Source organism: Pteropus medius, unplaced genomic scaffold (assembly GCF_902729225.1).
Source record: "Pteropus medius unplaced genomic scaffold, Ma_sr-lr_union100, whole genome shotgun sequence".
Classification (NCBI taxonomy): Eukaryota; Metazoa; Chordata; class Mammalia; order Chiroptera; family Pteropodidae; genus Pteropus; species Pteropus medius.
The window spans coordinates 16,191,373-16,307,178 of NW_024342471.1; the positions used below are offsets into that span (position 1 = coordinate 16,191,373).

General features: G+C 41.7%; 8 protein-coding genes and 5 pseudogenes across 8 annotated transcripts; 4 read left to right on the plus strand and 9 right to left on the minus strand.

The window, feature by feature from the left end:
• Positions 1-16,210: 16,210 nt before the first annotated feature.
• LOC120603331 (centrosomal protein of 19 kDa-like) lies at positions 16,211-16,701 on the minus strand (annotated as a pseudogene).
• A 1,851-nt stretch (positions 16,702-18,552) lies between these two features.
• Positions 18,553-22,712, minus strand: LOC120603386 (WAP four-disulfide core domain protein 6A-like). Its single transcript, XM_039863723.1, has 4 exons — positions 22,598-22,712; positions 21,253-21,384; positions 19,780-19,947; positions 18,553-18,632 (listed from the first exon to the last, which is right to left on the minus strand). The coding sequence occupies exons 1-4, from the start codon at positions 22,686-22,688 to the stop codon at positions 18,553-18,555; spliced, it is 471 nt and encodes a 156-aa protein (XP_039719657.1). The 5' UTR covers positions 22,689-22,712.
• Positions 22,713-24,638: 1,926 nt separating this feature from the next.
• LOC120603332 (eppin-like) lies at positions 24,639-31,187 on the minus strand. Its single transcript, XM_039863690.1, has 4 exons — positions 31,097-31,187; positions 29,470-29,601; positions 25,511-25,678; positions 24,639-24,962 (listed from the first exon to the last, which is right to left on the minus strand). The coding sequence occupies exons 1-4, from the start codon at positions 31,185-31,187 to the stop codon at positions 24,940-24,942; spliced, it is 414 nt and encodes a 137-aa protein (XP_039719624.1). The 3' UTR covers positions 24,639-24,939.
• Positions 31,188-32,925: 1,738 nt separating this feature from the next.
• On the plus strand, positions 32,926-33,044 carry LOC120604024 (uncharacterized; annotated as a pseudogene).
• Positions 33,045-35,406: 2,362 nt separating this feature from the next.
• Positions 35,407-48,134, minus strand: WFDC8 (WAP four-disulfide core domain 8). The gene is made up of 7 exons (XM_039863691.1): positions 48,083-48,134; positions 43,954-44,063; positions 40,651-40,791; positions 38,974-39,141; positions 36,793-36,933; positions 35,686-35,828; positions 35,407-35,447 (listed from the first exon to the last, which is right to left on the minus strand). The coding sequence occupies exons 1-6, from the start codon at positions 48,130-48,132 to the stop codon at positions 35,689-35,691; spliced, it is 750 nt and encodes a 249-aa protein (XP_039719625.1). The 5' UTR covers positions 48,133-48,134; the 3' UTR covers positions 35,407-35,447; positions 35,686-35,688.
• LOC120604011 (uncharacterized) lies at positions 41,687-41,805 on the plus strand (annotated as a pseudogene).
• Positions 48,135-50,988: 2,854 nt separating the features above from the next.
• LOC120604199 (uncharacterized) lies at positions 50,989-51,107 on the minus strand (annotated as a pseudogene).
• Positions 51,108-60,222: 9,115 nt separating this feature from the next.
• Positions 60,223-61,614, minus strand: WFDC9 (WAP four-disulfide core domain 9). Its single transcript, XM_039863724.1, has 3 exons — positions 61,518-61,614; positions 60,741-60,888; positions 60,223-60,256 (listed from the first exon to the last, which is right to left on the minus strand). The coding sequence occupies exons 1-3, from the start codon at positions 61,612-61,614 to the stop codon at positions 60,223-60,225; spliced, it is 279 nt and encodes a 92-aa protein (XP_039719658.1).
• A 5,671-nt stretch (positions 61,615-67,285) lies between these two features.
• On the plus strand, positions 67,286-68,453 carry WFDC10A (WAP four-disulfide core domain 10A). Its single transcript, XM_039863692.1, has 2 exons — positions 67,286-67,373; positions 68,314-68,453. The coding sequence occupies exons 1-2, from the start codon at positions 67,286-67,288 to the stop codon at positions 68,451-68,453; spliced, it is 228 nt and encodes a 75-aa protein (XP_039719626.1).
• A 4,433-nt stretch (positions 68,454-72,886) lies between these two features.
• On the minus strand, positions 72,887-74,810 carry WFDC11 (WAP four-disulfide core domain 11). Its single transcript, XM_039863725.1, has 3 exons — positions 74,518-74,810; positions 73,441-73,609; positions 72,887-72,916 (listed from the first exon to the last, which is right to left on the minus strand). Exons 1-3 carry the CDS (start codon positions 74,673-74,675, stop codon positions 72,887-72,889), a joined length of 357 nt encoding a protein of 118 aa, XP_039719659.1. The 5' UTR covers positions 74,676-74,810.
• Positions 74,811-79,730: 4,920 nt separating this feature from the next.
• Positions 79,731-79,849, minus strand: LOC120604288 (uncharacterized; annotated as a pseudogene).
• Positions 79,850-86,995: 7,146 nt separating this feature from the next.
• WFDC10B (WAP four-disulfide core domain 10B) lies at positions 86,996-88,228 on the minus strand. Its single transcript, XM_039863693.1, has 2 exons — positions 88,141-88,228; positions 86,996-87,213 (listed from the first exon to the last, which is right to left on the minus strand). Exons 1-2 carry the CDS (start codon positions 88,226-88,228, stop codon positions 87,080-87,082), a joined length of 222 nt encoding a protein of 73 aa, XP_039719627.1. The 3' UTR covers positions 86,996-87,079.
• A 13,406-nt stretch (positions 88,229-101,634) lies between these two features.
• Positions 101,635-104,528, plus strand: SPINT4 (serine peptidase inhibitor, Kunitz type 4). Its single transcript, XM_039863726.1, has 4 exons — positions 101,635-101,749; positions 103,131-103,307; positions 103,837-103,902; positions 104,524-104,528. Exons 1-4 carry the CDS (start codon positions 101,635-101,637, stop codon positions 104,526-104,528), a joined length of 363 nt encoding a protein of 120 aa, XP_039719660.1.
• Positions 104,529-115,806: the final 11,278 nt, after the last annotated feature.

A 115,806-nucleotide genomic window follows, 5' to 3' on the forward strand; every position in this document is an offset into this window, starting at 1 on the left:
ACAAATCGTATACACATTGCGTTGTATCTGCTTTTCTTCCCCCCACTTAATGTATCGTCATCACTCCACAGTAAAGCAGAAAGCATTTCTTCATTCTTTCCTTTGTTTAGATGTACAAAATTTATTTAACCACACTTCTACTGAGACTTCTTAGGTTACTTTTCACCTTTTGCAGGCCTAGATTTGAACCCAAGTCATCTGACACCAGAGTCCCATGCTTGTTCCACTGCAGTGATTTCTCACTTTAATCCGTAGGGCATGGGTTTAGCCTTTGGGGTGAGGATGAGGGAGAGGACGGAAGTTATGGCAGTGACACTGGTCCCCGAGGACAGCCTTTATGTCCTTCCCTGTTCCCCCGCCCACTGTGGAATGTGAGAGATCAGGGCAGCTTGAGTGTAGAGACAGAAAAGCTTGGTGGCTTGGTATTTGACCAGCCTCATCTTTCTCATTCTCTTGCAGCTCCCTGCCCCCTGGCCAAGAGCTAGGCAAGAACCAAGGGCTTCTCCATCCACTTCCCCCCACCCCCTATCCTGGGGATACAAGGTGAAGGGGTCTCCTGGATGAGAGGGGTGCCCAGAGAGGGCAGCCTCCTGGCAATAGATGGCAGTGTAGCTTTTCTCCTAACCTTTCCTTTCCTGATTTCTACCCCTGCCCATGCTCGGGTCTCCCTAGCCCTTCTAAGCAGAAAAAAAGGTATCCAGCAATGGGCTGGGGAGAGTTGTTAGGGACTAAATATGGCTACCACCCCCTCCACTTTCTCCAGGGTTGCATTCTGAAAGCCCCGGGCAGGGCCATGTCGAACTCAGGGATGGCAGCTGTCCGCCTTCTGTGTGCACGCCAACGTTCCTCCCACCGCACGCACACTGTAAAACTTTCTCACTCGTGCTTCTCCTTTTGTAAGCCGACACGTGAGCCTAGACTCTTTAAAACCGGGCTCCCGGCGGCTACTACAAGCTACCCATTGATTGAAGTTGGCAGGCAAATTTGCTACTCCTGATTTAACTCAAGAAATAAACTGCCAACACTGGGGTATGCGTGGCTGAGGTTTCTCTGAGTGAGAAAGCTACACTGTGGGTCAGGTGAAAACTCTGGGTGGAGCGGGGTTAGAAGGAGCCCCTGGCTCTTTCTTTGATCACCTTTTGTAGCCAAGGGACTGCTGTAGGTCGGGGACTCTGAAGGAGTTCGCCGAGGAGGGGGAAGAGGGGTCCCTTCCTCCCCCTTTTCCAGGTTTCGATGGGCTCCGTGTTCTGTAGCTAGACCACAGCGATGCTGAGTTTGGGCCAGGAGATGGCCCCAGGGCCAGGAATCCCGGTCAACTGCTGGCTCCAGATGGGACCGGCACCCGTATGGCCCCTCCCAGGACGGCTCAGGCCTGCCGCCCCTCCAGAGCTCGGGGCAGCGTTTCTTCCTGTGCTGCTCGCCTTCCCCCATCTCTAGCGGCAAACTGCTTTGCTGATGCCTCCAAGCTCTGTCTCCATTCCAGAGGCCATGGAGGGTGACACCTAGGTGTAAACAAACATTTGTTCCGCAGGAAAGTGCAGGTTTGGGGTTGGCGGGATGGTAGGAAGTTACTTGCGAGTGAGCCAAAGCTTGAAAAATGAAGTTCTAAAGACAGACCAGTAGAGAATAGCCTTGCCTGAGGAACAGCACGAGCAGAGGCATTCGCTCATTCAGTAAATACTTCTTGAGCTTATGAAATAATCATATAGCAAACACATCGAATACTCCCTTTCCTGCCCATAACTGTGTTTACTCAGTTGATAATTCGACCACACGTTTGTAGCAAAAGTGAGAAGGGAAAGAAAACGTAAAAACAGAATGAAGACCGACAAAAACCCAACCGTGCGCGTTCAGTGCTTCGGTGCTGCCTGCTGGTGAGAGTCTGGTTTGCTGAGGTATTAAAGGTGGAACTTGGGAGGAGCCGCTGGATTCCTCCTCCCCTGCCAGCTGCCAGACCGAAGCTCTGTGCCCCCCCAGCTATGGGTAGGGAAATCAATCTCCCCTTTTCCATGGTCTTAAGGATGAAATCTAAAGGACTGCAATTTCTGTGCTGGACTATGCTCCATACGCAGATCGGGGTGGCCAGAGAGGTTAACCCCATCGAATGGCCTCCTGACTGCATCCTGGTGCCGCCATTCCAAGACAGGGATGGTGGCTGCCATAGCCTTCCTTGAAATGCCACAGTATGTGCTTGCGTAACTCTGAGCCCCCTGTACCCGTGCCCAGGCCCCCACTGGGAGAAGAAGGCAATGGCAGATCATGGGCCTCCCCACTAGTGTGACTCAACTGCTGCCCCAGCCATAGAGTGGCAAGGTCAGGGGAGCTAAGGCAGAAAGGGAAAGGCCGAGCAGGCTAGAGTTCCAGGGCGTGGAGATCCAGCTGCTGGTGGTCCATCACGGAGGCAGCAAGAGGTGGGACGGCTCCTGAGGCAAGGCCTCGAGTCCCAAGAGCACGTGTCATTCTCTTATTAGTCTTCGCTAATGAACAAGTATCAGCTGAGTACTTACTCTGTGCGTTGCTTTTTTTTTTTTAATCTTAGTGTAGGAGACAAATGTGTCATGTGAGATCCCTGCTTTCAAGAACCCCAAAATGCGAACATGAAAAGGTAGAAGCAGGCAGGCCCAGAATATCTCTTTGTAGTCCACATGGAGGGGTTCGGGGGATTTTATGAGATAGAGAAGTAAGCAGCGACTGGGCTGGTCATGGCCAAGGTGAATGTTAATGATAGCGAACGGATTAGGCACGCGGGCCCTAGAGTCAGGCTTTTTCATTTGTAAGATACAGATATTAATAGAATCTTCCCTTCTGGGCTGTTGGGAATATTAAATGAGATACTGTATGTAGAGCACTTAGCTTGGTTCCCGGCCTATGATAAGTGTGACTCCCACCAGGTTCCTGGGAGGGTCCCTGAATGAGCAGAACTGTCCCTAGATCACGGCTAAGAGGGACTGGAACTGAGCCCCAGGCTGTTTCCGTGACCACACCCAAGATTAAACTCTGGGGACCTGGCTCTCCAGGGTAGAATGGGTATATCTCCAGCCCAACTGAATGTTCCATCTTCAATTCCAACCCCCGATCCCTGAGATCAGAAGTAATTTAGAAGAATTCTGGGGGGAGCATTGCAATGCAGAGGAAAAGGTGTTTTCCTTGGATCAGTGATGCCTCTGTTTCATTCCTTCCCCGTGATTTTAGAGACGTCTCTGTCCACCTCCGGTCCTCCGTTCTTTCTCTGCAATTTAGATAACCGACCCAGATGATCCCATGTGTTCTCTTTTCCCTCCAAATCGTAATAATTGGTGTCGCTTAAGGCAAATGAAGGGACTCCAGAAAAAGAGCTCTTCAGTCCTCTTCCCATGTAGCCCATGGCAAGAAGACATGGTGTAGCTTTAGAAGATAAGGGTGTTTATAAAATTTCACTAATTTTTACATTAAAAATGGCCTTAATATCTTCAGTTCCTCTCCCCATTTCCCTTTCTTCTCTGGTTTCTGTTGTCCCCTTATCTTGGTTCACGGGACTCCTTGTCCAGTGTAGCCCCTTCTAATATCACGCCCAGGTTTTCAAATTCACCCCCCTCTCTTTAAAAACCTTTATTCTCTAAATAGGCTAAGAAAGAATTCAAACTAAGTGTGAATGACTGTTAGCTCTGGATCTCCCCAGTGTATCTGAACGTATGTATGTGTGTATTTTAAAAAGGTCTTGAGATTTTAAGCATGTTGATAACATTTGTAGTATTTCAGACACAGATATGAGTGATTTTAAGAACACGGTAGGGAGAATAATTGAGGTTGAAGAATGCGTCTTTTGTTCACACACAAAAAAATGCTTTTTATTGCCCCAGAGCAATCCTCATTCCAGGGAGGGTCGTGTTCTCATTAGGAAATCAGGTGTTCTTGCAGGCTTTCTCGCACAATTCTTTTTTCAAAAAGTTGTTGCCGTTGCCATTGCAGCCTCCATAATAAAATTTCTCACATTTATAAGTTTTCGAGTTGTGGTACCACCGTGGGATATTGCCTCGACAAAGGCCCCTTTCCTTTGGAAGGTTGCATACCTTCGCTAAGGCACGCTGTCGGCCTAAAGAGAGAAAGTGGTTGTGAGAGGCCACACCCGTCACCTCGTCAGCCCCGTACACCAGGGATCGCAATGGCCCTGGGCACAGTCCTGAGGCCGTCCGCAGTATAGAGCTCGGTACCTCTTCCCATCCAGCCCACCCAGCCCACTTGGCCATGGCCTTATCCATCTGTACAGAAATTGAGATTTTCACTTCTGGATGTAGCCTGATGTGCTGAAAACCCCAGACTTAAGAATTCAACTCGAATGGATTCAAATCTTAACCCCGCCACCTACTACTGTGTGATATTGTAGCAACGTAGCTCCTCCAAATCTCCATTTCTTCATTTGTAAAACTAAAGAGTTGAAGTCCATCACCTCTGAGTGCCCTTCCAGATCTGCTTTTCTAGGATCTGATGAGTAAGATCTCTCAGGCTTTCATCTCCTGTCTTATAATCATTCTAGAGTAGATAACCTGTATGAAAAGAGGACTTTGAATCCGAAAGTGGGGTTCGAAGTTGACCCGAACATTTTCTAGTTGTGTGATCTTGGACAAATCACCTAAATCTTTGACACGCAATTTCCTTCATGTAAAATGGTAGGATAATATCAATACTCTAGGCTTACCGAAGGATTCAAGATAACCTATGGAAAGCACTCACAAGTAGAAAAACATCAATAAATAGTAGCTTTTCTCAATCACTCAAGAAGACTCTTGAGAGCAGGGATCTTATCCTATTCATTTCCACAGTCTACATGCCTAACACAGGCCTGACTCTAAGTTCTCAGTAAATATTTGTTAATAGAAAAAAAACAAAACAAAACCATGAGATCCTCTGAGGTAGGGTTACAAGTTTATATTATCCTTTTAAGAACCTCTGCTATAAGGAAGGAGAATATAGTGGTCAACAGGACGGGCACATTTGGAGTCAGACATCTGCATTCAGGTCCTGGCTCCACTGCTTACAAACTCTATACCTTGTGAACATTATTTAGCCTCTCTGAGCTTCATTTCATTCTTTCGTAAAATAAGGCAAACGATCTTATTTACTTTATCGATCAACTACTCTGATGCATGTAAAGGTCTCAGTATAACTTAGCTCTCAATAAATTCTTGTCTTAGAACTAATCAATTATGAAGATGCTACATAATAACACTTATGAAATGCAGCTAAAGTGGTTCTTAGAGGAAAATTTGTAGCCTTAAGCGTTTATATTAGAAAAGAAGAAAAGTCATAAGTCAATTAGCCAAGCACAGCACTCAAGACCTTAGAGAATAACAACAGAGCAAACACCTCTAAAAAACTTGAGTGTACATCAGAATCACCTGGAGGGCTTGTTAAAACACAGATTGTGAGAATCACTCATAGAGTCTCTGATTCAGAAGGACTGGAAATTCATAAGTTCTCAGGTAATAACAATAATATGCAGAAAACTATATGTGAAGGATGCTCACCAACATGTTAACAGTGATAATCCCAGGTAGGCAAGATTTTGACAAATGTTTACTTTCTCCCTTATACTTTTGTGTTTTGAATTTTCGGCAAAGTATAGGTATTGTTTTTATAAACATATATTATAATATGTATTTTTTTTTAAAGGAGTATTACAGGCTGCTCCAAAATCTTGGAAACTAGTGCTAATTATCCTCATTTCCAATGGATTATCTTGGATATACTGCATTTAAGCTTCCCAATTTCATTTGCAGGTTTTAAACTTCAGCAAAGAAAGTAGACCAGAAAGAATCCTTTTTCTACAAGTAGCTCTGACTTGGTTAAGTCCTTCACCTTCAAATTTGGGCTCATTTCTCCCCTTCTCAATCCTACCTTGCTAACAACCCGCCTCATCCCATATTTTCAATTCCCTTTACCCTACTTGAACTTTTCTCTTTTTTATTGCACATTTACCATCTATTATGTGTATTATGTGTTGTCTGTCTCTCTCTCACTGGAACATGAATTCCACAAAGCAATTTGTTCATTACTTTAGCCTGAGCACCTAGGACTGTGCCTGGCATATCATATGTATTTGATGAAGTAAATCTAACTGAATCCCTATCCCATAAAATTCGAAATGGACTCTCTTTGTGCTGCTGGGCCGCCTCCCCTATTCCAAGGCTACCACTTCCATACCAACCTTTTTCTATTTTCGACCGAATCTCTTGACAGAGGACGAGAAGCAGGAGAAGTGTGAGAGAGATGCGGTGCTGCATGTTGCCATTCATCCAGTGGCCCGACCTGGGGTTGGCATTTTAGCACAATAGGGGACCAATAGGGAGGAGCCTGGCCCACATTCAGCTCATTCATCCCTAACTCCTGCTATTCACAAGGTTGGGCTACCCCTGGAACAGAGCGTTCGGCCAAAGCACAGCTCTGCCTTTCTCCTTTGGCCTTATCTGATCTGATTTTATCCAAGGCCACTTTGCTACTCTTCAGGGTAGATGCCCCTTCAAGACTAATAAAACAATAGGCACCATTTGCCAAGTGCCTTTACCTTTCCAGGCACCACATAAAATACTCTTCACTCAATACTTCTCTCGAATCCACACAGGATTCCCAAGAGGCTTAGAACTCTCATTTTATAGATAAGGGGAGGTTAAATTACTTTGACCATTGTCACATGGCTACAAATTTTCAGAGCCAGGACTGTCCAGCTCCAATGCCCTTGTATCACTCATTCGTTTAACAAACACTTATTGAGTTCTCACAGTGTACCAGACAGAGTCTAGGTGCTGCCTCCCTCCCATCTGATGGCTCCCAGAGAATTGTGGGAACAACACACACATCGTTGTGTAGAAGGGCCCAACTTTGTTTGGTTTAGAAAATTATTCTGTCTAGAGACACACCCCAATTTTCAGATACCAGCACACTCTCCACTCACCTCCTTTCCCCGATCCTCTAGAGATCTGATTTCCTATTGTGCTAAAATGCCAACCCCAGGTCGGTGTGCTTAATGGGATTTAATAAGTCTCAGATTTGAAGACTAAGGTTGTGCTTTTGAGTTCAGGGGCTCTTGACCTTGTGCAGGTCATGTGATCTCTCTGAGCCTCAGTTTTCTCATCTATAAATTGAGATTAATTATCTGGTTTAGCATAATTCCTAGAAATGTCACAAGTGTTCAATGAATATACAGGCGCTTAATACATTTTCAATGCACACACATGCCCCTTCCAGACGTGTGTGTGTGTGTGTGTATTGTTACCTTTTTGGAAATGGCAATGCTAACTGGACCAGAGCCATACTTATTCTCTACAAAAATGTTACCCACTTTTGCATATTAGTGGTAACTCTTCCTTCCTTCTCTTTAAATCCCCTAGAGCCATGATACTCATTCCTTGGACACTGCTTCTCCCAACTATAGTTCACACAGTGGTTGGTCAACCTTCTCGTTATCTGCTCATCTGCACTGCTTCCTCTGCCTTTAGTTCCCTGAAGGCTCCTCTGAAGCCTGCATTTCAACATCTCTATGACGCATTTTCTTTTGCTTTGACGGGCCCACCAGGGTTATCCCTCGTATCTCTTTCTTTACCTCTCTTGGGTGGTCGAATCTGTTCATCAGAAACCAAAATAATGACAAAAGGAGGCCCCCAGAGAGTGAACAGACTGACATTTGTCATTTAGACAGAGCAAAGGCAGGATTGCCTAGGAGTGCTCTTGGCTGAGAGCTTACCACATTGCTCCCCCTCTAGAGCAGCTGACCAGGAAATAAGAACGGCTCTTTTAACATACAATTCAGAACAGCAGTTTTCATCTGGGGAGACTTGGCAATGTCTAGAGACATTTTTGATTGCCACAACTTGGGGGTGGAGGGCAAAGGCCAGGGATGCTGTTAAATATCCTACAATGCACAGGACATCCTCACAACAATGATCTGCCCCCAAACATCAAGAGTGCCAAGGTAAGGAAACCCTGAAAAGAGTTGTGGATATAAATACTTTTTTAAATTATAAAAATATTTCCAACATGAGCAGTGTGATGAGGACTCCATGCAGTGAGGGCAGAGCTTGATGAGGTCTTCCTGTACTTAGCCAAACAGGTCTTGTGGGTAGGCGTGGGAGGTACCTGCCTTTGTAACCTGGCACTCTGTACTCAGGTTACCCTGAGGGATCTTTGGCCACAGCTCAGTGACTTGGCCCTTCCTCAGGTGATTTGGGTTGGTAGGGTTATTATAATTTCAGGAGATAGAGGACAAGCATAAGATTTATTAGAGAAGTTAGAAGGAAGCTCTTGTTAGTTATCTATACTCATCAAAAGTGTCTTATTAACCAACTATATGTGTGTAAAGAATTAAATTACTTTTGATTGAGATCCATTGATTTGGGAGATGTAGGGACCAGGGAAGTGAATGTAGGTGGGATTTTGGAAGAATAAAGTTTTCCCATTCACATTCTAAACTCCATATAACCTTTATCTTTTCTAGAAGGGAGAAGGATACTAACATCACTTGAACACCAACATGTCAGGGAATTTTCTGCCTTGTCTCATTACATTCTCATAAAAAGTCCTGGGGATATTATCATCATCCCCATTGTACAGAACAGGGGAACAGGGACATAGAGACAAGACTTGACACACACATACTAAGAAAGTTCATTTCTATTTTTACCTTATTTATGTTCAGAATAAATGTACAGAGGGACAAAATAAGGTTTCTTGCTTTAAGAGCAGAATCCATTTATGTATTCAGAAATCCAAGTGGAAATTTTAACAGAGGATAATTTTTTAGCATTCTATGTCAAATAGCTTGAATGTAAATAGAGACTTTAGAGTAAGAAGAAATTGTAGAATCCAGGAGCCTGGAACTCATCATAAGATATGGGAATTATCCACTGTGGGGAGTTCCAGGTTGATCCCTTTCTTGTAAGCTGTGACCCTACAAAGTTTGCATCTGTGTACTTGAGATCATGCAGTGGTGCCCGCCTTTTGCACTATGTTTGTTCTAGTGATAATACTAGTCGTTACTGTTCATGGAACGCCTACATCCCAGGCAGTATGTTATGCACATTACATAACTCATCTTGTGTGATCTTCACAAAAACTCTACGGAACAGATTTTACTGTTTTGCATATTTCACAGATAAAGAAACCAAGACCCAGGAGATATGCCTAAGGAAGTCATGAGATATGCCCAAGTTTGTTTGTACATGTCCAGATTGGGATTTAACCTGAGCCTCTCAGACTCAAGCCTTTGTTAAACCATTATACTGAATCATTCTACCACTACTTCACTAAGGGTCTCTGTCTCTCAGAGAGACAATCACTCTCCATCACTTTTCACATCCCAAAGAGACCATCGATTGTCCGTGAACTCAATGCCTTTCCACTGCTGGGCTTTATTCCCTCTGGAAACGGAGTCTGGCAGTAGAAGAAGGAAGGGACTCATAGAGAGGAAGGTTCGGTGTGGCAGAGATCCTAGGCTTGGGCTGGAGATAGAATTGGGTGTATATCTATTGACTTAATTCTGGTAAAATATAGTAACTTTGTGCCAGTACAGCTCCATTTTCTGCTCCCCTCATTTGTGCTTTTTATCATATTTATTACATTTTCTTTTTTTCTTTTTTCTTTTGCATTCCTAAGTTAGCAATTTTTAAATTTTTTCCCCATATTTATTACATTTATGCATATTGTAAACCTAACAGTACAGTGCCATAATTATTGCCTTTAACAATATTACCCTCCTAAAAGAAATTAAGAGAAGAGTATACAAACACACACACATACACACATACTTTTGTATTTACCCACATATCGACCATTTTTGGTGTTCAGTCTTTCCTATAGATCCAAATTATCATCTGATGTCATGCCCTTTTAGCCTTAAGGATTGGGTCTGGTAGTACCAAATTCTCAGTTCGTGCTTATACGGAAAAGTATTTTGCCTTTATTTTCTTTAACTGAAAAATTTATTGAAATGGCTATGGATTCACATGCAGTTGTAAGAAATAATATCCTTTACCTAATTTCCCCCAATGGTAACATTTTGGAAAAAACTAGTACAATATCACAACTGTGATATTGACATTGAAAAAACTGATCTCATTCAGATTTCTGTTTTACTTGTACTCATTTGTGTGTGTGTGTGTGTGCATGTGTGTGTGCATGTACTTAGTTCTGTATGATTTTACTGCTTGTGTAGATTTGTATATCCACCACTATTGTCACGATATTGCAGAGTTCTGTTACTATAAATATCCTTAAATTTGCCCGTTTATACCGTACTTCTCTCTTTCCCACTCCACCCATGCCCAAATCTATAGCCTCTGGTAACCACTAATCCCTTCTTCATTTCTAAAATTTTGTTATTTCAAAATGTCATATAAATGGAATCACACATATTTAACCCTTTGGAATTGGCCTTCACGAAACTCACCATAATTCCATGGAGAGTCATCGAGGTGTTGCATGCATCATTAGTTCATTCCTTCACATGGCTGAGTACTAGCTCATGGCTGTACCATGGTTTGCTCAACTATTCAGCTGTTGAAAGACATCTGGGCTGTGTTGGGCTATTATAAATGAAATGCCCATGTAGGTTTTCGTGTGAACGTAAGTTTTGATTTCTCTGGGATAAATGCTCAGAAGTGCAATTTCTGGGTTGTATTGTGATATTTAGTTTTATAAAAAAAAACCCTGCCAAATTGTTTTCCAGATGAGTTGTACCATTTTACATTCCCAGCAGCAAAGTACGAGTGATCGTTTCTCCGCATCCTTGTTAGCATTTGTTGTTGTCATCACTCTTTTATTTTAGCCATTTTGATAGGTGAGTAGTGATACCTCACTGTGATTTTAATTTGCACTTCCTTGATGGACAATGATGTTGAACATCTCTTTGTATGTTCATTTTTCATCCGTATATTATTTTAGGTGAAATATCTGTTCATGTCTTTTGCCCATTTTCTGATTGAATTGTGTACTGCTGGGTTTTGAGAGTTCTTTATGTATTATAGATACTAGTGATTGTTGTATATATGGTTTGTTGCCTCTATTTTTTAAAAATAGTTGCTCTGAATATGGAATTCTTGTTTGATTTTGTTGCAGTGCTTTGAATATATTATTCTAATGCCTTCTAGATTCTGTTTTTTTTCTGATGGGAGGTCAGCTTTTAATTGTATTATCGGTCACCTGTATGTGAAGAGTCATTTTTCACTAGTCGTTTTCAAATATTTCTCTTTGTCTCTTAGGCCAGCATATCTGAATGCTTTGGAGCAGGAAAAAAAGTTTATCTTTCAATTTTTGAGTAGTTCACAGGCTCACCCTCAGGACTAGAAAATAAGGTTAGGAGAATGGGTATAAACAAGGAAGACTACAAAGCCAAGGCCACAGACAACAGAACACTGAACACTGGGTACCCATCTTGCACTGGTGATGCCATCACCATCATCCTGCCACTGCTGCCCCTGGAAACAGGATGAGGCTATCAGCTATCTGTCGCCAAAAGAATGAAATTGCCATTGTCCTTGCATCTTTGCTTACTAGCTCCCAATTCAGTGTTTAAGGTGGGAACATCTGATTGGCTGAGCCTAAGACAAATGTCCATTTTCTAGCTGCACAAGAGGCTGGGAAAGTGAGTATGCTAGTAATTTACCAAGCCTTTCAGCTCCAAGCCCATCCTTCTATACTCTTCTCGGATGCTCGGAATGGGACTCCGCAAGCTAAGTTTTCTCTTACTCTTTGGCCAGTTTGCTTCTCATTAGACTCTGTGAGAAAATCGAAAGGTAAAATGAGGGGAGAAGGGGTTTTTCTTCCAGTTTCTGGCTCTCGTCAGCATCTCTCCAGCAGCAGAAAACAGTGACACCTCCAGTCTCTGGATCCTTTTGGCATTTTTCAAATCAGCTGCATTACGCCTCTTTGGAAATACCAGCACCAGCTGGCTCTGCCTCTAGACAGGATCAACACAACGTGAGCCACGTTTCTCTCAGAGGTCTGAACGCCAGTCACAGTGCATTTTAGAGGACCTAGTGACCTAGTGCCGGTCACACGGCCCTCACCTCTTTGTCTTTCCAGAGGTGTGAGCACCAGGGCCTGGGCCCTTTCTACGAACTCTTAGGTCTAGTAACCCCAAATATTTTATTCCCCCAAACCTAGGAGTGATGGACGCCTCAGGTTCTCCCCTTTGGGGCTGTTATCCTTACAATACTCAAGTAATCCATTCTCAGTATTAAATTCTCTGTTTGAAATACTGAGTATGGTTTCTGTATCCTTTACTGAACCCTCGGTTGATAAAGTGAGAGTCTAGTCCTTTATTTATTCATTCATTCATTCATTCATTCATTCATTTATCTATCTATCTATCTATCTATTTATTTTTATTCTTTTATTTTTTAATTACAGTTGACATATAATATTGTATTAATTTCAAGTGTACAGCATAGTGGTTAGACATTTACATAATTTATAAAGTGATCCTCCCAATTGGTCTAGCACCCACCTGCACTATACATAGTTATTATTGACTATATTCTCCATGCTGTACTTTACATTCTCCTATTTTGTAACTGTCAATTCGTGCTTCTTGCCCTTCACATTTTTCACCCAGCCCAGCAACCCCCTTCCCATCTGGCAATCGCCGGTTTGTTCTCTGTATCTATAGGTCTGTTTCTGTTTTGTTTGTTCATTTATTTTTGTCCTTTAGATTCCACATGTAAATGAGATCATACGGTAATTGTCTTTCTCTGACTTTTTTCACTTAGATTAATACCCTCTAGGTCCATCCATGTTGTTGCAAATGGTAAGATTTCATTCTTTTTTATTGACCCTTTCAACTTTCATAGTGGAACACTGGTTTTAGGTCACACCAAGACTCCCCATGGTAAAGAATTCTTCAACTGAAGGAATAAGATTAAGATGCTTAATATTAAAAAGATATTAAAAATAGCCACGATGTCCACCCAATTTCCAGCTAGGCTGTGGGATCTGGCAACACCTTGCTACTCTTCAAACTTGGATTTTAGCTCCACTTTTGCTATTGATTTGCTATGTAATCTTGGATATTTATTTCCTACTAGAAGCTTCCATTTGTACATGTGTGAAAAAAGGAAAGTTGTTGGGGCTGGTGGAGCAATAGTTCCCTCAACTTGGACGTTCTCTGAGTTTTCAAACCCACCGCAGCTTCCTCTGTGTATTCCTGGCTCTGAGGGGCAGCTTTGAGGGAAGAGTAAAGAGAGGGAAGGTGAGGTGTCCTGGGTCTGTACGGCGCCATGAGCGACAAAGTTTCCGCTCAAAGTGTCCTCTGGGTTCTAGAGGGCAGAGAAACAAGCAAACAGTTGACAACAAAGAGACGCAGCATCTCCCACTGAGGTCCTTATAAGGCAGAGGTTCCCTGTGTTCACCCCTAAGGCCTCTGGGTTCAGCAGATAAGCAGACACTGTCAACTACAGGGCACGCTCTGGCCATTTCCAAGGACCTCTCTGGTCCATGGGCCCCAAGGACAGATGATTCTGTTTCAGCCACTCATGTACATCGACCCGAGCAAGGACCAAGAGGTACCGATGGAGTAGACAAGCACCAGGTGCTTATCAGATTTGGCAGGGCTCCTGAGCTGCCATACCTCCTCAGACTTAGAAGTACTCTTTTGACATCATTAGTCCATCACTTGCAACTGATGGATGGGAAACTGAGGTCCCGGGAGGAACATTCCTCCACCCCACCCCGTCCCAACCAGGTCATATGTTCAACCAGGGGCAAAGTTGGGATTCAGATTTGGATCTCTTTATTCCCAGATACATGCTCTTCCCACAGGATGCAGACCAATGATGACTCGTGGGTAATTTGGTCTGGATTATAAAGATACACAAGACTGAGACAGACCTCCCAGGAGAACAGACTAGCTCTCATAGAGATGTAGAGGCAAGGGCAATATAAATGAAGGGACACCACACACGGGGACCACTTGGCTGCAAAACCACGAAACTAGCAGTGTTTTGGGGGGGGGTCTTCAGCACGACCCTGCCTTAATTGGCTCCCACTTTCAATGATTCTAACATTTTCTCCCCATCTCTTTCTACACGGGAGCAAAAAGCCAATAGACTTCTTAAGTTTTAATTTTTTTTCCCCCCACTGATGGATTGGCTCTTAAATATCATTCAATCCACAGGTTCTGAAACTTTAAAGTCACTGGTAATACTTGCTTGAAATACAGATTCTTGGACTCCACCCGTAGAGATTACAATTTCCTAGATCTAGGAGACCCATATTTTATACAACTCCCCCCTGCCCCAACCGCCACAAGCGATTCTAATGTTGGCGTTTGCTAATGGCATTTCAGAAATAGTCATCAGTTTAACTAGCCCATTTTAAAGAGGGAGAAACTCAGACATGAGGTCAGGGAAGGTCTTGCTCAACAGTAAATAGATCTCAGATTCTCTTTACGAGCCTCTTGACACAAGTCATCCTGAATAATGAACTTACTCGGAGGGGCTGTCCAGATTTTGATGTGCTGTGATGACCAAGCTTCCTGCTCTGGGGCTCCCTTCTCAAGGCCGGCACCCTCTTATCTTGCCCAGTCCTTTGGGGACCCCTTCCCTTCTTCCTCCAGACTCCTCCATGCCTCCCTTTCCTCCTTCACTCTCCTCCTTTCCTCTCTCTTTCCTCCCACTTCCTTCCCATTTGTTCCAAGTACCTGCTACCTCTTGCTGTGAATAAATTTCCCCCAAACGTAGATTAAAACAACCATTTTATTTTATTTTTCTCACCATTTTGTGGGTGAGGAATTTGGGAAGGAGTCAGCTTGGTGGTTCTCTCTTCGGGTCTTCACATGATTGCAGTCAGATGTCTGCTGGGGCTTCTGAAGGCTCTCTTAGGTTGGGAAACTTTTGTTCACGTAGTTGGAAACTGATGCTGGCTCAGATAGGGCTTATCCGGGGCTGTTGACCAGAGCATCGACATGTGCCTCTCCAGCATGCCTGTCTCAGGGAAGTTGGACCTCTTACATGGCAGCTACCCCCTGTGCCACCCAAACAAGCATCCTAAGAGGATCAAGTGCAAGTTACAGTTTCTAGTTTAACTTTGGAAGCCATGTAGTATCATTAGGCTTTACTGCAGTCACAGAGTTTGCCCAGAATCAAAGCAAGAGTATATAGACTCTACTTCTATACAGGAGGCATATGAATGAATTTGGGGACCTTGACTTTTTTTTTTTATTACACTTTTATTTAATGAGTATTAATTTTCTTTGTAGAAAACTTAGGATTTCTACAAAGGAAATAATATTCTAATAAGAAGAAAGATGTATCTCTTCACATATAACCTTGTTCAACAAAGATCCTCTGTAGGATCTAAACTCATGAATCGACCTAAACTGGCAGTACCTAGTGTTCATTTGCTGTAGGTAGATTTCTCATTTTACAGACAAGCCTCTTAGAGGTTCAGGGTTTCAGAACACCTTTAGTATATATTTCCTGCTACCCGAGGGGCAGAATTCACCTGCTGTCCATCAAATGACATCCACTTGCACCTGCAGGGCATTCTGCAGGGGCACTATTCTGCTCCAGAGTTAAATACATACAAAACAGAGTTAAATACATATAAAGACATAAAGCACACAGAATAATCCCCTGGCAACCATATATGCCCTCCAATCTTATGGAACTATAATTTGCTTACTGTTCCTCAAATAAAATTGTTATTTTTTTTAAGTTTTCAAAATTTTTTTCAAATAAAAATTTTAAATTCCTGTCTCTTGACTACCTGTCTCCATTTTTTTTCTTCTCAGTTTCTCTCAGCTGGAATCCTATATAAACTCCCATCCAAATACCATTTCAAGGGCCAGGCAAAGTCCCATCTCGCCACTAAAAACAAAGTCTTCCCAGACTATTCTACTCTGTGGTAATCTAGGCTCTGACCCTCTTTAACCTTTACCAAGCACTGGACTTTAATCTCTTTGTGGCCTAACACTGTTATTTAGCTTTTCGCAAGTGTTTGACTTATTGCCCAATTAGATTGTAAGCTTTTAAAAGGCAGATTCCTATATTCTGTTTTTCCCATATTCCTCATACACCTACACTGTAAATACTCTACATGTCCTGGTTTTGAACAGTAACACGGTCAATCCAAATATGGCCTAACATGTACATGTAGTGTTCTTTCCAGATTTTTCTGGAACCAATTTATGTCCTCGGTATAAACATGGATTTTCTGCTAGCCCAATAAATTTTTTGTTGTGGTGTCAGAACTCGTCAGCTGAGCCTGTGTCCTGGCCACGGGACTGCAGTCATTCATCCTGTGCGAACTTAACTTCGATGTCCTAAACAATATGTAGATCATCCTTCTTCTGATTTTCTTAAAAAGTTCATCCATGACACGCTTCCTTTTGGCAAACTTTTTGTCATCTAGTTTGTTCAGGTCTCAGAATCGATGGTTGTTTCCTGTCGAATCTGTTCCGTTTTTTTCTGCCAAACTCTGCCCCTAGAAGCAACTTTGTAAAAAACCAAATAACATCTCCAGCTGGCTCAGGGACACTTGTTGCAGGTAACTCTTGTGTTGTGGTTTGTTCTGTAATTGTTCAGCAGCTCTGTTGCAACCTGAAAACTTTGAAACGTTTTGGACTGGCAGGATGTGCTGGTGACTTCTCTCCTTCGTGTCATTCTCGTAGATTAAGAAAACAGCTGGAGGCTGGAAGCTAATTCCACACTTCTTGGCAGTGCACACCATCCTCACATATACTTCAGGGTAAATCACAAGAAATCTGATGAAAATGTGTTAGTCACATAATGACTTCCTGGAAGGGGAGGGGGAGGCCGGGAGCGCAGGGTCAGCATGCGGGGTCGGGGTCAGGCTGCCACCCTGCTTTTTTTTTTTTAAATGAAAAATTATATTTTTTATTATGTTTTATTTTTGCATTAAAAATCACAAGAGTTTAAAAATTCTTTTATTTAAATGTATAACAATTTAAATTATTTATTTTTTTAAATTTTATTTTATTATTAGTTTCAAGTATACGGTACATTGGTTAGACATTTATATAGTTTATGAAACGATCCCGCTGATTACTCTCTGTCTTCCCTCTGGCTCTCCACCTAGTCATTACATTACTGCTGTCTGCATCCCCTATGCCGTGCTCCCCATCCCCGTGACCATCTATCAACTACTAATTTGTACTTCTTTAACCCTTCACCCCTTTCTCCCACCACCCCTTCCTCCTCCCCTCTGGCCGACACTAGATGGTCTTCTTTATTTGTGTGTCTGTTTGCGATGAAATTGTTCCTTTCGTGCCTTAGCTTTTAAACTTTTCCATGGTCCAATATCTTTTCTTTCTTCATCCCTCCTTTCTTCATCTCCTCTTTGCTTCCCCATATCTCCTTCTTTCAAGACTCTCTCCGTTTTCTTCTATTTTTTAATTTTTGTGCTGTACCTTGGGACCGTCTCGTTTACTGAAGGCCCAAGAAACAAACTCACCAGCCCTTTTAGAGATGGATCTTGAAGTTGATGGAGCTCAAACTTCAGTGCCCCTCACTTGAGCAGCCCCTTTAAGACTCTGGGAGTGGCCCAAGTAATATGTTCACGTGGTCACATGATTTGTATTATCTGTCAAAGTAAGATATTCTAACCATAACCAGTCCTACTGCCCTCCCTTTCCACTCTGACTTTCCCTGTGTCACACTTCTTCTGGGTCAGGCGGTGACAGAATGGCTGCTAGCATCTTTGGCATCCAGCTACAAGGAAGTTGAGTTGGGGATATATTTAGTTTAGAGTCAATGGCCTATATTTAGGTTGTTCTCAGTCACTTCTATGTATTATAAGTTGACGCTATCTGTCCTGATGTAGGAATGGCTCTTAGCAAAATTCCTGTCACCTACTACTGTGCCAGTTCTCTGACGTGATGATGCTACATCATGGAGCTAGAGGTTGTGTTTTAATGGAATGTATCCACCCCAGAAAAATGCAGGCGGTGGAAGAGAAACAAGCTTTGAGATCTATGAAGCCAGAAAAATCTGTGGAAAATTCTTCCAAACATCAGATACATAAATTTATAAATATAAAAAAAAATCACTTCTTATGGAAGCCTGTTTACTAGCAAGAATATACTCAATAATTCAATATGTACAATATTAAATGCAGCATGCATTTTTTTCTTTTTTGATGGAATTGTACAAGAGAGAATGTATTTGACTTCCTGTGTTTTAAGGGCAAAAACCTGTGGTAGAACTCCAAATATCATATACGGCTGTACGTTCAGGATATATCTTATGCAGCCCAACTACAATCGAAATCAAAATACAATCATTGTTTGGTTAGCTCTATTCAACAAAAGAATGAATTATCTTTCCATAGAAATCAATTAATTATTAAAAAATAATTAATAATTAATCTATATGGATTTTGTGTAATTTGTGATATTTGTTAGCTTTTCTAAATTTACAATCGATTGTAATTTTCTTTCTCGTTTGAAATAATATTCACTTTTTAATTGAATTTGTATTCATTTTTAAAAGGAACTCTAACTTCATAAACTTTAGGGTATACAAAACTGGGATCTTAAGCACCTTATGACAAGTGTCACCAGAGTTCTCAATCTGCAGGATTTTCATACTCCTCTCTCCCCTTTTTGGCATCACTAGAAGACCCAACGACTTCTTCTTCTCTGAGAACTGCACACAGGGAGCAGATGTGAATTATTCAGCCTCAGAGATATCAGACCTCACAGAGCACTTTATTAGGGAAAGCTGGAGGCTTCCAAAGGATGAATGGGGGCCCTGAAAGTTGAAGAGACAGGGTCACACACTGAGAAAGGGTCAAAGGGTGAAGGACATTATGTTTGAAGAGAAGCTGAACTGGAGGAAAGGCAGTAAGCAAATCCTGGAGTTCATGTTTGGAACATCCAAGGTCTTGACAGCTGAGATTTGGCCAGTGGAAACCAATATGGAGCATCAGTCAGGCACACGTGGAGCAAGCCTGGATTATGAGCCAAATCCTGGAGGTTGTTCCAGTTCAGGTTATCATATCCAAAAATATGATGAAACCATGAGACAGCAAAATAGAAAAGGATGAGAAGTGATGTCAGAAGCATGGCCAGGTGAGGGGTCTCCCTGGATCTCTCCCCTTGAAATAACAACAAGCCGAACATCTGCAACTCAAAATAGAAAAGAATGAGATGCTTAGGCCCTAATCCCCTTAGGAACCGAATCTTGCAGTTAGTGGAAAAAGGGAAGTGAGAACATTTCTACGTCTTTTCACAGGACAAAGTCACAGTGGAGTGACTTTGGGGGCTCCTAGAGTGATCATGTGTTTAGGTTTTCCAGTAGAGTCCCCGTTTATGCCTGTTGTTCCAGTATAATGATTAGTGGCACCTCCTTTCACTCTCTCTGGTTTCTTGGTTTGGTCAATAAAGCATGTGATTGTCCAGGCTATACTCACCTTAAGAAAGAAAAGGAAGAGAATCAGTGAGGAGATTTGGTGAGAAGTAAAGGCCTAGAGTGACTGGCTGGTGCCTGGTGCCTAGCGCTGGGCTGATTCACTGGGCCTTCTCCTGACTTGGTATTGGACACTCCACCCCTTCCGCTTCCTCTCTGCACCCCTATTCATTTTATGCTTGCCAATTGTGACTACTGCTTCCCTTCCCACCCTCTTTTTCCCAAAACATCCTCTACTTGTCCCATGCGAGGTCCCATCTTACCTCCTGATTGGATTAGTTATATCAGCTCCAAACCTGCCAAGTTCTTGGAATAGACCAGCCAACACCCAGACCTCCCAGCATGGCCCTGGTGTGCATGGGAGTCTGGGACCCCTGGGACTTACATTTTTTTTGGCAGATGTCCTGGCAGACATATTTAGATTGGAAGTTGTTATTGTTCCCTTGGCAACCACCATAGATGAATCTGAAGCACATCTGAGTGTTTCTATCATACCACCAGCGTGGAATGTAGGCCATGCAGGGGCCCTCTACTTTTGGCAAACTGCATATGTCTGCAGGGAGATTGCAGGGTAGAGCAGTTTGGGTGCCTGCTCCCTAGAGAACATCCCAGGCATGTGCAAAGGCACATGTGTGATACTTTCAGAGCAGCATATGCCTAGAATGTCCACCCCACCCTTGCTCACAGGGTGCATTGCTTTTCACGCCTCAAAACCCTTCTCAGACATCAAACGCTTCTATGATGTCTTTCCTGGCTCTACTCTCTACCCCTTGTTTTTCTTGATTGCTTCTCAATCTTGCACAAACATTTACCACTTCTATGTAGTTATTTGTTTATATTTTCTGACACTTCCATGAGAATGTGAGATTTATGCCCTATGTCATCTAGGTACACAAGTTCTTAGCAGATAATTTGGCATCGAGTGGATGCTTCAGGAATGTTTACTAACTATGGGCAGTGAACACATATTGCGATATATTTACGACATGCCGTTGAATCATACACTTCCAGCTTATTGGACTTTGTTGCTCAATGTTACCTCAATAATTTTTAATAATAAAAAAGAAAAAAGATTTAAAAAAATGATCTAATGTATCTTGAACTTCAAGAAGCATTTATAGAGCAACTGTTTTGTGCATAGTGCTGTGAGGTACAAATAGAGTTCCTTATAACCTTATAGTTTAAGATCTTTCAGATGTTAAATCACGAATCCCTTTTCCAGGAAAACCTTTCCTGAGTTCCCTGAGTTCCACTGAGCAAGGGAAGCCCTTCACGGTGTGTCAGGGGCACCTGTAAATATTTGTGGAATGAATGCATGGATGAATACTCCTTGACGGTCTTCTTTAAAGCCCAGGGATATGGGCAGAGAGAAAAAGGTGGTTAGGGAAGGCACCCCGGATTTATATAGACAGAGAGGCCTGGAGGGGAAAAAGCCAGGAAATAAAAATTGTGTACGTGTCTCTTATAGCTATCCTATCACCTGACATCATAGCAGCATTTCATGGGACTTCACGGCTTCTTGGCATCTCGGAGGATCACGAAGCTCAACCAAGAGACCATGTGGTCTAATGCCCTCATCTTCCTTACAGCTAGGGAAACTAAAGCCCATAAAAGGAAAATGATATTACTCATATCACACACCTCAATAGCAGCATAAATGAAATAAAACCATGATCCCCACACCCACCCCAGTCTAGCACTGGTAGGATTTGTATCAAGTAGAAGACACACCCAGACCCTTGGTCAGACACCAGCCATCATTGAAGCAGGGGAAGGGTCCAATGATGCCGATGCAGCTGGGCCGAAAGTGCGGGCAGGGGAGGAGGGCTTTGGAGAGTTCGAGGGATTTGTGAGTTACCTTCTTTAAGGTTTAAACATTTCTTTGCACAGTTAAACTTGCAACACTTCATCCTCTCCGGGCAGTGTTTGCTCTTCGTACACTGATTTATTTCTTGGATTTCACATTTTGTTCTCGATCTGGGACACAGTCCTGAGGGAGGGGAAGAGGGGACCTTGAAGGGGCCAGAGCCCTCCAGTCATAGGTCCATGGCACCACTGCAGAATCAGGGGAACTTGTCTGCACTTCATGGCGCAGGAAAGTAGGGACCTTCAGAGCGCTCACGATTTTCACACCGCTGCCCCCACCCCAACCCCATGACGACTCACTATCTTATTGCTAAACCCAGCCCTACCCCTACCCCCACGGCCCAGAGAGTTTCAGGGGAAAGGACGCTCTCCCCTAAGATGGCCCTGATCACTCTGCTTCCTGTGTTTGGAAGCTCCTTGCGTGCGGACGGGGGCGCCACAGGTCTTGGTGACAGAGATCTTTGTTTCTGGAGTCAGAGGACCAGGCTTTTGAATTCTGCACAACCCTTGGTAAGGCAGGCACCATCTCTGAACCTTGATTCCCTCATCTGCTTACAGCACTGTTTTGAGGATCAATGTGACAAAGCTTGTCAAGCCATTGTCAAGCTGCCTGGAACGTGATAACAATAACTAGTACTGATGAAATGCTCACTGGTCCTTTCCCCCTTAGTCCTCATTACGGCGCTACAGGTGAGCCCTCTTAATATCCACATTTTATAAACAGAGGACTCTGAAGCACAGGGAGGAGATGTGAACTTGCCCAAGGTCATATGACTACTAAGGAAAGGAGCCAGGATATGAACCTGCAATGTATGGCTCCACTGCTGTCTGAGTGTGCTATATATTTAGCTGCGAATTATAGGGGTCTTCACATCTCACCATTTCAAGAGACTTCCAGAGACCATTCTTTACCCCCAAAGGCAAGAATCCCCTGTGGGTGTCGGTGTGGGGAGGCTTTGGGGGGCTGCAACGGGAAGATCGGGAAGCTGGTGGGGGTGGTGCTGCGGGAGTGGCCTTTCTTATGAGAAAGACCCTAAAGCTTCCCAAGTTCTCTTAGTCCCTGTCGTGAGCTCCAGGTCCAGGAACTTCCATGAAGTGAAATGTCCTCTCAGAATGACAGTGGAGAGTCTGTTGCCACAGACGCAAACTCTTGCATTCACCGAGGACATCTTACCAGGAGGAAGGGGGCTGAAAGGATGACCCCAAACATCTCCCCTCTCCCACCCGGGATCCCAGGCTGAGGTGGGGAGAGCGTTCCTCAGCCCTAGAATTCTTTGTTCCTTCCTCCCAGCCAAGTTCTGTTCCTCTACTGGAAGGGCTGAGTCCCCAGTACTTACTGTGAAAGAACCCCTGAACCAGCTCAGGTTCCTGGACACCCCCCAGAAGGATGAATGGCACCAGTATTGGTAGAAGTCCCGAGAGCCCCATTTTAGGAGGGGCCAGCCTGGCCAGTGGCACCAAAACTAAGAACTACTTCTGAGCAGCAACTGCCTCTGAGCTTTTGACGGTCCTGGCACAGCCTAACACTCCAGGAGCCACATGTTGCTGGAGACAAGCCAGCCGCCCTCCCGCCTCTGGGGAACACCAACTCCCTGAGGCCATAGGTGGGACTAGCTGGCACCCACAGGACCAACTTGGGGGAAGGGGTTTCTTATAGGTAGCACAAAATCCTCAGCGAGCTGAGGCTCTCGCTGGCTCTCTGGTCAACCAGAGAGAGCAGGCGATGCTTATCTGGGGGCTCCTTTCACAGAGGGGGTGTTCGATCACCGGGGCTTCCATTTTTCAGGGAGAGTTTGGAAGTCAAGAATAGCCTACTTCTCGTCTTTCTTTCCATTCTTTCTCTTTTCCAAACATGTCTATGTTTGTGTCTGCTTATTTTTCTCACACTGTTTTTCTTCTCTCTGTTCCTCTTTCTTTTACTCTGTGCCTGTCTTTCTCTCTTTTTCTTGTGTGGGTCTCTTTCTCTCTGCCTTTCCATTTCCTTTCTGTCTTTTTCCCCTTTCTTTTCTTTGGCCCACCCCCCTAACTATGGTCAAAGAGTAAAGGTATTGTCATGAGTAGCATGTAGAGAAGGAGACACCTAAAACTCAATTCCAGATTGAACTCAACCTTCCAGAGTATCTGTCAAGGTCATGGTGCTTTGAAAGTAGGAGAGAATATTAGAGCGAACAGAGAGGTTCCATTATCTAGAGCAGTTTGGAATCGGTGATGCAGAAGGTAATAATAGATGTCAGTTATGACCTCAGAGCCCGTTGCCTCAGTGGGAGTGGCCTGAAGATCGTTCCTTTGAAGTTTCCAATGTAAGGCCTGAAGCATCAGTAAGACATTCTCTAAGCTCACCTGCAGCTGTAGGAGACAGTTCTGGTGCACATTTTCGCCCTAATCAATTTTTTTTTTAATTGAGGTAGAATTCACATCAGATAACAGTAACCATTTTTTAAGCGAATATTTCAGCAGCTTTTTAATATCTTCATAATGTTGTGTAACCACTATCTTCATTTTATTAATTCAAAACATTTTCATTGCTCCAAAAGAAAACCCCATACCCGTTAGCAGTCACTCTCTATTTTCTCCTAGATTCCTCCAGCCCCTGGCAACCACTAATCTACTTTCTACCTCTATGGATTTACCTACACTGGATACTTTATATAAATGACATCATAGCGTGTATGACCTTTCGTGTCTGGCTTCTTTCACTTAGCATAGTGTTTCTGAGGTTCATCCACAGCGTAACATGCATTAATGCCTCGTTCCTTCTTATGGCTGAATAATATCCAGTGCACGAAGCAGTGATAGCTTTCTGCTTCAAGCATCAGAGTCTTTACGTCAATGCTGTGGGTTTTCTCTGGCTCCTGGGAGCTTGCTTAGCTTACATGCAGAAAAGTCTGGAATAATGAGGGATTTCATACCCCCAGGCATCCAGTAGGGGATGGGAATCAGTGGACACATGCTGCGGCTTCCCCATAACTGGAGGCAGATGAAGAAAATGTGGAGGCATGTTTTACAGAAGGTCCCCAGTGGGATAAAGCTACCGTTTCCCATGGTGGTAACTAGCTCATAACCGACTCCTCTCTTTCCTGCATCATTCGCCCTACCCGCTGCTGTCATCTCCCAAATAAACTACTTTCACTTACGCCCCTGCCTTAGGATTGGTTTCTGGGGGCTCCAAACTAAGGTAATGCCTATGGACCTTTGTCTTAAAAGGGTTTACAATTTTTTGAAGAAACAGAGGATAACAATATCCCCGGGGCTCTCAACTTTCAAGGTGCTGATTTTCTTCACTCCGTTTAATGGTGTCTCCAGAAGCCTCAATAAGTTTTTACTCTCCACAAACCATGATGTGCCAACAGATGTGAATTATTCAGCCTCAGAGGCGCAGGGCCAAACAGAGTACTTTATTGAGAAAAATTGGGAGCTACACAGGTATAAACAGGGGGCTCCAGAAGTCGAACATAAAAGAAGGAGGCATAGAGATGGCATCAAAACAGGCTGATATTGTGTATGAAAGGAGGCTGAGAAGGGGAAAGGGGAGGCAGACCCTGGGGTTCAGTTTGGGGAAGGGCTGAGGCCTTGAAATGCTGGGAGTGGAGCAGTGGAAACCACCCTACAGCATCTGTCGGGCACACAGACAAAGAGCCTTGGATCCGAGCCAAATCCTGGCGGTTGTTCTGGCGTATTCTCATGCGTGTATAGTCTTTAAGCCTGTTGAGAATGTAAGACACGATCAGCTGAACATCTTGAGCTCAGCTCATCTTTGGAACTAGTCTTGAAGTTTATGTTTGTACATCTTTCCGTAGGACATGAAAAGGAAATGGTTTGACTTTGGGAATCTATAAATCTCCTTAAAGAAAAAATGGGATATGGGTAAGAGTGGATTGCTAGCAAAGAGCTGTAATGAAAAAATTGATGGGCTGGAAATTGACGGCCTGGGGTGGATGGTCAACATATCCAGCGCGAGAGTGGCTGTCCTGTAACCTCTCTGAAGCTGGGTCTCTGAGATTTTAGCAAGTCTGCATTTTCCCTCCACCCCTCATCCTTGCCAGCTTTGATTCACATCCCTTCCTAACTTCAGCATCCAGAAACCACTGTCTAACCCTCTGTGAGATGTATTCTTGCCTCCTGATTGGAGCTGGTTCTGTCAGCTCCTGGTCTGCCGAGGATGTGGCTCTCCTGGAACGGACCTGCCAACACCCAGACATCCCCGCATGGCTCTGGTGAGAGCATGGGAGCCTGGGGCCCTTGGGACTCACGTTTTTTGAGGCACATGTTCTGGCATATGTCTTTGGTTTGGAAGTTGTTATTGTTTCCTTGACAGCCGCCGTAGATGAAGCTGAAGCAGGTATCATTATGGTTATCATACCACCAACGACGAAAAAAAGCCATGCAGGGGCCGGAGTCTTTTGGCATCTTGCATACATCTGCGGGAAGACCCCAGAGTTGAAAGCTTAGAGTGCCTATCTCGAAAAAATGCAGCCGTTATTGTCCCACCAGCAACTGCCATAGATGAAACTGAGCAGGCTCCTTATGCCTTATTACACATACCTCGGAGGCCCAGCTTCAATGATGCATCGTGCACATTTGCAGGGGGACTCCAAAGTGGAGCTTTTGGGGTGTCAACATCCCAGGAGAACACTGGTCCTCCCATTTTCTTCTGGCCTCATTGTCTCCCCTGAGAGTAAGAAGGCTCTGGTTTCAAGACTCTGCTCCTAATTCAGTGTGTGCCAATTGAGCTCCGGAATGTTACCTGTCTTGTCCTGGACTTTCTTTTCTGTAAAATGGGAATGCAAAATCCCACCCTGCTGGCTGCACCGAGCTGCCCTGAGGTGCAAGCGAAGCCACCCTCAAGGGCTTCTAAGCTGTGAGCTCTACTGTGCCTGGCAGAGAGAGTAGCTCTGCTCAATAAATACACCCTGAATGGATGAAAGATACGGAAGTGCCTTGAAAATGACCCATTATAAGCCATTTACTCTGCCCTCCAAACCATGCCAAGAAAAGACTACGGGGATCGTGAGCAAGGGCAAGTCCACGCAGGGAAAGCAGGGGGTGGTTTTCCACATGGTCAAGCACCTTTTCTTCCTGCAGTTAGCTTCAGCCCTGCTACCAGTTGAATTGCTGTCTCAAGCCATCCCCATTCATATGTTAAAGACCTAACTCTTGGTACCTGAGAATGTGACCTTATCTGGAAATAGAGTAGTGGCAGAAGTAATTAGTTAAGATGAGTCATACTGGATGGAATAGGATGCATCCCTATTCCCATATGGCTGATGGCCTTATAAAAAGGAGAAACCGGGACACAGACACACATAGGGAGAACACCATGTAAAGATGAAGACAGGTCTACAAGCCAAGGAACACCAAAGACTAGCAGCAAACCATCAGAAGTTCAGGGAAAGCCATGGAACACATTCTCCCTCATACTCTGAGAAAGAACCAACCCTGCCAACACTTGATCTTGGACTTCTAGCCTACAGAACTGTGAGACAATACATTCCTGCTGTTTAAGCCACCCAGTCTGTGGTACTTTGTTACAGCAGCCTTAACAAACTGACATAGGTCCGAACTACACAATGAGTTCCATGAGGGTAAATCCCCCAGCTAAACTGTTAAGTCCTGTTGATTTTTACTCCCTTGTGGTTTGCTTCTCTGCCACTCTCTTTAAATTTTTATTTACTTATTTATTTTTCAATTACAGTTGACATTCAATATTATATTAGTTCCAGGTGTACAACATATTGGTTAGACATTTATGTAACTTATGAATTGATCCTCCAATAAGTCTAGTACCCACCTGACATCATACATATTTATTACAATATTATGGACTATATTCCCTGTGCTGTACTTGCCGTCCCTGTGACTATTTTTATAATTCTAATTTGTACTTCTAAATCCCTTCACCTTTTTCACCCAGCCCTCCCAACCCCCATCCCACTGGGTAAACCTCAGTTCATTCTCTGTATCTATGAGTCTGTTTCTGTTTTGTTTGTTCATTTATTTTGTTCTTTAGATTCCACATATAAGTGAACTCATATGGCATTTGTCTTTCTCTGTCTGACTTATTTCACTTAGCATAATACCCTCTAGGTCCATTCGTGTTGTCGTAAACGGTAAGATTTCATTCTTTTTATGGCCGAGTAATATTCCATTGTATATATGTACCACATCTGCCACTCTCTTTAATTTAAGTCTCAGGGTCTCATGCCTGGGCTGTTGAGATAGCCTCAAATTGACTTCCTGCCTCTGTCCCTGGCCCCTCCAACCCATCCTTCATGCTGCCCACCAGAGAGCAGGACTTGATGGATCTGAAACAAAGCTGATCACATCCTTCCACAGCAAAGAGCTAGACTTCATGACAAGGTCTTCCCATGACCCACAGGACCTTCATGACCTGGCTCTTGCCAGTGGCTCTGGCCTCCTCCCCTACCACAGACCCTTCTGATCTCTTGCAACCTTTAACGTGCCATGCTATGCCACACTCTGCACCTCACTCCATATTCCCTCTGCCCACCCCACTGTTGTTTGTTAGTGACACTCCTATTCTCCCTTCAAAACCTTTCTCAGACATCAGTTCCTCTAATGTGTCTCTGACATTATTCTACATCTCACACTTCACAGGTGCCTGAATTGACCCTGCATTTTCCTATGGTCCTTTGACTCTCATGAGCATGTTTGTCATTTATTTACATCTTTGGTCTCATCTGTGAGGCTGTGAGTTTCTAATGAACAGGATTGTCTCTGATATCATCTTGAAACCCCATTCCTAGCAGGTGGTCTGGCAGAATGTTGAGGGTACAACAATGAATGAATAAAGAATTTTTGACCTGGATTGAATAAGTCATTCATTGAATACCTACTATGTGCTAGATGCTTTAAGAGACAAAGAAAAGGCATGGCCTCTGCTATTTACAAGCTCCTGGTCACAAATGACAAATAATTCAAGTTCCTACGTGTCACAAGGCTATTATATGTCAGGCAATGCTCTAAGCACTTCATGTCATCAACGGATTGGCTCTTCCAAATAACCTTTAACATTGGTCCTTTTGTTATCTGAGGAAACTGAGGGACAGCAAGGGAAAGCTGATAATTTGCCCAAGACAAATAGGCTGGTGAAAACCGGAGCTAAGATCTGAACTCAGGAAGTCTGAATTCAGCATCCCTCACCTGCAGGCAAATGAACAACTTACCATCCTCCCGCTTTCTCCTTCTGTTCCATTGTCAAGTCCTGTTTACTTTACATCCTAAATACCTTTCAAACACATCTCACTCTTCTCCATCCCCTCAGCTAACTCTCTAGTCCAAGCTACTATTTTCTTTCATCCTGAAGTCCTTGAAGACATTCTGTTCCTTCTCTGTAGGCATAGTAAAAACCCGGTCATGTCACCGCCTTCCTCAATGGATTTTCATTGCTCTTAGGATCAAAATGAGACTCTAGCCCACCAGACATTACCTACTTTCTATCTTTTTTTCTGTACACCATGCTCATACTTCCTAGGGCCCAGTATTGAATACATGCTATTCCTTGTGCCTGGGAAGCCCTTCCACCTACTTTTGGCCTAAATTTACTACCTGCCCTTCTGAACTCAGCTCCAGCTTTACTTTCTCAGGGAAGTTTTCTCCAACCTCCCTGATCACAGTGGTCATAACCTATTATGAGTCTCAGAGACATTTGATAAATATTTGTTAAATGAATAAAGAAAGTATCTTTGATAGTCTTTCTGGGACCCAGGGAGATGGGTATGGAATGAATATTGCGGCAACAAAGGAAAAACCCTGTGGTCTGGAGTGGTTCAGGGAGGTTTCCTGGTGATGAGTCAGATTTGTATAGGCAGAGAGATGATCACTCTGGAGCAAAAAGCAAAGCTGTACATACTGCTTCATTACCACTTGCAACAACAATACAGTGGGCCAACAGTGGCTACGTGGGGACTCAGAAAATAATAAGAATAAAAAGTAGTCAAGAGATCACCCAGTTCAGTCCCACCCCTGCAGCCGTCTTTGAATGGGGAAACTGAGGCCCAGACAGAATGAAGATATCACTTAATGTCAGACATCATATCAGGGACAGTGCTGAATGGAGATTCTGGGTCTCCCGTCTAGCAATCTTGCTCAGAGACCAGCCCTTAGCGAACGAGGGACAATGCCAGCCCAGATGGGCAGAAAGCGAGGGCATGGGTAGAAGGATAGGTTCTTCTGAGGGCCCAAACATTACCTTGTTGGAGGTCTAAACATTTTTTTCCGCAACTGAAGACACAACACTTCTTGTTTTCCGGGCATTGTCTGTCTTTTTTACATTCATCTCTTTCTTTGAATTTACATTTCTCTCGGATTCTGGGGCATCTCCCTAGGAAAGGGACAATCTTTCAATCACGAGTCTTAGAGGGTACAATGCCCACTCTTCCCCAGACCCAAGGCATGCCTGGGGAGTCGGAAAGTCTGCTTTTGCTTTGCTTATCCCCAGAAGTCCTCTTCCTCAAGGTGTGCTCACTCATTTCCCAGCTCTGCCCACACGACTCTCTCTACCTTCTAAACCCATCCCTAGTCCCACCCCCAAGTCTCATCCTTTGGAAGGATTTCTCAACCTTGGCACTAGTGACATTTGGGCTGGATAATCATTTGATGGGAGGGGAAGGGCCTTCCCGTGCATTGTAAGATGTTTAGCTGCACTCCTGGCCTCTACCCACTGGATGCCAGTAGCACTCCCCAGTTGTAACAACCAAAAAATGTCTCCAGACATTGCAAATGCCCCCAGGAAGGCGAAATCGCCCTATGGAAAGCCACTGGCCTAAATGAACCTGCTCATTTGGGCGTGGAGGAGTCAGTGTTTGGAAGTTCCTCTGGGGGGCGCTCTTGTACAGTGATAAGTAGATCACTGACCCTGGCTTCAGACTGGGTTTTTAAATTCTAACTCTTGGTTTAATAGATCCCCTCTCTGAACGTTGATTTCTTCATTCGTAAAATCGTTTTAGCCTTACAGAGTTGTGAGAAAGAAATGAGACAAAGTGTGTAAAGTATAATCATAACAACTGATGCACAGTAACAGTAACTAACATTTGTTAAGTATTTACCATAAGCCAAGCATCTTCTAAGCATTTTAAATGTGCTTTCTCATTCAATCCCCATAATAGTTCTATGAAGTAAGTTTCATTAATATCCTCATTTTGCAGATGAGGAAACTGAAGCATATGGGATTTAAGTAATTTACCCGAGCTTACATGCCTACTAAGTGGTGGGACCAAAATTTGGACCCACCAAGTCTGACTTCATATTCCTCTTTAAACTCCTATTTTCTGTAAATGGTAACAATTATCATTATTACTATATAGTCATGGAGTATTACTGTCTTAAGTTCAAAGGAATGTCTAGATACCGTCCTTTATCCCAAAGTCAGGAACACTTAGGGATCCAGGAATCCTTTATAGGACTGTATTTGAAAGAATCAGAAGTCAATAGGGATGATGCCCAGAGAAAGGGGGCTATTTTGTGGTGGAGTGAGGGGAAGATCCCTTAGGCTTTGCAGATTCCTAGTCCCTCCCACAAATGCTATATCCTGTGGCTCTTCCCACCCTCTCACCTCCTGGCCCCAAGAAAGACCCTCTACTTCAAAGATGCTGAAAGTGGGGTTTGCCTTAGGTCTGGATTCTTGCATTCGTGAAAGAGATCTTCCACAGAGAGCGAAATAGGAAGAAATATTCCAAATACCTCCCCCTCTTTCCCAAACCCAGGGCCAGGGCTAAAATGGTGAAAAGCAACTCAAGTCTGAGAAATAATTTTTCCTTGGTCCTTCCTCCCAGCAACTTTCTTCTCTCCAGGACAGGTATTGAGGCCCCAGTACTTACTGGGAAAGAGCCATTCACTCAGACTTGGCCCCTGGACAGTCACTAGAAGGATAGAAAGCACCAGGATGCTCACAAGTCCGGGAGACACCATTCTGAAGAAGAGCTGGCTTGTCTGGCGGTTCCAGAACACGAAAATGTCTGGCTGCCTTTGTCCAGCCTATTCCTTCAGTAGTCTGTATCTGGGATTTGCGATCTGGAGTCAAGCCAGCCACCCCCTTCTGCTGGGAACACCAAGTTCTTGAGATCATCAATATGACTAGTTGGCATCTACAGCTCACGGCACTGGGGAAGGGTCTCTTATTGGATGGCTCCTGATCCTTAGCCACTTAGGCTGGCCTGGGCCCTCTGGTCAATGAGGGGGAGTGGGCAAAGCTTGTCTCACTTTCCAGGCTACCTTAGGAGTGAATGGAGTCATCTTCGTAATTTTGAGAGTTGTGGAGTGTCCTCAATCTTCAGTTAGTTCTCATTTTATCTGCATACTAACTGGCACACTGCTTTTGTTTGTCTCTGACAATGTGTCTTTTGGATCTCTTGGTATCTCTTTTGTTTCTCTGTGCCTCTCTGTGTCTATGTCTGACTTTTTCTTTTTCTGTGGGTCCCCCAGGCTCTCTGTGCCTCTTTCTTTCTCTCCCACACTTTCCTCCCATCTTTCTCCCTTTTCTCTCTGGGTCACTCATATTCTTTGACTAAGGCCAAAGAGTAAAGATGTTACCACAGAGTGCGGTGTGGAGGAGGAAGCAGGGTGATGGCAGAGTGTGCAGATAATATTTGTCAAGGTTGTGCTACTTTAAGAGCAGGAAAGAATGTCAGAGCTTACAAGGAGCTACCAGCATTGGTGCAAATGCCTTGTTGTCTGAGGAGGAACTGTGAATTGAAGAGCGCTTCCTAAGAGACTACAATGCAATAAAGGTCAATAATGCCGGATTTTAACTGGAACAGTGGCAGGGCTGCTGGCAAGTGCGTGCTGAACTACTTGGCAGCTTTCTAACAGCCACGAGATCCACAACACAAGCCAGTCAGTCTTCCTAGAGGGAGAGACACTCTTCAAAGAGTAAATGTCATCTGTAGAGTTCCCATTTTCTTCGCTAACTAAGTATTGCACTTTGGGGCCAAACTTTGTTCTTGAACGTTCCTACCTGTTGGACAGAAGCTAGACAAATCCAGCTTTATCATCAGCGAGTGGCTATATAGTCACAAAATTTAAGATCACAGACAGAGCCCCTTAGCCTATTGGTAGTGATGTTCTTGGCTAGGAATGCCTGAGACACTCAGGCACGGCTGCATTTACTCTTGTACTAAGCCCCACAGACAGTCCTCCCTACCACCGCAAGGGCCAATGTTGTGGCTGGACCAGCTCCGTGGTTCTTATTATGATTGCAGGACTCTCCTCTACAAAACCATTAGGGAACTTTGAAGAACAACATTTATTACTCACAGATCCTGGAGGGTACATGGCAGCCTGGAGGGCCACACAGCAAGGTTGAGGGCGGAGGGAGGGGAGACAGTGCAGATCTGGGGCTCTGCCTTTATTAAGGTCCAAGTGTAGGGTGTCTCGGGTTTCACAGGTTCATTCTTTATTAGAGAATTTAAAGCATAAAAGTGGGAATTAGGGCATGGGAAGAGAGAGACAGAGTCACTCAAGAGGTCAGTTATCTAGGGTACTCAGGGCTCTCTAAGGGAACTTCATGGGTGGGAGGAGCCTGGTTCCTTATCTAGTAGTTATTTTGTTAATATCTGTATCATATATCTGGCAATATGTTTATTCAAAATGGATGCCCTTGAAATCAAAAGCTTGATGTCAAGCACTTACACTACAGAATCCCATCTAAGTCTATGGCCATGCCTCCCTGAACATGCCCGATCTTGTCTGATCTTGGAAGCTAAGCAGGGTCAGGCCTGGTTAGTACTTGGATGGGAGACCACCTAGGAAGACCTGGTGTTGTAGGCATTAAAAAAAAAAAATCGCATCTCACCAACATCACGATCTCACTAGAACCCAGAAAGAGTCCAGGGAATGGAATTTCTAATGAACAACCAAGACGTCTTAAGCAGCGCCGTCTCAGCCCAGGAGGGAGTGAAAAGCTGAAGTGTCGAGGTGGAAGGACTCTGAGGACCATCAAGTCTCATTTTCTCATCTTACAGATAGAGACCATAAGGCCCTGAATAGTGACGATGCTGACTCAATGTCACTCAGCGAGTGTCAGAGATAAAGTTAAGAGGGAGCTGAGCATTTAAGCTCTTGCCACTGGTCACTAAGGAATCTTCTTATACTGGTGTGGATATAATATTTTACTATAGAGTTGAAGGTAGAGAGGAATAGTGTGTCTAAAGAGAATGAAGGTGATGTCTTTAGTGAGGACAGAGGCTGAAGACCCACAGAGTCTGTAAATGTCCAGTGGGTCCCATGGCCCCCAAATAAGGTGAATCTTTCTCTAAATTTTCTTGAAAGTAAATGAAAACTCAGAATTTCTAGTTGTTCTATCCCATTCCGTCTTGCCTAATTTCCCGTCCTATCCAAGGATCTCACTTTCCAAGTAGGTGAGATAAAATTTATGTCTTTGGACCTGGGATAAATGACATTTTGGGGCCCTTCCCTCACCTAATTTCTCGGTGAAGCCTGGGTAGGGATCTGCCTGGGTCTTTGTCCCTCCTCTCCTTATCTCTCCTCATTGATGGTTACGGTGCCCTACCTCTGCCTTCGCCATACTTCTGTTCTAGGACCAGTCCTGGACTTAGAATGAGGGACTCCAAAGAGCACCAAGGTAGATGTCTTTTACCTGGAAATTTCTGCTTGTTCATTAGACCAAGACTTGTCACGTGCTCTAATTTCCTGTCACTGGTTTTCTGTGTTGTTCCCTGTGCTGAGTTTCATATCTGTGTTCATGAATGAACTCTGAGTTGCATTGAACAAATCTACACCTAGAACCTGGTGCTTAGAACATGAATAGGCCCAGAATAAACACTCAGTACATTTTGCTGGATGAGCAAGATAGGTGGGAGATTGGTGGGTAGACACATGGATGGATGAATGGCTCATAGGGTAGTGAATGGGAGGATGGTTGGATGAGTAAGAAGATGGATGCGTGAGGGTAGCATGGATAATTAGGTGCATGAGTGCATGGATAAGGATGGATGGATGAATGGTTGGGTGAAAGAAGAAGTAGATTGGGTTGAATATAAGGATGGTTAGGTTATTGATGGGATGAGTGGGTGTACTGATGGAAGTTGTTTAAATGGAAGCTAGATGAGTGAATTGGTAGGTAGATGAAGGGGAAATGGTATAGAAATGATGGGGAAGTATGTTGATAGGTGGTAGAGATGTGTGTGTGTGTGTGTGTGTGTGTGTGTAAGATGGATAGGTAGATAATAGGTAGATGGAAGAAATGCTGTATTTAAAATGAGCAAAGGTAGAAGGAGGATGAGTGAAAATGTAAATGGATGGACATATGGGTGAAAAGATGGATGGGAAGATAGATAAGTTGAAAGGTATGTCAGTTAGAGGGCTAGATGAGTGGATGGATAGGTGAGTAAATGGATTGAATGGCTGGTGCATAGGTGGGGGGGTGGAAATCTGAATGTATATATGAAAACATTAACCATAAGTAAAGATATGAAAAGGATTAAATAGAGAATATAGTACTCTGAAACAATACATTTGAAAATAGAGAGAAAATGGGATCCATTTTAGCAAAATATAAAAGACAAAAATTACAGAAGGGGATTTAGAGAGCTTGTACAGGCTATAAAATGAAGTACAAAAAAAAATTAGTTAAAATACACCACTATAGAAGGAACCTTATCTAGATGCTTTTGGAGTTTTGTCTAACCTTAAAGGAGCAGAGAATTGATATATTATGAAAAATATTGCAGATCATTGGAAAAGTAAGGAAATTTCCTAACTAGTTTCCCATGCTTGTTTTTTTGAAAGTAGTATGACTCAAATAGCAGAACAAATAAAAGTCATATACCTATTTTTCTTTTGACCGTAGATGTGAACATTCTAAATAAACTATTTGCTAAAAGAACCAACAGCATATTAATACAAGTATACCTCCATATGATTAAGGTAATTCTAGAAATACAAGGATGGTTCAACATATGAACATTTAATAATGTAAGTTATTATATCAACAAATTGTAAAAGAAAAATTATTATATGACTAGATGCCTAAAATGAATTTGCTAATATTCAGCAGTAATTTCCAATAGCAGCCATAAATGAATAAAAAAGAAACAACCCAAACCCAACAACAAATGTCATTTTATACAGCAGAAGACATTGACTTTAAAATAAAAAAACTCCATAGGGATAGTTGCCATCACCTTTATTTCCAACATTATTTTGGAGATTCTGCGTAATATAAGAAGACAAGAAAACAAAGTTAAGTCGTGAAGTTGGAACAAATAAGAGTCAAATTTATGAGTATTTTTCAGATAATATGATTATATATAAAATCGAAGTAACTTTATACATATCGTTATGCTTAATAAGATAATTTGGCAGAGTAGCTGGATACAAGACAAAATTGATTGTTTTTTTATTATGCTAATCACAATTAATTATTTCGACAATAATATTTTTTACTTACTCTCTAGCTTTCGGGTTCTAGGCACCTCAGTCCACAACGCGAACAGCACTTCTCCATCAGTGGGCAATCCTCATCTTTCAGACACTCGGGTTTATTAATTTTGGGACACACTGAGGGCATTCGTGGACAGAAACCTGTTTTAGCTGTATAGGATAAAACAAGACACTTGATCTTGAAATACTTGATCATAGTTTGAGACAAATTGGGGGAATCTTGAAAACGCTGAGCAATGTTTTCTTCTGATTAAGCCTCTTACCCTTCCCGCTAGAGTAACAATAGAGTGAAGGAGGCAGAGTATCAACTTTCTATGGCTAATAATTTGAGAAGCATCAAAAAGTCTTTGCCATTTCTGACTTGTAAAATTTGACGGTATTCTTGCCTGCCCTTACAAGAATTAGTGAATTTGGGGTATCTAATCCCAGAGCACAAGAAGTACAAGGAGTATTAGAGGTGACCCAGAACTTCCTTGTTTTATAAACTGTAGAAATTGAGGACAATATCGGGGGAAATGAGTTGCCTAAGGCCACACGGAAAACCAGTAGAAAAGTCGAAGTCAGTTGAAAAGCTTTTGACTCCTTGCACCATGCATGCTGTACCTCGAAACACTGACAATCCCTGAGACAAGACCATACTATCTATCTCAGCACTATGTGGGGGAATGAGCACTAGCTCTACATGCTGGAGAGTTCACTTTGATCCCAACAGCATTTTGCTACCAATCTTCTCTCCAGCACACCTTACAGGATGTGAATATGCTATATATGCTTTGAAGTTCTGTGCAGACATAAGGGCTTATTAGGAATATACTCAATGGTTACGCTGTTTTTGTTTTTGTTTTTGTATAAATATGTCAATACTGTCACCTTGTAGGCCATTGCAATGAGACTCAGGATAAATAAGTTTTCATGGGGAAAAATGGAGAGTGATACCATTCAGGGTAGTCTTTGAAGAATAGCACAATAGTCTCCCAAGATCAGGAAGGTGACATGAGAATATTGATTGGACATCAAAAGAGTAAAGATTCCCAAAAGACCTCTAAGGTCAAACTAGGAGACAGCATGACTGCCTCAGCCCAGCAGGCTTCGGGAGGTATATCCCAGTCCTCACCTGTCCAGGGCACGGCACAAACGAAGCCGCACATGGAACCACAACATTTTTCAGCTCCAGGGCAGTCATTGTCACTCTTACATGGATCTGAACAGTCCATATGGTTGTTGAAAGGGAAGTATGGGCACCGTCCTTCCTTGACTAAAATAAGAGCAGATATGAGCTCCTTTAAATCCCACCCCATCCCAGCACCCTTCAAACAACTTTTCTTTCTCTTCAAAACTGGTATCTCTGTGACTTGATTCATTCTACCCTGCCCACCTCTAGCGGACTGCAGAAGAATAAAATGCCTCACCATTTCATGGGATGTAGTAGAAAGAGTTAGGCTTGGTGTTTGAAGCCCCAAAGTAATGTTCCAGTCCCGCCACTTAATGAATGACATCGGTTTTCTTCTCCATAAAATAGGAGTAATTGTGTGAAACCTACGCAAATCAATGTAATCCATTTTAGAGGACTTGGTTTTACTTTGAATGAGGAATGACATGATCTGGCTCACATTTTGAAAGAACTGTTGTGACTACTGTGTTGATAATAGACTGTAAATATGGAAAGATAGAAGCAGGGAGACCTGTTAGGAGGCTGTTGCCATAATCTAGGTGACAAGATGGCACCTCTGATCAGGGTGACAGCTGTGGAGGTGGTTAAGAGGCCATCGGGCTTTGGATCTATTTTCAAGGTTGATATAAAAATCGTTTCCTAATCTAATGGATGTTGATTGAGAAAAAGAGGCATCAAGGGTGATTTAGAAGGTTTTTCAACCAAGATGGGGAGAACTATGACAAGAGATGGGAAAGCAAAGATAAGACGTTCAGTATGTATGAGAGCCACGTGGAGGTGCAGAGTAAGCAGTCGGAGTTTGGGAGTCAGATTCGGGCTGGAGATACAACTTTGTGGGTTGCTAGGACACAAATGGTATTTAAATTAATTCTTCGAGATTCTCGAAGAATGTATGTCTGTATGTCTCCTGTTGTCCTACCTTGACTGCAAATTCTATGAGGGCCGAAAGTGTTTCTTTTTACTTCTTTTTCCTAAGGTCGGATTCGGACTGTGGTGTGTTTGACTCTCAGAACTATTGTCAGATTCTCTGTGAGCCCCAAACCTTAACTTTCCACAAACCAGTCCAAACCCATTTTTCCAGCCTCTTGTTTCTGTCAGCCCCAGCAATAGGGCCAATGTCTTGCCCGTTGCAATGTGATTCTTTAAAGCCTCCCACAAGGGAAGCTTGTGGTCATAGTTTCATCAAGTCAGGACTGCCGTGGCCAGTTAGGCTCACCGTGCCCTTGGAATTAAAATTCCAGTTCCACCCTGGCCCATCGTGAACCTCTGGACAACTAACTTTCCATCTCTGTTTCCTCCTCTGTAAAGCAGTGATGTTGGGAAACTTTTCAGCCTGCTTCACAGAATCTGAGTTCAAAATTCTAATGCTGCCTTGTAAATCACATGGTGCTGCATTTTGAAGATCAACGGTCATCATCTCAACTGTTATCATTTAGCGAGCCCACACTATTGGACAGCCACCATGTCAAATCTTTGTGTCCTTGATTACATATAATCCCACCAACAACTCAATTAGGTCTTTGCTATTTTTCTCGTATCACAGGGAAGAGAACTGCAACTCAAAGAGGTGAAGAAATTTACAGTAGGTGGAAAAGTAAAATTTTAATCCAGGTCACGTGGCTCCTAAGCTCTGTAGGACCCTGTCTCCCAGCATCACTGGTGATGGTTATTATACTAAAGAGTGAATCCACATCCTTCACCTTCACCACACCCTACTCATTACCTATTCCATGCCCTACCCCTACAACATGGGATTCCAGAGCTGGCCTCTCTATGCTTCATTCTTGGTGAGTCCTCAGGTGATACTCAACGGATCAATGTGATGGGGAAACACCTGCTTCCAAGGGGTAAACTGGGCTCTCAGGTCCCATTAGCCAAAGTTTATTAACACTTTATGTGCACTATCTCATTTTTTGGTGCAACTCCATTAGATAATAGTATTATTATCTTCATTTTATAGACAAGAAAACTGAAATTCAAAAAGGCAAGCAACTGGCCCGAGACCACCAACCAGTAAATGACAGAGCTAAGACTTGAACCAAGGCAGTTTAACCTCAAAGCCCCTGCTGGTATCCTATTCTTAGTTAGACTAGGCCCTCAGATTGCCAAGAATATTAGTCTTACCAGTAAATAAGCAAGCTTCCACGCATTCTTTCTTGTTGAAGAAGTTGTTGGAATTCCCAAGGCAACCTGTGTACTTAAAGGGTTTGCATATATATTCTTGCATGTCAAAATACCAGCGCACTGAAGTATCATTACAGTCTCCTGGGTTTAAAGGTTGCATGCAGGGTTCTGAAGGCAGGAAGCAAAGAGAGGAGAACATAAAAGGTAGGGAGGGGAGTGGTCATACCCTCAGCCTTTGTATAGTTCGTGGTGTTACCATTCAAGTTATAAAAAGAGCCATGGTCAGTAAACATTCTAGTCCTAGCTCTACTATGAATACTCTACATTGCATAGCATCTCTGAGCATCATTTCTACCTTGCAAAGACGAGGGGCGAATATATGAGAATACATTGGAGCTGATCTTTCTTCTCTACTGCTCTGAACTTTGAGAGGGCAAGACTTGTCCATCAACTATATCCAAAGTGCCTAAGGCGGTGCCTGAAACATAGAAAGAATGAAATACCAAGAAAGAAAAAAAGCAGCCCTGCATGACTGGTTGGACATAAGCCATCTCACAGGACATCCACATGAAACAGGTCACTCTGAGACCATGATAAAATGAGAATAAAAAAGGATCACTATGAAACCCACAAAACACCAAGCATTTGTGAGTGATCGGTGCTTCTCTACCAATTACAGCTTTAACTTCACTTCAGTCTACCCTCTCCATAGATAAGAGTCACTGAGATACTCATAGTAATTGGTCCCACTTTCCAGCCTCACCCAATCTAGAGCAAACTCCAATTTCCTTAGCCTCTCCCTGAAATTACCCAATTAAAGCTTCAATCCTATAGTAAATTCTTTCTAGTATCTTCTTACTGAGATGCCTCAGGTTCTCTATGGTGAACATTCTCCTTCACTGCAACGAGTCATAAATCTAACTTGTTCAATTACAGGTATGTTACTAAGGGTTGTAAAAGTGGAAATTCTCCAGTTACAGGGAGGTGGTATCTCCAGGCGCCAGCCCCCAGGAGAAGCACAACATTCCGAGGTGCAAGTAATAAAACTGTCTACTAGGCCCTGTTTGATCTGAGAGTCCCCCGGATACATTTATCTTTGTACAAGACGTTAACGGCTAACTTCTGCTTCTTGTAATCTGCTTGCTTGCTTGCTTATTCAAGGATGTAGTTGGAGGCTTTATAAGCTGCCTCCTCTGGAAGCTGGGGTCTGATCTTCTCTAACCTTGCGTGGTAAAGAGTCAGTCGCCGGCTGGCGAATAAAGGCTCATAATTAATCTCTATTGGTTCTGTGGGTCTTAGAATCATTCACGCCATATCAGAGTCTTTGGCCAAAGGACATTGACTGTAGATATGTGTTGAATGGATGTAAAAATGCACCCTTCCCTATTATTAGATGCTCAATACTTTGAGTTACCCGAAAACTTCCTTGGAGATCAGTCCAACAACAACTCCAGCATCTCAGCTGACTGAGGTTTATATTTGCCACAGTGCAAATCATAGTCTCTTGACACATAATGAGCATGTACTTGAGAGTTGGGACTCTAATTAGAGAAGGAGAAAAGCAGGAACAATGGCTTCATTGTCCTGCCACCCCAGGGCATCGTTCTGCCAGTTCTGGACCGGGCAGGAAGTAGGACACCTCGAAAGATACCTCCGCCCTCAGCCTGGAAGTCTCACCTTTGTATGGATCCATGCACTTTTTCCCACAGGCGAAAGAGCAGCACTTCAGGAATCCACCACAGTCAGAGTCCACACTGCACAAGTCAGGAACACTAGCATTACAGCTGATCCTCTCCTTAAGGCACTTTCCTGGTTTCTCTGCAACAAAGATGTGGCTGAATTCACATCCCTTGAGAGTTTCAGGTCTTCTCCCATGGCCAAGGTGAATAGGAAAACTCTCTCGGCCCTGTCCTCTACCTTTAACCTTCAATATTTAGGGACTAGGTGTAGCCTCTTCCACTCTTAGCCCATTCAGATAGGAATTTGTGTGGGGGTAGAACTAGAGGGGAAGCTTCTTAAATAGACACCAAGCACTCTGTCTTAAATTTAAGAGATCCTCTCTCCTTTTGAAACTTAATATTTTAATTTCTAGCTCCTCTGTCTCTAATATCTTAGTAGACAAGGAAAATTAATTAGTGAGGAGTGGTGGAAATATCATGGAAGTAGGAGTCAGGAGGCCCGATTTTGGCCCCTGATTCCTTGTGAGCTCAAGACCAACCTGAGTCCCACTCTACGACTTCAAAATTACCTCTAAGCGGGGAGGAAATCACGGCAGGAAGGAGCACTTATAAGTAAGACAGATCTGGCTTGGGAGCCTGACTCCAACACAACTAGCTAAATAATCTCGGGGTGCGGGGGGCAGAAATGTCTTCCTTTGTCTGAGTTATAAGTTCCCCAACTGTGAAATGAGAATGACAATCTCTAACTTACAGACTGCTTGTAAGAATGAAGTGGGACGATGCGTATAATGCACTTATCACAGTGCCCGACGCATGCTAAGAGCTTAGCAGATATGGGGTTTTTACCTTTCTTTTTTAGGGCTAGACATGGCTTCCTGATTTCAGGGCTTAGAGTAGGTGGAATTCTAAAATTGCACCCTTGAGATTCCAGTCCTCTGGTTCTTGAATCAAACACTCATTTAGGTACTGCCGTGAAGGGATTTTGTGGAGGGAATTAAAGTCCTGTCAGGTGGCCTTAAGATACAGAGATTAAGGTCTACAGCCATGCTACCCTGAACAAGCCCCATCCCATCTGATCTCGGGAGCTAAGCAGGGTCAGGCCTGATTAGTACTTGGAAGGGAGACCACCTAGGAAGACCAGGTGCTGTAGGCGTAAAAAAATAAATAAATAAAATAATAAGGGATTGTAAGCTGACAAGGTCCTTACAATCTGTGAGGCCAACCAAGGGTTGCGTCGCCTAAAAAAAATAATAATAATAATAAATAAAAGATACGGAGATGATCTAGGTAGGCCTGATCCAATGTGTTGAGTCCTTTAAAAAGAAGAGTTTTGGCTTTTTCCCCCTGATTGGTAGAGAAGAAGAGGTCAGACCGATCTGAAGTATCCAGAGAGGAATCCATCACGCTACTAGTAGCTTTGAAGAGGGAGGAAGCTAAGTGGCAAGGAATGAGGGTGGCTGCTAGAAGTTAACAGCCAGTAAGGAAACCTCAGTCCTACAACTGCAAGGAAATGATACTGCTAATAACCAGTGAGCTTAGATGAGAACCCTGAGTCCCAACTGAGAACTGCGATCTTGACTGAAACCTGGTGAGAATCTGAGCAGAAAACCCAGACACACCATGCCAGACTTCTCACCTACAGGTAATCGTTATGCTGTACCAGAAAGATAATATAGTGCTTCATGTGGCTCTGTGGCTCTAAGCTGAGCCTCTCTCCAGTGGAACCTGACCAGAGAGGCATGACGCTTTTGGATACGACTGAGTCTTAGAATAACAGAAGTTTAGAATTGGAAACTCCAAAGTAATCATTAGTATAACCTCCTAATTTCAGATGTTTTTTAAAAACTTGAGGTCGGTTAGGATAATATGTGAGATTTCCAATTCATGGCTCACTCCAGAAGCCCCACATGTCCCCCGAGAACTGGCTACTGAGACTTTTAGTACTTTCCAACTGTATTTCTTACCCTTCATTGCACCCTTAAGGCATCTGAAGCTAAGGACAGCCTGAAGCTAAGAGGAGTGTATGATTTCTAATCTAGAGTGTACATTCGAATCATCTGTGCATCTTTTAGCAAACAGACTATGGACTTCATCAAAATCTCTAGAAAGTGAGGCCTAGGGACTCAGATTTTTTTAAGTGCCTCAGGTGATCCCGAGGCAGCCATCTGGGCACCATAATATAAGCTACTACTTGGAAACCACTTTTCTAGGTTTGGCCACAGGAAGAGTTAAGCAAATCACACCGGAACACCTTCCAAGAGGTAAAGAGGCTTAGAAACCTTGGGATTATGAAGACAAACTTCCCGCTCACTAGCGCTGACTCCAACCAGTTCTTCCTGTCTCCTATTTTCGAGAGGCCATTTAAACTTTTGTTGGGGTTTTAATCATTGAAGTTCCTCTCCCCACTGTCACCCTGAACTCTTAGAATCCTCCTTCCTTGCTGTCAGCTGTTCTCAGCCACTTACCTTGTGTGTACCGTCTCCTCCATGATACACACACACCAGAGGGTCCTCTGCTGTTACTGGGGACACTGCCCAGAGTTCTGGTCTTAGATCCTCTCCTGTCATTACTCGACGCATACTTCCTGGGTGATAACACCCATTCCAGCAACGATCCCAACTGTGATTCCCTTATCTCCCTCCAGACCTATCTTCTCTTCCAGGGTAAAAACTTCTCTCCAACCGTCTGGGGTAAACAGCATTTGGGCGGCTTGTAAGCAGCGCCATTGCAGCATGTTGAAAACTGAACCAATGTCTCCCCATGCCTAAGCAGCGCCTTCTTCTCTCTGTTCTCATCTCGACATTTGACATCAATAGTCCCCCGGTGTATTATCAGAACTTTGAGATCTGCTCCTCCTTCTCCATCAACCCCGCATCCTCTCAGTCATGGACTTGGGTCAATTCGATCTTCTAAATCTCTCTCCAAACTCCATCTCTTCACTCTCTTTACTACGACTGCCCCGGATCAGCACCTGACTCCTCCCATCTTTTGCTTCGATTATTCCAGCACCCTCCTCACTGATCCTCTGCCAGACCTCAGGCACCTGTCTAGTGACTGACTAATTTTTAAAAATTAAACTTGGAAAAGACACATACCTGGAAACGTTAGAGAAAGTAATTTGGGGGGGGGGGGTGAAGCAGGTGGCAAAGGGACATGAAGAGCCCAAGGTGGGTGAGTAGAGCTAGTTCTCTGAAGCCACAGTAGAAGTGGCTTCATCAGACACAAGTCCTTGCCACATGTCTAACCTTCAGTGCCAAGAATGTCTGCTAACAAAGAGTGGCTGCTACTTTTCTGAACCCACCCTTGACTCTTACGTATGGTGACACAAATGTCTGATTCAAAGGGAGGGAGAGAAGCAGCAGGAGAGTTCCGTTCCTCCAGGAGAAGGTGGTACTGTGGAGACGAAGGTGCCTGTGTGGGATGAGAAGAGGGGCAGGGGTTAGGCACAGGCCAAAGAGAGACACAAAGCATCTGGGATGAACCTTAGCGATAACCCACCAATTCCTTCGGTCTGCAGAAGAGAAAACTGAGATGCATCATGGGAACGGGGTTTGACCGTGGTCACGTGACAAGTAGGGCATGACTTTCAGTCCCAGGACCCTCCCAGTGACTCCACACTCTGCCATGGCTCCATACGTTGTCTACCTAGGAGCAAGACACTCACCCATTGTCTTGCTCCTGGGTGAGAATACACATATGATCATCACAGAGATTTGTCTGGAACAGTTGCAGAGCTGGTTTGCCCAGGTACTAGTGAGCAACTGGTGACAAGAAACTAATGGTATGAGATTTCAGGAAAGCGTGGGCATATCGCACTGGGTCTTAGTGCCTCAGGAGCACAAAAAGATCCCAGACAACCTTGGGTGAACAGAGATCCCTCTTTTTCCTTCTGGGTTACCCAGGCCTATGATACTCCCAGATGACCACATAAATAGATGACCTTCCCCCACTCATTCATATCTCCATTTTCTTCCTGGTTCTTACATTTTTTTGTTTGTTTGTTTGTTTTTATGATGTGAAGAACTGATAATACCTTACTGTATTACCTGTCGAAGTAAATAAATTTCAAAACAGCAAGAGAAGAAGAAAGAGAGAGGGGCAGAGAGGAAGGGGGCAGGGAAGAGAGAGAAAGAATATGTCTTTATGCCAAAGTATGCATCTGTATTATTCATGGAACTTCAGACACTGAGAAAGAGGTAGAATCCTCTCCATATGTCCTGAGCCATACTATGTGGATGCCTAAAACTATATCTTTTTTTTTATGAAGTGGTATGGAATGATCAAACCTTAGTGTTTGGAGTGAGACCTCAGTTCATGTCTTGTGTCCCCTACTTACCAGCTTAGTCACTTACCCTCTCTGAGCTCCAGTTTTTATTAAAAGAAATAGTAATAACACTCACTTCATAGATGTGAGAATTAATTAAATTATTGTGTAAAGCATGGTGACTGCCATATAATCAATGCTTTATATGTTTAGTCAACAATTAATATAGTGAATGAAAAAAATGGTATCTATTACATTTTTAGCTTTTGAGTTCCCTAGTCAGACTGTGAATCATAATTTCAGTTTCCCCCAGATTAACCAAAAGCCCTCTGGTGCTTTAAATTCTTAAGATCAAGTCACCCTCTTGGTTTAAATTTGACCCTTTAACCTGGTAACTCATACTAACTGAGTCTTAAGAATTAGTTGATCAGATTAGCCTGTTGTCATTAGTAGGAAGCAGAGCTTCTGGGATGGAGGTAGATGGAGGGACACACATTAATAGGATTTCAAAAAATAATACAGGCTGTCTAGTTAAAATTTTTGGTATAAATATATCCCATGCAATATAAGGACCATGGTTATACTAACAAATTATTTGTTGTTCATCTGACATTCAAATTTAATTGGTCATCTTGTATTTTTATTTGCTGAATCTGGCAACAATAAAAGAGTGAATCCACTTTGATTAGAGAGGAATTTGGGCAAGAGACTATCAAACATGGGTCCTATGGGGGAACCAATAAACGTGAATGGAGGAGTTGCTCGGTGGTGACCCTGGGGAACTAGGGCAGACCTGGAAGACACAGGCACAAGGGTGCTGTAGAAGTAACAACAAACTAGGAATGAACAGAGTTTGACTGAGTCCAGTTTCCATCATCAACTCACTATGTCAATTAAGCTGGTTTTATCTCTGTCCACCCATTTGAAAAATGAGTGGATTCAACTACATCAGTCCTGTTCCTGCTGGTGTACCCATAACATGGAGGACACAGGAAGATTTTCCAGAGGATGCATGGGCAAAGCTAGATTTAAGGACATTATGTCCTAGTTTTTAAATTCCACATTTACTTTTTCCTAAAATTGGTCTGCCTGAGAAAAAGCCTGCAGTCTGCAATTCTTCTTTTTTTGTCTTCTTTCGTAAAGTTCTTCTTTTTCTTTGAAAAGGGGAGGGGGCATACTCTTACCTATCTCTTGCTTTCTCCCAAGTATAAAAACTTCTGAGTTTCAAACAAAGGGACAATTTGAGAATGCATTTTCCTGAGGATGCTTCCCATGAGAGGAAAGTGAAGAAAGTGTGGGTAAGAAATACTAAGGGGTCAATGCCTTGTTTCATTCAGGTGACAAAGTCATGGTAAGCCACTGTGCTTTTAGCTCCCTGAATTCAGAAGTTCAGTGGTTGCTGCAAGGATGTGTATTAAAACATTTATTTCAACTGACCAATAAAGTCAGTTTTTTGTTGTTGGGGAAAGTAAGTCTGATTTGGCTCATTGAGGACTGACTTTGCCAACAGTTGATGTAGTTAACATTTTTTCCACAAATACAGTGAGCTCAATCTTTAGCATCTAAGCTTTCAAAAAAACATATGTGTAAAGCATGCAATAAGATAAAGGAACTTGCTAAAAACTGCATGATCAACGGTCTATCACAGTTAATAGTATTCAAACTTTCCAACACTTAACAGAGTGTATCAGATTAAATAAGACGTCTAAATAAAAGAGTAATGGGTATAATTAACAACATTATTAATCTTTTGGTAAATGCTGGTAAAGCCTTTTTGATAAACTGTCCAGAAATTAAGAAAATCGCTTGTGATTTGTAATCAATATTCTAATTACTAGGAAACAAATTCTTTTGTAAGTATCAGGCTTCGAATTCTATGCTTTTATAAAAATTGAAAGAGGGTTTAATCAAGATATTAATTAATATTTGAATTAAATCATTAAAATAATTTTGAGTATTATTGAGAACACTTTTTGAGTATAAAATAATATAGGGTATTATTTGATTTTTGGCAACTTACTAGAAGTTCAAAGAACCAAGTGACATACGTATAACAAAACATTTTTTATTCTCATGTACCCACATATCATTAAGAGATGCATTACTTATATACATTACCTATAGAATTTTGTATATTTATCAATAAAATTTGTGCATTTATCAATAGTTTCAATGTATTTATTTATAAATTCATTATTATTATTATATCCTTTTATTCCTAGTGTCTTATGGTCACAGTAAATGTAAACATTTTAATTTATACACGTTTTTATTGCATGGCAGTATGAAAAGGTCATGAATAAAAAAGGCTTTTGAGTATAACATGTATCCATTAGATTAAAAGTCTGTGGAGTAAGAGGAATGGAAATAGGAGTTCTGGGAGAAGGAGCCATGTTTTAAAATTTCCGACTTTTAAAGATAAAGTGCTTTTCATATATTTTTTAAATGGATGATTGTGGGTCTCAAATTAGTATAATAGTTTGACCCCACCTGATTCATTTTCAAAGTTATGTAGCAGTTTTTAAAAAATATTGATATTTATAACACGTTTGCATAATGCATTTGAGATTCATTTATGTCATTGTATGTTGTTTATACTTTTTATTGCCCAGTTATCATCCATGGTATGAATATACTAGAGGTTGTTTATTCATTCACTAGTTAATGGACTAGTGAATGAATAAACTAATGAATAATGAATAATTTCCCTACAAACATTTGCATATAGGTTTTTATATGAACATAAATTGTCATTTCTCTTAGGTAAATGACAATTTATCTAAGATAAATACCAGGTAAATACCAGGGAGTGAGATTGCCAAGTTATATGATAAGTGTGTGTTTATAAGGAACTTCCAAACTGTTTTCCAAAGCAGCTGTACCATTTTGCATTTCCACTAGTACTATATGAGAGTTCCACCTGCTCCACATACTTGCTAGCACTTTTAATAGATGTGTAATGGTAAGATTGCAAGCTATTTTAAGAGATTAAAGTAATTAGCATAAATTTCTGGGACCCTAAGAATCTACATCACTTAGAATGATGGTGGGGAAATTTTTCCTATTTCCCAACTTTCCCTAGGATAATGTTTCAAACCCAGTGGGCTCTTTGGTTCTTGAGCCTCGTTGGTCAAGGGTTTCTCCAGAATCCCATCATCGAACCTACCTCTTTCTCCACACGGCAGAGGTTGTTCTTCGCAGTAAACCAAGGAGCATTTTGCAACTGAAAGATCTACAGATGTCCAGGAGCTGGGGGAATAGTGTGAATTTCCAGGTTACAACCTTTGGAAGCTACGGGTAAGGCCCCAACATGACCCCCGACTCTCCCCCAGTGGCAGCACACTCAGCCTCGCTTCCTGTTTCCATGCATGAGCTCTCCTGTTCACAGCACCTCATTCCAATGGCATGGCATGTTCTGCTGCATGTCCACTCATCCAGGACTGTGACTTTAGCCTCAGTCACTGGGCAGGAGACCTCGAGGAGGATAATTAGCTCCATGAGCCTCTTTAACACAACTTGCCTTAAGCTCAGGCAGAGTAACTAGAGGCCTCCTCTAAAGACATGATCTTCTAAAAACAAACTATCCAGAAAAGAAATTAAGAATACGATTTGTAATAGTGTCAAAAACAATAAAATACTTAGGAATAAATTTAACGAAGGAGATGAAAGATCTGTATGCTGAAAACTATAGGGCAGTGATGGAAGAAATGAAAGAAGACACACAAAAAATGGAATAATATCCCATATTCATAGCCTGGTAGAATTAATATTATTGAAATGTCCATGCTACCCGAAGCGATCTACAGATTCGATGTAATCGTTATTAAAATTCCAGAGACATTTCTCACAGAAATAGAAAAAACAATCGTAAAATTCATATGGAGCCACATAAGACCCTAAATAACAAAAGCAATTTTCAGCAAAAATAACAAAGCTGGAGGCAACACACTTTCTGATTTCAAAATATATTACAAAGCTACAATAATCAAAACAGTATGGTATTGACATACAAACAGAAATATAAAACAAAGAAGCAGCCCAGAAATAAATTCACTCATTTACAATAAACTGATCTTTGAAAAGGGTGCCAAGAACACACAATGTGGAAGGTATAATCTCTTCAGTAAATGGCATTGGAAAAACTGGATATCCACATGCAGAAGAATGAAATTGAGCCCTTATCTCACAGAATATTCAACAACCAACTAAAAATCTACTAAAAACTTAAATGTAATATTTGAAATTGTAAAACTATTAGAAGAAAACATATGGAAAAAGCTTCTTGGCATTGGCCTGGGCAGTGATTTTTTTGGGTATGATCCCAAAAGCACAGACAACAAAAGCAAAAATAGACAAATGAGATAGCAACCTAAAAAGCTTCTGCACAGCAAAAGAAACAGGCAACAGAATAAAGAGACAACCTACAGTGTGGGAGAAAATATTTACAAACCATGTATCAGATAAGGTGTTAATATCCAAAAATACATAAGAAACTCAAACAACTCAATAGCAAGAAAACGAATAACAATTAATAAATGGACAAAGCACTCGAATAGACATTTCTCAAAAGAAGACATACGAATGGCCAACAGGTACATGAAAAGATGCTCAGTATCACTAATCACAGGGAAATGCAAATCAAAATGGCAATGAGATATCATCTCACACCTGTTAGAATGGCTATTACCAAAAAGACAAGGGATAGTGAGTATCAGAGAGGATGGGGAATTCTTGTACACAGTTGGTGGGAATATAAATTGGTACATTCGTTATGTAAAACAGTCTGGAGGTTCCTCAAAAAATCAAAAATAGAACCGCTATATGATCAGCAATCTCATTTCTGGATATGTATCCAAAATAAAGGATATCAGTTTCTCAAAGAGGTATCTGCACCCCTGTATTCATTGTAGCATTTTTCACAATAGCCAACACATGGAAACAGCATAAGTGTCTGTCAATGGATGAACGAATAAAGAAAAAATATATATGTGTGTGTAAATAAATAATTCACTTTTAAAAAATCCTGTCATTTGTGACAACATGGATGAACCCAGAGAATATTATGCTAAGTGAAATAAGCCAGACACAGAAAGACAAATCCTGCATGATCTCAATTACAGGTAGAATCTTAAAGAGTTGAAGCTGAGAGGAGAATGGTGGTTGCCAGAGGCTGAGGGGTGGCAGAAATGAGGAGATACGGGTCAAAGGCTACAAGCTCTCAGTTACAAGATAAGCAAGTTCTGGGGATCTAATGTATAGTGTGTACAGTATACTTGAAGTTTTCTAAAGAGCAAGTCTTAAGTGTTCTCACATGCACAAAAAAAGCTCACTATGCGAGGCGATGGTTATGTTAATTAGCTTGATAATGGTAATTATTTCACAATACATACCTATATCAAAACCTTAAATATATATGATTTTTATTTGCCAATCATACCTCGTTAAAGCTGGAGAAATTAATTTTTAAAAAAGTTTCACTGGGTATTCAGAATTAGATAAACAGTTATTTTCTGTCAGCACTTTGAAAATATATTTCTGCTGTTTTTAGGCTTCTGTTGCTACTCTGAAACAATCCTCAGTTAGTCAAATGATTTTTTTTGTTTGTTTGTTTGTTTTTAACTTCAGTTACATATTTTCATTCCTAGGTATTCTACTTGACACATTTTCAACATTCTGGTCATTTTTGTGTTCCCTTTAACCTTAATCATGCTGTTATTGCTATCTTTTAATTTCTTTCCCTTTAATTTTATTTCTTAAGCATTTTTATTTTGTACTCTGTATACAAGAACTCCAATATCTGAAGTCTTTGTAGAGCTCTGCTGTTTTTTTCTTGACTTTTCCCTATCTTTACTTATTTTCTTAAACTGCGTGTGAATTGTTTTTTCTTTTGAGCTCTTATACTTAATGGAGGCTTATCTTTAATGGCACTTTATCTGTGGAATTTCTTTCTTTCTTTCTTTTTTATTTTATTTTATTTTATTTTTTAGGCAAGGCAACCCTTGGTTGACCTCACAGATTGCAAGAAACTTGTCAGCTTACAATCCTTTCTTTATTTTATTTTTTTATTTTTAATGCCTACAGCACCTGTTCTTCCTAGGTGGTCTCCCATCCAAGTACCAACCAGGCCCGACCCTGATTAGCTTCTGAGATCAGATGGGATTGGACTTGTTCAGGATACCATGGCTGTAGGCTGGAATTTCTTAGAATCATGTATTTAAGGGAGCATTTTCAAATCAGTTTATTTTACACATTACCCTAATAACTCAGATTATTCTGAATTAAATTTCTAGCTTCAGATTTCTCGGACTGCACACATGTGCTAATTCTTGCCTTACTGCCCCATAAGTATAACCACACACAAACTTTATTTCATTTCTTTAATATAATTTTTTCTGATTCAAGTTGGTTTTGCACAGATATCGGCATTGCGACTTGCTTACTTTTTCCACTCTCTACCTTTGTATGCCTGCTTCTTTAATCATTAAGCCTTAGGGCATAAGATTTCTAGAGCTTCAGGTCTATAATCATGGGAACAATAAGTTTTGGTTATACTAAGGATAACATCTTAGCTGTAAATGTGATTAAGCCCCAGGCACATCAAGGCAGAGGGACAATCCCACCGCCCTGGGACCAGACGGGATGGCGCCAGGCTCATTCCAGAACCTAACATAGTGATCAATTACCCCAACTCCTTTAGTTTCCATGACGACTGATTTTTCCTATATACTCTGTACCCCTGAGAAACCCTGGGGCAGGGGTGGGGTGTTGGGGCAGGATTTTGAGAGCATCAACGCCCCTGCCTCTCCATGACTTGCAACTTCCTGAAAAAATCCTTACCTTCTTTGCTGCAAACCTGCCTGTATTTATTCTTTGACTCGCGCTCACGCAAACAAACCTCTTTTGTTCCTGTAACATAAGAAAACTAGCTTGTAGTTATGAATTCTTGGAAGAGTCTGTTTTCCTACTCTACTGAATGGATAAATAAAACGTGGAATATATATATATGTATTATATATATATTATGGAATATTATTCAGTCTTTAAAAAGAAGGAAATTCGATACATGCTACAATATGAATGATGCTTGAGGACACTATACTAGGTAAAATAAACCAGTCACAAAAACACAAATGCTCTATGATATCTGTTTTTTATAACATTCCATTTATATCAGGTTTCTAGAGTAGTTAGCTTCGTAGAGACTGAAAATAAAATGGTGGTTTCCAGGAGCTGAGGGAGGGGGAAATGCGGAGTTAGCGTCTAATAGATACAGAGTTTTAGTTTTGAAAGATGAAAAGATTTCTAGAGATGAAGGGTGGTGCAACAATGTGAATGTACTTCATGCCACTGAACCGCGCACTTAGGACTAATTAGGATAATTAACTTTATGTTACGTGTACTTTACCACAATTAAAAATAATTAAAAAGGGAGGACTTTTGGTTTCTGCTCAGTTTCTTGAACTCACCAGAGTGCTGAGATCACAGGGCAACCATCTCATCCAGAATCTAGAAAAAGACGGGCACACCTGCAGGGAGAGATACGCGTGAGCACTGATGACCTGGGGGAACCCGCAGCCGGGTACCAGAAAGAAGAGTTCAGTTAGGGTGAATGGCAGATCCCAGGAGACTGAGCGTGCACTGGCTGCAGACACAGCGGGAGTCCATGTCCTCTCAGACTTTTTCTCCAAGGACCCCACTGCGCACTTACAGAAAAGATATTTAGAGATCTGCAAAAGTCTCCCTCATGGCTCAGAACTGGGGAGGGAGAGTAGGCGGCACACACTACAGAGGAGCAAGAAATCCCCCCTGGATGCTCTCCTTTCTGTCCCACTGATAAAGCTCTTAATCTTGGGAGAGAGAAGCCACACTGCTGCCCTAAGGGTACGAGAGAAATCTCTTAGCAGCTAAGGGAGAGGTGGAAATACTTGCCAGAGTCAGAACTTTGTCTTGAGGGTCCCAGGAAGGGAAGGATCACTAAGAAAACCGCATACCTGAGACCCAGGGACACAGTGTCTGCCAAAGACGGAGACTGAATCGAAACAAGAGAATGAACCCCAACCACCACCACTGCCTTAACCCCAGGCTAAAAGCACTTAGTACCAAGGAACTTGCAAGAGACGGTCATTCTCAGAGACAGAACGAAACTGAGAGTGGGCAGTCATCTGGAAAAAGATCGTCTGGTAAACCCAGATCCACCCTAAACACAGGTATTTGTGTTCCGAAGATGCAATTTGAAGTCTGTGGCACACTTGAGGTGACCACAGCAACAATAAACCAATAAACCACCTACTCAGGGCCAAATGAGATTAACAAAAACGTCCATACTAAAGGCCTACTAGAAGGAAAGGCAAGCCCATTTCTAGGTTTAAAAGCTATTTCCTTTTTCCGGTTCCTTGTCTCTCCTACAGAATACAGCTATAAAAACTGGAAAGTAAGTAATAGTAGGCAGATGGGGAAAGAAGACTAGAATTCAAGCACCACCTTACTGGTGATGAGCTCACTGAGATTTTCCCCTGGCCAACCTGGAAATAAGCACTAGGGAGCAGATAGAGCTTCAGGAGAAACCCTGTAATTCTGGCTTGATGCATGGGGAGGGAAACTTGTGATGCTCAGAAGAAGCGCAGAAACCCCTCCCTTTTTTTCTCTCTCTCCTGTGTTCTCTTGCACCCCTAGCTCCTAGGAAATTCTATGGTAGTGATGGCAGCAGCTGGTATGGGGGTTGGAAGGAGCCAACACTCCGAAGGAGGGGAAAACTTTGTCTGTTGGGTGCGGCTGTAATTCTAAGAGTGTGGGCAGACTCCCGTTGCTCTATTTCTTTTTTCTCTCCTTGTTCTCCCGTTTCTTGGTCCTGGATGTAGATGCAGTTGTTGGAAGCACCTAGCAGAGCAGAATAATCAAAGCCCCAGCTTTTTGGAGCCTTGGGAAAGCAGAAGGCACTGAGATGAAAGAGATCGTAGAACTCAGAAAAGCTAACCCACAAAGTTGTTTATTTACTCTTGGGTTCACCTCCACGCTGAGAATGTGCGGATGTGATGCTATTTGACTTGGTACTTTGAGAAATGAACTCACACCATCACCTAGGTCCCAGACTAGCCACTAGGCGGTGCGTTTGCCGGGAAGATGACAAATAAACTGAAAAGGCTTTGAAAACTGAGCTGATCTTGGGAACCACAACCCACAGAAGACAGGTTCAACTTTTCAGCCTAAACCTAACCATTTTAGTTACCTTTGAAAACAAAATATCAACGTTCTTTATTGGATTTAAACAAGACCCAGAGTCTCATAATGCAATATATCCAGTATAGAATCCAAAATTATGTAGCAAATGAAGGCAAAGGAATATATCAACTCATATAGAAAAAGACTACCAACAAACTATAATTTTAGGATAAAATAAATGTTAGAATTAACTGACAAAGATTTTAAAGCAACTATTATAAAAATTCTGCAGCAAGCCATCACGAACACTTGAAATTGATGGAAAAGTAGAAAGCATCAGCAAAGAAATAGAAGATAGAAATAGAGATAAAATAGAAGAATGAAAGGGAAATTATCAGAACACGATGAAGTTTTAGAAAAACAGCTGTTAGTTTCATTATTCCTTCATATTGTTTTTCTGGTCTCTACTTCATTTATTTCTGCCCTCGTCTTTCCTTCCTTTTGCTAACTTTAGGCTTAGTTTGTTCTTTGTCTAGTCTCTTGAGGTGTAAGAAGTTAGGTTGTTTATTTGAGATCTCTCTATTTCTTAATTTAAATGTTAATTGCTATAAACGTCTTTCCTGGAACTGCTTTTGCAGCATCCCATAGGTTTTAGTACGTTGTGTGCCCATTTTCTTTTGTTTCAAGATTTTTTTTCCTTTTGATTTCTATTTTAACTCTTGTTTGTCCAAGAGTGTGTTAATTTCAACATATATGCAAATTTCCCAGCTTCCTCCTGTTATAGATAAGGTATCTGGTAGGATTTCAATTTTCTTAAATTTTTTAAGACTGCTCAGTGACCTATCACATAATCTATCCTGGAGAATGTTCCATGTACACTTGAGAAGAATGTATCTTCTTCTACTGTTGGATAAAATGTTCTGTATCTGTCTGTTATGTCTGTATATGCCTGTGAATATTCTGTATCTGTCTAAAGTATGGTTCAAGTCCAACGTTTTCTTGTTGATTTTCTGTCTGATCGATCTATCCATTGTTGAAGGTGGGATATGAAAGTCCCCTACTCTTACTGCATTATTGTCCATTTCTCCTTTCAGATCTGTTAGCATTTGCTTAATCTATTCAGGTGCTCTAATGCTGGGCGTATATATATTTACAATAGTTATATCTTCTTCATGAAGTGACCCCTTTATCATTCTGTAAGGACCATGCTTGTAATTGTTACTCTTTGGGGCTTAGTCTATTTTATCTTAGATACACCTGCTCTCTTTTGGTTTCCATTTACTTAAAGTATCTTTTTCCATTCTTTCACTTTGTGCCTGTTTGCCCTTAAAGCTGATGTAAGTCTCGTGTAGGCAGACTACAGTTAGTTCTTGTTTGTTTTGTTTTGTTTTAGATCCACCTAGTTAGTCTATGCCTTTGGATTAGAGAATTCAATCTATTTACCATTTACACTTAGAGTGATTATAGGTAAGAACTTACGAATGCCATCCTATGTTCTGACCCTTTGGTACATCCTATGTCCCAGTCTTTCACTCCTGCTGACTTCTTTTTTGAATTAATGATTTTAAGTAGTGATATGCTTTGATCACCTTCTCTTTATCTTTTGTGAACATCGGAAGTTTTTGCTTCACGATTTTCATGATGTTTATGGAAAACATAAATATAATAGTCTATGTTGATAAGAATATAACTTCACTGTCATATAAATATCTTTGTACTCCCTTTTTTAATTTTGGGATGTCACAATTTCCATCTTTCTGTATTGTGTACTCATTAACAAATTATTGTACTTAATAGCTACTTTAATGCTTTTTTCCTTTAATTTTTATACTAGAGTCAAGTGGTTAACACACCACCATATTGCTATATTAGAATATTCTGAATCTGACTGTATACCTACCTTTACCAGTGTGTTGTATATTTTCATATGTTTTCATCTTACCAATTAGTGTCCCCACAGGTTGGGGACACACTAGAGCATGCTGTGACCCTGAGTCTAGTAGTGCAGGGTGCCAAATGCGAGGGCATGTGATGGCACTAGGTCCAGAGGGGTGTGATGTCCCTTTGGCTCAGGCTGCCAGGCTTCACAGCATCAACAACTGTGTGGTCCTTGGCAGCAGTGCAGATGGTCCGCAGTGTCTGCAAGGGCTGCTGGAGTGCTCGGCAGCACTTCCAGGCCCAGCAGCTGGAAACCAGGGCCGGCAGTGGTGGTAGCCAGAGCTGGTGGTGTGCGCGCACTTGACTGCAGGGGCCTGCTGCAGGTGCCTGTGTAGTAGTAGGGGCCGTTTGCAGACACACGTGGTGGTTGGGGCTGGGCATGGAGCAAGGGCCAGGGCCAACTATGGGGTAATTGACAGCTACAGGAGTGCACTACTGTGACTGCTGGGTCTCACCAAAGGCTCATGGCAGTGGAGGCCTATGATGAGAATTGGGCCTAGGGTGTGCACTGCACAGTTGGAGGGGCTATCTGCTGATGAATGCGGTGATACAGGCCGCTGAATGTAGGCAGGGCTTGATCCAGGACAGCGAGCAGCTAGAGAGGCCCTGGTTGTCCGTGTGCTCTTCCATGGCTGTACAGTCCTCCCTCTCAACCCCCACTCCGGGTAAGCATACTGCAGTAGGGGCCGGTGACGGGCGTCCGACAGGCAGCATGCAAGTGCACAGCCCGAAGGGCCCGCCCCAAGCAGGCACACTGCTGTGGGAGTCAATGTGAGGGTCTAGATTGTCATCTTTCAGTCATGCAGCCACAGAAGACTGGACTGGCAACCAGTGCAGCTCATGGACTCCGGCAGGAGCAGGGGTAGGGAGCAGGGAGGGACTCAGGTGGCCGGTGTCAGTGACTAAGAATACCTGTGGAGCAAAAGCTAGTGAAATCTACAGAATGTCTGTGGCAGCTGTGCTGGCCACGGGCCTCTTCAATGATGGAATCTGCTGGTGTGTCTGCAGAACAGGTCACTGTTCACCACAATCACTCCTGCCATGTGGCTGCCACTGGTAACCCTGCTTGTCTCCCTTGTTCCCAGCTGTCTCCATGTGTCTCAGCTTTGCTGGTCTGGGTGGGGTGAAACCAAGGCAGACCTTTGCGCGGTGCTGCAAAAGGCTGGGGAAGTTGGTCTCACACCCTTCTCTTCCTTTTCTGCTGAGGGTAACTCTTTTTAGCTGGGAATTTTCCACTTGGAACTGAGCGATGCCAGCATGGGGCGTGGGACAATGCCGGCAGAATGTAGCTGTTCTTCCTTCTCTCTTATATAGTTATTCTCAGGTCTTTAGTTCCACTGTGTTGCTGAAGTTTCTTAAGTGGGCTCCAGACCTCTCCCAGAGCTGTGTCATGGATAGCTGTGTAGTTGTTGATTTTTGTGGGGGAACAGAGGTTGGGGTCTCCCATGTCATCATTCTGTTGACGTCACTCTATATCCGTATTTTTTGATATGTCATATTTTCATTTTTCAGTTCAAAATACTTTCTATTTCCTATCATGATTTGGTTTTGACCCATGGTTCCTTAGAATAGTTTTTCTATCTAATTTTTAATCAAATGGAAAGTTTTTCTATTTAATTTAATTTGTTATTTGATTCCACTATGGTCAGTTCAATTTCAATTTGACATTCATTTTTTAAATGTGTTATATACTCTTGAAAAGAATGTATACTCCATAGTAATTCCGGACTCTTTTCGATATAAGTTGATTAGTCACTTTTTTATTGATGTTGTTCAAATCTTCTATATTCTTACTGGTTTTTTTTTTTTTTTAACTATTATTATTCTATCAGTTACTGAGAGAAGTATGTTAAAATCATCTGCTGGTCAATTATGCTTCTGACAACAGCAGGCCAGTTTACTCGGGTCAGTTCTTCCAATAAAGCCAAAATGAGATACCCTGGGGGACTCCCAGCCCACACTGTTGAATGCCAACCTCCTCCTACCTCTGCAGTTTTCAGAGTGGGTTAACTCCTGGCTTTGAAGCCAGACAGCCAAGGGCAAAGTGCACCTGGGAGCGAAAGGGCGTGTCCTATCTACCTGGTGGCTCCAGAGTTTTTTCTCAACTGCTTCTTTTTTCTAATTGCTCAGTGAGAAACAGTTCACTGGTTTTGTCCTAAGGCAATCACCCCCTGCGAGTGCAGGAGAACACTAAGGACCTGTCCTCCTTCGTACAGTGCCCCTCCCCAACCCTATTCCCCTACTTTAAACCCCCTACTTTAAGCACAATTCTGGCCCTTGGCAGGGACATATTTCAGGAAACTCAAGTACAGAGGCATAGGAGAATGAGATCTGTATATTCATTGGCCGTAAACTTGCTGGGTGAACTTGGGTAGGTTCAGCCACCTATCTGTGCCTGTTTGTTCTCTTCTGCTAATTTTAGGAAACAATACTTGTGCTCTTCAGTTTTTATGGCTATAACAACAGAGACAGAAAAGGCAAAGTTGGCAAATTAGAACCTGCTAGGGTCATATAGCTTAATACCAAATTCATGATTCAACCTTACCCACAACTTCTTCTGTTGTTGTTGGGGCCAAGGGAATGATAGGATATGAGCCTTTTGTTTCCTTCAGATTCTCTTTCTATTCCCCCCAGTTCTAGATTTAATTTTGTCAAGGAGAAAAAATGACTTTCACTCTTAGATATCTCAATTCTTCCCCACCCCTCAAGGTAGGACCAACTATCTCTTCTACCAGGAAGCCTGATACCACAACCCGCAGCAACCCCTCTGTCTTCTATACTTTAAGGCACTGACCGTATGTCCCATTGGTCCCTTCTTGTCATGCCCCATCTTGGTTTCTACTCATTTGGATCATAAGGCTTAACCTTTCCTTGGGCTATATGTCAACAAATAGAGTTAGTGACACCTCCACTCGCATGGAGTGGCCTTCGCCACAAGGCTGGGCATATGGTAGGTTCTCTATAATCCTCTAAAGGTTGCTTATTCTTTTTAAGAGCATTTACATTTGACAATATTTCTATAGCTCCCAAACAATTGGATAAATAATGGTAACAAATTAGGCATTGTCTGGAAAGAGAATTGGGGGAGGCCAATGGCATTCTCTTTCAATTCTAGTCCATCGATGCTGTCACCTTCAGGGAATATTGTACCTCATGGATTCATTAAAAGAGGTGGTAGCTTGTGGGAACCTACTAGAATCACAGACCCAAGATAACAGGAGAAAGCCTATACCAAGGAATCTAGGAGGGACAGTGTTTTCTGTAGCTATAAGAACATCCACACACAAGCAGTTTTCCCCAGGGATGTAAGTCAATAAAGAGAAGTAGAGTCCAGGAGTCGTGGTTAAGAAGATCAAGCCTCTAAAGGGCAAGAAGGCAAGGAAATCCAAACTGGGAGGCGGGGTGGGGGACTTAGGTAAAAGGGGAGCGTGGGGCAGCGAGCGGGACCGGGGCCATACAAGAACAAACAGAAGTTCTGCCTTACTGGCACAGCGTATTTTTCAAGGAATTGAGGCTGATGATATAATAGTTCAGGGAAGAGAGTTGGTAGGTAGGAGAGACATTGCCCTAGGCCCCCTCCCCCAACCACAGCTGGGTCAAGAAGATGATCCTCCTTGAGGTCATGTAGCATTCTTCCAAGTTCTTCTGGGTAGCCTCCAACTCTCAGTGGTTTAAGGGCTTAAGGGTAGACATCATGTTACTGATTTCATTGTCTGGACTGCTGCTCCCTAGAAGAGAGAAGGGGTAGGATGGAGCCAGGGTCCTTGAATCATGGTACGGGTGGATGTTTACTGACCACCTCAGTGAAATATATTGTGAATGAGAATAAACTTATACTGTGTTAACCCCATGACATCTTTATAAACTTCTGTATTTTTGCTACAGCCATGAACTTACCAAACTAATACACAGGTCTAACTGGGAAGGCAGAGTTGGGTGCCTGTGCCCATAACGGAATGTGAACAACTGTGGGGGGCCACTGGAGGTTGTAATGAGAGAAATACAGGTACAGGGATGAAGTACAAGAAAATGCGGAGCCCTCAGTTTGGTATATTAGTTTATTTGGCAAGGACTTGAGCCGTTTCAGGATAGAGAGGTCAAGGAGAGAATAGAGAGGTCCTCAGCTGGAGCCAGTGGGTATCAAACAGAGAGCCAGGAAGCAATCTTCTTAGACCATATAGTCATCCTCCTGCTCACATTAGTGGTGAGTTAGCGAAGGTTTAGCAATGATTTCATGGGTTCTCTGGAAGAGAAAAGTTAAGTGGTTAAAATTCAGGGAACCCTGGGGGACATCCATTCCCAAACTTAATAACACCCTTGGCCCCAGTTTATGGGAATATCAATTCTTTCTGTGATATCAGGAGTTACTTGCTTTTAAGCAATTTTACCCAAGAGGTTTGCCAGTTGAGCAGACAGGTAGCGACCAGGTCTCTTTGGGCCTGGCTGAGACAAGGGGCCAATGGAGAGGCCAGACTACACAGGCAATAACTGGAGACGTTGGATAAGGAGGGATAAGCAAGCTGGTGGATGATGTTTTGGGAGGACTGCATGAGAGTGAAAAAAATAAATAAAGGCCCCCCATGTTGGTAATTTAGTTCATTTTGCAGCGAGTGGCAGTCTAGGTGTGGCGATCAGAGTGCATTGCCTTACGCCACCTGTCTCTCTGCCCAGGATTTGGATGAACCGCAGCGTGCCCGGGCCCCTCCTCCCCTCGCCAATCAACCTACTCATTGTCCAAGCAGATGTTTCCACAGAAGGTCCAGCAGCATGTGTGATTTGGTTGTAAACATGTTAGTGATCGAGTGCACCTTTCCTCACAAAACCTTTCCGGAGGCTGTACCCAGCACTGCTCAGTTTCTTCTGTGTCATCTGTAACTCAGATGGTAGAGGTTGGCAGGGTCGATCCATCCATAACTCAGAAAAGAAACTCTTCTCTAGCTTAACAATCCCTCGGCTCTAGAACCTGAGCTCCAAGCATTTCTCTGCCTTTCAAGAAAATCCCTTCCCTCAGCCCCTTCATTATCCCCATTTTCTTATCAGATGACCTCTAACTTTGACTTCCTAAGGACCTCTTATTTTTCTCATGGTCTAAAAGATTCTGCCCCTTAAATGAAATGAATGTGCTAAAATCCCACCCTTTTGGTATTCATCAAAGGCTCACTCAGATCAGACTCAGAGATTCTAAAACTACGGACTCAGAGGGGAGCTCTATGTTGATGTTTCCTCTACTCACAGTGGTCTAACACTGGAAAATATAATTTCCTGTGAGCTTATGAAATGTAGACAAAAACTATGTTTCCTTTCCACATACCCATTATTGCTTTCAGATCTGAGAGAGGGAGCTTGAAGGGATGCCAGACTGGGAACATCCAACCTAATCTTTCCTGGATGTCCCTGCTTTAAGGAGCTTTCTGATCCTTTGAAGGGTGATCCTGAAATTGGTGCCTGAATCATTATGCCAGACATCCCAGGCCAGGGCAGACCACCCTCCTCCTTTGCCACACAACCTGTTGGATGTTTGTTCTTGATACCACCCAGCACAGGCAGAAGCATCACGACCCCATAGATGAGCATGATGAGTGGGAGAACCCAGGGCTTCATGGTAGTCTCTATTTGTGTTTGGGTTAAGTTCTGGCAGAAGACAGGTCTTTTCCAAATGCTGCTAGAGGTAGAAAAGGAATTAAATTGAGAACAGGGTAGGAAAGGGAGAGAAAGTTCTTGTGAATATTGTGTTATTTTTTCTCCTACTTTTCCTATTCACCCTCTGGAACCCAACAACATATCAAGCTAGCCATTGGCTTCCCCAAGCTTCCATCCCATCTCACATTACATACCACTTTCTTCGCAAAATTATTTCTTTTAAAAATGCATCGCTATTTTTCTAATTAAAAATCAATAGCTCTTCAGATTGTATAATTTGTAAAACAAAAATAATATATACAAATAAGAAAGGAATAAGCATTAGGAATTCCACCACCCCAGAGATAATCAGTATATGTATATCCTTTAATGTTGTCGTCATTATTTTTATGAAATTAGAATAATAGAACATATTAAGTGTTCTGGTTTTTTATTTAAAAACATATGTAACTAGATAATATATTTTAGTCAAGATCTTAAAACAAAGAGTGATTCCAGAATGAGTGAGGAGATGGATTACTCAGGCAGACTTGAGAAAAAATGATGGCCAGCAACCGGTCAGGGGATTCTTAAAACTTTCATCTACATAAATGGTCTCAATGCAAGTTTTAGGCACATGACCCTCTAGCACATTACTTTGAGACAAATTTAAGTGACCTGACGAGAGACAAGAGCAAGAGAAAGAGATTATAGAGAGAAGAAAATAGGAGAAAAGTCCTTAAAATGTAAAAGATCAGCTGTTTGCACGTTTCCACTCTTAGATGCTTATATCTGCTCTGCAGCTTACTCCATTCAGAACCCACATTCCTGCCACCTTGCCTCGGCATGGCTTGATGAAGGAAAATTGCCAAGATAAGGTATTGAGGTATCATTTACCATTGGGCAATATTGACATCAAAGGATACAACTTAATTAGTGAAGCTTTAGGCCAAAGGAGAACTATTTTTGAGCTTGGTAGGCTTCCAGAAATACTATAAATCACTTGCATTTTTTGCACAGGGAAGTCCTTGAACATGGCTCAGAGTATTCGGATCCTCTGAAGGCACCAGCACGGAGGAAGAAAGATGTATAATGCAGATGCTCTGTTAGCCACTTACAGGTGAGGATATGACGTATGAGGTAACTGGGTCAAGGCTGGTGTGGATTGGGATGGCCTCGGGTTCCCGGCACCTGCCTTTTGCACGAAGAAGGAGGAAGAAGACTGGCACAGTGACAGAAACACGATAAATCCAGAGTAATGGGTTCTATGAAGTTGTTTATTTGTATTCAAAAATGTTCTAGAACCAAGTTTTCTAGAGCTTTAAGATCTGTTCATTTAAAAAGCCTCACGCTTAGCCCAGTTTTCTGAGTTCTTTACTGGCTTTTAAAGGGTTTTCAGGAACTGGGGATGCCCAATTCCCCTTTTTTGTATGCTTCAGGTGTATTAAGTGATACCAGAAAAGCATCATGTCCTGGCCGGGTACTACTCATATACACACAGAGTTCTGGTTGAATTCTTTGGCCATCCTGAAATAGAGTATAGGACAATGAAAAGGTCCCTAGGCATCTTAAGACATGGAACTACTGCTCCCCAACCCCAAATTTTGGATCCCTGGGCTTTCCAGATGATGTTAAGGAAGAGAACGTAATGGACTTTGAGTCAGGAATGCTGGTATATTGTTTTATCTCTGTCCCTTTAGGTCATGCCACTTCTCTTTCCATTTTCTTATTTGAACAACAGAGACAGTACTCCCCACCTCACAGGAGTAGTGTTGACACCACCTGAGTGGGGAACCCATCCAAGTCAGCCACAAATAAAAACTCACGCCTCGAGACCTGTACCCTCACCTACCTCTGAAGGTGTCTAAGTTGAATGTCTGCAGTAACAGGTTGACAGCTCTTTTATCTGGACTCTTCTTACTTGGGGAAGTGGGAAGGGACACTGTGGCCTGAGACAGGGGACAGAAGATCAGAAAAACAAAGTTCAAAGGCCTAGAACTTAATGATGATTTTGGTAGTGACAGATCTTTAAGTTCTGCCCAGGAACTACATGTTGGTCATATTGCAGATTGTTTTCTTTGATACTCACCCATCTAGAAGTACAGAAGTACTGGGTCTTCTTTGATGTGAGCAGTATCTTCTGCTAAGCTTGGAGGAACATTGCATATCTGGGTTACAGCTCTGGTCGCCTCCAGCAGACCCTGGTCTAGAGTCTTAATAAGGCATCTGAGTTTATTCACATGTAGGGAGAGGAGGATGGTGTGTATATGTATTTCTCCTTAACTTGTTGTGTGGGCTATTAAAGGTCCCACCCTTCTCTGTATTGATTCTCCTTTGCTACTTAAACATAACATATCCCACCAAATGCTCTGCAGCTTTTAGTGGATAAAAAGATACTGAAACGGAAAGACTTTAGAAAAAATAGATGACCCCCTATTAAATGAAGGAAGCGAAGTGATTAGCACCAATCACTTCACCAAAGGGGTAGGGGGATTGTTCACCAAATATCAGAGAGGAGCATTATATTGCGCACACATATGCATGACTTGGAGCTCATTAGGAAAAAGAAGAGTCGAGTAGAAAAGACCAGGAACTCCCAATGAACAAACCTCCTTCTCCCAAATCCTGTTCATAGGAACATTTTATACAGTGAAAGGAGATATCCATATATGAGTGATTTGCCCCTTTTTTGGGTGCCTTGAACAGCAAGAAATATATGCCATGATTCCAGGAACTTGGCTGAGGAGGGTGGACAAGTACAGAGACATAAGGCAGAATTTGGGGACCCGGGTACAAGGGTGCGAGAGGGAGCAAACTGAAAGGAACTTTGATGGGAATTGCAAATGGTGCCACACCTAAAATGATTGAATTATGGATTCCCAAGACACTGGTTTATATAGCAAGAAAATGACATTTTATGCAGGGCATTCCCAGCCTCATGCTCTGTATCTGGCCCAGATATTGGGGGTCCTTAATGGTTTGCTTGAGGGGCACCTAGGAGGTACCTCCCAGGATTCCTGCCACTCTTGGTTCTGGATTATGCAGGTGGGTCTGCAGAAAGCAATGCAGAATTTAAGACAACAGTGCTTGCTCTCACTCGCTCTCTCTCTCTCTCCCTCTCTCTCTTCTTCTCCCTTTCTCTTCCTCCCTCTCTCCTCCAAGCCCAAAAGGTTTTTCATCCAAAATTCCTCTTTCAGAGCTAGGTCTTAATACCTGATTGGGGAAAACAGAAATGGACTACACTGAGTGCCTACTGTGTGCCACACACTGTGAAGGTGTTTATATGTGTCATCTAATTCCATCCTCACAGCCGAGGTGCCAAGAAAATATGGGTAAACTGAGTCTATAGAGGTCATAGGATTTTCCCAGTGTTACAAAGCTGGTGTATTTTGAAGTCAGGATACGATTCCACATCTGCCTGAGCGCGATATCTGTGAACATTCCTCCGCTACCCAAATTTTTATAGGCACTAGAGGACTGATTCCTGCCCAATATCTCCCCATTTATACTACCATGCCCTACAGGATTTGAGGAAATTGACACTCATCCTCTGTTGAGTTTCACATGTTTATTTCAAAAAACTAATTCTCTCTCTCTCTTAATGTATATATACACATACATGTATGTATGTGTATGTATGTATGTATGTATGTATTTATTTATACTTAAAATATCTACTTACTCTTTCATCCACAATTTCTACTTCTCTTACATCAGTCTAAAATTAAGGCAACCAACCGAATGAGAGAAGAGATGCCTCTAATAAGGGGTATCTCTAATAAGGGGTAATAAGGGGTAATAATGATACCTCTAATAAGGGGCTAATATCCAAAATATACAAAGAACTCACACAACTCAACAACACAAACAAACAAAACAAAAAATAAATGGGCAGAGAACCCAAACAGACACTTTTCCCAAGACACGTTACAAATGTCCAATAGATATATGAAAAGATGCTCAGCTTCACTAGATATAAGGGAAGTGCACATCAAAACCACAGTGAGATACCACTTCATACCTGTTAGGATGTTATCAACAAGACCAGAAACAAGTGTTGGAGAGAAAGCGGAGAAAAAGGAATCCTCATACATTTCTGGTGGGAATGTAAATTGGTGCAGCCACTATAGAAAACGGTATGATATGTTCTCAAAAAATTAAGAATAGAGCTACCGTATGACCCAGCAATCTCTCTTCTGGGTATCTAACAAAAATATTTGAAAACATTTATTCATAAACATATATGTTCTCCTGTGTTCATCACAGCATTATTCACAGTAGCCAAGATGTGGAAACAACCTAAGTGTCCCTCAATGGACAATTGGATGAAGAACATGTAGTACATATATACAATGGAATACTACTCAGTCATAAGAAAGGATGAAATACTGCCGTTTTCGACAACATGGGTAGATCTTGAGAGTGTCGTGCTAAGCAAGGTAAGTCAGATGCAAAAGTACAAGAACCATATGATTTCACTCACATGTGAGATATAAAACAAAAAGCAACGAATGAACAAACAAGACCAACAAACAAACTCGTAGACACAGATAACAGTATGTGGAACCAGGGGGAGGGGAGAGTGAGGGGAGAATGAAGAGGAGAGAGAGAGTCAAATATCTGGTGACAGAAGGAGACTAGACTTTGGATAGTGAGCACTCAGTGCAATACGCAGATGATGTATTATAGAACTGAACACTTGAAGCTCTTATAACTATGAACCCAAGTTACCACAATAAATTAAATTTTTTAAAAAGTAAGGATTTATGAATAAAAATGCTCAACATGATATTGTCTAGTTAATAAGTAATTAGTACAACACAAATGCTTGGCAAAGGTATTTATTTTAAGTGAGAGATGTACAATTAAGGACATCGATGTTTTGTGAAATATTTACATGATTAAATGAAGGCGGGACAAGATGGGCAACAAAAGATAAGTAATTCAAAAATGCGAGAAAACAAAGGATTTCTTGCATTAAATACACGAAGAAACTAAAAAGATAATGGTGCTGACTCTTGAACAATGTGAGGGGTAGGGACACCAGCCCCCCCCAGTCAAAATCTGCTTATAACTCTGGATCCCCCAAGACTTAATTTAATCATCCGTTCCCATCTGCAGATTCAACCAGGTTGGGAAATGGAAAACACTGTTTTCCATCCATTGTTGCTGAAAGCCACGGATGTTAAACCCAAAGATACCCAAGGGCCAACAGTATTTGCTGAAAAAAATCCAAGTATAAGTGGACCCATGCAATTTGAACCCATGTTATTCAAGGATCAATTGTACGAGACACAAATTAATTCTACACACTGAGATTATTATTTTTTAATTATATTATTCTTTTTATCCATTCATTATTTGGTAATTAGAAAATAGAAATAGATTAAATTTTTCAGGGGAAAAAAATCTATTTACAAAAGGAGAGGCTACTTATGTGAGAGGAGGAGCCATCTCTGCAGGAGGCCCACACGGAACAGGCCATGGAAGGGGCAGGTGCAGGGGAGGAAATAAGGACTCCTTGCCCAGCCCTGGCCTACCCAGTGAGGCAGGAGGAGCCCAGAATAACCTGTGCTTTCTTTCTTCCATCCTCACACCAACTCTCCAGCGAAGCCTGTGCCAGACTTTAGAGCTCACTGCTATGGCCAGACTCATGTCAGCCCAGACTCTGCTGCCCATCCTGCTTCTCTGTGCGCTGCTGCTGCAGGCCCATGGAGGGTGGCTTTTCAGGAAGACGAAAAGTAGGTGATGGGCTGGAGGGCAGGATGGGGAGCAGGGAGTGGAGCTATGTCTAGCTACAGAGGATCTAGGAATTAGAACCTTTCAGTACATCCTGCTCTGACCGCAGCTACTATGAAGACTCTGGGTCCTCCCCAACCATGGCCCTACAGCCCCTTTACCGGGCCTTGAAACTAGTGATGGGGGTGGAGGGGAACCTACATTTTTTTAGCCTCTGTTCTAAAAATCCAGAGACATATGGTACGTACAATAGTGAAAGGGCCACAACGCTGAGGATCAGATGAGAAAACAGAACAACTCTTCTTTGATTTATGCACATACGTGACAGGTCAACAGCCAGAGGTGTTAATGGGAATAGGTGCAGAACGAAAGGATATTGGGAAATTAAATTTTGGGGTGTGCAGGGTCAGGTTACAATTATCATCAGGGGAACCTGGATGGTGGCTGTGGAAGAGAAATATTGAAAGTGCTCTTTCCTGGGAAGGTGCAGAAAAACTGGACAGTGACAGTGACAAGAGGAAAGAGAGGGCGGAGAGGCAAGTTTGTCTTCCTCTCCGGACCCTGCAAATTCTGGAGAGTGGGGAGAGTTTGCAGATGTCTCAGACTGTGCTGAGTTTTCAGGGTCAGAGTTTAGATTCTATGGGGTGACTTCACCAAGGCCAAGACTAATATGAGACACAGGGTCCTGGCCACAGGAGTGTGGAGAAGGTTCAGGATGCTCAGGCATTGAGATTAGGGGAAGATAGTGAGATGGAGGGATGAATTTAAGACACCACAGATCACCAAGATTTGGTGAGAGGCAGAAAATAAGTTCCCTGAAAAGTGTGAGTGTAATAAGTGGGACTGTGTCTGGGGTCACAGAGGATGCTATGCCCTTGAAAGAGGTGGTCTGTGGAGGCTTATTCCATTGTCCCTCCTCCTGCTCTGTTTCAGCTATAGTAGTGTCCACAGAAGTCAAGCCGTGTGTGAAGAAAGTCAAGCCACATCTGTGCAAATTCAACTGTGAAAATTACCAGTCATGTCAAGCAAATAATATATGCTGTTCAACCTACTGTGGGAACGTTTGCATGAACATCCTGTGAGTGGGAGAGGGGCCTGGGCTGTGCATCCTGCTCCCGCAAGCCTCTATGTATGACTGCGCCTGCGGCCAAAGCACGAGGACCTCAAATCCCAGGCCCCGGGGGACCAACCGCAATGTCACCCTCCCCACTGTCTGAACTTCTTGTTCCTGTCGAATAAACCAGGACAAACGGCAGGGACCTGCCTATTTGCCTCCCAGTGCTGTGGTCATTGAGAACCCCGTGTGTACCCCAGAGTGTCCCCGCCTCTCGGGGGCCCAGTCCCTGAGTCCCCTCCTTTGTCACGTTTCTCTGCCCTCTCTCCCTTGGCCCACGTGCCCCTGCCAGCCCCCAGACGCTCAGCCCTTTCGTTGCTCTGCTCACTGAGCCAGCACTTCCAGGGGCAGAAACCACGCATGCGTGGCATCCCCCAGGGCCAATAAGAACACTCCTCACCCTGGAGTCAGCAGGGCCAAGTGAACCGTGAGACAGGTGGAAGCCAGACCCCGGGGCACAGACCCCGGGGCACAGAGTAGGAGGTCCCCAAGGAGGCCTCTTCTTCAATTTGACCCACCTCTGTCTCTCTCTCTCTCTCTCCATTCTCCTTGTAAAATTCACGTAACTCTCTCTTTACAAAGAAGAAAACGAATCCCAGAGAAGTTAAGCGACTTGCCCAAGACCAGAGAGAGTGAGAGGCCATTCACTAGAGGATGGTGAACTAGATGCAGCTAGAGGAGGATGAACTCTCTGTGTGCTCACTTCTCTTCCATTACAGAGACCAGAGCATGGAAGAGGGTGCCTGTGCTAACTGCAAACTTCCCCCACTCCATCCTCTACCAAGATGGCTGCTCTCACCATGGGGCCCGGAACTGGGCGTCAGGACCTGAGACTGCAGTGCCTTCCATTAACTGACTGGTTCCTACCTTTCCTCATTCTCTCTCTACTTTTTTATTTTTTAATCTAGAGGGGAGCCACGTGAGGGGCGAACAGGTGGTTCATGATGATGCTGATAAGGAGTAGTTGGCACAGGATGGCCATGGGTCTTGCCCACGGTCTCATGGTGAGCCAGTGAGAGTTAACCACTGGATGCAGGCCCCCCCACTACTCTGTGGAATCGCGACTCCTCTGAAATGGTCCTGGGGCTAGATCCAGGGACTAAGTCATGTGTGGCCAATCGGGAAGTGGAGTCAGGTTGAAGAACTCAGGCAGGCAGGCCCTGCTGGAGGCACGTGTGCAGTGTTCTGCTCCAGTCCTGTGTTTCCTGCTGGGCAGCAATGAAGGAGACGTCAGAGGAGGGAATCTGCCTCCATCAGGCCAGAGCCTCTGACCCACCTCAGAAGCACGACAGGGCTCCTGGTGTAGGAGTATCTTCTCCACCTCTATCAGAGCTGCCCTTGGACAGGGGGGACTTAGGAAAGACATCATGACCGACCACCAGCACAGACCTCATCAGAGGGAGGTAGGTGGTAAGGCTGTGCTCCACAGGAGTTCTTGTTTGGTGCTTCCTCAGATGCCTCACTCTCCATGCATCTTCCCAGTGCTTGGCCACGCCCCAGACACCCCAAGAAAGACGATTAAGAGAGGCAGAGCTATCTGCCAGGGCCCACATAGGGAATGGCCTCCCACGGCCCCAAGTTCAGTGCTCCCTACCACATGGGTACACTATGGGTGCCAGGCTGACCTATTCCTCGCCCCCGGCATGAACACCATGGACCATGGGTTATTCTGGAAACAGTTGTTCTTCTCTCTTGAGATAACTGGTGTCCTGACCTGTGTTCCAGAGAGCTCTCTGGACCCAGCCCCAACTCCACCCAGCCCCCTAGAACTCAGAGGCTACACCTCGAATGCTGGGAGGAGTGCGCGCCTGGACATCATTGCATGTTCTGTCTTTATTGGCACAACTGTGTGCCTCCCTATTAAGTAGAGTAAAGGAGCGAAGACCCCTGGAAGACCTTGAATCTCATGGAGGTGGAGGAAGAAGCAAATGTAAATTCTGCCATGACCTGGGTTTCGAAAATGTCAAGTCCCAGCCTGCAGAGGATTTCAATCAGGGCTGGTCTGTTTGTGACCAAACACTTAGTCCCATGGTTGCCATGGCTTTTGAATGATTTTTTCTCTTCTCATGCTCCAGACCTACTCCTACCAAATTCATCCTTTCTATTCCTATTGATCCAGATAATCAGAAGTAGCTTTCTCATACGTATCAACTCAGCAATATACCTTCACTCTCTTACCCCAGGACTAAGTTATCTCCTTGGCTCTCTGAAGAGACTTTGATCACTTGTTATCCCTCAGATTATCATTGCCACTCCATCACACTGATTTCAATTAGAGCTGGTCAGTTTGTGACAAAACAGCTTTATAGCTGGCTTTTTGTATTATTTGTTCTCATGTTACAGACTTGCTCCCTCTCTGTGTCAATGCAGATGGGAGGACTCCAGAAATATCCTCCTATTTTGTACATTGTCATGTCAGTCAATTTTTGCCTTTTTTCAATTCTTTGGCTGCCCCCAATGCTCACATGGGTTCATACTGATGTCTTCACCAGCAAAGTGTGTCCCACCTGACATCTGGTAACTATCTGTGTTGTAACAAACCTAGAATGCCTAATTAAGAAGCTACAGAAAGTTATCTGGAATGCAAGGGGTGAATTTAGGTACTGAGTGTATTATCTACCATCAAGAAAGACACACGGGCCCCAAATAAAATAAGAATAGGCAGGACATGCAGGACTCAAGGAAGATTCTGTCCAGAGGAAGTTGTTCCTAAGTTTAAAATTCTACCATTAAAATTACATTCTTTAGGAGTGTAGCCATCAGTAATGTAGTGTCCAGTGTCTTAGCTTGGGTCTTCCTGGATTTCACTTCCTGGAAATCATTAGTGAGAGGATGTGAGGAGGTAGAAGTAGGAATCTCAGTTAGAGGGCACCAAACATTCATTTTCAAGGTGATTCTGGGTCATCGTTGCTGGGTGTATGATGATCCTTTTTCATGTTGAATCAGATTTTCTTTTATTTATGGAAAGTTTTTTGGATTCCATTTTTTAACATTACTTTAAAAAAAAAACTTCAATTATATATATTTAGATTTTCTTTGCCCATCTTCTTTATTAATCTTTTCATCTCTTGTTTTTACTTTTTGCATTTTATTTTTGGTCTTTTGGTTTCTTTCATTCTTTTTCGCAAAATCTCTTATAATTTATATTGTCTCGAGTATCTTGTAATAATCTTTACTTCTGAGATGAATTTTATCTCTTTCTTCAAGTTTTTATGTTTTATCAATCCCTTACTTCATACCTTCCTGTTTTCTTCCTACTTAAATGCTATTTTAAAATGTCTGATTGAAGATATTTTTTACATGTTCAAATGTTTGTTTACAGATATTTAATTAAGTTGTGGTGTATTAATTTTTTTTTCTGACTCAAGGTTATTTTGGTGGGAGGATTTTTTTTCAACAGAAATACTTCAATTTCTGTTGTTTTCTTTAATAGTAGTTTTACACTGAAGCTATCTGCTATTTTTCTGCTGTCTTTATAACATTTTATTTTAATAGACCAGCAGTAACAATTTCAAGCTCAAATTGTTCTCAGCTTTGGCCACTGGGAGCTCTTTCATGTCAGTCCTTCTTTCCCCATGATATTGAATTTTGAGCATTTCCTTACTTTCTGATCTTAAAGGATGCCCCAGTCTCATCTCGTATTTTCCAAGCCCAGTACCAGAACCAGCCATTTCTCTAAGAAACGTTGGCTCATTAATTGAAAAATGGTATTTAGAAACCAAGATCTGGGCTCTTGGTGTGCTTATTGCTACTGTCGTGTCACCGCTTCCTGGGCCATTTCTGGTATAGCTAGAAAATATAGGTATGTAGAACTAACCCATGTACACAGATGTGTCTATATTTCTGCATCCGCTTATCTGTATATAGATTAAGCTAAACTCAAGTTCATATTGATGTCTCTGACTCTAACCCAGGGCCCCAGAGTTCATATCAGCATTCTCCCTTTGCTTATTTCTAACTTCTTTTCCATGACAGTTAGAAACCTGGCTCCTATCATCGTCTAGTTGTTCACTTATTGTTTCAATTTTGTACACATGTAAAGTAGTTTCAGAATTGTTTACCCACATCCTGTGAGAAACCAACTTACTACCTGCCCTCTGAAAAAACTGAATGAGAGGGTTGCTTGCCAATTACCCATGTTAAAATGGCTTGTGAGAAATAAACTTCTATTCTGTGAAGGCCATGAGACTAGCTATCTGTTCTAAAGTATGAGATGGGGAAGGAAGCATTGGACGCTTATGTACACTGTAGGATGGGGACAATATTGGGGGTTACAAGGACAATCAAGGGTAGAGGAATGGAGTAGAAAAAAAGCCAAAGGTTATTGTTTGTAAATAAGTTTACTTGTCAAGGATTTGTTCCTGTACAGCCCTCAGTGAGAATAGTGTCCCAGGTGAGAGGTTAGGGTTTTAGATGTCTTGCATTGGTTTTCTGCAAGAGAGAAAGGTTAGAAGCTTAGAGGTTGGGAAACTCTGAGAAACATTCATTCATTTCCAAGCTTAATATTACCCATCCTGCCAGACCACAAGACAGGAATACTTTATGTCACAATGGGAACTGTTCACTTCTGAGTGAGGGGTGGTGGTACTGGTTGATTGAACAGAGAAAGGTAGAGATTTGAGGACTGGCTGAGCCGAAAGGGCTCATGGAAAGTACCGACTATGGAGGCAATGGTTAGTAATCTGGACAAAAATAAGGAAAAGAGCAAACTGTGGTGTAATATAATGAGAACAGCACAGGCATTGATTATATAATGAAAGAAGCAATGTGTCCCTAAGCTAATTTCTTGGTTTATTTGCTAGTGAATTGCTTTCTAGGTTTAGGGGACATTGTTTTCTGCTATTTTTGTGCCTAGGGTTTGGGATACATCAGTCTTCTGTTTATGAATAACAGCACTTGAGAAGAGGCTGAGAATCAGTGACAACACCTGGCCAAGGGCACACCTCCCAACTCACTATAGGTTTCCAACAGATGTTTCCACAATAGGTCCAACAGCATGTGCGATTCATGTTTCCACATTTCAAGGTGGTACTACACTTCTTGGCACAGTCCCGGATATTTGGACTTCCCCAGCACTCCTCAATGAGTCTTTCATCCCCTGAAATTGAGATGAGATGGAAGAGGCTGACAAGCGTGGGAAGGGAAGCCCTTCATAAGCTTAACAGCCCCTCTGAGAATCTGAGCCTCAAGTACCCACCAAGATATCTATCTGCCTTATAAGAAACCCCACTTCCTGAGCCTCCTCATTATATCTTCACTGATCTCTTTGCCTTCTCTGCTCCCATAGGTCCTACTCTTATTGCAGGTCTTTGGGTTTTCTTTGAGCATCCTAGAAATAGGACCCAGTGAACTTCCAGCCTTCATGTGCTTTCTATAAAATCTACATTTATATAACAGGAGATCTCAGGGCCTGAGATATCCTCTAGCCTCATTACCACACCTATTTCATAGTGTGGGAAGCTAGACCAGGAAGAGTAAGGAATAGGTTTTCTCTCGTCTCCCCAATCCCCCTTTGCTGACCCTGCCTTTATTAACTCAGCTTCTCTAAATTCTTATCTCTCTCACTCAATTTTCTTGGCTCTCTCCATTGATTCCTTTTTCTTATCATGTGGCCCCCAATTTTGCCCCACTAGGGACTCATCTCATCTCTTTTCCATCTTTTCACATTCTGAAAGATTCTGCCACTAAAACTAAGGGTATATATTAAGAAATATCCTTTTAGTACTCATCAAAGTACACATAGTTAAGATGCAGAGCTTCTGGGAGTATAAGAAGATAAGCAGCTCTGTATTGGTGCTCCGCCATACAAAGTAGCTTGACTTGGGGAAATATTATAACTTTATAACCTATAGAATGTATATAAAAGTAAATAGATACTCATTACCACTTTCAAGGTTGGAAGAGGAAGCATTAAAGGACCTCAACTTGGGAATTTCTTGGATCCCTGTGCATAAAAAGATTGTAATTCTCCAATAGGTGGCCCAGGGAAGGTGGGTCCTGAATCAGATGTGCCAGACAAAATATCCTTTTACTTGTCCAGGAACAAGCACAACAACTCCCCACCTTTTGTCCCCAACCCAGCCTCGTCACCTGGGACTCGATTTTCCTTAAATCCTCCCAGTACAGACAGTAGTGCCATACAGAGGAATGTCATGTGTAGAGATGTCCAGAGCTTCATGATGCCAACCATATGTGTCTGAATATAGATTGTCAGGATGTTTTTCCCTTTCTAGTTGCTGCTAGAGATCAAGAGATACAAATAGAGTTGTGAAGCAAGAGAAAGTTGCTTAGAGAATTTCTTTACATTTTGTCTTCTAATTATTCCTCCTTGCCCTCCACCTCAGCTGAATATTGGCTTTGCTAAAAAATATCTCTCCATCTCACGCTTCAGGCCTCCCTTTAGTAGAAAAACAAAATTATTTTAAAATTTGTTGCCCAGAAGATGGTTAATAATGTAATAAATATGTAAGGGGAAGCGGGGTACTAGATTTAGTGAGGTGACTGCTTTGCAAGTTAGTGGATCTCTGATCACTAGGTTGTACAACTGAAACTGGTATGTTATTGTATGCCAACTATAACTGAAAAAAAAAAACAACCTCATTGAATTGTCTATTATATATCAATACAGCCAGGAAAAACAATTTTTTAAAATGTTTTGTCTTTCCTTGATTAAAAGATCATTCAAGAACAAACTAATCAACAACAGACTCACAAATATAGTGGATAGTTTGGTGATAGACAGAGGGGAGAGGTTTGGGGGGCTGGGAGGATGAGGTGAAGGGTTAAAGAAGTACAAATTAGTAGTCGATAGTTGGTCATGGGGATGGGGAGCATGGCATAAAGAATGCAGTTAGCATTAATATGATGGCTAAGTAGAGGGCCAGGGGAGGGAGGAAGCAATTGGGGGGATCATTTTATGAACTATGTAGACGTCTAACCAATGTACTGTATATTTGAAACTAATTTAAATAAATAAATTTTTTTAAAAGATCATTAAAATTCAGCTTACAAAATTCTCAAAATATAAAAAGATACAAAGAAGACAATGAAATATTTCTTGCAATCCCACTATATTGGAGTGTTAGTCTTTCAAATGTGCATCTATATGGATATGAATTGTTTTTATAAAACTGAAATCGCATGAGGCTTGCTGTTACATATCTTGATTTTTTATTTAAAAATTTGTAATATGATATTAAAATGAAAGTTTTGGCCAAGATCTGTGGGTAAACCCTACAGTGAGCTTGAGAGAGAGAGAAAGAGAAAGATGGCTAAAAAGTGGTTAAGGGACTCTTAAAACCTTTACTTGTTTTAAAGGTGGAAAATGGTCAGGAATTTGACATATGTTCTGGACATCTTTGAGCAGATTTCCTTTAAAGAATGAGGTGCTTTCTTAGTGCAAAGTCTCTTAATTCCAAGTCACCAGAAAGGCTGTCAGGATACCTCCCGTTGAGCTTTGTATGTGCCCCCAAGGGTTTGCAGAGACACAGTAGGTAGATGCCTGAGTCATGCCTGAGAACACAAAAGAATAAGAGGCCAGCTGAAGTGACCTTTATGGCCACAAGAAAGAGGCTACCACTTGCACTAATTTGATAGGGCAAAGAATGCAAGAAACCCAGTGTGGGTTTGTGCTAGATTATTCCAAGCAGGCCGCCTGGGACCTCAGATAAGGAAGTAGAAGGTGAGTGGCCACATCCCTATGGTCTAGGAAAGGAATTGCAATAGACCAGATAGAAAGGAACTGGATTCGGCCATGTTGAGAGAACCTTCCATCAGTTGGATTGGAGAGACACTCAGAGGACCTAGAAAACTACCCACAACAGAGTTCATTTGAAGCAATACTAAGCCCAGAAAGCACATATACGAAAGTACAATACTACCTGCCAAAAAGAGCTATCTGGACCCCCTTACCTCTTCTCCCTCCTCCACCTCCAAAATGGCACTTAGCCAGCTGCAGGAGGAAAGGAGAGAGTGAGGAAACCGACCACTCTCTTCCTCAACTTCAGAGTTTCTACATGTGGGAGAAGCCCACAATTTGAATTCAGGCTTAGGGTTTTGACTATTGCATGGGCCTAGCCGTTTTTATATATTCTAAATCTAGGCAGTGTTTAGAAAAATCAAGTTCTATACCCAAGTTTTCATACAGAGGCAGGAAAAGAAGTAGCTCTTCTGAATAATTTTAAATAAGACAAAGAACAAGCCTTTCAACATATTACCTGTAAAACTCCCCATGAATATTTTCCCAACACACTAGTTACACATATCATTAATATTTTCCTGTTAATCATAAGACACCTGAAACTTTGTGATTTCTCTCTCCTGGGGTAGGGGGCAAATGTCATTGGGAACTTTCTTGAAACTAAAATTTGGTTAAATGCATAATTAGCTCCAGAGCACAGATTTGTCACACTGGGAGTCTTGGGTAAAGGATGCTGCCTATTTCAAACCATACACAGTTGTTGCCAGTTTTTTCTCCACAAAGATTGGTTTATTCTGCCAACAGGATACACATTTTGTCTCACCATAAGAGGGACATTCTCTCCCATTTGATACAATAATGAAGACTGTTCGTATAGTACAGGACAAAGGACAAAAATCTTGGGCACTGGAGTCACAGAGACCTGGGCTTGAAACCCAACCCCAACACATTTAGCTTATTACATATGATTAGCCAACCATCTAATGTCTCAGAGCCTCAGATTCCCCCCATCTGTAACATTGGGGTGATATTAGTATCCACATTGCAAATGTTAAATATGTGAAGCACTGAGCATGGGACTTGGCACACAGAATGCGCAAAATAAATGTTGGCTATTATTATTATTATTAAGCTCAGATTGTTTTCATCTCCAGAGGAGTGAAAGTTATTTAATTTCATTGACTTAGTTGTGATCTTTTTTTAAAAACTATTTAATCTATTTAGAATTAATTCTGGTGAGTGGGTGAGGTTCTATCCTTCATTCATCTGTCCTATATTTATTTGTCTCACAAATACTTATATTAAATGACTACTATAACCCAGGCACTCTTCTAAACACTGAGAATATGGTAATGAACAAAGCTGAGAAAAATCTTCACCTTCATAAAGCTTATAGTTGAATAAACGGGACACACAATAAATAAGATACATAACATAATAATAGATGAAGGTCAATATGAAGGAGAAAAAATAAGAGAGGGTCTAGGATCTGGAACAGTATATAAAATAAATGCTTGCTATTATTCTAGGCAGCTCATTGGTAGTGAGATTTGGGGTTCTGAAGGAGGAGGTTAAGTCTGTTTAAAAAGTACTATTTCACTCCCAAACTAGTGATTCACACTACTAAGCCAAGCAGAAGGGAAGATAAAAGAAGCAAAGACAAAGAAGTTTGGATACCATGAATTATATGGTCACAGTGGAATAACTGTCTCTTTTCCTGCAAGTAACCAATTTTCCCTCAAAGTATTTTTGCTTCAATGTTTTTGATCAAGCAAAAGATAACCTACATGAATTGGCTGAAATCCCTTCAAATGTTCAAAAGCAGGCACAATTACTTAGAGACATTTTAAAAGGTGCAAAACTCTTTAGAAGTGCTAAACTTATTCTATTTTTGGTATATGAAAAAAAAATAAAATAGAAAAATAAAATTTAAGGCACATGAACCCTTAAATGGGTTGCTTTTAACTTTTTAAATACTATTATTTGGAAATAATGTTGAAGTTACAAGAGTAAGAATGGTACACAGAGCGTTTGAATATCATTTGCTCAGATTCACCTGTTTTAAGAATTTTCTCCTAATTATCTTCTCTCTCTCTCTCTCTCTCTCTCTCTCTCTCTCAAGGGTTGTATATCATGGCCTTTGTTTAGGAATAATACTTCAGTGAGTATTGATAAAAAGAACATTGTCTTACATGACCATAGTTAAACAGTCGACTTCAGTAAATTTAACATTAATACTTTTATCTAACCTACCATCAGTATTCCATTTTATAATTCACCCAATAATGTCCTTTCTCTGTTATGACATTGAAAATTTTGAAGATACAAATACAGCCCATCTTTCCTTTCAATTCAACATTCCTTATTTCGGGTTTGTCTGAAATTTCTTCATAATTAGACTCAGGTTATGCATTGTCAGTGGAAATACTACATAAACAATACAAAGTGCTCTTCTCGGGGTATCACATTTGTAGGGACATGGTGTCCATACATGTCATCTTTCTCTGTCTCAGTTTTCCCATTTGAACAATAAGAACAATAATTTTTTCTATAGAAGAATAGTGTTGGCATGATCCGAGCACCTGGTTTGAATAGGGAACTCAACCAACCAAGCCACAGATGAAAGTGTTCACAGGCTCACACCTCCAGCCCCAGGACTCTGACCTCCACCTACCTCTCAAGATGGTCAAGTTGAAAGTGCTGGTAATTGTTTGACTGATGGTTCTTCTTCCTGGTCTCTGGGAACCACGAAGCCCCTGCACAGGGGGTGGGTAATGAGCAGAACAGATTTCAAAGACTCAGAACGTAATCATAGTTCTGGTTGTGGCAGATCTGTGAGTTCTGCCCCAGGCCATAACATTGTCACTGAATTCCTATTAAAGGAGTACTTTCTTTTCCTTTCTTTTTCCTTTTCTCTTCTTTTTCGTTTTCTTTCTTTCCTTTTTTCTATTTATTTTTTTGTTTGTTTGTTTGTTTGTTTGTTTGTTGCTCCAGGTAATATAGGTAGAAGCAGAACACTATAACAGTGCAGGAGGTTCCACTCCCCCAAAATGCACATTTCTTGGAAGTCCGGGTGATTATGGGGTGGGAGAAAATCCATGTATCTACTTTTCTCTAACATTTGTGTGATGACTTTTGTAACTCCTCATCCATCTCTACATTAACTTCTCCACTGCTAGCATGAGCCTAACAGTACCTTATGGCTGATCATATGGTATCTCAGGGACTCCAAATAGCCAAAATAATCTTGAAAATGAAGAAGAAAGCTGGAAGACTCACAGTTTTTTATTTCAAAACTCAACACAAATCTACAATAATCAAAACAGTGTGATGTATAAAGACAAACATACAGGCAAATGGAATAGAATAGAGAGCCCAAAAGTAAACCTTTGCATACATGATCAAATGATTTTTTTTTAACAAGAGTGCCAAGACTATTCAATGAGGGAAAGAACAGTCTTTTTTTAATAGGCGAGGTAACCCTTGGTTGACCTCACAGATTGCAAGGACCTTGTCAGCTTACAATCCCTTATTTTTTATGTTTCACGCCTACAGCGCCTGGTTTTCCTAGGTGGTCTCCCATCTAAGTACTAACCAGGCCCGACCCTGCTTAGCTTCCGAGATCAGATGGGATTGGGCTTGTTCAGGGTGAAATGGCCATAGACAAGAATAGTCTTTTCAACACAAGGCATTGGGAAAATTGGATATCCATATGCAAAAGAATGAAGTTGAACCATTACCTAAGACTGTATACAAAGATTAAAATAAAATGAATTAAAGACAACTGTAAGACCTAAAACTACAAAACTCTTAGAATAAAACAGTCAAAAGCTTCATGACATTGAATTTGGCAATAATTTGTTGGACATGGCATCAAAGGCATAGGTAACAAAAGAAAAAATAGACAAACTTTATGAAAATTTAAAAATTTTGTGCATCGAAAGATGCTTATCAATAGAGTAAAAAGACAACTCATAAAATGGGAGAAAATGCTTGCAAATCATATATCTGATAAGGCATTACCATCCAGAATACATAGAGAATCCTAAAATTCAACAATAACAACAACAACAACAAAACCCCAAACAACTTGATTTAAAAATGAACAAGGACCTTTTTCCAAAGAAGACATACAAATGACCAATAAACACATTTAAACATGTTCCACATTACTGATTATTTAGGAAATACAAATCAACACTCAATGAGATACCATCTCACACCCATTAGGATGGCTACTATCAAAAAAACAAAATAACAACTGTTGGTGAAGATGTGGAGAAATTGGAAACTTGTACGTTGTTGATGGGAATGAATTAAATAGGTCTGGTAAAGATGGTGGAGTAGGTGAACACTGTGCTCACCTCCTCCCATGACTATATCAAAATTACAACTAAATTATAGAATGATTAACCTGGAGAACCATTTGAAAACTATCTGAACATAAGTTCAATGTCTATGGAAATGAATGTAAAATGGTAGAGCTTCTATGGAAAATGGTATGGTGGTTACTCAAAAGATTAAAAATAGGATTACCATATGATCCAGCAGTACCATTTCTGTGTGTATATCTAAATAATTTAAAAAAGAATAACTAAAAAATAATTGTACACTCACGTTCATAGCATCATTATTTACAACAGCTAAAATATAGACTCAAAAATAAATAAATGAAATAAAATGTGGACTCAATCCCAGTATCCACTGACAGATGAATGGCTAAGCAAAATTCTACACACACACACACACACACACACACACACACACACGTATACACATACAATAGAATATTATCCAGTATTAAAAAAGGAAGGAGAATCTGCAATATGCTACAATGTGGATAAACCTTGAGGACATTATGCCTAGTGAAATAAGCCAGTCACAAAAGACAAATGCTATATGATTCCACTTTTGTGGGATACTTAGAGTAGTGAAAATCATGGACACATGACAGTTCTGGTCAAGATGGCAGCCTAGGTAAAAGCAGATTTTGCCTCCTTCAATGACTGCATTAAAATTACAACCAAATTATAAAACAAACAACCTGGAGAATCATTGTGGCCTAACTGATCATGACACATACATTTGAGGATATAAAGAAAAAGCTACAGCGAGACTGTTAGGAGGGGTGGAGACACCAAGTGGGCTGGTCCCGCACCCATGTGTGGCAGTTGAGCACCAGGAATGAGAGCCCTGCTACAGAAGGCCCTCTGAAAGAACAAGAAGCCCTAGTGTCACACAGGGACTCCTCAGCCCAGGGTTCCAGTCCCAAGAAGAGGAGTTCCTGCAAAATCTGACTATAAAAATCGGTAAGGATTCTGGCCATCTGGGTGAGATGGAAGGAACCTGAAAACCCAGATGTCCCCCTTAAAAGGCTTGCGTACAGACTCACTCGTTCGCAGACACTCGCCCTGGGGTCCAGGAGAGGGTCAGCAGCTCCAGAGGTGCAAGAAATATACAGGGATCAAGTTGTGTGGCGCTACAGTGAGGACTAGAGGGATAGCCACTATTGCTCCTTTGTTGGGCCCCCTCCAGGACAGGCTGCAGATGGGCACCATCTTGCCTGTGTTGACCCCTCCCCACCGCTAGCCAATTCTTAAGCTTCACTGGCCCAATGAGATTAGATTGACCTGCTGTCTCCCTGAGACCCTGCCCTACCCAACCCACAAATTACCCCAGCGGGCCTGTTGCCAGGCAGCCAGTCATGCCTTGCACATTTCCTGGACTGGCAGCAGCCTTCAGCTTGTGCTGCCCACACATTATGGGGCAGACTTTTGGTGGTGGTCCACTGGTGCCAGCCCGGACTGCATGGTTTTTTGGATGGATCTCTGGGGTCTGCAGGCCTAAGGCGGATGGCAGCTTGTCTTGCTGCGATTTGTGACTTTTGCAGGAGACCGCAGGCTCAGCCGTGACAGCAATCTGCATTGGCCTGGTGGAATCGGTTTGCTCCACTGCAGTGGCCGTGTGAAATCTGCGTGCTTTACCCCTGTGACTCTCTGGGTCTCCGCCCCACCCAACTCCCATACAAACCAAAAGCTCTTACGGCTGCGGAGACTTATGGGAAACTTGCAGACAGCCTCAGGCCTTGAGGTTGGTCCTTTTGCTGAGCTGCCCCAGGGCCAATATTGGGGGTAACTGCCCTCAGCTCACAATGGCTGAATAATTAAAGGCAGTGGCTGACCTTGACCTACACAGGAGTCTCTCCCAAGGAGCCCTAGAACGAACACATCCGGAGACTGGTGTCAGACTATGATAGAGCATCACCTGACTAGCCTTATATGCGGCACACCCAAAGGGTGGTCTCAACAGGTACACGAGCCTGCTGAGCTGAATCCCGCTGTGTGGGGTCAGCCCCCACACAGCAGTTATGCCCTGTAGGCATGGCCAGTCCCCACAACCAGTCAGCCCGAGAGTCAGTCCCATCCACTGAGAGTCAATCTCACCCACTGATGGGCTAATAGCAATCATGGATTAGCTGCAACAGAAGAACACACACAACCCATACAAGGAACAGGCCCCGGGGCCCCTGGCACCACTGAGACACATAGGACACCTATTACAAAAGGCCACCTGGCCAAGGCTGGGAGATGTAACAAATCTTACTAATACACAGAGATGAACAGAGGCAACAGGAATGAGAAAACAAAGAAAGATGCTGCAAATGAAACAACAGGAATAACTCCAGAAAAAACTAAACAAAATAGAGGCAAGCAACCTATCAGAGGCAGAGTTCAAAGTACTAGTTTTAAGGATGCTCAAAGAACTTAGGGTAGAAGAGATGATCTCAGTGAGTGTCAGAGGTGGGCAGGGTTGGGGAGCTGAGTCAAAAAAGTAAAAGAATGAAGAAGTACAAATTAGTAATTACAAAACAGTCACGAGGATGTAGAGTAGAGCACAGTAAATATTATCGTAATGGCTGTGTATAGTGCCAGCTGGTGCTAGAGTAATTGAGGGGACCCTTTCATAAATTATATAAATGTCTAGCCATTGTACTGTATATCTGAAACTAATAAAAAATAAACAAAAACGTCACAGAGACACAAAGTTAAATAGTGGTTGCCAGGAGCTGGGGAAGTGGAGAAATGGGAAGTTATTGTGTAGTAGGTATAAATTTTCACTTTTATGTAATGAAGAGTTTTGGAGATGAATAGCGATGATGATTGTACAACGCAGTGAATGCATTAATGCCATCGAAGTGTGCACTCAAAATGGTTAAGGTGTAAATGCCTATCAGCTTAAAATAGACTGTTACAGACATAGATGGATATATGTGAACCTCATAGTAACCATAAACCAAAACCATGCAAAAAATACTCAAAAAAATAAATAGAAGAAAATCCAATCAGAACACTAAAGAAAACCAACAAATCAAAAGAAAAGAGATCAAGAGAAGAAGAAACAGCAAAGAACAAAAACAATTAACAAAATGGCAATAAGCACGTACCTATCAATAATTACCTTAAATATAAATGGACTAAATGCTCCAATCAAAAGACATATAGGGCCACAGAATGGATTTTTAAAAAGTGACCCATCAATATGCTGCTTATAAGAGACTCACTTCAGATCAAAAGATCCACACAGGCTGAAAGTGAAAAGGTGGAGAAAGATATTCCATGCAGATAGAGATGAAAAGAAAGCCAGGGTAGCAATATTCACATGAGACAAAATAGACTTCAAAACAGAGAATGTAAAAAGAGACAAAGAAAGACAGTATATAATTTTAAAGGGATCAATCTAAAAAGAGAATATAACAATTGTAAATATCTATGCATCAAACATAGGAGTACCCAAGTTATAAAGCAAATGTTAATGAACATAAAGGCAGAAATTAACAAGTAATACTATAATATTGGTATTATATTATGATATTATTATACTATATTATAATACTCCACTTACCTAAATAAATAGATCATCCAGACAGAAAATTAATAAGGAAATAATAGCCTTACATGCCACATTAGACCAATTTGACTTGATAGACATTTACAGAGCATTTCATCCCCAAACTGCAGATTACACATTTTTCTCAAGTGCACTTAAAATGTTTTCCAGGACAGATCACATACTAGGCCACAAAAAAAGCCTCAATAAATTCAAGAAGATTGAAATTATATCAAGCATATTTTCTAGCCACATGTTGGCATGAAGCTAGAAATAACTACAAGAAAAAAACTAGATGGATGTGTTTTCTTAAAAGATAGTTCTGTTTTCCTTCTTCAGCCACAGTAGCTGCCAGCCTGCATTTGAAGATGAATTCATTCCTTCTGGGTCTCACTCAGAATTAGCATTGAGTTTGCATTCTTCCCAGAAATAGATAAGAAGAGAATACCCCAAAATGGCATTTATTGATTCCAAAATCCAAAAAGGCCCAGCAAGCATTGTGTCTTCCTACATGGTGGACAGTACGAGGTGCAGCAACTTATCTTATGCCTCAGAAGGACTATGCCCCAGACCACTGGATCTCTGGAAATTTCACCCATGTGGTAAGTTCTGGACTATTATAGGTGTAGCTCCCATCGTCCTGCACGCCTGTGGTAAAGCACCTGGGATATCTGCTATTTTTGTTCCCTACAACCAGTTAAGATAACGTTATCAGTGTGATGGAGTGGCATTGATAATCTGAGGGATAACAAGTGATCAAAGTCTCTTCAGAGAGCCAAGGAGATAACTTAGTCCTGGGGTAAGAGAGTGAAGGTATATTGCTGAGTCGATACGTATGAGAAAGCTACTTCTGATTATCTGGATCAATAGGAATAGAAAGGATGAATTTGGTAGGAGTAGGTCTGGAGCATGAGAAGAGAAAAAATAATTCAAAAGCCATGGCAACCATGGGACTAAGTGTTTGGTCACAAACAGACCAGCCCTGATTGAAATCCTCTGCAGGCTGGGACTTGACATTTTCGAAACCCAGGTCATGGCAGAATTTACATTTGCTTCTTCCTCCACCTCCATGAGATTCAAGGTCTTCCAGGGGTCTTCGCTCCTTTACTCTACTTAATAGGGAGGCACACAGTTGTGCCAATAAAGACAGAACATGCAATGATGTCCAGGCGCGCACTCCTCCCAGCATTCGAGGTGTAGCCTCTGAGTTCTAGGGGGCTGGGTGGAGTTTGGGCTGGGTCCAGAGAGCTCTCTGGAACACAGGTCAGGACACCAGTTATCTCAAGAGAGAAGAACAACTGTTTCCAGAATAACCCATGGTCCATGGTGTTCATGCCGGGGGCGAGGAATAGGTCAGCCTGGCACCCATAGTGTACCCATGTGGTAGGGAGCACTGAACTTGGGGCCGTGGGAGGCCATTCCCTATGTGGGCCCTGGCAGATAGCTCTGCCTCTCTTAATCGTCTTTCTTGGGGTGTCTGGGGCGTGGCCAAGCACTGGGAAGATGCATGGAGAGTGAGGCATCTGAGGAAGCACCAAACAAGAACTCCTGTGGAGCACAGCCTTACCACCTACCTCCCTCTGATGAGGTCTGTGCTGGTGGTCGGTCATGATGTCTTTCCTAAGTCCCCCCTGTCCAAGGGCAGCTCTGATAGAGGTGGAGAAGATACTCCTACACCAGGAGCCCTGTCGTGCTTCTGAGGTGGGTCAGAGGCTCTGGCCTGATGGAGGCAGATTCCCTCCTCTGACGTCTCCTTCATTGCTGCCCAGCAGGAAACACAGGACTGGAGCAGAACACTGCACACGTGCCTCCAGCAGGGCCTGCCTGCCTGAGTTCTTCAACCTGACTCCACTTCCCGATTGGCCACACATGACTTAGTCCCTGGATCTAGCCCCAGGACCATTTCAGAGGAGTCGCGATTCCACAGAGTAGTGGGGGGGCCTGCATCCAGTGGTTAACTCTCACTGGCTCACCATGAGACCGTGGGCAAGACCCATGGCCATCCTGTGCCAACTACTCCTTATCAGCATCATCATGAACCACCTGTTCGCCCCTCACGTGGCTCCCCTCTAGATTAAAAAATAAAAAAGTAGAGAGAGAATGAGGAAAGGTAGGAACCAGTCAGTTAATGGAAGGCACTGCAGTCTCAGGTCCTGACGCCCAGTTCCGGGCCCCATGGTGAGAGCAGCCATCTTGGTAGAGGATGGAGTGGGGGAAGTTTGCATTAGCACAGGCATCCTCTTCCATGCTCTGGTCTCTGTAATGGAAGAGAAGTGAGCACACAGAGAGTTCACCCTCCTCTAGCTGCATCTAGTTCACCATCCTCTAGTGAATGGCCTCTCACTCTCTCTGGTCTTGGGCAAGTCGCTTAACTTCTCTGGGATTCGTTTTCTTCTTTGTAAAGAGAGAGTTACGTGAATTTTACAAGGAGAATGGAGAGAGAGAGAGAGAGACAGAGGTGGGTCAAATTGAAGAAGAGGCCTCCTTGGGGACCTCCTACTCTGTGCCCCGGGGTCTGTGCCCCGGGGTCTGGCTTCCACCTGTCTCACGGTTCACTTGGCCCTGCTGACTCCAGGGTGAGGAGTGTTCTTATTGGCCCTGGGGGATGCCACGCATGCGTGGTTTCTGCCCCTGGAAGCGCTGGCTCAGTGAGCAGAGCAACGAAAGGGCTGAGCGTCTGGGGGCTGGCAGGGGCACGTGGGCCAAGGGAGAGAGGGCAGAGAAACGTGACAAAGGAGGGGGCTCAGGGACTGGGCCCCCGAGAGGCGGGGACACTCTGGGGTACACACGGGGTTCTCAATGACCACAGCACTGGGAGGCAAATAGGCAGGTCCCTGCCGTTTGTCCTGGTTTATTCGACAGGAACAAGAAGTTCAGACAGTGGGGAGGGTGACATTGCGGTTGGTCCCCCGGGGCCTGGGATTTGAGGTCCTCGTGCTTTGGCCGCAGGCGCAGTCATACATAGAGGCTTGCGGGAGCAGGATGCACAGCCCAGGCCCCTCTCCCACTCACAGGATGTTCATGCAAACGTTCCCACAGTAGGTCGAACAGCATGTGGTATTTGAATTTGTACACTTTTGGAAAAACGAACAGTGGTTGTGGCAAACATTTGTACTGGGCCGCTTCTCACAGACCTTGACACCTAAAAGGAGCAGAAGGATCAATGGAATCAGCCTCCACAGGGCAATCCTCTCAACCTCAAAGTTCCCTTATGACCCCAGAACCCAGGTCCCACTCATAACAGTCTTGGGCTTTTCCAGGAACTCACTCTCTGCCTCTCACTCAATCCTGGTGATTGGTTGTATCTTAAATCCATTACCCTCATTTTACCCCAATAGATCTCAGTCAATGCCTGGGCTTCCTGGACCCTCTCCACACTCCTGTGGCCAGGACCCTGTGTCTCATATTAGTCTTGGCCTTGGTGAAGTCACCCCATAGAATCTAAACTCTGACCCTGAAAACTCAGCACAGTCTGAGACATCTGCAAACTCTCCCCACTCTCCAGAATTTGCAGGGTCCGGAGAGGAAGACAAACTTGCCTCTCCGCCCTCTCTTTCCTCTTGTCACTGTCACCGTCCAGTTTTTCTGCACCTTCCCAGGAAAGAGCACTTTCAATATTTCTCTTCCACAGCCACCATCCAGGTTCCCCTGATGATAATTGTAACCTGACCCTGCACACCCCAAAATTTAATTTCCCAATATCCTTTCGTTCTGCACCTATTCCCATTAACACCTCTGGCTGTTGACCTGTCACGTATGTGCATAAATCAAAGAAGAGTTGTTCTGTTTTCTCATCTGATCCTCAGCGCTGTGGCCCTTTCACTATTGTACGTACCATATGTCTCTGGATTTTTAGAACAGAGGCTAAAAAGATATAGGTTCCCCTCCACCCCCATCACTAGTTTCAGGGCCCGGTAAAGGGGCTGTAGGGCCATGGTTGGGGAGGACCCAGAGTCTTCGTAGTAGCTGCGGTCAGAGCAGGATGGGCTGAAAGGTTCTAATTCCTAGATTCTCTGTAGCTGGACACAGCTCCACTCCCCACTCCCCATCTTGCCCTCCAGCCCATCACCTATCTTCCTCTTCTTGTGATACCCTCCATGGGCCTGCAGCAGCAGCGCACAGAGAAGCAGGATGGGCAGCAGAGCCTGGGCTGACATGAGTCCGGCCAGAGCAGTGAGCTCTAAAGTCTGGCACAGGCTTCGCTGGAGAGCTGGTGTGAGGGTGGAGGAAAGAAAGCACAGGTTATTCTGGGCTCCTCCTGCCTCACTGGGCAGGCCAGGGCTGGGCAAGGAGTCCTTACTTCCTCCCCTGCACCTGCCCCTTCCATGGCCGGTTCCATGTGGGCCTCCTGCAGAGATGGCTCCTCCTCTCACATAAGTAACTCTTTTCTTTTGCAAATAGAATTTTTTTCTTGATAGATATAATATTTTCTATATTTAATTACAAACTAAATTACATGGTAAAAAAAGAAAAGAACAAACATTATATTTGTAAAAGGTATGGAAACAAGTCCATTATTGGATGAATGAATAAAGAAGAGGTGGTGTATATATATAGATATAGATTTTATATATATATATATGTATGTGTGTGTGTATATATATATATATATACATAGATAGATAGATAGATGATAGATAGATAGATAGATAGATAGATAGATAGATAGAGATAACAGAATATTATTGAGTCAGGTAAAAGAAGGAAATCTTGCCATTTGTGACAACTTAGATGAAACTTGAGACATATAAGCGAAATAAGTTGGACACACAAAAAAACAAATACTATATAATATCACTTATATGTATAATCTAAAAAGTGAACTTATAGAAACAGAGAGCAGAGTGGTGGTTACCAGGGGCTGGAGGTTAGGGCAACAGGGGAGATCTAGGGCAAAGGGTATGCACTTTTAGTTATAAGATGACTAGATTTTAGGGATCTAATATACAGCATGGTGATTATAGCTAATAATACTGTATTATATACTTGAAAGTTGCTAAGAGAGTAGATCTCAAATATTCTCACCATGAAGAAAAAATATCATATCACATCATTATGTGATATGATGGATATTAGTTTGATATTCTTATATATTGCAAATCATTTGCAATATGTGTCTCGAATTAACATGTTGTACACCTTATCCTTACACAATGGGATATGTTAATTATATCTTAATAAAGATGAAAAACTTAACATGTATATTGGATATATTATGTATAAAACATGTACTTTTTTCTACCTTTATTAAGATACAATTGTAATATATTAATTATATTTTAATAAAGATGGGAAAATATATGTTATACCCATGTATTTTCCAGCTTTATTACTACATATTAATTATAATTAATTGTATAATAAAAGATATTATATAATTACTTATCAGTATATCAGAGAGATAGACACTAAGGAGGACATGGAAATAATGGAGACACATAGTATCTTAGAACTCAGACAGACGATACATCTGGGTATACTAAATATCTTGGCCAGTTACTGTAGGCCAGACTCTACCTTTAGCCACACCAGTGCTTTCACAATGGACCCATGAATAGAGTAGCCATGATGACAGATGTAGGCTATGCATAAGCTTGTCAGAATGAGCCCACAGCTAACAAAGCTGATGCGGCTACTATTTTGCTGAATGTACAACTTAGCAGCAGTACAGACCAAGGCTGAGCCCTTGATACAGCACCAGTCTCAGGAATTGAATCAGCCACTTGATTCAAGTTTAGAACATCAGACCCATTTCTCCTGGGAAAGAGAGTGACTCACGTTGACTGGAAGAGACATATATTCTGGGAGCATGATTTGGCTTTTCTGTCTGCAGTGCCTCAGCCAAAACCACTTCAAGCTAATTGACAAATTTACACCAGAGTGCAAGAACAGGTCCATAATCACAAGATCCCGTGATTCTATCCCATATTATATCACCCAGACTCTGTCAACCTGACACAGCTGTGGATTGGCCTACTGAAGAAACATAAAAATTGCCAGTTTGGAGATGACACCGTCAAGATGGAGCACTTACCTTCTGGTTGGAAACTATACTTTGAACCAAAGGCCATTGTATGCTGCAACATCTCCCGTAGACAGAATACATAAGTCCAGAACCAGTAGCCACACTCCAGATCACCCCCAGGGATTTGTGCTTTTAATTTCTGTAATGTTAAGTTCTATGCATTAAGAAGCTTTAGATTCCAGAGGGGGATGCTTACATTAAATAAGGCTAAAAGACGTAATAGAACGCTCCACTCAACAACAACAGAATACATATTCTTCTCAACTACAAAAAAAGTATGGTAGTGGCATAAAGATAAACATATAGATAAGTGGAATAGAACTGAGAGGCCAGACAAAACCCATACATCTATGGCAAATTGATTTTCAGAAAGGGTGCCAAGACCAAGAACAGTCACTTCAACAGATGGTACTGGGACACTGAGTATTCACATACAAATGAATGAAATTGGATCTCTACCTCTCATTACATACAACAATTCATTTAAAGTTAATTAACAATTTAAACGTAAGCTATAAAATTCTTTAAAAATATAGAGAGGTAAATCATCATGACTTTGGATTAGGCAATGGATTCTTTTTAATTTTTAATTTTTTAAGTTTTATTTTATTATTAGTTTCAAGTATAGGCAATAGATTCTTAAAAATGACTCCAAAAGCACAGCAACAAAAGGAAAAATAGATAAATTGGACTTAAAGCTAAAAAACATATTTGTGCATCAAATGACTTTATTTAAAAAGTGAAAAGACAATTTAAAAAGTGGGAGAAAATATTTGAAAACCATACGTTTGATAAGTGTATAATACCCAGAATGTATAAAGAACTCTTAAAATTCAAGGAAACAAACATAAACAACCCAATTACAAAATTGCAAAGGACTGAATGAACATTTCTCCAAAGAAGATATACAGTCAATCATTACATTAAAAGAGGCTCAACATCTTTAGTTATTAAGGAAATGCAAATCAAAATCACAATTAGATAGCAACCACTTCACACCCACATAGATGGCTTTAATTCAAAAAAAGAAAAATAATAAGTGTTGGCAAGGATGTGGAGAAATTGGAACCCTCATGCATGAATGATAAAATGTTAAATGGCTCAACCACTGTGAAAATAATTCACAGTTTCTTCAAAAAATTAAACATACAAAATTAAACATATAATCCATCAATTCCACTCTTAGGTATATACTCAAAATTGAAAATAGGTACTAAAAAAAATTATATGCAGATGTTCATACTACACCATACACAATCACTAAAGGCTGGAAACAACTCAAATGTCCATCAACAGATGAATGAATAAGCAAATTGTGGTGTTTACATACAACAGAATACTATTCAGATATAAAAATGAATGAAGTACTGATACCTACGTACTACAACATAAATGAACCTCAACAACTGCAGAGATAACATTTTCACTTATCATTTTGGCAAAAAAAATCCAAAAGCATTACAACACATTCTATTATGGGAAACACATACATGGTCAGTTACAGTACAAAATGGTACGACCTTTATGGAATAGAATTTGGAACTATCTAGCGAAACTACATATGAATTTACCATTTTAACCAACAATCACACTTTTGGAAATTTACCCTGATGTTACACATTCAACAATATAGAAAATATGCACATGATTGTTCATTGCAGTGTATTTGTAACAGCAAAATCTTGGTAAATACATAAATGCCGATATGTAGGAGACTGGCTGTATGGCTAAGCTGTGTGCACATGGTAGCACAGAACGCAGCTGTAAGAAGAGAAAATCAGGATATATTGTTAAATGAAAACGACACCTAGCAAGACTAGGTGCTGTAGGCGTAAAAAAAATAAAAATAAAAAATAAAGGATTGTAAGCTGACAAGCTCCTTGCAATCTGTGAGGTCATCCAAGGGTTGCTTCTCCTAGAAAAAAAATAAATAAATAAGTAAGTAAGTAAGTAAGTAAGTAAGTAAATAAATAAATAAATAATAAAAACGAGGGCAAATGAGCGTATTTGTGCAAAAAAGAAAAAACAGAATTAAAGATTCAAGTAACTAATTATCTTCGTTGTACACAAAACTTTCCAAAGAATTGATAAAGGACAGCTACTCAGCACATTCTATGAGGTCAGTGTAAAGTTGCTATAAAAACAAACAACAACGGTGTGAAGAAAGAAGTTTACAGGCCCAGTTCCCTTGTGAACATAGATGTAAAATTCTTTAAAAAGAGCAAACTAAAAAAAATTTTTAAATAGCAAACTAAAAACCAAATGATATGAAAATGATAATACACAATGATCACATTAGATTACTAGAGAAATGCAAGAATGATTTAATGTTAGAAAATTTGAAAAGTAATTCAATACATTAACAGATTAAAGAAGAAAATAATGCTATCATCTCAACATATGTAGAAAACACAATAGATATAATTTCACATAAACTAATGAACATTTTCTTGGTATGTCAGAAATGAAAGAGAAATTTCTAAACCTGATAAAAGATATTTATGAGAAACCTAAACAGACACTATCTTAAAAAGGGAAACTTAAGAAGTTTTCATTTAAAATAAGGTATCAGACAAGATTATAAACTATCACCACTTCTATAAACTAATGTATGGAGGTCCTGGATGCACAACGTGGCATCTCAGAGAGCATACAGTTAGAAGAGGAAAAATAGAAATTATTATTTGCAGATGATGGTTGACTACACAGAACACCAAAAAGCACACACCAAGAAATTATAATAAGCAATGGGAAAATTTTGCAACGTAACTAGTTACAGATCAATATACGAAAGTTATTTCTCTATACTACTAACAAATGAAAAGAATTAATTAAAGAATTACAATACTATTTATGATTTCATTTAAAAATTCAAGCCTCTAGGAATAAATGTGACAAAGATATGCCAGAACTCTACATGGGGAAAATCATAAAAATTTTGTGAAAGCATGTTAACAAGACCTGGATGAGAGATATAACAAGGTCAAAATTAAAGAGATGAAAGGGGTGTAGATTTGAAACCTCTACCTAGTCACAGCATGCCTTCCCTTATCCCTCTTCCCTCCCTTCTCTGTGCCTGGTTGAACCCAGCGATCTTCAGCCACAACTTTTTTTTTTACCACTCATCCCACCAGCAGCATGAAGCCTGTGCTGCTTCTCCAGCTCCGGCTATTGATCTGCCTGGTACGACAGCTGGTGCCTGGAATTCCCAAGCAACATTTTTTGAGTAGCTGCTGTGTATGAGCCCAGGAAAGGGAAGAAGCAACTGTAGAGATGAAAGGAACGGAGAGCTGAGAGCCGGGGCACACCTCATGAGAAAACTCAGTATCGTGTTCAAAAGTCCCAGTTTTATTGTCAGCAAGATCTAGGTTTGAATTTCTGCTCTGTTGCTTAATGAGTGATCTTGGGTAGTTTCTGGGCCTCAGATTTTATCTTTGTAGTGGATTTAATATTGGAATAGCTGGGAGGAGAAACTGACATGCAGACATAGAGCACTCTTACTGGACCACAGTAAATGCTCGATAAGTATTAACTACTCTAAATGTTATCAGCCTCATTATTCTTGCTGCCCTGGTTCCTTCATGGATGCTTGGGCCACCTTTTCAAGCATTAAAACAGAGCGGAAAATTAAGTCTGTAGGACTCAAGCTGGAATTTACATAATCTCGGCCTTGGAGGATGTTTTGGGAGGAAAGAAAAGAAAGTCTTGTAGTTTATTTCACATTTTAAAAATTCAGCGGTACATGTACAATTACCAGGGTTTAGCATCAGTGGGAAGGTGGAGTCCATCTCAGCAGCCACCATTGCCCAGCTCAACCTAATGAGAGTGCTAGCCACAGCAATGTTGACCTTGACCAGTACCAAATGGGAAATGAATTATTATGCATCATACCTGTGCTCTTCTGTGGGGAGAGCATCTTCAGAATATTGGGGCTCGGAGCAGGAATATGTGTGGTATCTCATGTGTCGAGGTAGGCAAGGTCCTGCTTTAGGAGTTTCAGAGAAGGTTTGTAACTGAGGGAGGCTAAGCAAGCTGCAAGAGAATGGGGGTATCCAGGGTAGAGTTAATTGCAGAATCAAGGACTAAAATTTGAGGAAAGGCACGAAGAAGCTTTCTGAAAGACAAGTAAGTGAGATAAGTGAGGCTGGGACCAGATACCCAGAAGAGGAGTCAAAACTTGAGAAGGGCAACCTTTCTGAGATTCCTGGCTCATGGAGCCCTTCTCCACACTGAACACAAGCTGTGCAAAGTGGAGACCAGTTCCAATTCTTTGTACTGTCGCAGTGAGCCATGGGATGACAGGGAGGCCTGGGGTGAATCTGGGTGCTCGTCTCTGCAAGATCAACAGTTTAGGCCTCGGTTTCTTTCGCCATCTCTAGTGCCATTTGCTGTTACAAGTTTAGCCCCAAATTTATTCATTTATTCTTTTCAGATGAGCATGATATACTACAAACCCTCTTCTAATTGAAAATACCTGCAGAGCAATAAATCAATAGGGGCTTATAGAATGCCTCACCTATGACATTTGCCCTAAAGAAAGGGCAAGCCTCAAGATACAAAATTTAAGACCTGACTAGGCTTGGATAAAGGGGTTAATGAGGCCCTTCCTTAATGCCTTAGGACTCAGGAAACAGAGAGAAGATTGTGAGTTAGAGGCCTGGGGCAGGATCTCCTGGCAGAGGTGGTCTTGGCTTTGACCTGAGTGCTGGGGGGAGGGGGGAATAGAATGTCAGCATGAAGATGCATATTCTTCTCTAACAGTAAAAAGTGGGAGCCTCCCGGTGCTCTGGCCTCCTGATCAGTAGCCATCTGGGAAGAAGGAGAAGCAGATCTTTGACCCTAGAAGCTGACCCCATTCTAAAATACTGACCCTTCTCCCCATGAAAGAAGTCACCCACAGAAATCGTTTGCGATTTGAGTTCTAGCATCCCGATGCCAGTACCTTTAGTGTGCTGTGTGGTCTTCATCCTTTCCCCAGATCTTCCCTATACACAAATAACACGTTAGGTTGACCCCAGGATAAACTATATTGTTATGAGAGGCCTTACGTCTTGCTTGAGACTACATAATGAGTCAGTGCAAATGGCCCTGCACAGCCCTCTCTTGCTCACCGCATACACTGTTCATTCCCTTGGAACTGGACCCAACTAGGGTCTATGGGGACTTGGCATTTGATCAGCAAGGTTGGTGAATGACCAGTAGATGCAGGGTTCTAACAAACTCTATCTTTGATCAAATATCCAAGCCCTGGTTTTCCCTACTGAGAACTTACAGGCAGCAGCTAAGGACAAAATTTTATTCCACCTCCCTGTGACACACAAGGGAGATCAGAGTAGCTGATTTCCCAGCAGTTCCTTGGCTTTTGGACCCTGGAAACTGTATTCAGTTCTGTATATTGTAGGAAGATTGTCAAAAAGGATTTCAGTGCTGTTCTGCCATCTATGGGGATAGTCTATGCATTAAACAACACGAAAATCCAGAAGAGGTTAAAGGGCTTCTCATGCCCAGTCTTTATCCGGGAGCTGCTGGTGGGAGCTCAACAGAAGAATCTTCACCAGCCACTACGATGGATCTCCTTTTCTCTCTAACATTCTCCTCTTTACCAATAACATACTCCATAAATGTCATGATCAGGGGCCTTCCTCCACTCCCGAACTGTATAATCCTCCTCTCCCCATCACCACATCTGTGACTCTCTGAATCTGCCTCTTGCGACACACCCACAAACCTGTCCATCCACAGGCCCTGCCCTGTCCCAGAATCCACCTTTATCCCTGGGCCTGGGCCACTATATTTGGGCTGCAAGTGTCATCAAAATCCAAAAGCAAAATTGTTCTGTTTTTGCTTGCCCTCTTTCACCAAACACCAGCCTTTGGCCCCTAGTAATCCTGGGCTCTGGAGAGCCTCCAAGTCCAAGGGAAGATTTGGTTAATCGCAATGGGAATTGGCACTGGCCTCAAGTCTAATGACTGGAGAGCACTCCCAGAGCAAAGGGCATCAGAGTACTGCTGAGACATCTGGTTTCTAATCCTATCTTGCAACTAAGTCTTTCTATGACCTTGAGTAAGACAATTCTCCATTTTTGCCTTTCTTTTTCTCATGCATAAAACATGGACTCTTTCCAACCTTGCAAGATTGTTCTAAGGCCCAAATGAGATCCCCAAAGATTCACAAGGCAGGAGAGTCAAATAGTGAGTTTCTAAACTGTCTTGTTTTCCACCATGTTCCCTGCCCTGAGCACAATATCCAACATATGAGACAAGGTACAGAGTGATGATGTATGGGCCCAGAGCCAGACACCTGGACTCAAACCCTGGCTCTACCACTTCTTAGCTGAGTGACCTCAAGAAGTTAATCTACCTCTCAGGGCACCGACTTCCTCATCTTTAAGACTGCAACAATAATAGTGAGATTAAAATAGGTAACCCATGCAAGCTCTACATAATAATCACTCAGTAACTTTTAGCAATTAGGCAGCCACTTCTCTCTCAAGAGACTGGCCCTTGCAGTTAAACCCCACATCTTTTAAGCTTCCACATGGGAAACAGAAGCATGAGTATGATTGTCTATTGTCATTGGGTTATCTGGGGTTCTGCTTTCCCTATGACAGGAGAACTTTACTTCATGGTCTAGTTTTAAAGATGAAAGTCATGCAAAATTAAAAATTACATCTCTAAGAACAAAATTTCACTAGGTGATATTTAAAAATAATTTTCTCCTACAGACCTAAACAGAAAAACTTGAGAAAGAGCATGGCAGACAATGGATGCATGTTTGCACGGGCACTCTGTCAGTATCCAGGTTTGGCCTGGCATTCCAGGGGTGAATTTTCTCCATTTCCTCCTCTAGCCTCTCTAGAGGCACCAATATTCCCACAAGGTCAGAATAGCTTTTGTCATTTAGATTGTGCCTCTCCTGTTATTCCCCTCCTGGGGCTATGTTCTCACTCCAAGGGACAGGATGTGGTCCAGAGTAAGTTATTAAACCTAGAGCAATATGAGGAGGCAGAGTAATGCCCCAGGGGGAGCACAGGGCACTCAGATCTGAGCCTGTGCCAAGGAACAGGCTCTGCCCGCCCCCGGATTGGCAGCGCCCTGGGCAGGGAGTCAAGCTGAGCTCTTCACACTCTGTGTGGCCTTGGTCAGCTCACTATCTCTGAGATCATCAGCTTCACCATGGGACAAATGAAGAGGACATCTACGCCTCAGGTTTTGTGAGGATTAATGAGGCCATGTGAAATGGGAGAAGTTGGTCCTTGCAGAGACTCTGCAAAGGTTGGAAGCTGCTAGCAAGTCGTTCTTTCTGGGTTCTAGAGTTTTCCTCTTTAAAAAAAAAAAAAAAAAAAAGGGATCATCTTTATTCCTTTACCGGTATCACAAGAAAGGTGAGCAAAACAAAGTCTTCTGTAACTCCACCACCAAAACAAAGCTACTATTCATAACTTGATGGATTTTGTTTCAGACTCTTTGGGGAAAATGAGGAGCTTAGGGTCTTCTAACTGTCCTGAAGTCACTGGAGTTTCCAAGTTAGAATGGTGGTATTTCCACTTAGACTGTCTTTTTATTAACCATGTATGAAGGTGTTCAACAAATGGAAGTAAGTGGAGGCCCTGGTGAGTCAGCCATGCTAGCTTCCTCTGCATCTTGTGCATAATTAACTGTGCAGGCCACACACGGGCCATCAGTGGATGCATCAGTGTCATCACATAATCCAGGGCCCATGCCACAGGAAGATACTGATCTCATAGTAAGAACCCAGGTGTTATCCAGGTGAAAGGTGAGCTAAAGGTGACTGGTGAAACTCTATAGGTATTTTTATTGTAGTTTCAAGGTTACATGACTGTGCATATAAGGGCCTTAGTAAGCCTCATCTCAACACATTTCCAAAAAGGCAGGACTTCATCTTGGATGGGCAGAAAAAGATTCCAAAAACCTGATTGTGTCTTCTATGGAAACAGCACCGAATCCTGTTATCTTCTGGTAGGATCAGCTCAGACCATACTCTTGATGCATCTCATTAACTGTAATATCTGTTAGATCCACGTGCCAGAGTGTTTGCTCTCTCTGACCCTGCAGCCTGTTCTCTGCAGAATGGTTCTCCTCAACTCATCATTTCTGCTCTGGAGACCCTAGTGTTGGCTGGGAAGTTCAGGTGAGGAAGGAGGTGGCAGTGCCAGTGAGGGCCCAAGAAAAATGCTGATCTTGTTCTCAGAAAATACAGTGTCGAGCTTCCCGTGGTGACCTGGAATGGAGGACGGATGACCCATGCAGACTCGTCACAGTCTTCCATGCAACCTGGGCTCTGATGGGAGTTGTCAAGGGCTTTCAGCTTTTTAAATGTGAATTAATATTTTATCTATGACATGCTTCATCTCACGTGGTCCTCACAACAACCATAACACCCAGTTTACAGACAAGGAAACTAAGGATCACAGAGTTAAAGTACTGTGCTCAGCGTTAGCCAACTGGCCAATGGTGGAGCTGGAACATAAACCCAATGCTTGGGATGTCTTCTTCTCAAGGAGTCGCCACCTTGGGTGGCTCAGTTTACTTCTGCTGAGTAGATTTTCACAGTTTCCTCTTTCCATTGAATTTTTCCACTGACACTCTTTACCCTGCTTTCAACTCAGGCCTCATAACTCCTCATTCCCTTTCATACTTAGAAACCTGCCTAATTACACTTGGTCTTTCTCCAAGACTCCAGGCACTCTCTCCTTCTATGTTCTGACTCTAACTCTTCTTTCTGCCTAAAATGTCTTTCTCCCACTTTCCCGATGGGCTCCCACTCATGCTCCAAGTTTTATATTAAACATTTTCTTTGTCCTTTCACAGCACCCTATCTTGCCCCTATATTAACCCTCATCACGCTGTACTGTAATTGTTTAACTTAACATTTTCTCTATCTAGAATACGAGTCTCATGAAGCAGGAACTGTATCTGACTTCTTGACCACAGGACGCTAAAACCAAATATCACGTCTTGCACATAGTGAAGCTACGATTCTGACTTTTCGAATGGGGTACGAAGGAGGCCAGCAAGGAGTAGACTCATCCTCACACTGATGAATTGTTCTCACAAGGAAAATCTTCACTGCATAGTCCAGAGCCCCTCAGGAATCAGCTGCCCGCTTCCCTTTGGCCTGCTGGACTCAACCTCCTTTTATACATTACTCTTCTTAAAGACTAATTTATATTTGCTTTTGAAAATTTAGAATAAGCTGAAAAACAAAGAAAGAAAGGAGCTCAGAAACATCCGTTCACAAAGGGGTACGAGGACAGAGTAAGGGCTAAGGGCCCTGGCCGCTCCGGGATTTAGTCCCGCTCTTCCCTTGCTGACCTGAAGATGCTGGGTGACTCCAACTTCTCAGGGCCCTTTCTCCTCATCTGTAAATGGAGCTGAATAATACCTACCCTCACGTGTATCATGAGAAGAAATGAAATGACGCAGGCAAAGAGTCTAAGGAGAATGTTACTATTATTATTCGTGTCCCCTCAATCCTTCCTTTATCCAAACTTCTCATTTTGTAAAGGAATCAAAGTGTACATTACATTTTAAATTCTGTGTTAAAAAATTTCTCTAGATTCCATATAAATTAACGCCCGAAGGAGCCAAGCTCCACGTCTCTGATCCTTGAAATATCTTCTAAGATGGAACAAGGCGTCATTACGGAAAGTACTCCATCCCTGAAGGGTGATGTGATTAAACCTCTAACTGAACAATGATCTTGATTCCTCTACGAAACCTCCAGGAACTGTAGACCTGAGACCGTAAACTCCTAGAAGAATACATGAGGATATGACACCGGAAACAAAAGCAAAAAGGAACAAGTGAGACTACATCAAATTAAAAAGTTTCTGCACGGCAAAGGACACAATCAACAAAATGAAAAGGCGACCTATGGAAAGAGAGAAAATATTTGCAAATCACATGTCTGATAAGGGGTGAATATCCAAAATACATAAGGAGTTCATATAGCTCATTAAGGAGAAAAAAGCCAAATAGCCTGATTTTAAAGTGGGCAAAGGGCTGGAATAGACATTTTTCCAAGAAGACATAAAAATGACCAACAAGGAAAAAATAACCAACAAGAACACTGAAAAGGTGCTCAGTATCACCACTCATTAAGGAAATGCTTACACTAGACTTAAGATGAATATATAACACAAATTATATTATACAACAGAAACAAATAGAAAGAAATATAATATACAAAGATACCATTTATAAGATGAATATATAACACAAATTATATTATACAACAGAAACAAATAGAAAGAAATATAATATACAAAGATACCATTTATAAGATGAATATATAACACAAATTATATTATACAACAGAAACAAATAGAAAGAAATATAATATACAAAGACACCATTTACAATAATATCAAAGATATAAATAAGATTGCAAGACCCAAATGGATAATATCATAAACATCTCTTGGAAGATATTAATAAAAAACAACATAAATGGAGAACTATATACCAAAGACAATATTGTAAGGATGACATTCTCCTCAAACTGATCTGTGAATCCAAGGCAATTCAAATCAATATCCAAGATGGGTCTTTTGAAGAACTTAATAAACTGACTTTAAAATTTATAGAAAATGCAAAGTGATACAAATAATACAAAATTCAAGTGATTGAAGAGGAATGGTTTTGGAGGAAGGGCATATAGTGAAATAAAGAGCTCAGAAATAATCTCTCATACATAAATGAAGTTATCATATAACTAGATAAAAGAGGAACTCATCACTAAATGGTCTGGAACCATGTGAAAAATGAAACTGGACCTTGATTTTATAGCTTACCAAAAATAATCAATTTCAGGTGGTCTAAGGGTATAAATGGGAGAATCAAAATTTCAAAACTCTTACAAGAAAACAGAACCAAGGTGTCCTATGTTCCTAGATGATATAATGTAGTGAGTTCAAATCTTGTTTCCACTACATAATTAGATGTGTCACCTGGAACATATAACTTGACCTCAGCCTCAGTTTCTTCATCTGTAAATGATGATAATAATTGCACCTAACCTGTGGAGTGCATGTGATAATTCAGTTATATATATTCAAATATATATATATATATATCTTGCTTAAAATGGTTCCAGGCAGGAAGGAAGTACTATAAGGGTCATTTACTATTACTATTATTGTGTTTATCACAGTCTTTTTCTTGCACCATGATCAGTTTCTTCCTTGTTACAGAAGGCTGAAGAGAGGAAAAGAAACAATTCTTTTTTAATTCTTTGCTCTGATGGTTCTACTTTCCATGGTTAAACATATGCAGAGGCTCTGGTCCTATAGTTTCTATGGTTTCTACATGAACATGAAATTCACTATCAGGGGGTCTAATCAACCTGGGACCTTCAGCTTCATGGCTGGATACCCAAGCGTTCACTGTTCAACTCAACACCTAGTAATACCCAGTCCCGGCCCTTGGGGTAAGTGGGCTCAACCCTCTCAAAAATCATGTCCAAAATACAACATCAGTCAATACCAAGACTCTCCTACCTGCTGCTTGCTGCACCATGAAGCCTGCTGAGCTGGGATTTCTCCTAGGGCTCTTCATCTTCTTCTTGGTGGCTACTCCATTAATGGGTGGTGTTTATAAACTTAGCAACATCATATGTGGAGATCTCAAAGGTAGGAACTTGAAGCAGAAAATAAATTCCAAGACCAATTATGAATGAGGGAAAAAGTGTTGGGGATAACGTGATATCCAGGCGGTCCAGGAAGTTCCTTCTTTTGTGTCAATGCCCATAGACTCTTAGTCCCTTGACTCAGGGCATGACTTACTTTAGGGGTCTTGTGGATGTCTGATGAGAAAAAAACAAACTAGGATACAAATAAGTCCTTTCCAGATGGGGCTGTCTTTGGTAGGGGTTCCAAAGCCTGGAATTATTTTGAACTGGGGAGTTTCATGACAAATTTCAAAGATTCTAGACCAATCAAGAGTATGTATTGAAATGAAAGAAAAAGGGGATTGGAACTGAACAAATTCAGGCATTTTCAATATCTGGGCTCTGGGCACATAGAGGACACTTGAACACATAGTTCCTGTTTAATGGATGTAGAGGTGAAAAGCGATGAAGCTTCCTTTCACAGATAATGTGTATTGGCTCAGTGCTTCCAGAGCATGAGGAGGTGGCACAGTCTACACGGTGAGTCAGACACCTCAAACTCTGGTCCTGCCACTTAGCAAAGGCATGCCCTTAGTCAAGTCACTCAATCGCTTACCTTCCCTTAGCTTCAGTTTCCCCTGTGTAAAATGTAGATCAGAGAAATGCCTGCTTCAGAGGATGTTTGTATGAAATAAGATTATCCATGCAATTGTCCCTAAATAGCTACTTTTACCAGGGAGTAAATCTAGACAGGCTACTTGTGTAGGATAAACAACAGTCTCTAAGTTGCCAATACAACCCTGTTGTTGGTGTTTTGGCCACTCGCAATGTGACTCTCATCAATAAAAACAGGTTTGCCTCTGAGAAGGCAACACAGAGAAAGATAACAGGATATGAGAGCAAAAGACTATCACCCCTGAAATTATTCATCTTGATGTATATGCTACTTTGAGGATGCAGCAGGACAGTTACCTGAAATTTGGGCTGTAGATGGTATAGTGAGTATATGAAAACTGGAGAATGAGCATTCTAAATTATATGTTCTATGTGGGTAGTTAAAAGGAGAGAAATATGAAGATATGGAGAGACTGTGCTTTAATAAACTGTAAACTGGGAAAGAAAAACCTCATCACTTTGCACAAGCTCTTGGTAGAACCGCCTTTTTCACTGTTTACTATTTCTTCAAGTCACTGCCAGAACCTGGAGTTGTAATCAATTTACATGCCCAAGGGCAAACTTGCCCAATAATCCTAATTCCAAGAGAACACCAGCTGCCCTTCAGTGACTCTGAATATAGGAATGTTTCCAGACTAACATGAGGAATATTTAAGGACCCATGAAGACAAGATCTCCTGCTGACTCCTAACTAATTCACTCTAACTCAATGGGAACCCCTCATGCAGATCCCTGCAAGCTGGACAAGAAGACTGGCAGCTGCTATGAAGTCCACTTTAGATATTTCTATAACAAAACCTCCGAAAGATGTGAATTTTTTATCTTCACTGGCTGTGATGGCAACCTTAACAATTACAAGCTTAAAATAGAATGTGATACAGCCTGCGATAAAAATTTCAAACAAGGTAAGGAATACAATGTTGTCCTCGATCCTCGGGGAGGAGGAAAGAAGAGGCTCTGGGATCCCAAGATAGATTCTGGTTTGGGAATGGGAAGAGGGAGGATTGTCATAATCAAAATGTTTAATAGTGGAGTTGGATGTCAGGATCATTTGTCATTTTGCCATTAGGAAATCAAAAGTCCACCATTTATTGGAAAATTACCGTGTGCCAGGCACTGCACTTAATAATTTCCATATGTTGGTACAACTTAAAATTAAAATCACCCTAAGGGAGATGTGTATTATTATTTTCAGGTGGCACATGAGGAAACAAAGCCCAGTTGAGGTAACCAACTGGCCCAAGGTCACATTATTAAATGGCATAGGAAGGTTCCTAACCAGATCTGATGGTCACCCAGGACTTGACCATCCTACATGCACGAGGTCATCCAATCCCATTCATTGTACTCTCAGACCTGTGAACTCTTCGTAACGACATGTTTTATACAACTAAGCTGGCTCCCAGACCACCCTCGACCATTCCCCACTCATAGGAGCTAGAAGAAAGTCTATGGAGGCCAAGAAGGCTATGGCACGGCTGACAGAGAGTGGCCTTGGAAGTAACTCAAAAGCAGAAATTTTGTTTTATTAATTTAATATTCCTAGTGCATCTTCGCAGTGCCTGGCACATAGTAGGCAATGACTAAGTTTTGAGAGAGTAATCAGTGGAACAGGAGGGACATTGAAAGAGATGGCACCCCCTGGGTTTCCCCTGAGATAAAAATGACTTAAATTAATCCAGGGAGACTTTCCAAAACTTATAACACAGATCTGTTGTTTTGTTTTGTTTAGTAAAAGAATCGTCTAGAAGTCTTAGAAGAGGTGCTTGAGATGCTTGATACACCATCTGAATACAGACGTAAGAAAATTCAGACAAATTTTATGATCTTTATAATGTTTCCATAATTCTTGAAACTCCCATCTGTTTGCTCTTTTCCTGAATTTAGCTTTGACTTTCCTGAGAAATAACTGTATGACCATTAAAATGAAAGAACCTTTGCCTCAGCCGTCCTCCTTTCTGACTGTCTCTCCTCCTGCCTTATTCAGAGTTGGAAAATCGGCTGGTTCTGTCTATTAGCTCCCCTCTCCCTTCTGAACTAGTCCTCATTCACTCACATGATATTTACACTTTCAGATGTGACCAGCCATTCTTTATAGGTTTGTATCGCTTCCCCTCTCAGGTTGAGCTAATAGTGGAATCTAAGTACCAAACCTGTGCTCCTTTTTATCCTTGAAATCAAACCGAGCAGCAAACCTCACACTCACATGAAATGTCCTTGCACGCATAACAAATTTTTCTTTGTGATGTTTCCTGACTCATGTCCACCAAACCAGGAGCCCCAATCAGTTTAACTAGCCCCCTGACTTGATCCAAATTTTTGAGTACTTATACTAGGACACTTTTTAGTACCTTCATCATTGAAATTTGTCTTGGCTATGCCTAGTGCTTCTGACAAAAAGAGCCTCAACTTCAATCCAATGACTGTGTTTTAGCTACCAAGAGAATAATCATCCAAACACTGGTCACCAATCTTCTGAATATAATACTACAAGGTTTAGTGTGGCCATGATCTTCCCAGCTATAGGATACTCAGCTTGACCATATCATCTCTGAATTTTTTCAAGCATCCCTTCCCTGCATCTCTTCTCTGTTCATCTTACTGTCCCTCACCTGAATTGCATTCTGGGCCACTGGTGGCTAGGGCTATCATCAGAAGCATTGTAAACCAGTGAGATCTTGTAATTAGACATGCAAGCCTGGTCTCTGCTCAATCTTAAGAATAAGAAAACCGAAAAAAAAAAAAGAATAAGAAAACCAATCCCCTAAATGGAGACAATTTTCTGCAAAACTTTTGACTGCAAACATTCTGATTACTTCAAGATCAGACTTTCATCCAGAGTTTACTCTGAACAGATGAAGCCCTAATTCTGGCGTATTTCAATTTTGGTGAAGACCCTAGAATTGTAAATCATTCTTGAATCCAGTCAGCTGTAGGAGACATGCTATGGGCCCTGAAATAATAAGAATTAGGCTAATCTGACTGGTCCACATAAATGGAAGTTCGAAGATTTTCCCATTGTGAGCCATGAAACTGGTATCCCAACCCCCAACACGGTGCCATACGATCAGGAAGGAACTCCCAACTCTCAGCTTCTCCCTGAGGAGCAAAGTGTTAGGAACCCAGATTTAGTGCCCTAACTTTTAAGACTTCCACCTGAGGGATGAAAACCAATTAGGCCTGCATCCCCAAGACCCAGAAGACTACAGCACATAAAGAAGCAGTTGTCATGGGTGTACAAGCCCTCTCTGTGACTATTCCCTCAGGGCTCAGGGGACATTGCAGAGGGAAGAGGCAAAATTGCCTTCTCCCAATCTTTCTCTGATAGGGGTCCACTAGCATACATTGAAATTCAATTTAAAAATGGGCAGAGGACCTGAACAGACTTCTCCCAAGAAGACATACATTTGGCCAACAGATATATGAAAAGATGATCGACTTCACTAGTTATTAGGGACATACAAATCAAAACCACAACGAGCTACCACCTCACACCTGTTAAAATGACTATCACCAACAGGACAAGTAATAACAAGTGTTGGGGAGGTTGTGGGAAAAAAGGAACCCTCATGCACTTCTCGTGGGAATGTAAATTAATAGCACAGCCACTATGGAAAACAGTAGGACAGTTCCTCAAAAAATTAAGAATAGAATTACCATATGACCCAGCAATCCCTCTTCTGGGTATCTACCAAAAAAAATTGAAAACATTTATCCATAAAGATATGCACCCCAGTATTCACTGAAGTGTTAATCGTGGTGGCCAAGACATAGAAACAACCAAAATGCCCTTTGATATAAGATGATTGGTTAAAGGAGATGTGGTACATAGATACACTGGAGTACTACTCAGCCATAAGAAAAGATGAAATACTGCCATTTGCAACAACATGGATGGATCTTGATATTATCATGCTAAGTAAAATAAGCCAGACAGAAAAGGTTGAGAACCATATGATTTCGCTCATATATGGGATATAAAACTGAAAGCCATAAATGAACAAGACAAACAAACAGAGACTCATGGCCACAGCCTTTAGGCCTGAGACACAAGCCCTGCTCTGTATTTATTTATTTGTATTTCTATCCCATTTTGGTTCTCAGAGACATTTACAATCCTGTCAACTTTAAAAAAAAAAACACATTATATCACTGGAGTTTGGAGAAATATGGCGGAGAGAGAGACATCCCCAGGTCTCTCCCCTTGAAACAACAATAAGCTGAATATTTAAAACTCAACAAAAAACACCCAAACTGCACACCAGCTCATCTGAGCGTAGGATCTGTGCATACGCGCTACCACAGAAAAATTTTAAAGATAAAGACTTAAAACTTTTTAAAAAATATATTATATCTATTGTTGTTATGTGTTTGGAATAGAGGAATTGTACCAAAGATGAATTTATTAAGCAATCTTAATAGGATGTTTTCCTAGCATTGTGTATCTCTAGTTGATAAGTGTAACTTTTTTCTCCCTAACTAAATTTTAAATCCATGAGTGATGCGATCATGTCATCTAAGTCTTCTGTGTTGCTCTACCGGTTCTCTAAAACCAAGACATACCTAGCCTATCAGAGATTAAATCATAACCATCGATATGTCTAGAAGGAACCCCTCCATGTTCTGAAGCGAATGAAGACAGGGAAATATATCCTCAGTTGCAAAGACTTCTAGCTAGGGATATCATCAGAATCTTTTATTCTGGTAAATGAGACTTAATCAAATAATCAGATATAATTAATGAAGCGGTATATAAATAAAAATACAAATTTTTATGAGTGTTAACAATGACGGGTACATAATGTGATAAGAACATGGAAAAGAGGGCTTGACCTGATCAGAAAAACCACAGAAAGGTTCACAGAAGAAATTACAAATGAGCCAAAATCTGATGGATGAGGCAGAGGAATGATGACATAAAGGAAGAACAATCCAGGCAGAGAGAATGCCCTACGGTTGAAAGGAAAGAGATGAGTATGGGACAAAAATAAATTCCATAAAGTAGGAGATGGAAGTGTAGGAGGAAGCTTTGAGCAAGACAAGATGCCTCTAGAGATGGCATATAAGGTAAAATGAGCTAGATGTAATTTGCCTGCTCATAAAATTGACTTGTGCCTTTGGGGCCAACTCATACCTGGTTTAATGCAGACTCCTTCCTTATTTTGATGGGTTATTAATGGGTTCACTAGGTACTGCAAGTTTTTCTCGAGCATCTCTCTTTCATAGGCTCTTACCAGACAAAGCAGGGAATTAATGACCCTCACTGTTTTCCACCCCATCACACTTTCACCCAACGTCTTAGACCCCACACACTGGAATGGAACATTGCATCTTCTCTCTTTGGAAACCTTCGGTTCAGAACATTTACTCCCACACTTGCACATGACCACACAGGACCTTCAGGAACCCCATATTTAAATAACAGTGTCATCAGGCACCCTTTATTCTGAACACACAGGGAATGATCAAAGGCATGCAGCATTCTGGAACACATTTATCCCTCCATCATAGCCTCGGGCCTCTCCCACTCAACCCTGGCCCCATTTAACCCTGTCCTGATAGAGATGATGGAGCTGGTGATCGGAAGAAGCAAAGATGCTGACCCTATTGGAAACAAGGAACCAGCACTTTCTGATTCCTTTTATTCTGATCTCTGGCCCTGACATTTTTCCACGTTGTGGAGAACGTACTCCAGCCAACACCGGACACTTAGCCTCTACCCATTGGCTACTAAATCGAGTTTCAAGTTCTTTAAATAATTTCATTACGAAAGGCTTAAAAAAAGGCTTAAAATTTCATGCCTCCTTTGGCTCCTTCTAACAATGCACGACCTAGCACAACAGAAATACTAAGTAATTGTATATTATTTACGTTATCAATGGAGGACAGAATCATAATTAACACAGCAGAAATCGAATATGCAAAAACATTTAGAGGTTATCAGAAATTTTTAAATATAAGTTTAACATTTTTCAAAAATTATGTCCCACCTATATCCATATTGAGGTTACTTAGATTTGTTGCCACATAGAATTTACATTATTAATCAATCACATGACATGTGGAGTCATAATATATAATAGAATTGATATAGTCTATGCATATGAGCTGGACTTTTTTAATCCTGTCTCATTTATAATGTCCAAATACAAAATAAAAATTCATTTTCTTAGCAAAAAGAAAATATTCTGGCACCTATAAGAGAACAGAATTAAGATTTGTCCAATATGAACCCAAATCCCTGAAACTCCCGGAACATCAGAAGCCCAGATTCCCTGACTCCTACACAAATACTTGCAGTTCCCAGTCCTCCCACTCACAAGTTGTTCCTGCTCACACTTATAGGAAAGGAAGAACACCATGATTGGGAATTAAATACATGGAGGGAAAGTTCTGGGGGCGGGGAAATTGGTATGCTATTACCAGCTGGAGGATAAAAGGCTTAGCATACAAAACCAAAAATATTCACTACATTCGCCCCTTGGCTTGTCAATTCACATGGACTGCTTTCCATTCATACTTTTTCAAGGTTTCTGGTTAACATTGCCAAAAGCATTTACCTACAGCCCAAAAAGAGACAATCAAAAGTCCCATTCACTACCTCAACTAGCTTCAGGGTAAGGGTCTCACGGGTAAAGTTCCTTCTCTTTTAGCACTAACTGAAAGCTGCTAGGAAATTCTGCAGACAGTGTATGAAATTGCAAGTTTCTAGGTCAACATATCTTGCATAAAACAGTAGGTAAAAGAGAAAAAAGGAAATTTCACTTAACATATAACACAAGCAAGCAAAAATGGGTAGCATATTTGTGCTACACCTTATAAGGCTGTAGCTAGTTTTAAGAACATCCCTCCAAACACATTCCATATTCCCCATCTTTGGCCAGAAACTCTGTTTAACTGGTTTCTTTATACATTGGGTAACCCAAATGAACATACTAGACAGAAGAAATATGAGCTCATGGTGGGACTTTCTGGGTAGTTTTTAGTCTTTCCATCTTTCAGACTTTTATGTTTTCTAACTCCCATGAAACTTTACCAGTTAGGATGATGTATATAATACATGCTCCAGGGCGTCAGAGCCCCTTCAATGAATCACTAACTATGTCCTCCTTTATGGTCAGGCTCATTAACTTTAGATAAAAATATAACCCTTCTTTTTCGCTTTACAGAGAGAATTTCCACTGAGGCCATAAGTGTGGACTAAGGAAGCTGCAATGACACAGCAAAAAGAAGTGTAACTGGGAGTGAAATATAGCTACAAGGAAATTGCCTGATTCAATACAGACCCCTTCTTCTCTTAAGAGAATGCTACTAAGGACATGGTGCCTCAAGCATTTCTCAGGCACCTTCAGTTATTAGTTTTCTACCAGACGAAGCAGAAAATGCAATAGCAGGAAAATAAAGGAAGGTTAATGGTACTCATGGTTTTCTGCCTCACAATTCTTTCATCCAAAGTTTTCTGTTCTTTGCCTTCCACTGAAATAATAGAAAATCTCACTTCTTCCCCGCTTCCCCACAGAGACATGAGGTGCAAGATATTAGCTGCTGTATTTACACAGGACAATAGACACTTCATGCAAAACACCAAGGTGTCCAGCATCCTGGGAGATATTTATTCAAGTCCTCAGAGCCTAGGACTTGAATATGCAGGAAATAGAGGGTCAATTAATTCATTAAATGGGTTTCATTAAGATAACTTCTATCTTAGTTTAAAAATAACAGTCATAATTGAAATCAGTTCTGCTATCTCCCATTCTTCTCCTTATTGGGTTAGCAGATTATGCAAAAATGTTGACTTTGTTGGAACCATGGAGCAGAGCAGCTCTAGGCTCTTTCCCACCTGACCCAACAATGAGGAATAAACATCAGGAACAGAAATATGCATAGATAAATTAAATAAAAGATCTGGAAATAGATTTAAGTATAATTAAGAATAGGATGTGGGGGAATCGTTTTATAAACGATATAGATGTCTAACCAATGTACTGTATACTTGAAACTCATTTAAATAAATAAATTTATTTTAAAAAGAATAGGATGAAGTTAGAATTTCAAATCAAAGAAATTTAGTACATTCTTCAATAAATGATGCTATTCATTTGACATGATGGTCAAATTAGATCCCTACTCCACATCATATACAAAAATAAATTTCAAATATATTAAGGTTGTAAATGTAAAAAAATAAAATGATTAACAGAATAAAATATAGGAAAATACTTTTCGAAATTTGGGGTGATGGGGGACTTTTCTAAGAAAGAAAACCCAGAAGCCCCTAAATTTGTTTATGTGTTTAGGAAAGACAGATATAATTATATAAATACATATATATAATTATATAAATATAAAAAATACTCAATTGAAGAAACCACAACAGTATGAGAGGGCAAATAATACCCTAGGAGAAAACATACGCAGCAAATGTAACTAATAAGGCTCCTAATTTATAAAGTATCTTATAAATCATAAAGGAAAAAAAGCTATCTCAAGATAAAAATAACCAAAGTGTAAAAAGAGATAATTCACAATTTTGAAATGTCAATAACTATGCTAAAATATTCTCATCCCCACTAGCACTCAGGGAAAGGTAAATTTAAAAATGGCCTGCCATTTTTCACTCATTAGATTTACAAAAAGGAAGTGTTGGCAGGGCTATGGTGAATTGGATAATATCTGTTAAATTCTGTATAGCTTACTTTTGGCCTAGAAGCCCACCTCTAAAAATTTGTTCCATAGAAATAATTATACATAAATATCCACATACAATATTTACCACAGCATTATTTGTAATTATTTGTCAAAAACGATCTGACCATTAATACAAAAAAAGTTGAATACACTGATAGAATACATTGATGGAATTCATGTAGCTATTTTAAAAGCTCAGCAATATTACGTTAAGGGATAAAAGGAACTCCAGGATCCATCTGCAGAGCAGGATTTCAATTACGACTGTTATTTTTAAACTAAGATAGAAGTTATCTTAATGAAACCCATTTAATGAATTAATTGACCTTCTATTTCCTACATAAAATATACTAATTTGTTTCCCCCTTGGAAGACATGGGTAGTAGATGGTTAAAACATAATGAACCATCAAAAAGGTGATTCCAGCACTTAGAGGAGCAAAGAATAGTGATATCTAGAGAGAGGTCTCTAAGCATATGGGGAAAAATTTGAGATTGGATAAAAGGCCTAAGAGAAGTGACTTTCTTTACTGTCTCTAAATCGATAAAGTGATAAGGATAGAAACCTTTTTGGAGGTTTTGTGACTTAAATATTTTTTCTAGAACAGTTCAAAAGACACAGAAAATTGTCAATGAATGTTCTAAAGAACTTACCAGTAAAATCATCTTGCCGGTAAAATCAGCATTTGTTTAAATTTCATGCATGTTTATTAATGAACTCAGGCACTCCTCTGTATATTGAGACAGTTCAAATCATTTCATTTTATGGAGGTTTTTTTTTGTTTTTAATCTATTTTTACAAACTATTTCTTGGTAAACTTTTCATCTCCTCTGTATTTGAGTTCTATCTTTTTCCTAGTCCTATCGTTGAAGATGTTTATCTTTTCTCTGTTTTACGTGGCCATTCTTGCCAAAGTTTTATTTTAATGGTGTTTTTAAGGTACAAACTTTTAACTTTATTTAGCAATGTTAATGTTTCCCTAATTCATTAATTTCAACTACCATCTTCATCGATATCTTCTGTCTGCTTTCTTTATATTGATGTTGCTGGTTTTGTTCCAGTTTCTTAGGTTCAAGGCTACATTAACTCACTTTCAAATCTTTACATTTATATGTTAAAGCTCTGACAGTAAGTTATTTACAGCTGTTTGTTATAGAGATACTGCTGTCCTGAGCCATATGTAATTGTGATCCCTAGATGTGGGAGAGAGAAGGGGGTGGTTGAGGTTCAACTACAGAGCTCTGACAAACTGTGACCTTGAAAGCTATGTGGTTGGGTACCCAAGCACATTCTGTCCTGCTCACTGGGCTGATTCTGGACGCACCAGAACCCTGCCCAGGCTTGGGCCCTGGGGAGATGAAATCAGAGACATGGGTTCAAGTCCTTCCAAGAGAAGGAACTCCACCCTCAAGATATTTTAGCCTAGTCCAGGACTCTCCTAATTGCTATCTGCAACACCATGAAGTCGATGTTGGTCTACTCTTTTCTGTTGCTCCTCATCTTATGCATGTCTCTTCATACACTTTCTGAATTCATGTTCACTCCAAAGATCAGAGCGCAGTTGTGTGAAAGTGGACATCTTGGAGGTAAGGCACAAGAGGAAGGTCAACCCAGGAGGGTACTGTCGGGGAGAAGGAGGTTTAGGCGGGCTGGGTGATGTTGTTGTAAATAAGAAGGAACCAAGTTCTCCTTCTGTCTCAAACCAAATGGTTAGAGCACCTGATTCCAGGAGTTACATCAAGTTCTGTCTATGGATTGGAAAAAGAGGAAGACAGAAAGTAAAATTGACTTGAGTTTTTTCCCAAAGTATATCAGTGTAAGAGGAGTGAGAATTTTGAAACTTGGATTGATGTTAGGAGTGTCCAGAAAATTCCTTTACTGGTGTGTGTGTGCATGTGTGTGTGTGTGTGTGTGTGTGTGTGTGTGTGTGTGTGTTAGATGAGTTTCAATTCCATTTAACACATGTGTACAGAAGCACTGTGTTACATTCTGTGGATACAAAGAAGCAGGCCATCATTCGTATACTTAAGACATGTATGAAATATTTAGGGTAAATGGAGCAAATTCCCAATTATGGATAAGAGCTGAGTTGGACATCAAGAAAACTGACATTAACTCCTTCTTTCTCTCCGATATGGTCACCATTGTTCCTGCTCTAACCACCTATCTCATGGTCTCAGTAAGACCAGGTGAGTCTGAATCGGTACCCAAAAGTGGGGGGGGGCGGGGCGGGGCGGTGCTAGTTGGGAGAGGACACAGACTCCAGACTCTGGTGGAGAAAAGGGAGATCTTCTGCCAGAGGAGGCAATTTAAGCCTATCCTTCAGGAATAGATGTAAAGGGTCAAATCCCCATTTAGCTGCATGCTTGCAGAGGTGGAGGTGAAAGCAAGAGCTATGCCCAGATGAGATATTCACTTCCAGTGACATGGGAAAGCATGTGGAGAGTCAGGAAATGGGATATACTTAATATAAAGAAGGAATAATACTGTGATGGATGGAGGAATCCTCGGGTCTTTCTCGCTTTTATACCTAAGGTAGGAGAGCTACCTTATCGTCCTTAACCAACCGTATATCTGAGTCACTGACCCAGGTGATAGTCTAAAATCATGGCCCGATATCACACACATAGTCAAACTTAGGCTCAAGGAATTCTCCCAGGGATAAAGTGCCAGGTGGGTTTACACAGGTTGATGAGCGTTAGTAGTCTGACTCATGAGAGAAAGAACCCCCTCTTGGTGGTAGCAAAGAGAACCTGACTGTGGAATTTTCATGTGCAGAGATCTGCAACTACCCTCCCCTGTTCGGCACCTGTAAGTTAACCCTGGTCAGATACTACTACAACACCCTGACGTTTACGTGTGAGCCCTTCGTCTTCTCTGGCTGCTCAGGCAACAGAAACAACTTTAAACATAAATATATCTGTGAATATTTTTGTCTTCCTGAAAAGTAAGTCTCTTAGCTCCTCGCCCCACGTCCAATGACACCAAATATCATAGTGTTTTTCAGGAAAAAAGCAAGCGAGAGGCCAGGGGAGATTGAGCAAGGACATAAGAAATCGTACCTGAGTTAGAGACAATCAGTCAGAGGCACAAATTTCAATGTCTCAGGTCATTTAGTCCAACAAAATTCTTTTGAAATGGTGAAAACTAAAGCCCAGAGAGGCTAATTACTTGCCAAGTTCACTCAGAAGAGGGACATGGATCCAGACCCCCTAGGTCTCTACCCAGTACTTCAGTACTACTATGGTGGCCGCAGGTCTTTGAGATCCCATCCAATACTTTATTGTCGCGTAGTTAAAGCAGAAGCGTGAGACTGTCAGGAGAACAGGGGGAGACGAGCTTCACAGCCCAGTACGTGCGGCAAATGGCTAAACCACAGCCTTATGCTCAAGAACAAAGACATTGCTTTATTAATTTGTGTATCTACAGAGTCTCGCACTATATTTGCTCAATAATGTATTGTGGATAGATGGATAGATCAGAAGGGATATTTGTATTAAAGACATCTGCAAAATTCTGCTGTGTTGTAAAGGTCCCACTGAGTTTATCAATGACCATAGCAATTACTAAATTTATTTATTTATTAACAGGGACAGATTTGTTGAAAAACCAGGGGCTTAATATGGCAGAAGGATGAAACAATGAAGAAGGAATATTCTTTATGAAAAATTATACCAAAATTATTCTGAATAAATAAATTGGACTATTTGGGGTAGTTATTTTGTTATTAGTTTCAAGTATACAGTACATTGGTTTATGAAATGATCCCCCTGATTACTCTATCACTCATCTGGCTCTACACATAGCTGTTACGATACTACTGACTTTGAATATAGAATTCTTGCTAATTTCTTTGCCCAGATTTGCCTTTCATGCTGATTACAAATATAAAATTTTAACTGAAAAATCCCTGTATATCAGCCCTAATACATTCATCTCTCCTATCCTAGATTCTTTCAACATAAATTACAAATGACCTCTCTGAAGGCACCAACCTACACATGTAATGAGCCAGTCCACATAAAGGCATTGTTCATCTCTCCTGGGCTTGACCTGCCAAAATCTCATCTGTCTCTGTATTTTGTCAATGACCCCATTGGATTTCCATGTAAATGGCACTAAAATAATCATCATTAAATTATTTCATAGGCCTCAAATCAATGAGCATTCAACTGCTGACAACATTCCTATTCTAGGGAAATGTCTCTGGCACCCCAGGGACCAGCAATATAGAAATTGTGACTTTCCAGTTGGGAGCTATGAGTCTTGAACCAAGCTGAACCTCTGTAGTCAGAGTGTGGTTCAAGACTCATCGCCCTTTGCCCTGACTGCCTTAATAATATTCTCATCTGGGACTAAGCCTCAAAGATGAGTCCAGCTGTATGAGCAGCCTAGGCCAGTATTCTAAGAGCTGTAAACTATAGGAGAAACTGTCGCCCAGGGTAAAGCCACAGTGGGCATTCTAGCTCAGTCCCAGCAGTGGCAACCCCTACTTCTGGACCATAGGCGTAGCCTTGGAAAATTTTTGGGAAACTGGTAGAAAGCATAGGTTAGAGATTTCACCCTAGCCCCTTACCCAGGAATTACTCCTATGCACACACACAAAAAAAGACAAATAAAACAAGAAGGTAGCTTTTGGGTATTGAGGCAAAGTTTAGTATCCCAGACCATCCTGAGTCCATATAAAACTTTGTTCTAGGCCTGACAATATAGATA

What these genes read in the sequence shown, in the direction of transcription:
- LOC120603386 (XM_039863723.1), bottom strand. Translation starts at nt 22,688, where the DNA reads ATGGGGCTCTCGGGACTTCTACCAATACTGGTGCCATTCATCCTTCTG. An exon ending in GGTTCAGGGGTTCTTTCACA is followed by an intron (nt 21,385 to 22,597) that starts GTAAGTACTGGG and finishes CCCCTCCCTCAG; the next exon opens with GACTGTGTCCCAGATCGAGA. An exon ending in ATGTTTAAACCTTAAAGAAG is followed by an intron (nt 19,948 to 21,252) that starts GTAACTCACAAA and finishes ATCTCCCTGCAG; the next exon opens with ACATATGCAGTTTGCCAAAA.
- LOC120603332 (XM_039863690.1), bottom strand. Translation starts at nt 31,187, where the DNA reads ATGGTGTCTCCCGGACTTGTGAGCATCCTGGTGCTTTCTATCCTTCTA. An exon ending in GAGTGAATGGCTCTTTCCCA is followed by an intron (nt 29,602 to 31,096) that starts GTAAGTACTGGG and finishes TCCCTTTCCTAG; the next exon opens with GGAGATGCCCCAGAATCCGA. An exon ending in ATGTTTAGACCTCCAACAAG is followed by an intron (nt 25,679 to 29,469) that starts GTAATGTTTGGG and finishes GTCTTCCCGCAG; the next exon opens with ATGTATGCAAGATGCCAAAA.
- WFDC8 (XM_039863691.1), bottom strand. Translation starts at nt 48,132, where the DNA reads ATGCTCCTTGGTTTACTGCGAAGAACAACCTCTGCCGTGTGGAGAAAG. An exon ending in ACCATACGTAAGAGTCAAGG is followed by an intron (nt 40,792 to 43,953) that starts GTGGGTTCAGAA and finishes TCTTTGTTGCAG; the next exon opens with AGAAACCAGGAAAGTGCCTT. An exon ending in GTGCATGGATCCATACAAAG is followed by an intron (nt 39,142 to 40,650) that starts GTGAGACTTCCA and finishes TCCTGCCTTCAG; the next exon opens with AACCCTGCATGCAACCTTTA.
- WFDC9 (XM_039863724.1), bottom strand. Translation starts at nt 61,614, where the DNA reads ATGAAGCCCTGGGTTCTCCCACTCATCATGCTCATCTATGGGGTCGTG. An exon ending in GAACAAACATCCAACAGGTT is followed by an intron (nt 60,889 to 61,517) that starts GTGTGGCAAAGG and finishes CTACCATCTGAG; the next exon opens with TTACAGATGACACAGAAGAA. An exon ending in AACATCTGCTTGGACAATGA is followed by an intron (nt 60,257 to 60,740) that starts GTAGGTTGATTG and finishes TTTCTCTTCCAG; the next exon opens with AGAACCCATGAAATCATTGC.
- WFDC10A (XM_039863692.1), top strand. Translation starts at nt 67,286, where the DNA reads ATGTCAGCCCAGACTCTGCTGCCCATCCTGCTTCTCTGTGCGCTGCTG. An exon ending in GCTTTTCAGGAAGACGAAAA is followed by an intron (nt 67,374 to 68,313) that starts GTAGGTGATGGG and finishes CAGCTATAGTAG; the next exon opens with TGTCCACAGAAGTCAAGCCG.
- WFDC11 (XM_039863725.1), bottom strand. Translation starts at nt 74,675, where the DNA reads ATGGTTGGCATCATGAAGCTCTGGACATCTCTACACATGACATTCCTC. An exon ending in TTGTGCTTGTTCCTGGACAA is followed by an intron (nt 73,610 to 74,517) that starts GTAAAAGGATAT and finishes CACGCTTGTCAG; the next exon opens with CCTCTTCCATCTCATCTCAA. An exon ending in ACATCTGTTGGAAACCTATA is followed by an intron (nt 72,917 to 73,440) that starts GTGAGTTGGGAG and finishes TCTCTCTTGCAG; the next exon opens with AAAACCAATGCAAGACATCT.
- WFDC10B (XM_039863693.1), bottom strand. Translation starts at nt 88,228, where the DNA reads ATGTCAGCCCAGGCTCTGCTGCCCATCCTGCTTCTCTGTGCGCTGCTG. An exon ending in TCACAAGAAGAGGAAGATAG is followed by an intron (nt 87,214 to 88,140) that starts GTGATGGGCTGG and finishes TGCTCCTTTTAG; the next exon opens with GTGTCAAGGTCTGTGAGAAG.
- SPINT4 (XM_039863726.1), top strand. Translation starts at nt 101,635, where the DNA reads ATGAAGCCTGCTGAGCTGGGATTTCTCCTAGGGCTCTTCATCTTCTTC. An exon ending in CATATGTGGAGATCTCAAAG is followed by an intron (nt 101,750 to 103,130) that starts GTAGGAACTTGA and finishes CCCCTCATGCAG; the next exon opens with ATCCCTGCAAGCTGGACAAG. An exon ending in CGATAAAAATTTCAAACAAG is followed by an intron (nt 103,308 to 103,836) that starts GTAAGGAATACA and finishes CCCCACTCATAG; the next exon opens with GAGCTAGAAGAAAGTCTATG.